The 144,179-nt window shown below is 38.3% G+C and overlaps 4 protein-coding genes across 6 annotated transcripts in view; 3 read left to right on the top strand and 1 right to left on the bottom strand.

Annotated features, from left to right (window-relative positions):
• The window catches only part of LOC139700503 (eukaryotic translation initiation factor 2-alpha kinase 1-like), a 26,217-nt gene extending 13,343 nt beyond the window's left edge, over window positions 1–12,874 (top strand). Inside the window, exons 7-11 of the mRNA XM_071599058.1 lie at window positions 2,821–3,082; window positions 5,641–5,892; window positions 7,680–8,066; window positions 9,010–9,150; window positions 12,251–12,874. Coding sequence (XP_071455159.1) covers window positions 2,821–3,082; window positions 5,641–5,892; window positions 7,680–8,066; window positions 9,010–9,150; window positions 12,251–12,730 — 1,522 coding nt within the window. The 3' untranslated portion in view covers window positions 12,731–12,874. The remainder of the gene's footprint in view (window positions 1–2,820; window positions 3,083–5,640; window positions 5,893–7,679; window positions 8,067–9,009; window positions 9,151–12,250) is intronic.
• Window positions 12,875–27,877: 15,003 nt separating this feature from the next.
• On the top strand, window positions 27,878–28,735 carry ND-B14 (NADH dehydrogenase (ubiquinone) B14 subunit). The gene is made up of 3 exons (XM_071599057.1): window positions 27,878–28,037; window positions 28,116–28,231; window positions 28,419–28,735. The coding sequence occupies exons 1-3, from the start codon at window positions 27,911–27,913 to the stop codon at window positions 28,545–28,547; spliced, it is 372 nt and encodes a 123-aa protein (XP_071455158.1). The 5' UTR covers window positions 27,878–27,910; the 3' UTR covers window positions 28,548–28,735.
• A 3,688-nt stretch (window positions 28,736–32,423) lies between these two features.
• On the top strand, window positions 32,424–131,264 carry LOC139700508 (uncharacterized). 3 transcript variants are annotated; one of them, XM_071599067.1, is made up of 13 exons: window positions 32,424–32,527; window positions 32,798–32,862; window positions 80,351–80,446; window positions 85,832–86,008; window positions 101,724–101,853; window positions 107,500–107,632; window positions 110,812–111,037; window positions 116,357–116,494; window positions 120,952–121,084; window positions 122,450–122,568; window positions 124,858–125,028; window positions 125,161–125,292; window positions 126,779–131,264. In XM_071599067.1, exons 4-13 carry the CDS (start codon window positions 85,847–85,849, stop codon window positions 127,010–127,012), a joined length of 1,578 nt encoding a protein of 525 aa, XP_071455168.1. In that variant the 5' UTR covers window positions 32,424–32,527; window positions 32,798–32,862; window positions 80,351–80,446; window positions 85,832–85,846; the 3' UTR covers window positions 127,013–131,264. The 3 variants fall into 3 exon arrangements, with proteins under 3 accessions (XP_071455168.1, XP_071455167.1, XP_071455169.1); XM_071599066.1 differs by having other exon boundaries at window positions 116,357–116,515; XM_071599068.1 differs by lacking the exon at window positions 116,357–116,494.
• Window positions 131,265–141,202: 9,938 nt separating this feature from the next.
• LOC139700507 (ras-related protein Rab-37-like) overlaps window positions 141,203–144,179 on the bottom strand; it is a 27,032-nt gene continuing 24,055 nt past the window's right edge. The window contains exon 8 of the mRNA XM_071599064.1: window positions 141,203–144,046. Within this exon, the coding sequence (XP_071455165.1) occupies window positions 143,878–144,046 (169 nt within the window). The 3' untranslated portion in view covers window positions 141,203–143,877. The remainder of the gene's footprint in view (window positions 144,047–144,179) is intronic.

Here is a 144,179-nt window from a genome sequence, read left to right as displayed (position 1 = left end):
TTCTCTAGATCCTGCTGAGACTCCTTCCTTGCCAATCCATTTAATGCTTCTGCATTCCTTTTCCTAACCCACTGCCCCTGCCTTACCTTTTTGAAATGGATGCTACACTTCATAATAGCCACATTGTGTTCAGAGTCTGCATCTGCTTCCGGGAAGCTGTGCGCATTGATCACGCTGTTCCTAAAACTGTACCTAACAATAAAATAATCTACATGATACCTTTCTGAGTCACCTGGCATTTTCCATGTATAACTACACCTTTTGTGGTGTCTAAGCCAAGTGTTGGTGATGACTAACCCTTGTCGCCTGCAGGATTCAATTGCTTTCCCCCCGCGGTCATTCCTCATACACTTAACCGTAGTCCCCCATCTCCTCCTTTGCTTACAGTTGCATTCCAATCCCCAATCACTATCAAATATTTCCTTAAAGGAGTACATGGGATTAAGCCATCTAACTGATTGTATACCCTATCGACTTCTCCTGCATACGATTGCTTGGTGGCATGTGCACCTCAGCAATGACCAAGTTTGTCAGTTCTGCTTTCACTTGTACTAATAATATTCTATCCTTGCTTGCTCTTTATATTCTATGCTTCCTCTTGCCTTTTTATTCAATATAATGGCAACCTCTGCTTGTCTCTCGTCCTCTCTGCTGTAAATTGCTCTATAACCATCATTCCAGTAATTCCTGTTATCCATTCATCTCACCTTGCATAGACCTTAAATATCTATGTTTCCTCTTTCCAACTCTCACTTTATATTCTTTAATTTTTCTGTCCTAAGCATTGTCCTAACATCCCAAGTTCCTATTTTAACTAATTCTGTCTTCTTTCCTGAATCTATTGGTTTTCCTTTGCAAGGGTTTTTAGAGATGATGAATGCTTTCGCGGTCGTCTTTTCATGAAATATGGGAGTGCATATCCTCCACGGAACCCTGCCTCTCCTGCTGCCCTATCCTGGCCGATTGGGCCATGTCCCATAATTGCCAGAACTGATATTCTCTATACTGTCCATCATAAAAGACTTTGGAATAATAATTTAGGTGGTATCCCGTTGCTTTCCTCAATGTTGTTTTTAACGTGGCACCATCACTTACTCAATGGCCACCTCACTCAAGTCAGATGCCTTCGCAGCCGCCTCACTTAGGAAAAGATGCTGTCTGGACTATCGTTTGTCTGGCTCCTAACCTTTGACCTATCTGGAATGGGTGACCCTACCTGGAGCAATTATCATTGCTCCCTCCAGTACAGCTTTAGGGGTCATTGGAACGCGCAAGCCCTTCCACCACGGCCATGTGAGGGAATGAGAGTATACTGGAGTTTAAAGAGTTTATTCAACAGTGCTGTAGGGACTAGTAAATTAATTCACCATGTCAGTGTCCTGTAATGAGAAGGCCAACTTGACTCAAAAAATTATCCAATTTTATTGTGCAATCAAATTTGGGGCATACGCACTTATTTGCATGTTACTCCTCTCTTCTAAGTATATGTTAGTAATTTCAATGTCTTCTCTAAATTTTCAATTATTTATTAAGTAGCATTAGTCACTGCTCTATAAGGCATATATTGAAGCAAATTTTTCACTTTTTCTGCGATGTCATTTGTTATATCATATGAAAATAGAACCTTACCTCAGGATATAAAATTATTCCACTGAGCCAGTTGTATTATGGATTGATTATGAAGTAAACCCAAAACCCCAATCATTCATTTCTTTTGAGCATGCATAGCTAAATCGAATTTTATATTGTACCAGGGTAGGCTGAAAACTAATACGTACATGCTTGTAGATCCCAACCAAAATGACCTTGAGAGCCAGTCCTGGTGGCATGTGGAATTAACATTTCCCCTCAGCACTCATGTGCAGGTTTGAGGTGATAACATTCATCCAGTGTATTTTGAGAAGCGGAAGTTTGGAGACCAACGCAAGTTAAACTGGGTGATTTTATAGAATTTTCAACTGCTAAAAAAGTGACTCCTACTGAGATTTATCAATGTTTAAAGGCTGTTTATGGTGACAGTGCTGTTGATAGGTTACTGTGAATCGATGGGTAGTAAAATTTTGTGTTTTTGAGCCTGGAAAAGCCATAATTGTTTATGAAACACGCAGCGGACGTCCAATCACTGCCACAGACAGTGCTAACTCATCAAAGATTGGATTCAAAATGACCAGCGAATCACTCTAAAGCATATCGCAAACCATATTGGTCGAGTTCGTTGTGCTAAAGGCTGGCTGGTGCTAATAATCTTGCAACATGACAACGCCTGTCCACACACCTTGTGCGCAACTGGAGAGGCTCTGCAAAATCTGAAATTTGAACTGATACCACACCCTCCTTATTCCCCAGATCTTGTGATTTTTATTTTTTTCCTCAATTCAAGAGACACGTCAAGGGTAATCATTACATCTCGGACAAGGAGGTGAAGGCAGCTGTCAAGTCCTGGATTCGAGAAAAGTCAGAATGAGTTTTTCAGTGACGGAATGGAAAAACTAGTTACACATTAAGAGATATGTGTTAGCCCTAACAGTGATTATGTTGAAAAATGAATATATGATTTTGAAACTTAAGAATTGTACTTAAATGTACTTTTTGCTCGATTTTGCTGTTCGATTTTATTTGTGGTCTGCAAGCATGTGTGCATTACTTTGTAGCCTACCCTCATATCTTTAGTTACAAATATTGTGACTACAATATGCAACACACATGTGTATTGATCACTTCAAAACAAGCATGGAAGACGGTGAATTACAATGCATTGCATGTGAAAGTGTGTTGGTTATCTGAGTCAGAAAGGCAACACTTTTTTCCATGAACACCCAGGAGGGATATCCCAGAGGAAGCAGATGACGATTCCGGTGAAGTAATCTTCGCGAATGGAAATGAGGATGCTTCCAAAGGAGTATTTGGCGCAAACTTTAGCTCTAATATGCTCGAAGCAGTTAATCAGCTTCTCTTGGAAAGTGATTGTGACCACTTCAACGGGCCCTCTCATACTGCTGGACAAGTGAAAATGCTGAATCCTCCAGAGTCCTATGGAAGCCTCTGTGATCACAGCTCAGGATCAAGCAATAAGGGCTGTAGGGTGGGTATTTGGTGATGACCAGAGATGGTTGATCTCCAGTAATTTCATGTGTTTGCTTGCATGGAACCTTGGCCCATTAAAAACTCTGAACAATTCAGTAAGAGCTATTGAGTGTAGGTACTGCAGGGTGCAACAATGTTAGTGAAATAGTTTATAATTGAATCACTCACTTCTCCATTAGAATGTCATAGAGTGTGTGTGCAAGCATGCTCAATAGAGAGAATAGTGACCACCTGAAGCAGGAACAGGCGAGGAGGCTGTACTTTCATACCAAAAAATACCCTTTGCTGTTTATTTCCACAGCATTCTAGTTTTGGTGATATACCATGGCCACCACGTTCACCGGATCTCTCCGATCCCACCTCTGTCTCTGTCAATATTTGAAACATAAAGTGGGCGTTAGTTGGCCTGCAGGCATAATTGCACTCTGTGCATTGGGAAAGAAATTGCTCAGTTTTTGAAGAGATCCTTTAAAAAGATGTGCATGAGTGTGTTGATACCGACTTTCTTCCTGAAAAATTAAATGGTATGCATAAAGATTTAAAACTTTCTGTGGAAATGGTATAACCTATGGAAGCATAATAATATATTTCAATATCTCCACCGTTTAAATTAAATTGTAAGGATTATCTTAACAGCCATTCTGCTTAATGAACTATTCTCTATTACTGTTGCACCCTGTAAAGCAGTGAATCAAATGTGTGTTTTGAAGTTAACAAATGAAAAAAATTATTTAAAATCAAGGTTTCTGCAAAATTTAGTGCAGCAAATATTTTGAAAAGGTATTTTTATGGGCCTCAAATTAAGTATATCTGAAAATCTCATTACTTCATGGTTAAGAAGGATAAGCACTATTAGTTTTTAACGCAAATAGGAACGACAATTGTAAATAAAATACCTGGACAGGTGACTGACAATTGCATATAACGTAATAAGATCTAATAAAACCACTTGTTTTTGGATCAGTATTTATATTTCCCGTTTAAAAAAAAGCATTTCATAAGATTTATCTGGGTCAACTTTTCTGCCATTACCTTTGATATAAAACTATTATACTGTGTTTCATTTTCAGTTTTCCTGTTATGTTTTTTATGCAGGATTTTAGAAAATTTTTACTTTTCTACCATTAGTCATGTACTTCAAAGTGATTAAGAAGATTTTGTAGCTTAGTTGTTAAGCATTCCAAGTAATTTCAAAAAGACATCTTCAGTGGTAGTCATGATGTGGAATTGCAATGCAATTTCAAAAGAGCATACATATTATTGTTAAACACTTTTCAATTTTTCTTTCTCTAAGTTTAATCCCATACTCTGGGGAATTATGCTTTACTAAAAAGAATTTTTGGTGTGGACTAATGCTACAATAATGTTATAATGTAACAATACCCTGCTCGAATCATTACTGTAACCACAGTCATGATTTGAGCATGACATGCAAGCTCCTGAGCTATCTTTCCAGCATCTACTGCTTTAGTCTTGTCCTTGTTCTTGAATAAATGCAAATTGTTGATGTGACCGACTGTTGATGAGCATAAATAGATAAGTCACACTGACCTTGTTCCCAATTTTCCTTTCCTGTCTTCTTGTCTTTTTCTTTGGGGGCAATTTTAAAACTTTTCTTGAAATATTATTAAACTTGGCACAGAAAATCACTGTTAATATGTCTGAACACAAGTTTGGAAAAATTTGTGATCACTAGCGACACCAAGATGCTAGTGGAACACAAACCAAAACAGCAGGCACGCAATCATTCCAGGAATCAAACCTCTCCTTTTCACTCAATATGTGAAAAGTCATTACACATTATGAGTCATTCCGGGCACCTGTAAGTTTGCTCACTATGCGAATTACTTGGCGTACAAGGTGCTCCTTAAGTAATGATGTATAACGCTCAAAGTACAGTTAACAGTGCTTGATTTGCATGCAAAGTTAGTGCGTAGTAGTAGTATTTAGGGGAGGCGACCGACAGCTGAGGTCATTTGCGGGATGGACAGGAAAGGATGAAGGGTGGAGAGAAACCTGGCGTCGGCATTAGCCTACTCTTAACGAAAGGCGCCAAGGGGTCCGCAGCTTAACGTCCCATCCGACGGACGGTGTACTCACTCAAAGTGCCCTCCACAAAGCACCTCAAGTAGGGATCTCAAGTAGAGATACCTCTGAAAAATATTCAACATCGCCGGGATTTGAACCCGGGCCCTCTGGGTACGTTAGCCCCCGCACCATTTCGATCCCCAAAGTTAGTACGTTAAATTTCAAATAGTTTGCTCTGAGTGGCCTTTCAATATAATGAGTGATTCGACAGCTTTGCGTGTATGCATAGGTGTGGTGTAAAATTCCAGGATTTATGATAACATTATGCAATGGATTGGGTTTGAGCAGTTGAAAAGTGTATAAGCTTATTTGTTTACTTTCCTCTGTTAAGTCTGTTAAATTGCTCCTGGGCAATGTCATATACATTTTCCGTGTACAAAGTGGTGATGTATATTTGAGATAGTCCTGTGACTCAGCTGTATTTAGTGGATGCCATTTAATGACAGCCTCCAATTAATTGTGTGACAGGGCAAGAAGGTTCCCGGGATGAAGCAAGGCATAGAGTGTGCTGTTCTGTACATTCAAATGCAGCTCTGCAAGGAGAGTCTGAGGAAATGGCTCGACCAGAGGAACGAGGCCCTGCAAGTGGGTGGTCACTCGGAAGAAGGAGCGCGCCGCTTGGACCCCACAAGTGTGTTAACGGCACTGCACATCTTCCAGGGGATACTGAACGGTGTGGAGTACATGCACAAGATGAATGTCGTCCATCATGATCTCAAGGTGAGCCAAGGAATCATTCCCTGCCAGGAGTTTGTTGTGGGAATGGGCATGAAGGATGTTTTGGAATTAGATTGTGAGGAAGCATCTCGCATCTGCCTATCAACCAGACCAGGTTGGGAAGAGACACTATCGGAAAGAATATCTCCTTCGTCCCATGGATTAAGTCAGCAAAATCTCTTTTTACGCTGGCATAAATGTATACCTCACTTTGTGGCACAGTTCACGTCCATGCAAACATTTTCTTGAGCGAATGGACTTTTAAGAGTTGAACATTTGACATTTATTCCTGTGACAGGATGTGATAGGTATACATCTTGAACATTAAGTTGTACTAATTTTGATGCATGTGCTTCACAACCTCAGGACATTGATAATTTTTAATAACATTTGAAGAGTTGGTTTAATGACAGTGCATTCCCTATTATCCTACCGAAAGAAAAACTTTTTATGTTTGCCTCCTAGCAGGTTGGTATGACATAAGTCATGGAGTTGAGAAGTTTGCGATGGCATCTCATTTATTCTGTTGTTGTCATTCTAGTTGTTAATTTCCATCCAGTTTTGTTTTGGATTGGAATTTTTATTAATTATCTTCTCTGATCAAATAAGAAATACCTTATTCATATCCTTAAAAAATCACCCAAAGATGTTCTTTAATGACATTGAGTGGTTTAAGAAAACTGTATATAAACGTTTTTGTGCCAATTTTCATCGTATGAAGTATAATGAAAATTAAGGGCTATTATTTTTATCTTAAAATATTAGCTGGTCAGGGCAAAGTGATGTTCATGAAGTGCCATCAATTGATTGTTTCCAAACCCACCAAAGATATTGTTTTGATTTTAAGATTTCAAGTGTCTCTCGTTGAATGACATTAACAATGTCCTTGAAAATCGTTGCTCCTGCCGGTCATGAAGTCAGTGCATGCATAAAAGGAACTTGGATGCGACCTAGGTTTCATTGCGATGGTGCATCATCAGGCTTGCCCTTAACAGTTTTATTTTGATATTATTCATGATAGATTAGTTGTTCAATGAGAGGACCAAGAACTTCAATCTGATCGACGATTGACAGTTGCTGATAAATTTCCTCTTTTTGGCTGCACCACTATTTACATGATTGTTACAGAAGAGCTTGGATATCATAAATTGCATTCTGATGGGTACTGAAAATTCTTAGCAATCAGCATAAAGAGCAAAGAACATTGAGTGGGTGACTGTTTTTGAATGGCTATCAACAGGATGGGTCTAGGGACTATTTCTTCTGCTTGCAATTTACACAATGGCTTGGTGGACAACACTTTGAAGACCACAAGGAACTCCAGACCGCAGTTGTCAACTGGCTCAATTCCCAGGCAGTGAAATTCTATGGCGAGGTATTAAAGAAACTGCCACAGTATTATCAGAAGTGCTTAGAAGTGAGCAGTGATTATGTAGAAAAGTGAAATAGGTTTTGTGGGAAACAAAAACCATCAAGTAAAAAGCTGTTTTAATTAATATATTTTTTCCCCCCGTCGGCCCTTACTTTTCGAATATGCCTCTTATATGTTTTACATATTAGAAATGAAGAAAGCTAGGGCTGTCTATTATCACCAACGCTTTTCAATTTATTTGCCAAAGAAATGGTAAGTGAGAAATTTACTATGCTGTAACAATTTTAAAAAAATCAATGAGAAAAAAATTTATGTTTTAAAAAAGTACTGCGGCATGAAAAAAATCAATTAGAGCTTAAATTAAAAATGCATTTTTTATGTTTTGATTCTAAATGTTCTTTCCCTCTCCTGTGTGCAGCCCAGCAATATCTTTGTGGAGGGATTTGATTATGTGCCTCAGCATGGCCCAGAACGGGCGGAGGCCTCTGGAGGCCATCCGCCAGCCAACACGGTTTGGGGATTGCCAGGCAAAGGGTATGGCCGGAGCCAAGTGAGAGTTGGGGACTTTGGCCTAGCATGCCGCCTGGGTCAGCCGCCGGCCACGGGGCTCGATGACCTCGGTGGGTCAGGTGATGCTGGGGCGACTTCAATGGCTGTGGTACCCACTGACTCATTCCAAGGTCATGGGGGCTGCCTCGTTGAGATGGGAATAGCAGTGAGGGATGGAGACAAGGAGGCGAGGGAAGTGATTGGCACGAGGCTGTATGCGGCTCCAGAGCAACTTGAAGGACGCTGCTGCGTGATGGTAAGAATCAGTCAGGAGTGGGTCCCCTGGCTTTGATGGTCGGTGGCACATGGCCACTGCTTGGACATGTCCTTTGCAAGGCCCCTGGAGTCTCATCCACTTGACCTGCAACCTCAGATTCAACCCTGACCTCAAATCATCAATGCTTGCACACACTAACGTTAGGTGCAGATAGCTCGCCTACTTATTCCACTTGATTCATATTGCTAATATAATGAACTGTTCAATGAATATTTTCCAAATTGTTCTTATATCCAAATCAAGCAACAAACTCCTTTTTTTAATCATCCTGTAGGAGGTAAAAATAAGAATGCTCAAGCATCAATTAAAGCAACAATCGGTGTGATGCTATTGCATTGGATTGTATTAATTCGGAGTAATGTATTATTCTTGAATGTCATTGTGCAGTTATGAGTAATGCGAGTAAATTATTTATTTAAAATATTCCAGGTGGTCAAATGCCAATTACCACTTGGTTGGAGTTGGGAGGGGAGAGAATGCCTCTTGTTTGGATCTGTGGATAACGTGCTATTAGCTGTATATTCGTGGTCTTATAATTGTGGTTGAGAAAATTTATCAAATGAGAATTTAAAAACACAATGAATGTTTTAGTCATTAATTTAAAAAAAACCTGTATTTATTATTTTATAATAATAATTTAATAGTGTCATTAGTTAATTGAGCATGACAAGGACATAAATGCAATTGCCATTTGCCAATTGGGCATGAGAAGGCCTAAATGCATTAAAGCATAATTTGCCCATTTGTAACATCCTGAAAGGATAATGATCACCATCAGTTCATTCACGGGTATTGGAAAATGTGAAAAATCTAACCTAAGTCTAGTTGGCTTAAGGAACCAGCCTTTGTCCTGCAAGTACCACCATGCAGAGATAGATAGATTATTATAGATTATTTTGTGTTCTCCTTCTTTCCCATCTAGAGTGATACATACAGCCTGGCAATTATCCTCTTTGAGCTCCTGAATCCTTTCTTCACGGCCATGGAGAGGGGCAAAACCACATCAGCCCTAAGATCCACTGGAAATGTTCCTGATGAATTTCAGCTAATTCACCCTATTCTGGTAAAATGGGACTCCATTAGTGTTGGTAGTAAATATGTGTGTGTGTGCATGTATATGTACACACTCTATGGCATGCTCATTATCACCAAACCAATTCATCCATTCAGCGGCCTTTTATGCCATTTTGTCGACACACCATTTCCCTGACTACTAAATCCAAACCCAAGATCCATTCCTTTGCCACCTGCACTTAAAAATATATATATATATATATATATATATATATATATATATATAAACAAGCTTTGACAGCAACAAACAATATAAGAACACATAAAAAGATCACTCGCACGTTATTTCTTGATCATTTCGATTGAATTCAACTCAGTCTTCATCGGAGGATATAAAGTAATTATTTATAGAAATAGAAGTCATTACTCAAAGTCATTACTCAAGTCATTACTCTATATATATATATATATATATATATATATATATATATATATATATATATATATATATATATATATATATATATATATATATATATATATATATATATATATATATATATATATAAAATTTATATATATATATATATATTATATATATATATATATATATTATATATATATATATATATATATATATATATATATGTATATATATAGAGAGAGAGTCAACTAATTATTTTGATTCTTATTTGCTTGTACTGCCCAGTTTCATTTCCTTACTGCTCCATTCCGCAATAGAAGAAAAAATAAACATGATCCACTATCCTAAACAATGTGTTTATCACTTTCGTTGAATAAACCTTTTACACAATTTACTTTTTGGCAAGGAATGCATAATCATATTTTAAATTGATTTATGCACAAAAAGTTGTTTCCCTAAACAAGTGTTCAACTTTACGAGAAACATTGCAGGACAAACTTTGCTCATTGTTCAAGGTTTCACTGTAGAAGTTGAGCTCTGATTTTCACTTTTTCCTGATTCGGGTTCAGACTTCAAGATCCCATCCAAACAAAGCGTGCCCACTCTAAGACAGGGAAGTTGACTGGATCAAAATGTATTGTGGAAATAGTTGGTAAATGAAATTCCAATGAAACTTGAGATTTACGGCCTCGTAAAATAAATTAAAGGAAAACTCGTATTGCTGTAATAAGTTAGAACCTATAAATTCATCATTGGGACAAAAGGTGCTAACTTATTACAGCAGAGTTTTCCTTTGATTTGTTATTTAATTGCATGTAAATTTTTGATTTTTCATTTTTAATAGTACATATTAACCCTTTGCGCTCAGGTGCTTTTTTCTTGATTGCCTTAGTCTACTCGGGATTCAATTTTTTAAATACCCCAAATTTACTAAGCGTGGCACTAGAATGAAAAACTGGAGTTTCTTTTCATACAAACTTATTTATTTGGATTTTTTGACATAATCATTGATAACTTTATTGATAAACCATAATTTAAACTCTTTAATTTTTCATGGTATGATATTTTTGGAAGCATTCACCAACATGAAGACCTGGTTTACAATCACACGTCTCACAGGTATATATCGTCTCTCTTCTTCCTCCTGTGATTTTTCGGTCAGAGCAAACTGCACAATCTTTATGTTTTTTGTTAGGGTGAGGCGTGATTATATGGAGTTTTCCATCTAAACGTTGCTCTATGCTTGTGGATGGTAATCTAACCATGGACCTTTGTGTACCATCTCGGAATTCTCCAAAGAGATTGTGTACTAGTTTCCTAACAAATTTCACGTACGAGATCGGTTTTTCATTTTTTCTTTGTTGGCATTCTTTATACAATATAAATGAATTTACTACACTGACCTCAAGCCCCCAAAAAAACAATTTACGCCACCATTTTAGAGTTTTCCTCATAAAACAGCTGCTTTCTAATTCTTTGGAATACTTATCCATCGTGAGGAGGGGAAAATCGTTCAGAATAAGCAACTACTAGCTGGCAAAACATTCGTCCCAAGGGAAAGCATCTGTTGTAAGAGAACCCTCTGTCATTAGGGAAAACACCTGCGTTATGCTTCTAGAAACGTAAGTAAACCTCGGAGGTTAAGATAAGAAAGGTTTTTTTTACCCCAGGAGGATGATGCAACCTCAAAAAAGCATGACTCCAGGAAAAGGCCTAAGGTTCATGTTTTACTATGAATATAATAGATCATATCTTGGACCCTCCTACTCAAGATTCCTGACTATGCAATAGATAGGAAAAGAGCAGGCAGAATGTTTGATAAGACAGCGGACACTAGGAAGAAAAGGAAATGAAAGAGTCAAAACTAGAAAGCAATGAACTAAGGATCAGCTGACTGAGGTAACTTTACATTCTGGCGATCTTTTTTAGGCACCGATAATCTCTAAAAGACATTGCTTTACATTTAGCTGACTTCCAAGTAATGAAAAGCAAACAATACAAATGAAAAAGAACTTACAACACAGTAAATAGATAGGAAAAAACATCTGCGTAGGTGGTGGCATCCTTTGGGAGATGGCATTTATGTGGACGACAACATCATGGGTCGATACTATTCATTAATAAAACAAGCCATGCTATTAATTAAGGTTTAACTTTCCTTTTCCTTTCATGCAGATGATTACAAGAAAAGTTATTGGAAAAATAGACAAAAATCCCAATTCCCTCGCGGTGAAACTCCGTGTCGAATGTGGCTCGACATACAAGCTGCTGCCGTTGCTAACTGTGTTGGGTCACACTCGACATCCAAGTGCAAAAGGTTAAAGATTGAAAAAATTGAATGTTTCTTCTTTTGCCCAGCTTGGTATAGAATATTTAAATCTTGGAAGATGTTCCTTTTTTTAAAAAAGATGTTGAGAATTTCCTGGATAAAACTAATATTGCTGAAGCTGTCAATTTGTTGAAGTTTTACATCACTTTAATGCGTCTAATCTTCAAGTTCATTTGTGTACTATGTTTTATCCTAAATGTTATTTATCACAGTTTGCCAGGGCATCTAAATTTAATTTCGTTCATTGGTCCATTCCTCTGATGCTACCCAGAGCCTTCATTACCTTGCACTGAAAAGTTGTAGTGAGTTTCATACATTTCTATCTTTTAAGTGTCATGCTGAAAATAGTATAAGTTTTTTCTGCTGCCATAGCATCCTCATTTTTCTCTATTCCAGGCAGTTCTGATAAAAGATATGCTCTCCCAAAACCCTTCAAAGAGACCTCAAATTGGGGAAATTGTTGAGGTACTGAATTCCATTCTGCCTAAATATGAGAGTGCCATTGTGAAAGATAGGAGTGCTCGGATTTGCTCGGATGATGAAGGCAGTGTGAAAGACTATGTGGTGAGGCACAGGAGTAGAGCCAGCAGTTTTACCCAAACAGTTGAGCACCACCAAGAATCCTATGCAACTTCCACTCATCACTGGGAGGATGTTCTGTACAAAGAAACTCGAGAGGAAAGCAGTTACTGTGGTAATTTCACTTGCCATGCCAAGAGGGAGCAGCAGGATGAAACCATTAGCAAGTTGTTGATGGAGAATTTGAAGAAGGATGAGATAATTGAAGAATTGAAGGGGAGGCTCATGCAACTAGAGAATAATTCTCACAGTATTGTGGGTGACATCGTGGAAAAATCTATGAATCGGTGTGACTGAAAATTAAAACTAAGTGAGGTTGTTAAATATTTTGTAAGCATGATATTGAAAATTGTATTTTATTATTAAGTTATTTTGAAAGAAATATCTTGTCTCGAACGTCTAATTTCCTTGTTATTACTGTAAATAAAGTTGTTTTTTTTATACTGCTGTGTTTTTTAATCCTGTGAAATTTTTCCTTGTGAATTGCGATTTCAGTGAAAAAATAATCAGTTATTCCTGAAATGCATGCTTACAACCAATAAAATCCATTGGTGGTAAGCATGATGGTAAAATCATTTGATGTATTTGTATATAATTTAGTAATTACTCATTGTTTTGCGAGGTATTGGGGTTTTGGACATTTTGAATGGTAAAGTTCTCTATTGTGTGAGGAAGAAACAAAGTAACTCTGTGTGTTTCACTGGATAGAATTTTTAATGTTCAACTAGTTTCATAACACTAGCATCGCCTGGATTTCAAATGTGCAGTGTAGATTAGTGGAGATTCTAAAGTGTAAGGAAACTATTTGACTGTAAACATTCTATATTCTGCAAAAAATCTTAGGTTATTTTGATTCACTTTTTTGCATTTATTTATTTGCCTGAGGATCTGGGTACATTCATGTTCCAAGATATACGGCACGTCAAAGATCTTAACATAAAATACAATACATTGTGCATTGCATTGGAATTCAATTAAGTATCAGCCTTAGCCATCTCTGAAAATAATGTTCTCATTATAAGGCTTAAACAGGAGAATTCCAAGAAGCATATGAAAATGTTTCTTTTTTAAATTTTTAAAATAACATTTAAAGCACTGCAATCAATGCTTACAACCCTTTCATTAATCCACTTCTCATGGAAAGGGGCCAGAATGCTGTGCTAATTGCCACAAGTGCTACGTTCGCCCACATACTGTGTTGGTCAGTATATTAGATGGTTGTGTAAAGTGACTTACTTTACGGTACACATTCTAAAAAAATTTCAACTTATTTTCTTGCATTCCATTAAAGATTTATTGTACTAATTTTATAGTTATTTATGTCTGTAAAAATATAACAAGGGAATATTTTGACCGGGTGGCACCCTTCCATTGCTAATCTCAAAACCCAGAAATTCATCTCCGGAGGTAAAGGAAGAATCACTTGAAGCCTTGTCAGAAATTGAGTCTCAATATAATAAATAGTCCTTAGTGTCATTACATACATTAATAATGTCATATTTCTTTAATTTTACTACTCTGATTCCATGAAGTATCATATTCACAAATCTGCAAAATTTTTGGCCTCTTTTCATTTCCTGAAGGTGTAACTTCAAAATGTTTGGACTGCATCCAACTCTGAAACTGATCGTGTACTGGCAAGATGGTGTTCAGCACAAAAAGCAAATTGAGTGGAACCTCGCACAATGAGCATAATTTTTTCTGGAATCTTTCTTGTTAAGCATGGCAAATTTTGGATCCTTGCAGTAGGCAGTAATGCATTCCATGCTGATAAAATAAATTATGCACAAGCTTTATTCAAATGAAATTATATGTACATGATAAATCACAGATTCAGGTGTGATGCTGAACTTTCCATAATGACAAGAAATGAAAAATTTTCCACTTATTAAAGATTTATTTTCGACTAATTTCAACTTATTACATCATTTAAAAGTGATACTCTCAGTACATCTTTCCCATAGTAACCTCTTCTGCTCCAAAATAGGTGCATGCATCAAAATCAAACATCTTACAACATTCCCAAACAAAATTTTTTGCCAATTAGAAGCTGCACCACACTTAATTGTGGTTGTTGTGTAATCTTTGCCTTAAAATACCTGAAATGCAGGATGTCATTCTCGAACCAACTCGATTGTTCTACTTTACCCTTCATTCCTCTGTAAAAACGCTTCTCCTATCCCTCTGGGAATACCCATGTGACACAGACCTCATTCACCCCAGATTGAAATGGGCATTACTTCCCTTGACTGCGACCCTTCAATAATCTCCTCCTCAAATCTTACCTATATAATTGGCATTGGATTCTTCTTTTAACGCATGTTCTCATGATTCTCTAGTAAGCTCTTGGGATTGCAAGCCTGTACAAAATGACCAATTTCCTTTTTGAACCCCAAAAGAAACTGATTCAGAAATTTTTGCTTCATCATTAGTTTTACAGCCTTCGAGTTTGATTCCTTCATAGATTCTCACCATTTGCATGTGATTTTTCTTAACCTTGTGGATTAGGTCATCACAGATTCAAGATTAACTGAACACAGTTTGAAAACATTCGTTCTAGGAAGATACACAAGCTGTGACCCTCCAACGCTGGCACCTGAATAACTTATGAAACTCTAGGATGTGTAGATTGGCCAAAGAATACTTTGCCACTGTCCCAAGCAGACGTACATGGGCTGCACATAGAGATTGAGTTTCATTCCTATTGCTCAAGTGATTATTTATTCTTCAACATTCTAAAAACTTCTTGACAGGTACGTCATCATCACCATTGATACTTGGGATGAAATAAACATATCTCCCCAAAGAGTTGGTTGTGAATTCATTTGTCCTTGGAGGAGGGGTTGAGGTTGCAGGCTCAATTGAGTGCCCAGAAGGGTTGATATCAAATAGATTAGCGGAACTCGTTAAGAGAGGTGATTCCAAATGGCAGGAAAGAAGGTTTAACTAGCACAAAACACAAAACCTTTGTTTTATTTATTTTGATTCTTATCCTTTATCTATAGCAATTGTATTTCCAATTCACTCAGCTACTATCATTCCATGCCTCTTTAGTCATTTCGTCCACGTATACGTTGAAGAGAACCAGTGGTAATGGGCAACCCTGCCTTACACCTCTTCCTAACACTGCCCATCCAGACTCTCCCTTCCCCACTCGCACCTGTGCAGTCTGAGATACTTACAGGTTGCGGATTAGCCTCCTGTCATTCCAATCTACTATATTTACTGCAATGAACTCATTAGTTTTTCCCAATTCACTCTATCAAATGCCTTTTTAAAATCAACAAAACAGGCAAATACCTCCATATTATATTCTATATTCCTCTCGATTAGTGATCTCATTGCTGCCATTGCATCACGTGTATCTCTCCCCTTCCTAAACCCAAACTGATCATCCACTAAGTAACCATTTGCCCTGCTCTGCATCCTTATGTTGATGATCCTGAGAACAACTTTAGCTGCGTGGAAAATTAAACTTATTGTTCTGTAGCCATCACATGATGCTGTCTTTACTTTTTTTGGAATACGAACTAACACCGATCTCACAAAGTGTTCTGCCCCGATTTCTTCCTCTTACATGTTACGAATCAGCCCATAAAGGCTCTTCCTCCCACATTTTCCTAAACCTTTTAGGAGTTCCACTGGAATATTGTCTACCCCCACGGCCTTATTTAATTTCATCTCCCTTAATGCCCTTTCTATCTCATCGTCGAGTATGCCTGGACCTAAGCTATCTTCCTCTACGTCATGTTCCTTCTCTATGTCTAGTCTTGTTGGCCTAAGTTCCTTACCATGCAGTTCTTCTATATATTCCTTCCAAATAATAGCCATCCATATGGCTATTGTTTGGTGGTGGCCATTGAAATTCAGCAATCATGTCCGTTGCAAACCTTTATCTCCTATTAACCACTAGCTAGCTACATATAGAGCTTCCCGTGATTTTACCTCTTAGTCTTCTCCGGAGTAGCTCGACGATATGCCCTCATGGGTCCCAAGAACTCAGGGATAGCTATGAGTCCATCTGCTTCGATCGGCTGGCTCAACCAGGCTCTCAAAGCGAACTGGCGGGACCAAATGCCCGTCGACAAGTAAGGGGGGGGGAGGGAAGGCTGGGGAGGCTAGGGGGGTTTATTGAGTGGGAGACTTCGCACAAGAGAGAGTGAAATTGAATTGGGATGATGGAAAAGGAGGCGGAGGGAATTGTTAGCCCATTTCAATTTTGAAAGGGTGCATTTCGCATATCTTCGCAGGGCTTTGCACTGGAGCAAACTGGAGTCCTGCAGTTAACCGCTCCCTTCCTTGCCGAAAGCTTGAGTACAAAGTGTACGTACAGCTGTCTCCAAGACCACCAGCCAACAATGCAATTGCGTGCCCCTCCAGAAGTGCGCGCACGTCATTCAACGTGCCATCGTGTGACCATTCAATGAACCCAGACTTGGGTCTCATTGTTAGTCCATGACTATACAAATATATGCCATCAAACACATGTAAGTAAATGAACCCAATGATGATGCTAATGCCTTTATACCCGGGAAATAATTTTCAAGTTTTAATTAAATCGGCGATAAATTGCTGTAAGGACAATTTTATCAGGAACTCGGTAAAATAAATGTGTTGGCAACTACAATTCCTCAGTAGGTAGTGTGAACCTGAATAATTTTCTAGTTTTCTATGAGTTTATTAAGTAAGGGTATGGCAACTTGTACATAGACGGGATAGTGGGTTGGATGGATGGAGAGGGGGAGGGAGGGTTGAGGCGGAGGTGAAGCAACCCTGGGTAGCATTTGATACCTCTTTCGCGGTGACTATCATCTCTTTGGTTGGTGTCAATCCCCCTACCCTCATGCGGGTAGGGGGATTAAGAATCTTCCGCAGTATCCCTGCCTGTCGTAAGAGGCGACTGATAAGGTGGGGAGACATACCCGAAAATTAACACCTAGTAATAAAGGGATACTTCCCAACAGTCTAATGGGTTTACTTTCTGCGTACGGCCATACCATCCGGCCTTGGAAACCCAACCCGATTTTGGCAACCCGGTACGGACCAGGGAGTAATATTCCTCTGCGGCCCTAGATTTCGTGAAAACGGGGCCTATCCACTCCCAGTCCATTATCATTCATAACGTTAATTTATTTTGAAGGAAGATAGGAAGTGGAACCTCTTTTTTCCGAAATTCTTTCACTTGGTCCTCCAAAGTCATCGCTTCAAAAACCGAGCACAACGTTTCTGAACATTCCAGTGCATGATACGAAGAACGGAATGAAAAAATCGTGTTTTGCCCGTTACAATGCATTCAAAACCATAATTGACATTGTTTTTTAAGAATACAAGTGAGAGCATACTGGCCTGAGTGTGAGAGCATAGATACCATTATGCTCTTTGCCACCGACTAGAATATATATGGAGATAATTAATACCCTTCATTATGGCTTGTTAGTCGAAATTCGGATCGACCATAGTTCAGCGTGACACTTCTTGTCGTATCAAAAGCGGGAGAGTTGAGGTCAGAATTTTGCTAGTCATTTTCGGTGATACTTTGTACTTGAAACTAAGCAAGGAGTATGTCTCGGCGCCGTAACACAGTGCATCCGCCATCAATATTCAGGTTGCCTCGATAGACTTAGAGAGAACCGCATATTTATGGTTGTCATTTCCATCGGAATTCTCCCGGAATTTGGCCATAGAAGACATTCCCTTCCGGTGTGAGGTTCAATTAGGCATTGTAGGCTAATTTCCATGTTTAGTTATGCCGGTATATTTAATCCAAATATCTAAGTATATCGAAATATGTATAAAATCTTTACTTCCTCGATGGCACTGTACTGTCTTCTTAACTAGAGATGATTGACGATATGTGGTAATTAACTTAATTTTTCTTTTTTACTCAAAAAATGTTATTTCATTTAATCTGTTTTATTGTTTTAAGGTCACCACCTCTCGAATATCCATCCAGGTTTATCACCTATTAATTTATCGAAGAGGTCTAAATTCATTCTGCGGTGGAGGAAATATTTTTTTATCATTAAAATTCGTGATTTTTACCAAAGAGGCGCCCAGTCATCTCGAAGACTGTCGGCCTGGGAGCAAGAATTGCGTAAACCTGAATGCTAGTATTGACGAAAAAATGGCACTGCGGTCAGACAATGTATTCAGATGGCTTATCGTTCGTGGAAAAAATTACCCTTTCCTGGTTGCCCTTCCGCAGATGGGCCTGACTATGCGTGGAGTTGCGAAAACTCGCCACGCCAATTGGGGCCGCACGGATTCGTCCGAATGCAACATGCGGCGGAGTGATCGAGAGGCCGCCCGGAGTCCGATCGTTTGATGGAGGAGAGGTGCCGTTCCGGAAACCGGAGGATTGGAAGGTTGTCTCGCGCAGCAGCGGGGGAAAGTTAACGCTGCGGCGAGGGACGGGAGATGCGAAGGCAACCCTCATCCCCGTCTCCAACAGGTATCGGGTGCTATCGCAGGATAGCCCAGCGGTATCTGCAGCTCCTACCTCTGCACCTGTAAGGGCATCACGCAGAAGGAACCGTCACAGTGGGAAGGGGGGATTCTAGTGATAGGCAGCAGTATCATCAGACGTGTGAAAGTCCCATTGCAGGAGAGGCCAGACCATGAGGGTGTGAGCCGGCGCCCGACGACATGGTGCATTTCCTAGTGGTGGCGTTCCCCAGGTGACGACAGTGGTTGGAGCGGCGGCACTAAGTGCTCCAGGGGGCGGGTCGTGGCTCATATTGGTGTCAATGATGTCATCGACTGTGCATCTGAAGAAATTCTGAATTCCTTCAGGGAATTAAACTCGGAAGTGAAGCGGGTGGGGGATGTCGAGGGGCTTAATGTGACGCTCTCCATCTGCAGCCTTATCCCCTTGAGGATTGATCGTGGACCTCTGGTTTGGAGCCGAGTGGAAGGCATCGACCAGAGGTTGCGTGCTTTCTGCAGCCATATTGGGGCGTCCTTCGTTGACCTTCAAGTGGCAATCCAATCATGTACGAACCCCCTGATCGTTCTGGTGGTAGCAAGTGGGATATTCAAGCTCTGCAGGAATTTTTTAGGTTAAAGTGCTGGCCACCGTGTGGGTCAAATAGTGGGTCTCTAAAATCTTCTTTGCTAAATTATGTAGCTTTTAATGAAGTGAGGTTCAGTGCTAGCAATAGTATGTTTCACACGAATCAGATAGCATGTGGCCGGAAAATTTTATAGGGAATTTAATATTAATAAGAAGGCAATTCTCGTTAAAAATTCAAAAAGCCAAAACGTCAAGGAAACATCATCTGTATTGGTAGTTTATAGTCGAAGTTTAAAGAAACAAAGTCACAGAATATCATCACTTGGGAGGTGGTTCATAGTATTACTTAGAAAAATACTCGACATTATGCTGTCAATCAAAGGCAAAGCACTTAATTATGACGATTAGAAAATCCAAAGAAATGAGAATAGTTTTTGATGATTAGTATCAAACAGCATTAGAGGATAATATTACTTGGATATATGATCATCTTAACATTTACGAAGGGCATCTTTTCATTTAATAGAAACCAGATTACTTTACACATATCCTTGAAAAGAGAGGTACTTTTATTTTCCATCAATAATAATATAGATTCATAATAAGAAATAAATAATAACCAAGTACTCCAAGGATGATATATTGAAAAATATTAACTGGATCGAGTCATTGTTATTTGTCCATATGGTGTGGACATATTATTATTCAAGTTTAGTTTTGCTTTTATTATTTCATCTTGGAATTGGGTTGGTTTGATAATGGTAAGCAATATGGGAAGTAGGCAACAGAAAATAGACAACAAAAAATATATGCTGAGTTTTAACTGACCAGGACATAATTACTCACTCAGCAATCCTTGCAACCCCTTGGCTGACTGACAAACTAAAGCTTGGTCATCAGCGAACCTAACTGATTTTATGAATCCCCTGCCCACTTTCATTCCTACACCTGTGAGGAAGGCAACGGGAAACCACATCAATTATCATTCCCAAGATGAATATGATGGTTTATAAAAAAACATATATATAATATCTTCGAAATGGAATGCTCTTCGGCGACACACAAATATATAAAAACACAGATGTAGATTTTTAGAATATAGAGACACAAAGAAAGGACACTCACAATTTGTTATTTTACGTTTCGACAGCACGGCTGTTGTCATCAGAATCGTCTTCAGAATTTGATTCTGAAGACGACAGCCGTGCTGTCGAAACGTAAAATAACAAATTGTGAGTGTCCTTTCTTTGTGTCTCTATATTCTAAAAATCTACATCTGTGTTTTTATATATTTGTGTGTCGCCGAAGAGCATTATATATATATATATATATATATATATATATATATATATATATATATATATATATATATATATATATATATATATAATGCTCTTCGGCGCATATATATATATGTATATATATATATATATGGGGCGCTTGGCGATATATAAGACCCACGGATCTCAGGGTAAATTACATATCCTCGATAGCTCAAGTGGTTAAGAGCATCCGCCCGGCAAGTGGAAAGATCCGGTGTTCGAGTCCCGGTTGAGGAGATATTTTTACTCTTGTGATCCGTTCGATTCCGCCTTCCCCACCTCTATTGTGTACGTCCTTTATACGTGTTCCTATCCCTTTTCCTTATATATGTTTCTGTATATATGAGTATTTATTCGCCGTTTGGCGGGATTTCGTGTTTGAATGTGTATTTGGCCAATGTGGCTCATCTCTTTCTTCTGGCTATGCGTGCCACGAAACGCACTGTTCCTTTCCTGTATGATGTTGTATGAATTCTAAACCACTGTCCTTTCCTCTTGTGTATTGTCTATTTCTCCTTTGGTGGGTGAAACAGCCCCCTGACGCCATCTGTTGGCTAAAGAATCGGGGCGCTTGGCGATATATAAGACCCACGGATCTCAGGGTAAATTACATATCCTCGATAGCTCAAGTGGTTAAGAGCATCCGCCCGGCAAGTGGAAAGATCCGGTGTTCGAGTCCCGGTTGAGGAGATATTTTTACTCTTGTGATCCGTTCGATTCCGCCTTCCCCACCTCTATTGTGTACGTCCTTTATACGTGTTCCTATCCCTTTTCCTTATATATGTTTCTGTATATATGAGTATTTATTCGCCGTTTGGCGGGATTTCGTGTTTGAATGTGTATATATATATATATATATATATATATATATATATATATATATATATATATATATATATATATATATATATATATATATATAATGCTCTTTGGCGCATATATATATAAATAAATAGATAAAGAACGTACTACGGCCGAGTGCATGGAAAGAAAGTAAAACCCAAAGCCGTACACTTAAGGGCACTTATAGGTGGAATATAGAAGGGGGTGGGAAAGTTATTGTTTGGCGGGAAGCCAGAGGCCAGTGACCCGTCACTCAAACAAATGAAATTTAAAATAACCTTCCCCCGTCCGTTACCATGCCCCCCCTCCCCTACTTAACTGTTACTTACATATTTTGGCTCCGACTAATCATTCTTCTCTGAAGAGGCCTGCTTAGCAGGCGAAACACCTGGTGTCAGGTTTTTCGGCACTTTCCCCTCCAGCACTGTACTTTTGTGTCGTCCGAGTTTGAGTGACGGGTCACTGGCGCCGGGTTTCCAACCCCGTAAACCCTGTGTGTGTGAGTGTTTGTGACTTGCGAAGGTCAATTTGTTTGCAAATACCTGAGCGAGGGAGTAAGTGTTATATAATTTTAATTTATTTTTCATTTGTATGAGTGACGGGTCACTGGCGTCGGGCTTCCCGCCCCGTAAACCCTGCGTGTGTGTGTGGTTGCGACTTGTGAAGGTCAATTTGTGGTGCAAATACCTGATCAAGGGAGTAATTGTCTGAACTATTTATTTTATTTTTTCATTTGTCTGAGTGACGGGTCACTGGCGTCGGGCTTCCCGCCCCGTAAACCCTGCGTGTGTGTGTGGTTGCGACTTGTGAAGGTCAATTTGGTGTGCAAATACCTGATCAAGGGAGTAATTGTTTGAACTATTTATTTTATTTTACATTTGTTTGAGTGACGGGTCACTGGCGTCGGGCTTCCCGCCCCGTAAACCCTGCGTGTGTGTGTGGTTGCGACTTGTGAAGGTCAATTTGGTGTGCAAATACCTGATCAAGGGAGTAATTGGTAGAACTATTTATTTTAAATTTCATTTGTTTGAGTGACGGGTCACTGGCCTCTGGCTTCCCGCCAAACAATAACTTTCCCACCCCCTTCTATATTCCACCTATAAGTGCCCTTAAGTGTACGGCTTTGGGTTTTACTTTCTTTCTTTGCATATATATGTGTGTGTGTATGTATATATATATATATATATATATATATATGGGTGTGGTAGTCCAGGGGGTAGAGCTGCTGACTGGAGGGCCCTGGGTTCGATTCCCGGGCAAGGCACTGGGCACCTGCAGCTCCACCCAAGGTATGCGATTCTTCGGGTACCAGGTCTTCCTGGGAAACGATAACCAGCACAGGGAAAGGAACTGGCCCCCCTACCCTGATGTGTGAATATTCACAAGCTGTATAGGGCTTAGTACTGGGTGAACTCTACCATCACCTACCAAACCGACCTTCAGGTTGATTACTGTGTTTATGGTTTTTTATGTATATATATAAAAATATATATATGTATATATGAAAAAAAATGTGGGTGTGTATGTATGTAATAAAATACTAAATTAATCTTTTCAGGAGCATATTACAAGTGTTTATATGCCACTAAACTAATATGATGTTATTTGCCACAAAACAAAACCAAATTTTCATTCTGCATTGTAAATGCTTCCTTATTGCATCTTTTGTAGTAAACATGTAATCACTTTATTCATCCTGAGCTTTACAGTTTGTGGCAAACACCAACCAGGCCAGGAATTATTCCTCATATTCAAAGGTCAGTTGATTCATGGAGAACAGGGCCAGCAAAATCCTTTTGTAAATTCAAATAATATTGTAGATAGAATATTAATAACAAATAGATAACTTTTCTTGAAAAGTTTTTCATCCAATTATCCATAGCGCCATTACTCTCAGAGAGAAAATGTATTCAGCAATTCATAAACTATTTCCAAATTGCATCAATTTTTGCAAACATGCAACTGCTTTTTTCAAAATAGTACTAGGACAGAGGTATTTCATTTTTTAATTTTGGAAGCCATAATATAGATATTTTGACTGAATTCTATTAACTTTGAGTATTCAATTAACCTATCGTGAGACTCTTCTCAATATCATATGCGATATATCATGATTGATATACTCACAATGGTGTCGCACATCCAGACGTTCACTATGAATTAAAAAAATGAATAAATTATTATTATATCAATATACCTAAATGCTTGCACAACATTGTTGCAGGAAATGCGCTGCTACAAATAAGCATGTTCAAAGAATATGAGGTATAGTTGTAATGAGGACATGAGCCTATCACCACCATAGTCACTCTTCTCCATCTAGAAGGGCACCAGGGGCACTGGCAAGGAGAGCACTGAAGAGGTTGCCACAAAGTGGTCACTTCGCCTTCATCCTCTACGGGTTGTGTTACTTCAAAGGCTAACAGGAGGATCAGTGAAATGAAGGTGCTTAGTCGTGGATTTTTCTGCTGTGCAATGGTGCCAATTTTGAGGAAGAGAATGGCTTGTCCGTCCTGGAATTGATGAGAGTGAAGGGACTGGAATCAGGGACATGGAGGTCAACCTCAACAATGATCAAAACAGTTGTGAAAACCACCGATCGAAATAAGATTTGATCATTTTTCGAGTTTCAACTATGTGTGATAAAAGAATATTAATAAGTGTTACATTTTGTAGCGGATAATTATGGAAGCATTAATTTATTAAATAATAAAGTGTAAGTATATATTTAGATTTCTTTAATTAACAATTTATTAATAAAACATAAACAAGTAAGTCTACTACTTATATTGCTCAGTAGTTAAAGGCTGAACAAATGTATTCATACCATACCATATTGTTGTCATGTAGAACTGTAGAACTGATTAAACAAAAATTGAATCAGAAGGTTTTTGTTGAGCAGCTTAGGATGTTTATGGTTTTGGTGGTATTTCTGCTCATTGGGTTCATTCTTTTTTGCACTTAATATTTCTTGTTTTACTGACATTTTGCTATGATAAACTTAGTTGGGTATCCAAAATATTAGAGCAGCCAAGCTGGGTATTACTCTCAGTACTAAAATAAATAAAAAGACATGGAGAGTAAACGCAGGACCCATCATACCAAGATTTTTTCACATCTAATATTTCGTGCAAAATTGAAAACACTATTTTGATATGTCTGTGGCCTCAACAGGCTCACGGATTTCGATTTGTCAATCACTCAAAAACTTATCGTGGATAGAATCAATCATTTCTGAGGATACCACTTCCACTGGTCGTCCCAAACGATGCTCATCATATGTAGATATATGGCCACGTTTTAACTCATTTACCCTCTTGTAAACTGCTATAAACACAAGAGGATGCCATGAGTTTTATCCAACTTGGATTTAATATTTTTTGGTGTTAAGTCTCTTAAATACCAGTGTTTAATCATCGCACAATGATTTTTTTTTCATTTTTCTAAATAAACAAAATTTTTTGCTTTAATGGAATATGAAAATGAGATTGTCCGATGGAAATAACTAAAAATTTTGCAGCAACCTAGTGAGATATGAGTCTTGCTAAAAGCATGTCGTTTCCCATTCATAGATTTGGCACCATCACTTGAGCTTTCTAAGGACTTATTGAACGACCTACCTAGTATGTATTTGATGTCACATTATGTTTTGTTAGTATAGGCAAGGGAATTGTCGCTGTACCCTTTTGTAGCTTGTGTTCTTGGAGATTACGGATTATATTAGAGGTGATAATGAATTTTTTCACTTAGTAGTATGGGATTAACACCCTGTAGTTATTTGGTGAATGTTATTAAACCGCGCCTGCTGTTTTTCACTTGCTTGTAACTAATTTCAACTAATCACCAAAATAAGGCATTAAAAGGGTTTTGGAAGAATTGGGGGTGAGTTTACATATGAATTGATGCAATCTAAGAATTGCCTTCTTCGGTTTCCCTATACCAGTGCTCCCCTCATCTTAATAACCACAGTTTTTAATCATAAGCAACAAATGCATCAAACGCGACATGAGATATCTCTATGCATGTTAAATGTCAACTAATTCAGAGAAATAGGAATTAGATTATAATTGGTTTAAGCGCAAATTTAGGAATAGCATAATCAATGCACCATTTCTCAGGAGCAGTTTTTAGTTGGTTAGGAAACTAACTAACTAACAGCAGCAATAATGGCATTCCCTGTTCCGTAAAAATGGTCCATGAAAGCACTGGTACAACAGGACCCTTATGAATGTCACTACCATTTAAGTAACTGAAATTATAGATCCTAGCAAGCACAACTCATCAATCATTTGTTCCCTACCTTGGTAGCAAAGAGTGGGATGTTTGTTTTCACCCAATTCCACTGTTCACGTGACACGACGTGGAAAGGAGTAAGTGCACCTGAAACACCATCTACCCACTCTATTAAAGTATGGACTTTTTCACTCAGTGCTAGTTATGTAAAACAACCTGCCAAAGAGTATTCAAAAATAAGACCAGTGACTACATTATGACTTGAACTTAAATTATCTGTTCGTCCAAAATTGTTGCCTTTTGAACCTTGACCGTCTTCATGAGGCTTGTCCGAAACTGATTCGATGAGATTATCCCTCTTTTCATTTTGGATTTCAATAGTTATCTCTGTTGTTCTAAATGTCTCAAAACCATCAATAAAACCATGTCCCAGAGTTAATTAAGTTTCCTTACTTCTATGGTATTGCTCCCGCTTCTTAGTAAACATTTCTTCCCGTAGTATATCCTGTCCCCATACTGCTGATGAAATCCATCGAGCTTTTTTATCCAGTTTGAAAACCAAAATTGCATAGTCCAGAACTGTTAATTTCTATGACTAGATTTGAATCCTATCTATGATCGAATTCAAATCTAGAATTACTCCTTGAAATATCAGTAGAATCATCGAGAGGTACAAGAGGTATTGGTGATATAATTATTCATTTTGGTCTGCAACGCGGATCAGGAACCTTTGTTGATTTGGTAACTCGGTGACAAGTCAGTCAAGTTAAACCTTTAACATGTATTGAGGCCAGCTCCAAGAGCATTTTTCTTAAATATTGTCATAAAACCCATGCATGGCTGCTGTGAATACCTTATTGGTAAATATAGTCTCATTTTCCTTTAGTTCAGATCCTCCTGGGAATTTGCGGATGAAACTTAACTCTTCAACTAACACTCCAATAATTTACCACAAACAATCGACCAAATTTTAATAAAAAAACGTTCTAGTTTAGGAGATATTATTTACTAATTTCTGATTTTTGGTGTGAAAGGATTACTCTGGTGACGGATAATAGGCCCTGAATCCTAAACTACACATTGGGCATGCGTGGGGCTGCAAATAAGAGGAAGAAGTGCTCTGGATTTACACAAATTTTTGAGAAAAAAAATATTTTAGTTTAGGAGATATTGGCTCAAAAGGTTTTTCTTTCGCTATAAAAGTCGACTTACCGCTTGGGCTATCTTAAGTTTATTTATCTTTCTAGGGTGGTATATCATATACTAAGTAAGTAATAGGTATCGGTGTTACAATTGGTTGTGATTAAAGGGAGTATAACTGAGTATATTATGCCCAATGTAATTCGATAAAAGCAATAGTTTAGAAGATTTACTTAGTTACTTTGTTCAAAAGTGTGTTCGTGGGTATGGCTGAAAAATCCATTGCAACACCGGCTGTTAAATAGTTGTGGGCTAGCTATCCATGAGCCAAGTTCAGTTAAGTAGATAGCCATGTTTCATTGCAAAGGCTTTGAGACTTGGAAATGAAGGTCAAAAGATGCATAAATATTGAAAATGTCATGGGAAGAGATGATATGTTATTAGGGGATGGTGCATTTAGAATATGGAAGGTGGCAACTATTGAAGGGAAGACACCATTGGTGGGTTAGATATGAGGTGAGGAATTGGTTAGAGGAATCGCAGAGATGCAAATTTTTGGTGTCTAAATTACGGCTCTTAAGTGCATAAGACGAAGAAAGAGTAATAAAGGTAGTAAATGAATCATGAAAGGAAACGTTGGCCGTGAGCCCAGGTATTGAAACCATATGCCAGGAACCCCAATCAAGTTAGGTAAATATAGCAGCTTTCGAGAGCGACAGTTCAGATTCATTTATTATCAAAAGTGATATGTATTTCTTTCACTTCAATACATACGTTGAGGTCAGTATCACTAATTTAAAAATAATGATTGTGATAGTCCATTATTTGAAATGCGTCTATTTCCCACACGTAGCTACACATGCGCCATAACTACGGAATTTCCATCAACAAATGAAGAACAAATTTCAAAGAGTTTTAATATTGGCAATGGCTGCTCAAAGTTTTAAGTCTGCAATACGGCAGGTAAAACCAATTCTATCCACTGATCATGAGGAGGCTCGAAAGAGAGTGTTAAATTTATATAAGGCTTGGTATCGACACATACCCTACCTAGGTAAGACGAAATAGCGTTGGCTTCATTAATAATTGAATTTAATAAATATGTTAATACGTACCGTTTATCTCATTAAAGTTTTGGATTTTGATATCCCGAAGTCGATTCCACAATGTCGAGAAAAGCTGAGAGAAGAGTTCATGAAGCATCAACATGTAACGGACATAAGAGTTATAGACATGTTAGTGATCAAGGTAATGCCAACTTTTCATTTTGGTTGAAGCTAGGACATTCAATTGATGCGCGCCTATTGCTCATAAATGTTATTAGTAGGCTGCACTGATTACGTAGAACTGCACAGATCCTGATATTCTTCGAGTGTGACATCAACAGGCAATGGAAATATCAATTGATAAATGTTTTCTTGCATTATTTTTTTAGGGCCAAATGGAGTTGAAAGAAGTTGCTAACAAGTGGAAGCAGAAGGGCCATATAATGACCTACTTCAAGGATACTATTGAGCCTAAGCCAACAGACTTTCTTTCAAAATTCTTTGCTGGTCATGAGTGATTACAGCAAAATAAATAGGTGATTATCTTAATATGTTAGTAGTGCCAATATCGTTTACTACCTGTGGTATCTGGCCGTTGTCATTGTATATAAGGATATGCTTATCATATTTATGAACATAAAATGAGCATTGTAGTTGTTATGGAAATAAATGTAATGTATGAATAAAAGTTCATCATTAAAACCCCCTCATGAATCTATTAATTTAGGTTTTAATTTACATTCTAATAATAGATAATTTTCCGAAGTTCCTCATCGTTAATAACGTTAATGAAAGTATAATGTTCGAAAGAATTGATAGGTTAAAGTTGAATAAAATATTAACCTTTTGCTATACTGCTACGCCTGAAAACAACAGTATTAAGTTAAGAATTTTTCTTGCAACACCCCTAAAGTTTCCATGTTTTTTTTACTATTTATTTAATGCGCAATTTTAAGGTGTTAAAAATGTTCATTCCATGGCACATTGTATTAAAGTTACCAATCCTAATATCTCGATACTTAAATTTATCCTGTTTACTCTTGGGAAAATGTTTCACTCTTCTTAGTTAACCGCAGCAGAATTCAGTTCGAACTAAATTTGTAATCAATCAAACTATCTTAGGTGTCGCTCTACTGGTGGTTACCAGAATAATGCACTTTTCAGCGTTTTTACTTTAACGGATTAACTATTCTGCGTAGTTACATTGAAAGAGTTACCATGTACATACAGATTCATTGAGTTAATTCTAATGATGTTCAAGTAAAAAATCATCACAAAGCAAACATTTAAAATTTTTTGAGGTGGGAAGGAATGATTGAACAACAAAAAAAGGTATGTTGCACTAACCAATGTTGGCTGCACATTACCATTATCAAGCTTTCTGAACCATTAACACCCCTTATGTGAGCTTAAATCTCTAATATGCTGTATTTCTACTTAGAATTTGGGGAATCAAATCCTCAAGAGGGAGTGAGGTGCCAAGGCTTTTATTTACTGTTGTCTACCAGGTCTGGGGTCCTGCATCACAATTGACCATGTTTCCACTGTTGGTAATTTCTGAGAAGTCGTGGGCATATTATTTTAGGGGAAATTTCGCCCAAGGTTGAGGCTCTTTGAACCTCCCACCGCTGGGAGACGGTTGTAATTACAGGGAAATACATATTTGCTAATTTATGAACTAAGTTTTGGTTTTTGGTAGAGAGTTGCATATATATTTTAGGCCCGAAAAATTCCTCTTCACCTATCCATATCTATGGTTTGGTACAAATAATTATATGGTAAGTATTAAGAAAAAACTCTGTTATTGAAATTTCTTCAACTTGTGTGTTTAAGAGATGGCAATTTAGGAGTTTGCTATTTCCGATTAGATTTAATGCATAATTATCCGGGGACTGTGGGTATATTGTTCAACTACTACTGACCTGTGGCCCAGGTTCAATTCCTTAGGCATCCTCGGCATGTGTAATTTTTTGGGTAGTGCATCTGAGCTTTGCCATTCACCAGGCACCAGATCTTCCCAGGAAATCATAGGCTGCACAGGCAAAGGAAATGGCCCCCCACACCCAGTTGATGTGTGAATTTCACATGCCATTGGGCTTGGTACTGGATGAGCTCCACCCTGACCTTTGATACCAACCATTGGGTTGATAATGGTGGTTTGGTGTGACTATATTCTGCCTGGTATTAGATCATACGTGAACTGACAATGAAAGGAAAATGGCATCCTTAATCCATTCAGTTTTTTAGAAAATATTTTAGAAAAAGTTTTATGGTATAAATTTATAATTGAAAACATTTTTTCTGTTTTTGAAAATGAAAAATCCATTTTCAAGAACTCCTGAATTCTATTTAATTTGTTCAGAATGTACATAGCATTCCTATTGTAATTTTAGATTCTTCATTGTTCCAATGACACTTTTATCACTAGCATAGCTAAATGTGGAAAATGCAATTTGTTCTGTTGCTGAATTTAGTCAAGCATATTTGGGCCTTTCTTAATAATTTACTATGATAATCAATTTTGTCTTCAGCTTTTATTGAATACCTAATTAGTCCCCAATCGAAAAAAATGACATTACATCTCACTTTTTTGCAGAATTCTCCCACCTTGCAGTTCTCTCTTTTCCTTCTCCCTTTCAACAACCATCCTCAACAGAATAATAAACTTTCAGTATCGCCGATGTAGTCTTACACTGATGCAGGGACTGCCTCCGGGTCCCAAAATAATTATGCACATACATCTTAGGTTGTTGGGTCGCAGAAGTCCAGGGGGCAGAGCATTTGACTACTGTCCTGGTTCAATTCCCGGGCAAGTCTCTGGGCACCTACAGGTCCACCCAAGCTATTGGATTTTTTGGGTACCAGATCTTCCTGGGAAACCATAACCGGCACAGGGAAAGGAACTGGCCCCCCTACCCTGATGTTTGAATTACACCCGTCGTTGGGCTTAGTACTGGGTGGACTCTGCCATCACCTACCAAACTGACTCTCAGGTTGATTACTGTGTTAATGGTTTTTTTATCTTTGGTTTGCTCACATCAACAATTAAAAAAGAAAATGCGTGATTGCATATAGGGAAATTAACATGTCAGGAATATTCATGGTTTTTTCCCAAGGTATATATATTATGTATCTTAATGCTTCATATGATATCGCTTATGATAAATAATGCTTAATAAAAGGATTTTTTTATGAATGTATACACCACGGTGGGTATAATTTTGCATGTGGTTTAGTTCCTTTTATGAGTGGTGACATAACACCCCCACCACACGTCCTTGCCGCAGCTTGGAGTATATTAGGCAGGTGGATATTTTTCCATTTAGAGCGAAGCGAACTTAAGCATTATTTCTTTGGATAATATTAATGACGACATTTATCCAGAGGAGGTACTTTTTGAATACTGTCTACCTTAATTTAAAATTTATTTTTGCTAATCTCTATTTAAATATTAATTCTTATCAGTGCTTTAAGCAGTGGGAAACAAGCGTCAGTCCAGATGCTAACCAATTCCACGTATTGTCATTTCAACAGCTTGCCTACTCTACTTAAATACCTGTGTGTGTTCAGATTTTGACCTTAATTTCAGCCATGTATGTTGGGAAACAGGTTCCCAGAATGGTGATGGTAAAAATTTTCCATTTTAATCTTTATTGGGCTTTCTGTCGTAATACATTTATAACAGTTACTTTTCTTGCATACAACATCTATCTTGCATTGTAATTAGTGAATGGTATCCTGATACTCATTAGCCCACGATAATTAGTAGGAATACTTGCTATTCCAGGAGTTAGTTGATTAAAAGTCTCTGCGCAATATTTGTCTTCATCCTACCATGAAAACTATTACTGACCTCGTCAGGTTAGCTCCTCTGGTTGCTTTCTGAAAATTTCATGATGTGCATGTGTCTATGATTGAAAGCTATTAGAGAATTTAACACAGAAACTAAATTGACGACGGTAAGAGAGTTTTTCAGGGTCAGTTAAATACATTTTTCCGGTTTGCGATATATCTGAAAAAATCCAAATCGCCAGTTCACTTTAACCAAAAGATGGTTAGCCCTTGGAAATTATATGCTTTGTAGAAACAGTCGTTCCTCTACTCTGAAATTTTAATGAAGATACTGGACTGCAAGGTCATTAAAATAAAAAAGTAACATAACTTACTTTGGCCTTGAAATTCGTAACGGAGACGGTAAAGACGAAATTTTAATCCGCCGCTTTAGAAGAGCTCTATCATTAAGCACCATCTAGTAGTCATTATATTAAATAGGGAGTACAAGAAGCGCCAAGAGCGGGCTGGTGTAAAAAGTTGCAACGTTTTCATCTGTTGCTTCTGGTGACGTCATTAATAATTCCGTTTCTACAGTCATATGTCTTGAAACAGGAGTTTCTTCTAGGAGCAGACGACATCGAACGACGATGGGGGGAGTTAGTAACGAGTAATACCAGCTTATTTTACGAATCAATTCCGAAACTTCATATATTTACGCATGCAGGTAAATTTTATTTGATAGCATTCCTTGATCATTAAAAAAAAGTCACTTGTACAGGGCTAGTCTATCTTTACGGGAGGCGGCGATGTCACTTTAAAAATATCCTTTACTTACAAACGCGTATCCATGTATGGTTATGCTTCAACTTATGCTAGTGGGTGTAAATATAAAAAAATAAACCAAATTAACTTGTAGTTACAGTGTTTGTGCAGTGAATTATAGTCTACAACGTCACACAACTTGTTATATTGAGTTGTTATTACAAAATTTCAGTGAGAATAAGTTATCCCAGCCCGTGTTTTACGACTGGGACTTTCTTCAGCGGGAGCCAATACAATGTAAGTAATTTTTAATATATGTTGGTATGTCTTTTATTTCATATCCTCAGTATCATGGTCAAAATAGTTTTAATTTTATGTAAGTAGGGCATTTTTCCCCCAATGCATAAGTAGTTAAAGTTACATAGCACCTGTAGGCCCTTGAATGATTTTCAATGGTTTCAATATTTAATATCAATGGTGAATTGAAGATTTTCAGCCTCGTTCTTCCAATCTCCTGGCAAGTTTCAGATTTAACGATAATTTGGTTCTCAACTAAAATGTTGGATGATAACTGCTCTCAAGCAGCTTCTTTTACTATTTCTTTCTACGCATTGAAATTGATTACAACCGATTTCTAAATGTGGGATATTTGGTGATAATGATTTATAAATTATATTTGGAAGATGTCCCAGATCACTATTGTTATTTGTGGGCTTGTGTGCTGAAGCCATGGAGTTGATAGTTTTATTCAATTTCCTGTGTCCCAATTTTTTCCCCTAATTTCAATAGAAATACATGTACTGATTAATTTTGGAGGTCGGAGAGTATATGTACTTCAATTTCAGCGAAATAGCTTTCAGTGTCAGTTCTTCAATTAGTGCTTGGTTTGTTATTGTAGGGTGTAAGATGTCCGGTTCTTCCAGCTGGTTGAAATCTGTGCCGTTACTAATTTACCTACTCTGCCTAATAGAATATTTGCTGGACAAAATCAGCTCACACAAAACGTTTTCAATATTTGGTTCATAACACTTTCTCAAGAAGCTTGTTGATGTTGGGAGGAGTTCGTTGCTCTAGGAGCAACGGGATCAGCGTTAGGTTTTGTGATGTGGATGGGGCGTGGTGAACTCGGAACTCGGTGTATACATGGAGCCACATGCTTCGAAAGAACGTTTGTTTAGCTGGTGGACGCGGTGATTTAGTTGCAAAGCAAAACATTTAGTTGAACACAAAGACGAATCACATCGTGTCATCAATAAGTATGTTTTTCGGTACGACGCGAATTGTTTTTGGAATAAATATTTGAGATCGGCACTAGTTAAGAGTTAATATTAATGTGGCACTGATGGCACGCAAACGGAGCGAAGTGTAAACAAGCAAAGTAGATAGTAAACTCTAAGGATGTTTACTTTATGATATTTTAAGCCCTCCTAATAGTCTAAGAAATAATATAACTATCAAATACTAGGATTGATGATTGCATTTAAGATATGATCGCCAACCCTTATCATATAACCAGGTGCCATTGTTATTCTTCGCCAAAATATTCTATAGACGTTAGTAAAAAAATAAATGTCGGCTAAGACGTGTCATTAGCAAGGGAGAAGATTTTTTGGAGTGTAATTACTGGCTAAATTATAATTATTGGGTATATTAGAAATTGGCACATGTCAGTCCAGGGGGCAGAGCGCTGGGCCATTGACCTGAGAGACCCGTGTTCGATTACGAGTGATGTCTCTAGGCGCCCTGAGCTTGGCCCAAGATCCGATATGGCTATGATTACCAGATCTTCATGGGAAACCACAGTCATCACAGGAAAAGGCACCCTGATGTGTCAATTTCGCCGTTGGCCTTGTAATAGGTGAGCTGTATCCTAGCTTACCAAAACAACCTTCTGGTTGATTTCTGTGGTTTTACTATATATAACGAAAATCGATAACAATAAGACTGCGGTGCTATTTCTTAGTCCTGCCACGCCATACCTGTACCATCTGAAATGCATTCTTTTTTGTTTATTAGATCAGAATCACTAAAATGTAGTATTTGTTCGGATTAAAAGGAACTCCCCTGGTTACATAATTCTCAGGGGGTCCTAAAATTAAATAAGGTATGTTCGATTTCTCGCCCAAATGTCATTTCGAATCGAGGGAAGAATAACTCCTGTTCCTTGCCGCCAGTCGTAGTCATTAAGAATAAAATACCTCCTCACATGTCCTGTTGTTGAACGAAAGTGTTGACATTTTTGTGATCCTTAGTTATGAACCAGATTTAACAATTCGGAGGGAAAGTGGTGCTTCGTTGAGATTCCCCCTCTGTATTTCCTGAGGTCGCCGCTTTTTTAGCAAAGACTCGACTGGGCCATCCAGGTCGGGTGGAGTCCAGACTCGGCGAAGCACTCGAGGCTGGCACCCCAGACAGTGGGGCGCCTTGGCGCATGGCGCGCTATATTCGTTTTTCCTTTATTCGTGGTGTGCGATCACCACCAACTTTTCGATAGCCATCAGGTGGGATAAATTACGCACAAATTTATTGCAGTGCCTCAAGAGGTTTTTGCAGTCGGTGACGCCGAAATCGAAGATAGGAGAAAAAAGAGTATAGAATATGCATGTTTCTAGCTTTTGCCTCTTTCCACTTCTGCATCGTTGCCTACTGCATCGAGAACACCGAAATGGAATGTGCAGACTCGATGAAATACTAATTAGACGTTACCCTCATTCACGACTTCTCCTGGGTGAAAAATATACGGGGACACGCTAACAAATACATTAAGATTTATTGGAAGAGTACTGGGTAAAGGTGATGATAATGTTAAAGAAAAATGTCATCTTTCGCTCGTTAGGTCTCATTTAGAATATGCTGCCTGTATATGGGATCCTCCCGAAGTTGGATTGATAGCCGAATTTGATCGCGTGCAGCGTAGAGTGCTAGCTTACTAAAACGTTCCAAAGAAACTGCGGGAGAGCAGTAACTTTTAACGGAGTCATCCGCTAATGTGCATTTCAATGCAACAATTTCAGAGTGTAAATATCATTCGCCTCTCAGTCAAGGCGAATGATATTTACACTCTGAAATCTTTGTACTAAAACGTTGTTACGACAAACTTAGTAGCGTATCCAAAACATTAGAGGAGCTAGACTGGGAATCACTCACAGAGCGAAGGTTAAATTATGTATAGATTAAATATCTTGAATAAATTGGAGGGAGGTCTCTTTAGCAGTAACATTGAAAATTTATTATTACCCCCATCGTACTACAGCAGGAGAGATCATGTCAATAATATTAGAGAGACTAAGAGTAGAACAGATGGATTTAAGATGTCATTTTTTCCACGAACGATAAGGGAACAAATTAACATTATCCAACCGTGCTGGGGAAGAAAAGTATCTTTTGTCAAAATTAGTCTGGTCTATAATCACCTCCTGTCAAAAACACTTGCGGTGGCTTGCCGTTTACTGTGTAGATAGATGTAGAACAAATGAGCGGCATCATTCTGACGCCAACTGTATGCACATTGTAAGAAAATTGGCCATTCTATTGGGTATTCGTGGCATGGAAGAGAAGAAAGGAAATTGAAAACTGGTTTTCTGGAAGAATTTCTGTAAAATGTGGTGTAAAATAAAAAATTAATTAAAATTAGTGGGGAGAGAGGAATTAAGCAAGCCCTGTCCATTAATTCGGACGAAAAAATAAGTTTCAGTAGCTAATGAGAAATGATTCGAAGGAAATCTCTGTGAGAGAAGAGAAATCAGCGAGGCGGGCGAGAGTTGTGAGATTGACCTGCTTGAATGCATCTTGAAGGAATATCTGTAATTAGCACTCGGGATGAAAGTCAAAGAAACGTAAAATCTCATAAATTTTAATTCCAGTGATCTGCCTGTAAAATAATGAAACTAAGGTGCGTATGAATAATTCCGGTCTATTAAAAAAAAAAAAGGTTTCACGAAGACACTTCCCAGCGTAAAAAAATTGATTGAACGGAAAAGGTTTCATTATAAACCGCTTCTTATACTATGTACGTCTGCGCAATGCCTCAATCCACCCAGAAGAAAGTCAACGAATTTCTTGGTGATATCAGGACTCTCCCTTTTCTTCTTAATGTCACTTCGCTTATTCAGCTCCTAGATCAAGGCGCTCTGGTGATTTTTGAAGCGAACCTACAGTTCACAGATATGAAAAATATTCTCTTTAAAATCTTGATAATAGAAAATGTTTCTCTGTGTCAAAAAAGCATAAAAAATTTGCTAAAAAAAACATAGCGCCCCGTTTCGGGGGAGGTGTGAAGACCGTGGAAATGACTCTTGCGCAATTGATGGGCGCGGTTCGGCCGCAATGAGTTAACCATTGCCTTACTCCGTCGCGAAGATGACCTCGGCCATCTCCTGTCGACTTCCAGCTCTTTCATCAAGGCGCATATTCTTCCCCCCCACCCACCCACGAACTGCAGTGAGTTAGCTTTTGCATTGAAAACCGTCTCTGCTATTAAGGCTTTCAGTGGTCGATTACCGTTATTTACTGAGTTTTTGTTTCGCATCGTAACATATGTGTTGTGTCCGTCAAAATTGGAAAACTTATTATTAATATTATGAATCGATGTCCGAGAAAATTAGAGAAATCCTATAATTCGGAAACTAATCGGTCAATTATTATGACTATATTTTTTCTGTTTTCTTTTGAATATTTGCATTAATTTTAATGTACTGTAAATAAATAAATAATTTCATACTACATTTCAACAAATGCATTTCATTAGTGTTTCCTACTGCTCTTGTTCCCTTTTAGAGTTATCTTAATTACAAAATAGGTCATACGTAAAACCAGCCTGGTGCCTTGTTTTGGAATTATAGTCATCCAGCCACTTTCAAATCATAAGTATTCAAAGATAGGAAAAATGATACCATTTTCGCGAATAAAAAATATCTAATTGCAAGTAGATTTAATGTTCATGGACATACAGGATCGCACCCAAAAGTGGTAGGACTGATTTTCTCTGGCGCGGTGGAGGGGGGTCTGCCTGGCAGGGTAAGGCGGAGGGGGCTCTTAGCAACAGACCAACACCAACCTCAGTCGCCTGCGGGCTGTCGTTGAGTGAGGACACAATTTTGAGTGAAGCAAGTTTTATGTCCGCGTCGAAAAACAAAATGAATCTGAATTTAGAGCAGCGTTATTCCGTGAAGTTTTATGCGAAACTCGGGAAGACGGCAACTGAGACCCTCGATATGATCAAGCAGGCTTATGGGGACACTGCCTTAAGCCGTTCCACAGTATTTGAGTGGCACAAGTTGTTTAAAGAGGGTAGGGAGCTCGTTGAAGACGACCATCGCTCCGGACGGCCGTCGACGGCAAGAACCGACACGAATGTGGACAGAGTGAGGACACTGCTGAACACAGACCGACGCTTAACCAGTGAAGAAATTGCAGACCAGTTGGGTCTGTCTGCATTCAACGTCCAACGCATTAGTTCACAGGATTTGGCCATGCGCAAGGTGTGCGCCAAGATGGTGTCGAAAATTCTGAGTGTCGACCAACAGGCAACGCGTGTGCGCATTTCCGAAGAAGTGTTAGGCAATTTGCACCAAGATGAAAATTGTTTGGACAATGTGATAACTGGTTATGAAACATGGGTTTTTCAATATGACCCCGAAACGAAAAGACAATCCGCGGAATGGCACACTTCCGCGTCCCCACGTCCAAAAATGGCTCCCATGAGCAAATCAAAACGATGTTGGTTGTGTTTTTCGACCGTCATGGAGTGGTTCACAAGGAGTTTGTCCCACCAGGGGAGACTGTGAATGCGAACTTTTACGTGCAGGTGCTCACCCGCCTCCGAGAACGCGTGAAAAGAGTCCGACCGGCCATCGCAAACTGCTGGGTGCTTCATCATGACAACGCGCCATGCCATGGCGCGCTCGTCGTCAGACAGCTCCTGGCCAAATACGGCGTTGCCACGTTGCCGCACCCGCCCTATTCTCCCTATCTGGCACCACCGGACTTCTTCATCTTCCCCCCGATGAAAAGACAGCTCAAGGGACGACGTTTTGACTCGATAAAGGCCGTTCAAGTGGCTTCGACGAGGGTCATCAACGGCATCCCCAAAGAAAATTTCCAGCGGGCGTACGGGGAATGGGAGCAACGTTATACTAAGTGTGTAGCAGCTCAAGGAGCATACTTTGAAGTTTATTAAGTCAATGTAAGTATATCGTCAATAAAATTCTTTTAAAAAAATCAGTCCTACCACTTTTGGGTGCGACCCTGTATGTTGATATCTAAAAAAATGGAAGAATTGACTCAAACATTTAACACTGGCCTATAGATATATGTGCTATTTTTAATGGAATTGCTTTTTCAAAAATAAGCTTACTCATACTGTCTTTTTCGCTTTCCCGACAGCTGGTGAGCTGTTGGGATTATCAAAATATTCCAGGCTAGACTTCAGATCTCATCGGGTCTGAGTCATCGTAGTTCACAGCTCGATTTTATATGGGAAACCATGAAGGATGAATGTAAAAAAGTACTTTTAAAGTTCCACTTAGTGAAGATTTATTATCACGCCCCAGATTTCGACACGTTACATGCATGGTACTCTGCAAGCCACCGCTAGGGTGTGTGGCAGGGTACCTTCTAATGAATTCTTTGCAATATAATGATAATTTCAAATCAAAATGTGAATACTGTGCGTAGTACTAACAGAACAGAGGAAAATAAAATGCATTCCATCTGGATTTAATATTCTTGAATTATTAGTCATTATTAATCATTGGTCCTTCTTTCGAAATAACAGCAATCAGTACAACTTAAAGCTGCAAAAATTAAGGTTTTTAGCCCAAGTTATTTCTATAATAAACGTAGTGGCGTATACGTAAGCTGCTTTTTTGCTAGGGTAAGGAATTGCTATGATGATACAATTTTTCTCCCTTTCTCATTCCACTTTTCTCGGGGAAAATGATTACTGTAGATTTTCATCCCATTGATCGACTATATCGGAAGGATTCTGCAGGATAATTTAAAACCTCCCCTTTTGGCGCTGCCTTTTCCTTTGGCTCGTGTATGGTATTGACGGAATACTTACATTAAAAATAATGTTCGTCTCTGTTTAGCTATTGTTACACTGTACTAAATGATGTTTAGGATCGTCCATATTAAATGATTTTATAATTTTCTACAGACTTTTAATTGGACATGGAAAGTTACAACCTCATTACTATACGAGGGCGGTTCAATAAATACCCGTTTTTGACGAAAAATGGCGTTCCTGAGGGAAGTTTATGTTATCATCATTGTGTGCTGCCATCTATCTATCTAACGACGTTGAAACAAATTTCAGACTGATATAAAGGTTAGTTTGGATTTGGCAGCCATTCGAGTGAGACGTGTTTCACAATTTTCGCTAGGATGGAAAAAGAGCAATATCGTTCGGTAATTTGCTTTCTGTTTTTGGATGGGAAGAAATGAGAGGAGATGAATGCAAAGTTGGATGCTGTTTATGGAGACACCTCGCCATCTATGACCACAGTTAGATATTGGTTCAACGAATTTAAACGTGGGCGAACATCTGTTTTTGATGAGGAGCGACCAGGACGCCCGGCAGACGTGGTTACCGAGGAAATCATTCAAAAAGTCTACGCTATGATACTCGCTTATCGACGAACGAAAGTGCGAGAAGTAGCAGAGGCCGTGAGTGTGTCGACCGGAACGGCAATTAATATTTTACACGATAAGTTGGCGATGGAAAAATTGTCGGCCCGATGAGTGCCGCGATTGCTCACAGTGGGCAACAAGCTGATCCGGCTGTCAACTTCATGAACTGCATGAACTACGTAATGAATTTCTGCCGCACCCTCCATATTCACCCGATCTGGCTCCCTGCGACTTTGTATTATTCCCTAACATGAAGAAATGGCTCGCGGAAAAAAATTTAGCTCAAACGAGGAAGTTATCGTCGAGACAGAGGCGTATTTTGGAGAGTTCGACTAATCCTATTTTTTGGAGGGGTTAAAAAAATGGCCGGAACTTTGGCAAAAATGTATCTTTCTAAAAGGGGACTATGTTGAAAAAAAATGCTTTTGAAAAAAATGGTTTCATTTCTAGCACGGGTACTTATTGAACCGCCCACGTAGACAGCAAACTATTCCACGAAGTGAAGCCTGAAGGTGTACAGCAGATATTTTAGGTTTTTATATTGTTGTAACTTTTTATAGAAGTTACTCAGCCGACAAATAAAAAAATGTATTAATTAATAATGCTACTTGTAATCATAAGATTTGGAGCTTTACTAATAATATTTTTTTAGTTTGCTTGTATAAAATTTATTTTCGGTTACACAACCCTGAGTGTATATTTTATTTATACGTTTTTTCGGTGAATTTTTGGTTTTGAATCAAACCTCTCCCAGAAAATCTTCACTGGAAATTCCACCCTTGACCTACAAAAATATGATAATCCTCTGCAGTAATCAACCCGAAGGTCGGTTTAGTAGGTGATGGTAGAGTTCACCCAGTACTAACCCATATACGGCGTGTGAAATTCACACATCAGGGTAGGGGGGCGAGTTCCTTTTCATGAGCCGGTTATGGTTTCCCAGGATGATCTGGTACCCGAAAAATCACTTTAGCTTGGGTGGAGCTGTAAGCGCCCAGAGTGCCTTGCCCGGGACTTGAACCCGTGAACCTCCGGTCAGCAGTCCAACGCTCTACCCCCTGGACTACCAGGACCCACGATTTATATAAATAAATGTATGTATGATATATATATATAAATAATATATCAAATGTATAATATTTATTTTATAATATTTGTGTGTATATATATGTACACACAAATAAAAGATTATATATATATATATAATCTTTATATAGACCCACATAAATAATCAAAGTTGTGTTTTGCTTTCTCTTCACTGTTTAAAATTAGCGCATGTGGAATACGCTGATAAAACTTGAACCAACAAGCTCACAGTGACTAAAATTGCAATAATGTTCATATTTGGCTTCTTATTCATTATTTGCGGATGGTTCTGCAGTTTCCCTTACGTGCTTTTTTTCTTACTAGTATCCGCCTTCCACAGAAGTCGAAAGAATATGTCAAGAACAAAAAGACGTAATGTATGCCATTACGGTATCTTTTCAGTTCACCCGTTTCAATTATCACTTAAGCTATCAATTCTGTGTTACCCTCGATCTTAAACGCAAACTTACGGAAAGTTGAAGACTGCGTACAAATGAAATTCCCCCATCGTCCTGAGGCAGAATTCTCAGTTAAAGATCCTCAGTAACAAGTGACACTTTTTTGTTTGAAAAAGTTGTCATCTGATTAACAGATGTACGACTGTATAAAGTCCTCTATGTTGATCCAAATCAATATTACAGTATTTATCTTCCTCTTGGTTTGAATAGCACAAATTTATAGAATAAATGATAGCCATGAAGCTCAATCTATCGCTCGTGTTCATTATTTCTCTTGCAAAAATCAGTGATTTTTCGTCGAGGTAATTTATTACACGAATAACGAAGAACAAAATCTGTCAAGTGATTTATATGGATATAGAATGGGAGCCAATGACCTACGAATGTGGAAAATATTTAAATGTATGTATATCTCTGTGAAATTAAATGAATTATTTATGAAGCTGTTTTGAGTAACAAATGACGGGATCATTTACCTGATTATTTATTCTGGACCTCTTTTTACATTAATTGTATCACCATCATTATTTTTCTTTCAATCAACCCTTATCCATCCATCCATATCCCTGTGGTGTCTCTGTAAAATGAGTTGTAGAATTGGAACTGCGCGAAGTGGGGCACCGTGTGAAATTTGTTGGAGATTATTTGTAACCTCCATATTTCGTTTACCGTCCTTCTTATTTTTCGCCGGGTCCTTTACATGAGCAATAATGACACTCTCCCATCAGTTTTATTGCCATCGTAACTTTATTGCCATCGTAACGAAGTCTTTGACCCTTTTTCGTATGTTATTTCGTAACAGTTATTCGGCTTTATAAGTATTTCAAACCAGATCATGCCGGAACAATCTCGGGGCCGAGATTCGAAAGTTTCAGTGTCTATATATTCATAAACTGTTGTGTATATAATTATTTTATCGACACTCAATACAAGTTGTTGCCGCATCTTAAACCATTTATATCATGCCCAGAAAATCAAAATAGAATCAGTATAACTCTCTGGTCTCGCTATCTACCCTCAGGGATGCGATGGGCAAGAGAAGAGCACCGCATCAAACAAACATCCACCGGACCTCTCAAAGAACCAGCAGTCCTTGTTCGAATGAATGAATAAATACAAAGTATACTTTTGAAATATTTTCCATGCATAAAATAGTTCCCCTGCCGGATTTTTGGGGTGGGTACTGCTCAAAAATGCTTTGTCTTGGCAAAAAAACCTACACATTGCATGCGTTGTACGACATCAAATGTTCGCGGAGAGAGAGAGAAAGAACGGTTATAGGACCTTTAGATTCAGAAACAAGTAATGAACAAGGTGATTATCTTGTACAACTCTGTAAAAAAAATCAACTGATGATAGCATAGACGTAGTTTGCTAGGAGTTTAACGAATTCGATATTTTAGTACCCTGCAAGCTAGGGTGTGTGGCATGGGGTGAATACACACCAGACTAATTTTGACCCGAATATGACCCCTACCGCGGTCGGATAATCTTATTTTGATCCCTTATCGTTCGTGTTAAAAAAATGACATCGTAAATCTATCCGTTCTACGCTTAATCTCTCTAATTTTATTGACATGATCCCTGCTACCAGAGTACGATGGGGGTAATAATTCGTTCTGACACTGTAAGAAATGGACGCCATAGTACGTATGCCACCGGGACGGCATTAAATGAGTGCTGCGAAATATCGCAGGCGTCAATTTAATTTGTTGTATTATCATTATTTCAGTTAGTAATACTATAATCCGAAGATAGGTTGGATTCAGTCCTCCACTATTCCCGGCAATGCTAGTTCTTATACAATAATGATTCGGCTTTATTCGGGCGAGATTGAGACTGTGGCAAACCCATCTAGCCCATCGTCAAATACGTGCATTCAATGAAAACATAATTACATATGATTACTGAATAATATGAAAAATAACTAGATAATGACAATCGATTTACAATGAGCATGCATGAGTGCAAAGAGTGTTGAAAAATATGTACAATTGTGGGAAAGACGTAAGAAATAGGGCTTTTTATTCATGACGAAAAAACGCAAAGCAGGAAAACACCCACGCGTCGGTGGGATTGTGAAGAAACCTGCGAAAACCTACGGATAGATAATGTTAATGTTATAATTTACTAAATTGAAAAATATAACAATTTATGCAAACAAAGCATAAAAATAAGAGGGGAAACAAAAGGGGAACTGATATACGCATATGAAGGTGGAGAAAAATCAATAAAATAAAATTACTGATTAATGATGTGATGTAAGAATTATTTAAGAATACAAAAATGAAAGAAAAAATCTTACTACAGTACTATTAAATGATAATTTAAAACATTTAACTATATACCCATCACCAGAAGTGAGATTTTAAAGTTAAGATAATGTGTTCTGTTTAATAATTGCGCGAATATGATATGACCATGAGCTCCTGAAGTGCTTTACTGTAATGTAAATTTCTTTTAAATGATGCAATTGAATGCGATTATAGATATAGCTCTTCCATCTTATGCCCTTTTTTTTGGACGACCCATTCTTGGACCTTTTCTTTGTTTTCTCTCTCTTCGACCCTAACCCTAACAAATCCGTTTGCTCTTACGGCGCGCCACCCAGTCCGTCGGCTTATTTTCCCCCTTGTCCCCTCGCTTGCGATTCCTCGTTGCTCCTTTCATCATTCCTTTCTGCAGCGTCCTATTACAGCGTTACATTTCGAAGGTTCAAATTCTTCATTGGAAGTTGGCGCCTTGTCTTACCCATTCCCAGGACTTTATTTTTTTATTGATTTTAATTCTTATGTCTATAAGTAGGTTCTTGACCTATGGCATTCAAAGGTTACCTGCCGGTCTTCTTTATTTTCAACAACCACTGCGATATCATGTACAAATACATGCCCACCTACATCCTATTCCATTTTCACGCCCACTGAAAAATACTGCAGCCATTCCAAGAAAATGCGGGAGATGGCCGCGACAGTAAATTTTTAACTGAGTCATCCGTTAAATTTGCATTGCAACGCAGCAATTTCATGGTGCTAAAAATTGTTGCATTTTACGTAATGCACATTTAGCGGATGACTTCGTTAAAAATTTACTGTTCCGGCATCTCCCGCAGTTTCTTGGAATTTGTCAAAGGTTTAAATAGCCTAAGTGATTAAAGATGGCTTTAACCACGTGGACTGTGGCGCGTCGCGTATTACTACGAATGCCTGTGGCATTGTATGCGCGGTGTTGCGTCACAACAACTTGTTCCTTTAAAACCCTCCAAATCTCGGAAGTTAAGAGGACTCCTCGGTAGCTGAAATGGCTATGGCACTCGCCCGTTAATCGATCTGGTTCGAGTCCCAGTCAAGGCGAATGATTTTTAAATGTTAAATGAATGTTGCTGGGAAAGTAAGAGAATTTATGTTGAACTGGGAAATATGTGGAAAATTCAGAGAGCATACTGGAAAGTTTTATAGTTCAGAAAAAATTGCCCAAATACGCAAATTGCCCAGTTAAGATTTTGATTCAGTGTCAGGGATATAAATTCATTTTTCGGCCAGAAGATCATCTAATGAAAACCTCATTCCAAAGACTGCATCATGAAAGGACAATAATATAAATATATAATTATAAAACTATATTATTAGCCCTCGCGGTGTTGGCAAACAAAACATTCAGTGTGCCATCTGCCAGGTTTTAGGGAAACTACGTCAATTGTGGTCGATTGGCAAGTTCTAACTCACAGCTAACCAAGCCCATGCCGCGACGGGAAATTAGCGATGCCATCTTTGCTCTAAAAATCGGTAATTATATATAATGACAAGGCTCATAATTCATTGGAGCCAATAGAATCAATTCGAGTCGACCATAATCTATGATGAGTATATATTGACAAGTGTTTCGCTTATTAATTAGATTTGAAAGCATGCTGTGTGTTGGTCAATGTTTAATTAAGTTGTTTGTTAACATTTGTCATCATTGATGGCGCCCATGGGAAGAAGAGAAAGCACCGCATTCCCTTGCTAGCAGAGTCTAAGAGTGGCAGTTAACAGAAAACGCGGAGATACGATGGGCTTGGAATCGCCTGGAAATGCAACTCCAGATGCATGTCAGTTACTTACAGGTGGTAGTTTTAGGAGACGGAAGAGCTACATTAATGGGGACTACCTATAATTCATTGGGTCGTAATGTTGGCAAGTGGGAACATCCAGCATATTCTTTTCCCTGTTAACATTAAAGTGAACTAACATATAAACTCTGGATATATGGAAATTGAGATTCGAAACTCCAAGATTAGTTTGTGGCAAGTCACCAACTATCAGCGAAAGCTGTAATTATTAACATTCTGTGTTATTTCTTTTTCGGGTAGTCAATGTTGCCGTGTATAATGATCTCCATTGCTGTGAACTTGACTTGAGTGATGTAATAGGGTTCCTTATACCAGTCTATTCGTCAGTCAATTTCCCTTGACTTCTTCTGGCTTTCCTATAACTTCTTTTGACTTTCCCAACTTCCCTCAACTTTTCGTAATGATCTCGCCTACAAACGCACAAGAATTGTTAAACTTAAAGGATTTGTATTCATTGCATAGTTCTTCGTTTTTCCAGTGGCTCCCAACCCAGCATTTCTAATTACAGTTTGAAGTTTTCATTCCGTGTTTACCCCAACCAGGCACCAGAAGACTATTTCATATTCCCAAAAGTGAAATCCTCCCTCAGAGGACCCTAAGTGCCGTCTTCAAAGAAGCTCGCTCGCGACCCTTAAGGACCTTCCGTAATCCGCCTATAAGGGAGCCATCGGGTCGTGGAAAAGCCGCTCTGTCAAAAGTGAGGCGACGCTCAAGGGATGAAATTTGAAGAATTTTGAGGGATTGTAGCAATATCTGAAATGCATCTATTTTTCCAAAATGTTTACCAATACTTTTCATAAAAATCATGCATTCTTCATACTTGTTTGGATTCATACCCATAATAGACCCAAACTTCTCTGATAATATACTAATCACTTTAACCGTTGAATTTGAATGCCTGATAAATTTTAAGTGTTCATCTATAAACTTAAGGTAAATCAAAAGTTATTGAAAGGAGTCGTTGCCTCTTTCGTATTCAACGGTGTAGTAGCCAGTCGTGACTAATGGTTTACATTCAAAATATTTTGGGAATTCTCATCAGGAGCTACTGACTACAAATGATTTCATTTGCGTCCTAATTAGTGCCAGTAATAAGGGAAGAGGGAAGCTCTTCAAATATTTTAGGAAGTCATAAAAGCCTACTACTCCTGTAAAGCCTCCAATTTAATACATGCCATATTCATTAAAAGTATCTCCAATAAATTAATCATTCATTCAGAATGTGTAAATAGTGTAATATATGGTGAAAATAATAGGGACGTGCAGTATTATTCATTCCCAGTTGAGAAAGTTCCGAGCTATGTATATCTCTCATTCGCGACCTGCTTGTCTCGTCGGCTAAGACCGTCTCGATCGCCCGCCAACCCGACATTCATTCTTCCGTATCCTTTATCGTGTCGACACCTTGATCTACATATCGTAGTACCATCTGCAGCAATTTGATGCTGCGGTTCGACATTTTCGAGGTCAACCGTGGACTCCAAGCTGCCCGGCTGCAATATTTGTTTTTTATTTAAACGTATTGGAAGCCACGTGGAATCAATTTCGTCGCTCGCTTCACAGACCGGCTTAATTTGTGCTAGCATTGTTGATTTGTCACAGTTTTTAGGAGCCTAAATATTTCAAAATAGTATATTTATAAATTAGAGAATTCCGGTGATTTCTTTGTTGATCGATCCCTCACTTCTGATCATCTAAGAATTAGTTATTCTCTATCTCTGTGCTTTGCTATTGTCTTGGTTTAGCAGATACTTAACGTACATGTAGTCAGCCTCATCTTCTGATTGTTCTTATCCTGTTTGCATATTGTTCAAAGTTAGTTTTTTGGGCTACCTTGGTGATCCTTGGAATGTCTTAGCCAATTTTCATGTCTAACCTCTCGTGTGTCTGCAACTGCATCGTTTTTGTGTTCAGACTTTTTAACCTCTTTTGATTTTCTATTTTACCGTCACTTTTGAAAATTTTAGAAACTTATTCCGCTTTATCGAAGAAAAATGATCAATCACTTTTTTATTTTTTTCACCCCGACTTCTTTCATGCCAAACCACACTTCTTGTCAATTTCTAACCTTGAATTGCTCCTACAACTTAATTTTCCTAAAGCATCTTCACGATGAAATATATTTATATATTGGTTCTATCTAAGAGAGGAGGCTTTCGCAAGGAGGAGGGAGTTGATGACAGGGACGCTGAGTAAGGATGTTAAGAAAAGACTCGTAAAAACTTTGATATGGAGCGTAGCTATGTACGGCGCGGAAACGTGGTCATTGAAGCAGGAGGGTAGACGTAAACTGGAGGCTTTTGAAATGTGGGTGTGGAGAAGAATGGAGAAGGTGAAATGGACAGAGAAGGAAACAAATGAGGAAGTACTTGGTGTGGTGGGTGAGGACAGGGGTTTGCTGGTAGAAATCTATAGGAGGCAGGAAAAGTGGATGAAGGGCGTATTGACCGGCCGTGGGATGTTGAAGACTGTAGTTGAGGGGAGAATGTTGGGTAAACGAGGAAAGGGAAGGAACAGGATAGGGATGTTGGACGGGATGAAGGGAGGAAGGAAGGAAGTACTCAAAAATGAAGAGGGACTTGATGTAGAGTAGGTTGCTGGATTTTGTGTTTTGTTAGTAGTCACAAAATATTTATTTGGTAGTTGTGTCCATCGAAACACCTACCGTAACCGGATTATTACTTCAAAAAATTTGTTATAAACATTAATATTTAAGCGTATGTAAAAACAAAAAGTCAGGTGCCCTAACACCCTCCGCCACACGCTCTTTCGGCGTCTTGGGGGCTCTTGTCTGTATGCATATGAAGTACTACATACTGAGCGAGTGCTGTCTTCCCTAATTTTTTTCTCTTTTGAACAGATTTTCGTATATTGAGCGGTAATTCGTCATAAACGTCTAATTGCCACATGTTGCTAACTACCCTCGTGAAAGAGAAAATTTTGTTTATTATTACTCTGCAAGCCACCGCTAGGGTGTGTGAAAATTTAATCTAGTTATGACGATGAAATGGCGTGAAAGAATCCATTAAATGGTGTCGAGATGTCTTTAAGCGGTTGGTCCCTCAGTGTATGTGTAGTGAGTGGAGGTATTCAAATGTGCAAGACCTTTCGCCGAATTTTTATTATAGCTAGATGCTTGAATTAATAGAAGTTATCCATAAAGATTAGTATATTCAAGAAAATGTAAAATGATAAAGGGGTTGAGTAATTGAAAAACCTGTCTACCGGTGTTCCATATTAAATAAATGGTATTTATAATATTGTCTCGAGTTTTATTGTTTACACCTAATTACGAAATTAATAGTTTTACGTTTAAATGAGGTGAAATAGGAGATCTCTCGGTGGCCCGAGAAATATTTTTAAATTTTGCACAGAGCCAAAATTTTCAAGAACATGTAGAAGTGTAATTTCGTATTTCATGTGATTGGTTTTCATTAAAAATATTTTATATATCCTGAATAAAAATTAGTTGTTTTCTTCTGGCTCAAAGCGTGTTTAATAATGTGTTAAATTCACTAACATCAAAAATTAATTCTGATAAAGTCTTTTTTTTATGTTGTAACCCTCTCTTACAAGACGATTTTTTAATTCGACCCCAAAATAACTGTTTGTGAAACTCAAATATAAGGAAGTGTGGTTCATTTGTTTGATATATCCGTCACCAAAGTACTTCTTAGCCGTTAATTTTGGTCAATTCATATCTTCTGGTGTGATTTCAGCCATTTTTATTTGTGCTTAGACACCATTGAAAGGCTCAGTGAAATCAACCGAAAAGGGCGGGAAGATCAAAAGACTAGATTATACTCTCTCGTTGTCCAATTTAGAGTTTCCGTTTTCTTGTAGCTGCTCCCTCAAAGGACCTTTCATGCCTCCGCAACCGCGGTGTTTTATCCACCATAGTTATCATCTAGTCTTCCTTTACTCAATTAATACGGCTAAGTTATCCTCTGTGAACAACACCATTATCAACTTCTACGAGGGTAGACTTACAATTAATGCACTCATGCTTGTAGTCCACAAACAAAATGACCTTCAGACGCATTCCTGGTGGCATGTGGAAGTAACATTTATGCGTTGACATAAATTATGTCAACGCAGTCTTCCCACGTGGTCTTCCTCTGGACCGCAGGGCATCTGGCCTTTCGTTATTAGCACGACCAATGTTGGTAACCCCAATGTACATTTACGGAATTATTTACGTTTTTGCTTCCCTAAGTACAAAACCACACCCTTCTATAGATACTGTTTCCTTGCATTTTGCCTCGTCCCTTCCTTTCTGCCATCCCTAACTTTTCTCTCCATTTCGTTCATTTGGGGTTTCGTATTTTCTGTATCGTGCACTTCCAAAGCCTTCCAACTACGGTAATAGGAGAAACATGAGTTTTCTTGTAAATAAATAGCAGAATATACGAGGGTAGGCTGAAAATTAATGCACACATGCTTGTAGACCATGTAAAATGACCTTCAGAACAAATCCGGTTACATGTGAAAGTAACATTCCCCCTCATATACGCATGCGCAGGTTTGAGGTCGGTTCATTCATCCATTGCATTTCGAGGAGCGGAAGTATGGAGACATGTTCTAGTGCTATGCCAACGCGAGTTAAACAGCGTGCTGTTATCGAATATTTAACTGCTGAAAAAGTGACTCCTACTGAGATTCATCGTCGTTTAAAGGCTGTTATGGTGACGATGTTATTGATAGGTCTAATGTAAATCGATGGATAGTAAAATTTTATGGTTGCGAGCCTGGAAATGTCATAATTGTTGATGAAACACGCAGAAGGCGTGTTTTGGGAAGCTCACCGAGTCAATGTAACCGATTTTATTGAACGGGGGCAACGCTAAATTCTTCTCAGTTTATATAGACTCTAAAACACTTCCGATGTCGAATTTGGTCTGTTAAAGGCAGCCTGGCGCCGATAATCTTGCAACATGACAACGCTCGTCCAAACACCTCGCGCGCAACTGGAGAGGCTCTGCGAAACATGAAATTTGAACCGATTCCACACCCCCCTTATTCCCCCGATCTTGCGCCTTGCGATTTTTATTTTTTTCCTCAACTCAAGAGGCACTTCTAGGGTAATCATTAAACCTCGGAATATGAGGTAAAGGCGTCTGTCAAGTCCTGGATTCGAGAAAAGTCTGAAGAGTTTTTCAATGACGGAATGAAAAAAAACGTGTTACACGTTGGGAGAAAAGTGTTTGTCTTAGCGGTGATTGTTTTGAAAAATAATTAAAAATACTTTTGAAACTTAAGAATTGTACTTGAATGTACTTTTCGCCCGAACTTGCTATTTGATTTTGTTCGCGCTCTACAAGCATGAATGAATTATTTTTCAGCATAACCTCGTATTTTGGACACAATACATATTCAAAGATGTTCCCCACATGGACCACCTACTCACTTTAAACGACGTATCCTCAGGGATTCCACATTCTTATTGGTCGAGGGATCGGATTCTGACTAGAGGGCTCGAGTTCTAATCCCGATGACTTTGTAAACACTAGCTCTGCGATTTGACGGTTAATTCTCGAGAAGCCGTAAGTGGCAGAGGGAAAGGCACTGGATGCATAACCTTGATGCCTGACTTTCACACTTCTCAGGGCGTCTTGTTAGAATTTAGTGGGCTACACCTTTATTTATCAATGCAACCAATCTTGGGATTCATTGCAGTGGTTTTCTTCGGGATAATTTAGTAAATCGTTTTGGCGATATTTTCGTACCGGGCGATACGGAACAAACTTAGCAGTTCAAATATTCTAAGCGTTGTCATCATTAATTGTTTAGTAAACCACGTCTTAATCCTGCGTTCTCCTCACTTTAATGTCGGTAATTACTGCGATAAAAATGAGAGCAGTATTTAATTCTATTTTATTGAGCTGTACTACTGATTTTGGAACATTGAGTAGCGGAATTCCGATTGGCGGTTTTCTATTGCGGATTTGAGCCCTTTCTTTTGTTTTCAGATGTAAACAATTGTACTGATCGACATAATATAATTTCAAAGTGAACTATTACGGTATATAGTATTTAGTTGTTAGCGAGTAAGGTGGGGATCGGAATGGTGCGGTGGCTGTCGTATAGACTTCCCACCGAGAGGACCCTAGTTCAAATCCTGGAGATAACAAATATTTTTCAATGGCCGATTTGGGCGAGCCCCGTAGTTGCCAGGACTCAAAATCTCTGTAGTGACCATCATATATTTTTCTTGGGAATGATAATTGAGGTGGTTTCCCGTTGCCTTCCTTATTATTGTTTTTAACGTGACACCATCACTTACTGGCCGCCCCACTGGGATCAGACGCCATTGCAGCCGCCTCACTGAGGAACAGACGCTGCGTGGACCACCTTTAGTCTGGCTCGTAACCGTTTACCTATATGGATGGGTGACCCTACCAGGAGCAATTATTATTACTCCCACCAGCACAGCTCTAGGGGTCATCGGAACGCACAAACCCTTCCTCCACGTCAATGTTGTAAGTCCGGGGAGGGATATATATATATATACACAAACTCACATATATATGTCTGGGTGTGTTTATACATACAGACTTACACGTATATACACACACATACACACATATACACACACACACAAACACACCCACGCATACAAACATATTTTCCCCAAGACGCCCAATCTTTGATGTAAATATTTTGTGTTGTGGAATAGACGCTTGCGTCCAACATTTCCCCGTAATTGGAATATTTTCACCTGCTCCGGGAACCGCGTAGATGCTCATTCGGCAGCGCCTATGGGGTCAGGCGATGGTGATGACGTTTTGGAGTGTTGGTGGAAACGAAGAGGACCTCGCGTGACGCCGAACGAACCCCGCCGTCGCGATGGTTTCGTTACGTTCCCGCGAGCAAAGGATCTGGGGGGGGAGGGGTTTTTGAGGTGGCGCTGAGGGAGCGGGCCGTGGCTTTCTCAATGGGGGAGCGTCCGTTATGTTCCTCCGCGCAGTTTATTCCCTCGGGCGTAAGAGGCCCCAAAAATATCGCGCTTGCCCCATGAGCGTTCACACCGGTGACTCCGAGGTATTCCCTCCTCCGCTTGCTTTGCGGTCCAGGTCGCCGCCATCCGAGAGAGAGACGCGCTCATCGCACACGCCTCCGTGAGCCGCGGCCGCCATGTCCCCTCCGTCTATTTTTCATTATCGGGCCTTCTCAATTTCTCTAGTCCCCGTTCGACTCAATAGTCTTCGGGGAGGCAGAATCTCCGTTCATTTTTCTCTTTGTTTGGCGGGGATTAATCGGGAACTCGTCTCATTCTTATGCTATTTTATTGTAGTTCATCGAAAACAATATTATTGCATCAATTAGTTTAAGTTCCATGTTGTATATTTAATGTTTTTCGAAATCATATTCTCCCTTGAGATAGTTCAGATATCTTATTATTGCGGGCTAATGACCGAACAGTTTTTCTCACATACCTACGTTGAGAATGGAATTATATTTCTTATTCTTTTTATATATGTATGTATGTATATAAATAAAATAATATCCATATTTGCGTGTGTATATATATATATATATATATATATATATATATATATATATATATATACACACGCATATATATGTATATAGACTGATATATATATATATATATATATCAGTCAAGGGTACACGCGAGAGGAGGTAATGAATGGGCACGTTGGAAAACGTGAATGGGAAGGAAAATACAAAGATATAAAGAAAGAAACAGCTGCTTACTTAATGGTCTACGACAATATCTACCTTTTCATCCCCCTTCCAAAACCTTCCGGTGACTGGCTAGACTACCTACGCTTTTACGCCGAAATGTGGAATATCGATGTTGTGTGGGTTTTCCACAAGTAGAAAAGACAATCCCAGTCAAGCAGATTCGGTTAACAAAGTATGGTAGCGTATCGTTTCAATGGGGAAATACTTCATTTGGATCCACTTTGGCGCGGTATCTATGCCTGAGTGTAATGTTCAATTGCGCGCAATCGATCGCGAGCGTTGCTTCGACGCCATCGCATGGTTTCAACAAAGACGCTAAGATGGCGGAAGTGAGGGCTCTCTCTCTTTGACTTTTGCTATTTGGAAATATCTCCGCTGCCGTCCGTTAGGATACTGAAGCGAAAAACTTCACAACTGCGCCTCCTCTGCCTCTTCCTACCATCCCCACCCCTCGCCCACCGTTTCCCCCCCTTTGCCCCTCCCCCTTTGCCTCCTCCCCCCCGCCTTTCCGATCCCTCACTCTCATCCCTATTTCCGGAGAATGAGGCATACACCGGGACGTGAGAAGATTCCGTGAAGTGGGGAGGGGAACGCCGGCCGCATATGCGTCGTCGTCGGCGGCAGTGGCGAAGGAGGCGGCGTCATTATGAGCGAGAGGAAAGCGTGGGTGGGGAGATCGTATCCGTGGATACTTGCATATGCGCATAATGGGAGACGGGGAAAGCTACGTCGGTACGAAGAGAAAGGGAATGAATGTGTGTGTGTGTGTGTGTGTGTGTGTGTGTGTGTGTGTTGTGGAGTGGGCAACATTTTAAAGCGGAGAAATGTTGGTTTTCGAATGGCTTCACGTCCATCAATCAGCTGTTTGGGACAAAACTCCGTTGAGTCGCACTTTGTATAAAAAAACGTTTCGAAGTCGCGATGTCGTCATTTCAATTAAACTCTCCGGAAAAGGGGCCCGAGCCTAAAAAAACTATCCTCCTAGTAGAGCATGAGAAAGGAAAAAACCCTTTCGCCTACCTCAGGGTGGACGCCGGGTCCGCACTAAATAGAAGGCTTTTTAAAGTCAATATGAAAGAAGACGCTTCTTCCGGCGATTACTCTAAGAAGTACCACGGCAGAAATTTTACAAGCGAGTGTTCTGTTCGTAATTTGCGTCAAGCGCGCATAAACGCACGCTATTGTTTATTTTTTTTAAAAAGCGTATGCACGGGGATCGCAGCCAGGCTCACCATCCAGCGAAACACTCGTGTGAGGGAACAATGAAGTCCCTGTTGTAACATAACCCTCGGTTACGCCTAGCCAGGGTACGGGCTTCCCGTTGATACGCTTAGGGATCGAACTTCCAAAGCGAAATCCTGGATTCCCCCTGCGTCATGAATTGTCTCGTCTTCGTCAACGTCTCTTCCGTCATCACTTGAGGAGTGTTTTTGTTGCGGAAATACGTGCGGGTTTCTCTTTTTAGACTCCCGATACCAAAACGAGGGCCTCACACTTCTTGCCGACTTAAATCCTACCGGATATGCAAATGTGTTGATTCTGAATTTGAGTTTAAAACGACATCAAACCGTGAAATCTTTTCCAAGTGTGTTAGCGTATGAAGCCTAATATGGTAATACGAATCGAACAGGTTTTAGCTCTTTAAGTGACGACGAATGGAAGAAATTGATTATATCCTCAATATCTCTTTGTATCACGGTAAAGGCACTTCTTCCCGACTAGGGATTACAAAGTCGACATTAGAAAGTTAATATACATAAAGCTGTTTTTGGCTTAACTCCTTATCATTGGTTTCTATCAATATTTCGGTATTTCCTATGACCTATAAGTTTGATATTGGTTTTCTGAAGTTGATGTTATCCTACCTTTTAAAAATAGAAACTCGGAAAGGATTTTATGTCCTATTTTTATTCTTCAAATTACCCAAGTACAAATCTACGCATAAGTAAATGGCTTAGACTGAAATTCATCTTAATTATTTAATATATACAGCATTAAACGTGCGTAAATATGGAAAATACGCTGAAGTAGAATGGTTTCAGGCGTTACTTTGTGGTAGCGTTTCATTTCAGGAAATAAATACTTGGTTATTCCACATATATTCGTGAATATATGTGGAATAACCAAGTATTTATTTTCTGAAAAACGCTGAAACTAACCATTTATGTGCATTCCCGGCTTTTCACGAATAGCCTTTGCCAGCACACATCTTTATCGTTGGTGCCTTGATCTTTCTCTTTTTAATGGGTTATTCGAGATATAAATTTATTGGTGCTACAAGATCATTGGAGCGGAATCAAATGCATTTAGAAAAAATACTTCTACAAAGACACTTTATTTGAGTAAGGTGAAAGGTTCTCGACTTGACAACGAAAGCCTGCGATTTTCTGTTAAAAATTGATTTTATTTTTCTTTATAATCTCCCTTGACTTCAACAAACTTGGTGCAACATTTCTCCGACATCAGTGTTCTTTCCCGGGAGTGTGAGTCTGGAAGGCTGTGAAATTATCCATCTACGGGCCTCTCAACATCTTCATTGGACGCGAAGCGCTATCCAGTAACAAATTTCTTCAAGTTGGGAGCTTATGGAAGTTTGAAGATGCCAAATCAGGAGACTAGGGGGGCTGACCGAGCTAATCGTACCCCAAAACTCGTAGTTTTCCCATCGCCAACGCACCTTTGTGAACACGTGCATTGTCGTGGTGAAAGATAATTTTTTTTCTTCTTCAAGCCAGGCCACTTCTCGAGAATTTTGGCATCCAGCTGGTCAAGGAAGTTGGAGTAATATTCGCCTGCAATTGTTCTACCTTTTTCAAGGTAATCAATTAACAGGATTCCGATCGCATCCCAAAGAACACTGACCATGACCTATCCGGCAGATACGATGGACTTCGCTTTCTTTGACGCTGAACCACCGGCTTCCACCCACTGCTTTGACTGCTGTTTCGTTTCTGGCGTGTATTGGTGGGCTCATGTCTCATCCATGGTGACAAATCTCCGCACAAAATCGGTCGGTTCCCTCTTGAATCGGTCCAAAAATTGCTATGGAAATCGTTTGCGCATTTGCATTTGATCGGCATTTAGCAAATGCGGCACCCACCATGCTCAGAGCTTCCGCATTCCTATTTCTTTGTCTTGTCAAGGCTTCGTCGTAGAAACGTTCTCCAAAGACAATGATAGTTTGGTGGCGACGCAGAGGGCTTTTGGTAGGTGGTTTGGTTCGACTCGTCATTACAGGGTTCCTGATGCTACAGCCATTAAGAAATGGATTACTAGTGTACGAGCGACAGGATGTACACTTCCTAAAAAACCAGCTGGGCGACCTAAAAGTGTGCGGACACCTGAAAACATCGTGGCAGTGACATGGCCCATCGAACAGTCTCCTTCGCACTCAGCGGGGAAACATGCTGCTGCTCTTAGAATGTCACCCAGACGGTGAGGCGAATTTTACACTCTGGCCTTCACTTACACCCCTACCAGATGATGGTTATTCAAGAATTTAGTTCAGAGACTGCGTGAAACGTACAGATGCTTGCAATGCAATTTTAACATCTCTGCAGCCTCACTCTATTCTGTGGTCTAGCGATGAAGCGCATTTTCACCACTCCGGCTAAGTAAATGAGCAAAATTTTCGATGGTGGGTGACTGACAACCCTCACGAACTTCACCTAAGACCTCTTCATAGCCCCAAAGTGACAGTTTGGTGCGCTGTGTCCTCCATAGGCATTATTGGGCCTTACTCTTTTGAATCTCAAGGTTCATCTACATCTACTTAATATCCCGCAAGCCGCCGCAAGGGCGTGTGGCGGGGGGTGTTAGGACACCACCCGTAATTTAGAAATGAAAAAAAACCGCATTCAAGAACCACAAATTCATACATCCACAAAAAAAACATGGCATACATTCATGCAAGAACACTTACACCCCACACACATGCAAACACTCAAACTACCAACTAACATACACATGCACCAGAAAGTATACCTAACAGCTTTGCAGTGTTTAACTTTGCTCCGACTTGTAAATTCAATGTTTTTGATATTTCTAATGTGACTTCTGTTTCTTACTATTATGATTTCTGATTGTTCGGGGAAAGAATGAGTATTCGTATCTATCTGTACTGGACTCTATCTCTCTTATTTTATCTTTGTGGTCTGATCTACCTAGGTAGTGTGGAGCCATTAGAATTCCTTCAGTGTCATAGTTAAACTCGTTTGCTCTGAACCTTTCTAAAAGTTAAGCCTCGCTTGTTCTCTCCGCACTTCGTGGTTCCCAGCCTAAATCCCCTAAGAAACCTGTCACACTTGTGTTCTTATGATAACAATTTTTAACGAATCTAGCGGATTTTCTCTGGACTTTATCTAATTCTTTTTGCCAAATTTTCTCCCAAGGATCCCAAATACTTGCGCATATTCCAAATGAGGTCTAACTAGAGCAAAATAACACCTCTCTTTAACTTTTTCATTGCATTTCCCCACCACCCGTTTTATGAAGCCAAGTTTCTTTAAAGCTGATCCGCATATTGTCCTGATATGTGCTCCCCATGAAAGGCGTGGTGTTAGAACAACCCCCAAATATTTAACTTGATTTGCCGTAGTCAATACTGAACCCTCTATTTTGTAGTTTATATCCTGTTCCTCGCTTCCTTTATTCCAAAATTTCAAAACTGCGCATTTATCTATATTAAGTGTTAATCCCCATTTATTGCACCATTCCGAGATATTGTCTAAGTCTCTAGAGAGTAGCTCGCGATCTAGTTGGCTCTTTATTTCCCTGTACACCACCGTGTCGTCAGCAAAGAACCTCAGATTGCTACCAACGTGTGTGCTTAAGTCATTTATGTATATTAAGAACAGAAGAGACCCTATTAAACTTCCCTGGGGGACGCCCGAAGTTACATCTCTATCCGTTGAGCATAACCCATCTATGACTACTATTTGTTTGCGGTTTGACAAGAAGTCTCTAATCCAATTAATTATTTTCTCGTTGATCTCATAGTATTTAAGTTTATGTAACAATTTATTGTGTGGGACTTTGTCGAAGACTTTTTTGAAATCCAGGAATACTGCATCGACTGGTGTGTTGTTTTCTCCCGATTTAAGTATATCGTGAATGAAGAGACCAAGTTGTGTTTCGCAAGATCTGCTTTTCCTAAATCCATGCTGGTTGTGGATTAGTATTTTCCTACTATCAAGAACCTACCTACCTACAGTCTCTTCAACGTTTGTGCATCTTATCCTTTTTCCTTTCCCTTCCCTAACTGTCAATTCTCCGTTCTTGAGGTATTCCCTTCATCCTCTGTAACGTTTTTCCTACATCCTCAACGGTTATTTGTCTGTAGGTTGTCTTTCACTTCTCCCTCCCCCATCTACGTTCGCTTAACGGTTGTGCTAAGCTTCCGCTTCACTTTTCCCCCCTTTTTGCAACGGTCATTTCCTTGACCGTGTAATTCCCCCTCCCCCTCAGTACATAACCTATTGTTTCAAACTCCTCTAACATCAGCCTTGTCTATTGGCTCTTGTTTCTCTCACCACCCCCCTCCCCCACACATGTAACACTATATATTCTTCGGATTGCCCTTACCCTTTCTCACTTCGACTTGTGTTGTCGTGACGATTACCCTTCAGTACGCTGAAGAGGGCTACTTTGTGGACGGTATTTCGTCATAACATCTAGTTCCTTTAAAAGCCCCAAAATTTCAGAGTTTAAGAGGACGCCTCGGTAGCTTAAGTGGCTAAAGCACTCGACCGGATATTGAGGGATCTGGGTTCGAGTCCCAGTCAAGGCGAATGATTTTTACGCTCTGAAATTGTTGCATTGAAATGCACATTAGCGGATGACTCCGTTAAAAGTTACTGTTGCGGCATCTCCCGCAGTTTCTTTGGAATTTGTCAAAGGGAAAACACCATACGTGTTTAAAGTTGGCTTTAACCTCGTGGACAGTGGCGCCTCGCGCACGACTACGAATACATGTGACATTGTATGTACGGTATTTCGTCATAACATCTAGTTCCTTTAAAAGCCCCAAAATTTCAGAGTTTAAGAGGACGCCTCGGTAGCTTAAGTGGCTAAAGCACTCGACCGGATATTGAGGGATCTGGGTTCGAGTCCCAGTCAAGGCGAATGATTTTTACGCTCTGAAATTGTTGCATTCCCTGTCCTCATCATAGTCCTAACATTCCACGTCACTATTCTAACTAATGTGGTCTTCTTCTTTTGCGTCTTCTGTCCTGCTGCTACCGGTTTTCCTTTGCAAGTGTTTCGTGGGATAACGACCGAGGAACGCGAACCCCCCCCCCCCCCCCGCTGCCGGGCACGACACGCGGCCGATTGGGCCGAGCCTCGTAGTTGCCAGGACTCAAAATCTTTATATTGTCCACCATTAAATCTTGGGAATGATAATTGAGGTGGTTTCCCGTTGCCTTCCTCAATAGTGTTTTTAACGTGACACCATCACTTACTGGCCGCCCCACTGGGGTCAGACACCATTGCAGCCGCCTCACTGAGGAACAGACGCTGCGTGGACTACCTTTAGTCTGGCTGCTAACCTTCGACCTATCTGGCATGGGTGACCCTACCAGGAGCAATTACGAGGGTCATCCGGAAAGTAGTACCCGTTCGTGAAATAAAGACACAAAAGTAAATATTAACAAACATAAAAAATTTTATTTGAAAGAGGATACTTTAAACTACTTCTCAACATAATCTCCAAGCAAATTAAGGCATTTGTCATAACGTGTGACAAGTTTCTGTATTCCTGCTGCATAGTCCTTCGCCGCCAGCTCATTGAGATACGCGAGGGACCCATCTTGCACAAATTTTTGCATAATGCAGATGGTGTTTAACAATTTCATGAACAATTGTTCGAGAAACATTGGGAAAATGCTCACAGATGTCATCAATTGTGACGCGCCGATCGTTCCTCACGAATTCGTCAACTGAGCTCACCAGTTGGTCTGTAATGACAGACGGTCTCCCCGAACGCTCATCGTCGTGTGTGTTCCCCCTCCCCATGTTGAAGTTGCGACACCACCGCCGAACAGACGACTCGTCCATTACATTGTCTCCATACACCTCCTTTAATTGGCGATGAATATCACATGGGCGAACGTTTCTTGCATTGAGGAATTTAATCACTGCCCTCACTTCACAACTGGCGGCGTTCTCAATTTTTTTAAACATTGTAAACAATCACAGAAACAACACAGGCAATGCTAGCGTCACGCAACTTGGCTCAGAGAAGGCAGACAAGCCACTGAAGCTATCTGACCTCGTCCAGCGGCTACTCGCGTCGTCAGCACTTCATGCGGCACGAACGGGTACTACTTTCCGGATGACCCTCGTATTATTACTCCCGCCAGCACAGCTATAGGGGTCATCGGTACGCACAAGCCCTTCCTCCACGTCAATGTTGTAAGTCCGGGGAGGGATATATATATATATGTCTGTGTGTGTACATATATAACTAATAATTAGCACTGGGCCCATAAGGCCCATAGTTAGTTTATTTTAACAGATACACTAAAATAATTATATAAAGATTGCCGTGAAACACGGGGAGAGAAGAAGGTTTCACGACAATCCTTATCCAATATACTGCGATAAAAATGGCTCACTTTTGAATTCGGATATCGTGGAAAAATGTATGTTAAACGTTACATGTGAAGCTGATTCGGTTTCTCTAAAGAATTAAGTTGAATGATGTTGCCTTTCGTTCAGTAGTCGTGTTATTTAAGTTTGCTCTGCACAAATCGCCCGTATACGTGTACCCTTAGGTAATTAGGATTGTAGTGGAATGTGGAAAAGGGGTGGGAGGGAAGAAGCCTCCTGCTGGCTTTGGCGCCTTCTCTCAACGATAGCGCCAGGGTGTCCTCCATTTAATTTCCCTCCTGTGGGAAGGATTGCTACCGTCCTCGAATGAATCCAACCTTTGCACCTAGTTACAGATCAGAATATCTCTGAATAAAACCACTAACGAAGGATATGAACCGGACCGTCTTCGGCGTTTAAAACCAATAAATTTGCCACGGTTTCCATTCAGTTCAATTTTACAGCTTGTCATTGTTTTATTCTCGGAGAATTATCCGATGAAAATGGTGCATCTGCCGTTGTGGTGAGAGCAATTGATGACCAATGGCTAGCTATTTACTATTGACTGTCCTTCGTTTTGGATGAAACAAAAATAAAACCCGTCGACTGGCTACCGCTTAAAGGCAATCGCAACCAATCTATTGACATAAATTACTATAAAAGTAACTTTATTTATTTTCTATGATCCACTATCTGTCGATTCATCTTTAAAATAAACGGTAAATAAATTCCGTTTTTCAATTTATGGCAGTCCTTACGTCATTACCTAATACTTCTCCTATGTTTCAAACCCTTGTTATCACAGAAAATTATGTAATTCAAGAACTGCATTGGAAAAACGAGCTCGTATTTCTGTACTATAAAATAGAAAATCACTATGTCACATGTTGTGTTTCCCTGTGATTTTTAGGTTGGGACGCGGCAGTAATTTTAATCGTGTATTTTAATCAAGTATTAAGGAACACGGGCAGACCACCGAGTCATCGCGGGGGGAGGCGGCGGTATGGGGGGTGGTCCAGGCGCCACTCATACGGCTGAGTACAAGCATATAATTAGAACTACCGGATTACTAGTTCATACGAGTATAGATTTTGTGTGCTGTAACTTGCGATATCGCAAGTATCACGAGTCATATTCAAAAAATATAATCATCATCAATCGCCACTATCCATCTTGTACCCTCGGTAAATTTTATGGTATTGATATCAACAATTTGCAATTACACGTATTTATTTATGGATATTTAAAATTTCTCAAGGTCATCTTTGGGTAAGGTGTTATTGTGGATTACTCGTGATTCATAGTGACACGAACACGTCACTTCATCAAACGCAATGCATACATTTGCAGAACCTGTAGATATATAAAATTGTGACTCTTTCCGACCTGTTAAATCTGTTCTAATCTGTGCTAATTAAGTTTTGTTAGTACTAGTGTTTACACTGGTGACTATCAGCTTCCGTTTTTAACTGTTTGTGTCTAAAATATGGAGATACATTTTGAGAGAGGCACGTACCTACTTTTGACAATCACCAAGTGGTGACAGAATCAATCAGATGTAGCATTATCCTGATCCCCACTCGGGGCGCTATGTGGAGGGCATTTCAAGTCGAGTTGTGCCACGTCCTTCCCCTGGGACTGCGGACCCCTTGGCGCGTTTTTAGAGTGCAGACTAATGCCGACGCCGGGTTTCTCTCTAACACTTCTTTCCTCTATTCCTCGAATACCCTACCCCTGCCAAGTTACACCCACCTATTCCCAGTGGCGTAAATTACGTCAGCTGTCGTCCGCCTCCTCTAATAGCACCCACCACTCTTGCGTCCTGGAGCTCTCCAAATATTGGGAAATGGGAAGGCTTCGGGTGCGGTGTTCACGGCTAAATATGGTGCCCTTTTTAATCCACCCTGGTTAGGGCTTGGTCGTCACATATGAGCTCCTAGTCGCGACGTAAAGAATTCAAAAGTTATTGAAATAATAACATAGGTTGATTGATTTGGATATATATATATATAATATGTGGGCAGATCATGGTAGTCCAGGGGTAGAGCGATGGACTACTGACCGGAGGGGCCCGGGTTTGATTCCCGATTCGATTATAAATACATATGTATGTGTACATATAAAATATAGTGTTTTGGAAGCAAATACAGAATTAGGTTCGGTGTCGTCAGTGTGACGGATTTGTAAACAAGCATGTTTTAATGCAACAATTTCAGAGCGTAAAAATCATTCGCCTTGACTGGGACTCGAACCCAGATCCCTCAATATCCGGTCGAGTGCTTTAGCCTCTTAAGCTACCGAGGCGTCCTCTTGAACTCTGAAATTTTGGGGCTTTTAAAGGAACTAGCTTAATACGTGGCTTGGGTCTAAATAAGGAGATAGAAAGGGATTTTCAATGCTAGCGACGCGCATTTCAAGACTTTAAGTATATATATATATATATATATATATATATATATATAAACACAGTAATCAACCCGAAGGTCGGTTTGGTAGGTGATGGTAGAGATCACCCAGTACTAAGCCCTATACGGCGTGTGAAAATTCACACATCAGGGTAGGGGGGGGCCAGTTCCTTTCCCCTTACCGGTTATGGTTTCCCAGGAAGATCTGGTACCCGAAAAATCCCATAGCTTGGGTGGAGCTGCTGGTGCCCAGAGTGCCTTGCCCAGGAATCGAACCCGGGACCCTCCGGTCAGCAGTCCGACGTATATATATATATATATATATATATATATATATATATATATATATATATATATATATATATATATATACTCGTATATTGTCTTCTGGGCGGGACCTGGAAGAGAAACACGCAATTTTTTTAAGCCAATTAAGCCCTCGCCTTCGTAGAGTGGGTGTGCAACCTCTCCTCATCGTTCTCGCCGCGAAGTCTGCGGCGTTGCTGGATTCCGATCATGCATCGATATCCGCTCGCGTGGCACGTAACATCGGAATCGGCGGCGGTGTTGTGTGCGATTTACCCCCCCTTTCCTTACCGGGAGGGCGTCATGGGGGAGGGGAAGACTAGAGGGGCGAGGAGGGAGGGGCAGGCGGTCAAGAGGAACGAAGAGCCCGCCGCACAGGAGGTCAGGGGAGGGAAGGAATGGAAAAGGGAGGGAAGGTGGGAGGGGGCCACTTTATACGGGGGACTCGTGTGGGCCGACGCGGCGGGCGGGCCGCTCGCTAGTGGAGCGGTGGCAAGCAAAGGACGACATCTATCGGCGTGATCCACTGCTGGCCGCTCACTCAAATATTTTGTCGCATTCCATTCATGAAAAGAGGAAATTTGATGAGGGAGTTGGCGTCAATGTTTTCGATGACTCTTCCCCGCTGTCTGCACCTCTCCCAGGATGCCGGAGGAGCTATGGCGCAACGCCGCTTTTGTAGCCTACTCAGACTTTGTCTCTAATATTATGTATGTTCAATCACCATTTGGGAAAAACACCCGTTCAAGCATATGCGGTCTTGACTGCGTTTCCTGCAAGACTGTCAAACAATGCGGCAGAACAGTCGCCGCTTGTATTTGCCAATACGCCATTCCTAGAGAAGCGATCGAATGTTGGATATGGTACGATAGCAGGAGACTGATGGCATGTTTTTATTTCTCTGTTTCAAAAGTTTCAGTAGCCATTCGTGCTCTCCACATCATCGACTGACATTGTTTTTGGACGATACCATTCGTAATCTAGACTTCCTTAATTACTTCGTGATGGAATGGCTACTTGAATGTGTATTTTTCATGTCCCTGTTATATAGCCCCGCTACCATCATTTTCTAGTCCTTTTGGGTGCATGAGTATCTTTTTCCATTTTATGTAAACCAGCAAATGTATTCTATGTTTGTTCGAAATAATATCTTAATTGTTCGCATTAAAATGAATCTGCTATATTGACTATTTCAATTGGTGCTGATTGTTTGCTCTTATGTTTAAGCATTTGAAAAGTGGCGAAATTTGTTACTTGGAGAATTTCATATCACAGAGAATACGCCGTTAAGCTCTATTTAGCTTTTTTGTCATTATTAACGTGTTTGATTTTACTTCATCATATGATATGCAATATTTTGTAAAAAATTATCATTTAATCGTACTGTAGTAATATTTTGCTTTTATTTTTCTCTTTAATATTTCTTACATCTGTATTATAATGCTGTAATTTTATTTTAATGGATTATTCTCCACATTTATATGTGTATATCAGTTCTCCTTTTGCTTCCCCTCTTAGTTTTCATGCATTGCTTTATTTCTATTTATTTTTTCGTAATTTTGTTCATTAAAACATTAGCATTATCTGTCCGTAGGTTTTCGCAGGTTTTTCAAGCTCCACTTCCGTGTGGGTGTTTTCCTGCAATGGGGTATTTCGTCATGGATAAAAAGCCTTATTATTCCTTACATCTTTCCTACAATTTTTCATATCTGTCTATACTCTTTGTGCTCATGCATACTCATTTTAAATCGGTTGTCATTATCTACGAAGTTCTTATTTTATATTATTTAGCTCTCAAATTTAATTACGTTTTCATTGAATGTATTCGGCGATGGGTTATATGGAAGAAGGGATTGCCACAATCTCGATCTCACCCGAATGAAGCCGAATTATTATTTTTATTATTTATGTACACTTCCAATGAACAAGATCTTACCGGAAACCACATTGCAATGCATCATATATACCAGGACATAACAGAGTTAATTAAATTGCGTGAATTTAAATCCACCTTCAGAAAATGCCAGGGTAGAGCTTATTTCCGAAACGAGTGATTAATTTTGGGATTAGCACATATTTAGCGGAAGAAAGAAAGATTCTTATTTCCCTCCCTTTCCCAACTTTAGAAGCATTGCAGATTTCCGTAGTTCGTATTGATTACCTTGAATTAATCTTGATGCGGCATGATCCTTGCACTTATTTCAATCAACTCCATTAAATCCATTTATAGATACTTCGTCGTGAGGAGATTTGTAATCCTTTTAGGAATCCTAGAGCTTGAATGCAATTTCATTCTAAAGACTATTAATGTTCCCATCGATTCTAGTGGGAGGGGCGGATTTTAGAGAGGAGATATTTGAGGTAGAGCTGTAAAGAAATGCGCTAACGTGGTGGATGTGACCCTAAAAGATAGGCCAGTGCGGTGCCGAAAACGCTCGTTCACCTTCTGATGCGTCTTTGAAAAGATTGACACTTCAATCGTCAATATGGAATCTCTGCCGCCTTTCTGCACTTGACGCAAAGTGCTCATTGCTATGAATGTCTCTAAGGAGTGAATATCTGGAACCGGGTGTGACTTTGAAGAAGTATGAAATTCGGAACTTCACTAGTTCGTAGATACTATGCTGGAAATTTTTTAATATTTTAAGTTTTTCGTTGTAGTAGAGAATAGTAAAATAATTTTAGAAAAAAAACTACACAAATTTGCAGCTTTGAGTCTCAAGGTAAGAGCCACCGATGGCGGTGTAACCCATTCTGTTAACTGGAGCATTGCCATTTCTATAGGGTACCAGGTGTGATCAAAAAAAGACCGGACTGATTTTATTCTGCGCAAACCGTAGAACGTATCGAAACGAGACACTGCGCCATCTAACGGCACATCTGACGACTAAAACGAAAGGTGTTTCGTTTCTTTACGTCGAGTCGTTACGCAGCAGCAGCGGTACGTGTCTTAATCTGTTCGTCGCCACGTGCAACGGCAGCAATGAAGGAGCTAGAGGAACAGCGTGTGCGCGTGAAATTTTGTTTAAAGCTTGGCAAAAGTGCTACGGAGACATTTGGAATGATTCTGAAAGCCTTCGTTAAAGAAGCTTTGAGTGGAAGCCCGTGTTTTGTTTGAGTGGTAGAGTCAATTTAAATCGGGCAGAACGTCGACAGATGAAGACTCGCGAACGATAAGGGATCAGAATAACATTATCCGACCGAGGTGGTAGCCATATTCGTGTAAAAATTAGTGGGGTGTGCATTCACCCTCTGCTACACACCCTAGCGGTGGCTTGCAGGTTACTAAAATGTCAAATAACTAAAATATCACAACCATTGGGTTTTAGAGGATTGTGTTAATAGTTAGTGAAAAGATATATAGAACGAAGTCCCAAATGGGATCAGGCATGCCCGGGGATTGAAATCGGGCCCTCCAATCAATAGTCCAACTCTCTACCTCTCGACTTCCTTACTGTATCCAGCCCTTTTATATTTGAATCTAACCCCTAACAATATTTAGGCATACTTTCATAATCAAAGGTTTCAGAACAAAAGAATTCACTTGGATAATTCAACACAGTTTTGTATCTCTTAATATTGAAGTAGAAAAACAAATAAGTTTTCCAAGTTTTCAAATTAATACTTGAAGAAAAAAACTGAAATACTTGACGGATTTTTTTCATGTTCTCGCGTCCCCTGATCTAAAACCACGCCATTGCTCCTAATTAGCAAACCATATTTCCTTCCAAGAAACCCGTCTTAAGGGTTTACAACGCTACGCTCCACCAAACAACCAAGTGACGAAGGAATTTCCACCGAGGTGCTTGGGATGAAGTCAACTTTAACTATTTCCTGTCAGGAACGGTAAATATCTATTCAAACCCGAGTGAAAAGTTGCCTCGCAAGTTTTCAGGATTGATTTTGCCCTTGCGTCGTCTCTAATTACCTGCACCGAATTTCTACCAAATACCTGCTCCGTGCTTGACGGAATCACTTCCTAGGAGAACAGTATGAGAGAGAATAAGAAGCAGCATGTTCCGAAACTGTTCAACTAATGGCGAGTTGAATTGAAAGTCAAGAAAATTATATTTTATGATATTTTATATGTTTAATTACTCTGCAAGCCACCATTAGGGCGTGTGGCAGGGGTTGAATATACACCAGACTAATTTTGACCCGAACATGACCCCCACCTCGGTCGGACAATGTAATTCTGATCACTTATCGTTCTGGAAAAATAAAATCTTAATTATATCCGTTCTACACTTGATCTCTCTAATTTTATTGACATGACCTCTCCTACCGTAGTACGATGGGTGTAATAAAAATCATTTTCAACGTCTCTGCTAAAGGAACGCCCTTCGAATTAATGCAAGAGATTCAATATTTAATTTAACCTTCACTCCGTGAGTGATTCCCAGCCTACCTCCTCTAATGTTTTGGATACGCTTCTAAGTTTATCATAAAAGTGTTTTAAAAATCTATCTCCTCTACCCTACTCGCGATCCGATTCGGGAATCAATCCAACTTCGTTAGGATCCCATATACTGGCAGAATATTCTAAATGAAGTCTAACCCGCGACATATAGTATAAAATCTTTGACCTTTTCATCAGATTTACCCAGTACTCTTCGAATGAATCCTAATTTTTTGCTACCTTTTCCACATATTCCCCATATATGTTTCATCCAGGAGAGGTCGTGGGTGAGGGTAACGCCTAAATATTTAATCGACTCTGCAACATTCTATTTCGGTGTTCCCGATGCAAAAGCTAGTCTGGAGGGAATTGCTCTTTTTCCAAAAATTCATTACTACGTACTTATTTAAGTTTAATTCTAATTGCCAAAGCTTTGCATAGCATTAATTTTTTTGTGGAAATCGACGATAGTTGAGAGCGGTCTAATATCATTATTGTGAATGTTTACACTGTTAATGTGCCAAAAAAATCGATGAAAATGCGTCATTCGCGGATGACGCGTTGAGGGGGTGTGACTGCTGCTCCTCGTGCTCGTCTCCCTAGCAACGTGTACTTAATTGGCCAGGATTGATCAGCCGCCGCCTGAGTTGCGGGTCCTTTTTGGATGCGTCCTCCCTCTATATTACAATGATGACTCAAGCAAGATCTCAATTTATGCTGGGAAATTACTCGTGAGAGCGTCAAAAAGATTACGGAACAAGTGTAACGTTTCCTCAAATTGAAAATATGGCGTGTACCGTCCCGTTAGGGCATCTGGATCCAAGGCGAAAATGAATCGCTTAAGGGTGATTTTTAATGGGATCTAAATATAATTTTAAAATAAAATTATTGAATAAACGGCTATACACTGCCTAATTGTTGAAAGTCATAAGTCTATTTTAAGTATACGTTTCTTGCGTCGTCACCTCATTTGGTCGACCAATGCGATGCTCGTCTTGACCGCTCTTTCGACCTCGTTTTAACTCTGCTACCCAATATTTTACAGCTGTAAACGAAGGAGCAGACTCACCCAGAGTAGATCAGTTCAACTTTAATATTGGTGGGGCTGAGGCCTTTCAAATAAAAGTATTGTATCACATAACGATGACCAATTTTCTCCGTTTTCACTGAAAAAGTTCTCAATTGATGGCTGCTAAACAAATACTAAACAACGTGGCGTCTTCAAACTTGAAACATATGCTTTATAGATTGCATACTTTCTAATGCAGTGATATTTTAAACAACTACCGCCATCTCTAGGTCAGTCCGGGTACTTCTGGGCCTTCCCATGTATTTAACCGAAACGTGTCCTCACTTGAGTTGTCAATAAAATTGAAGGAATAAAATGTTGAAATCACCTAAAAATTGATCTTAATTACCTGGAGGTGTCTCCCTAAAAGATAATTCTCATTACAAAAATATGAGGCATTCACGAGTTTCGATAGCCCAGTTTTCACTTCGTCAGTGGAGAGGAAATGTGTCACCGGTATTCGCTCCTGGGGAATCGGGCTGATGTACTGGCTTCCCACCCAGAGGGCCCGGGTTCGAATCCTGGAGACGAGAGTCATGTTTCAGGGGTATCCCGATCCCAACTTGAGGTGCTTTGTGGACGGCGCTTGGAGTGAATTCGCCGTCCGTCGAATGGGACGTTAACCTGCGGACCCTTTGGCGCTTTTCGTTGAGTAGGCTAATGCCGACGCCGGGTTTCTCTCCACCCTTCCTCCATTCCCATTCATCCCTAATGGCGCAAATGACCTCAGCTGTCGGTCGACAATGAGTGCTACTCGTATGAGCTCCTATGTTGAATATCCTCCGGTGAGACGAAAGAAAAAAACGCTTATAATTTTGTAATTCTACTTGTACTTTGCTTTGCTTGACGTTGCTTTCAACTTGCTGTGCCATCGTAAGTTGAACAAAGGTAATATTTAAATTAGTATTGCTTCCTTCGTTCAAACGTCACCTGAAGATGATATGACATGTCGTCATTTGGGTCGAAAAATGAAAAGGAATTACAAATTTATGAGCGTTTCTTTCTTCTTTTTTAACCACACTGGTGACATTACTGAGTGCCTCTACTGATTTCCTCCGTTGAGTCAGTATCTCTTATCGTTTATCGTTATTAAATGCTTTCTTTTGGATCTTTGTTAGTCGCCAGTGATGACATCCCAAAAGAAAATATGTCTACATTTCCTGGGAAAGCTACCGCAGCTGTTGCCTCTTCCACCTTGAGAAATAAATGTTGAAAACATAAAAGGGTGAGCTGAAAACTAATGCACACATGCTTGCAGACCACAAGCAAAAAGACCTTCAGAAGCAGCCCTGGTGGCATATGGAAGTAACATCCCCCCTCAACACGCATGCGCAGGTTTGATGTCGTTACACTAATCCAGTGTATTTCGAGAAGCGGAGGTTTGTATTGAGACGTGTTCTAGTGCTATGTCAACGCGAGTTGATGAAACACTCAGCGGACGTCCGATCACTGCCACAGACGATAAACATCTCGGACTCGTCGAAGATTTCATTCAAAATGACCGGCGAATCACTCAAAAGCGTATCGCAAACCACATTGGAATATCCAAGGAACGTGTCGGCTTCATTATTGAACAATTGGGGTACCGTAAAATCTGTGCACGATGGGTACCACGCCGTCTCACAGACGAGAAAAAACAAAACCCTACGTATACCCCCAACCCGATTGCGCCTTTCGATTTTTATTTTTTCCTCTAGTTAAGAGACACCTCAAGGGTAATCATTGCACCTCGGGCGATGAGGTGAAGGCAAAAATTCGATAGCAGCACGTTGTTTAACTCGCGCTGAACATAGAACTAGAACACTGGAGAGCACTAAAACATACACACCTCCGCTTCTCAGAATACACTGGATGAATGTTTTGGCCTCAAACCTGCGCATGCGTATTGAGGGGGAATGTTACTTCAACATGCCATGAGGAATGCTTCTGAAGGTCCTTTTGTTTGTGGTCTATAAGCATTTATGCATTAGTTCTTAGCCTACCTCCGTAAATGAACAATTTGTTCCTGGCCCATAAACCTGGCAATTGGTATGGAATTGTTTCCGAGTCTGTGGTGATTGATTGTGCCACGTTAATCCAGGCTAAGAAATAAATGGATGTTTAATTTGTACCTTTCCAAAACTGCTGTTCAAAGGTTGACAACCAAATGATTTTAATTATTATATATACACTTTTTTAATGCGTGCTAGCTTTTTAATACGACATTTTTGTATTAGTCGTTCATTGCTATATTTAAAAATGGTATTTTTTTCAAATGAGTAGTCTAGCTCACGAAGCATACGTTTCTAAATATACGTAAACATTAATAAATAAATGAGATTTGCGTGTTTGCAGTTGTGGGCCATGTAGGGGTAAGTTCTTTAAATCCTTTTCTTTGGGGGAAGGAAAATGGATGTAGTTCTGCATTTCATACAGTAATGAATTAATCGTGGACTTGCTTTTCTCTGTGGGAAAACGTTTAAGGAATTCAACTCTTAAGGTTGCTCGCAAGTTAAAAATAATAGTCAATGGGTGGAAACAACAAGACATCATCACGATGCGAGGACAAATAGAAAGAGGAATGGGTGGAAGAATTTCATTACCTACTACTAATAAGGATCAATAGCTACGAAAGAAGATAGGAAGAAGTATAGGCAAAAACATTGCTTTTGTCTGAAGACTTTTCATGTGTGCTACTTTTCTTGTTTTAAAATAGTGTAATCTCATGGAATTCAAATGAAGGGTCAACTTCCAGAACCACTTGCTCAGTACTTTGGAAAAACTTCATGATTTCATGCAGTTTTTAAATTTCCAACCAATGACTTCAGACTTGGGCAGTCATAGCGTCAGAAAATATTCCTTTGTTAGCAATAAAAGTGTGACTCTTTAGAAAACGAATATCATTATACAAGGTATGATCAAAAAGAGACAGGACTGATTTTATAACTTTTTAATTTCGACGGATGCAGCTTAATCGAACTTGTCGCACTCAAAGTACATGCCTTGGCTGATGACACACCTTTGCCAACGTTTCTTCCAGCTCTCGAACCCTGCCTGGTAAGCCGCCTTAGGGATCCTCTTCAGGTCCGCCGTACAATTAGTTTTAATATTCACAATAGAGTCGAATCAGCGCCCTTTCAAGGTTGATTCTAACTATGGAAACAAAAGAAAGTCTTATGGAGCCGAATCTGGTGAGTAGGTGGGATTACGGAAGTGCCGGTTCTCGCGAAAAACTCAGTCACTCTCAGCGCCGTGTGAGCCGGCGCGTTATCGTGGTGGAAACGCCATGCATTGTTTCTCCACATGTTCGGCCTCTTTCGGCTCACTGCGACCCTCAGCCTCTTAATAACCTTTAAGTAGAAATCTTTGTTGACGGTTTGCCATTGAGGGACGTACTCCTAATGAATCAGCCCTTGCCAATCGAAGAAACACACCAGCATGACCTTCACATTGGACCGAGACATGCCAGCTTTCTTTGGTCGCGGAGAATGAGGACCTTTCCACTAAGAAGACTGGGCCTTTGTCTCAACATCATAACCGTAAACCCAGGTTTCGTCACCAGTTACGATGGTTTTAAGAAACTCTGGGTCGGCTTTGGCTCGATCGAAGAGTTCCTGACAAATGTCCACACTTTTTTGTCTCTACTCATCAGTCAGCACCCGCGGGACGTATGGGCGTCAAGCCCAAAATGTCTGTCAAAAGTGTCTGACAGGATCCTAAACTAATGTTCACTTCCTCGGCTATATCCCTAACAGTTATACGGCGATTTTCCCACACCAAATCGTTCACCAATTTGACATGATTGGGGTCTGTCGAAGTGGAAGGCCGCCCTGCTCGCGAATCTTCATCTGTCGAGGTTCTGCCCGATTAAAAACGACTGTACCACTTAGAATACTGGTTTTGACTCATAGCTTAATTAAGGAAGGCTTGCTGAATCGTTCCAAATATCTCCGTAGCACTTTTGCCAAGCTTTAAACAAAATTTCACGCACACACGCTGTTCCTCTAGCTCCTTCATTGCTGCCGTTGCACGTGGCGACGAACAGATTAAGACACGTACCGCTGCTGCTGCGTAACGACTCGACGTAAAGAAACGCAACACCTTTCGTTTTAGTCGTCAGATGTGCCGTTAGATGGCGCAGTGTCTCGTTTCGATACGTTCTACGGTTTGCGCAGAATAAAATCAGTCCGGTCTTTTTTGGATCACGCCTTGTATGGACAGATCTCACCAAAGAAGTAGGGAAATGAAGAGATATGTTCCCAACTCCCCGAAGAAGAACTTCTTTGACATAGTCTACTCCAGATACTCAAGGTCACTCGGATTATAGATTTTACAGGAAGAGTATTAACTGGCATTTTTTCCATGATCTAATCAGTTACAAATACTTACAAGTTCTTCATCCAATGGTCATTTGTCAATTTTCTAAATTTATCATTCTTTACCATGTCACTATAAGAAAAGGTCTTCCAATTGCAAAAGAAATCTCTTTTTCAACTAATGTTCGCGTATTTTAATTTAAAAAAATTATCTTCTGATTAATAATAGTGACAATGACTCAATGAATTTTCATAAGCCTAAACCTAATGTCTCAACCAATGCTTTTTCCTCCATGCATCATGCATATATTTTCATGCATCCTTTCCTTTTTTGCATCGAAAAGTCTTTTAAGTTTGCTCTGAACCGTGTCCTGAAATCATCAATGTAAAGAAGGAATACCACGAGACCGATGGCGCTCTTGGGGAATAGCCGTTGTCACTTGGACTACCCATGTATACACCCATATATACATACATATGCATATATATATATATATATATATATATATATATATATATATATATATATATATATATATAATTATATATATATAGTAAGAACTCAGACCAACAAAGTTAGACATTGAAAAAGAAAATGACGTAGAGGATGACGGCTTAGGTCCAGGCATACTAGATAATGAGATAGAAAGGGCATTAAGGGAGATGAAACTAAATAAGGCCGTGGGGGTAGATAACATTCCCGTGGAACTTTTAAAATGCTTAGGAAAATGTGGGAGGAAGAGGCTATATGGGCTAATCCGTAGTATTTATGAGGAGGGAATCTGGCCGGAACACTTTGTGAGATCAGTTTTAGTTCCTATTCCAAAAAAGGTAAAGGCCACGTCATGTGAGGACTATAGGACAAGTAGTTTGATATCCCACGCAGCTAAAGTTGTTCTCAGGATCATCAACAAAAGGATAGAGAGTAGGGCAAATTATTACTTAGGGGATGATCAGTTTGGGTTTAGGAAGGGGAGAGGTACGCGTGATGCCATTGCAGTAATGAGATCGAGAGGAATATAGAACACAACCAGGAGGTATTTGCCTGTTTCGTAGATTTCGAAAAAGCGTTTGATAGAGTGAATTGGGAAAAACTAATGAGTATATTGCAGAAAATAGGAATAGATTGGAGGGAAAGGAGGCTAATCCGCAACCTGTACATGTCTCAGACTGCTCAGGTGCGAGTTAGGAACGAGGAGTCCGGTTGGGCAGTGTTAGGAAGGGGTGTAAGGCAGGGTTTCCCATTATCACCGTTGTTGTTCAACATGTATGCTGAGGAAATGATTTAAGAGGCATGGGAAGTACTGGAGGTAGGAATGAAAGTGGGCGGGGAATTCATAAAATCAGTTAGGTTTGCTGATGACCAAGCTTTAGTTTGTCAGTCAGCCAAGGGGCTGCAAGCATTGCTGAGTGAATTGGAAATTCAGTGCGACAGGTATGGGATGAGAATCAATATTAATAAAACAAAGGTTATGCGATTTTCTAGAGAGAAAAAGGCCAAGCTTAACATTAAAGTAGGAGGGCAAAAACTTGAGCAGGTAGAACAGTTTACGTATCTCGGTAGTGTTTTGGACCAACACGGTCAAAGTAGTAGGGACGTAAGGAGAAGAATTGCGCTAGGCAAAGAGGCTTTCACAAGGAGGAGGGAGTTGATGACAGGGACTTTGAGTAAGGATGTTAAGAAAAGACTCGTAAAAACTTTGATATGGAGCGTAGCTATGTATGGTTCGGAAACGTGGTCATTGAAGCAGGAGGATAGACGTAGACTGGAGGCTTTTGAAATGTGGGTGTGGAGAAGAATGGAGAAGGTGAAATGGACAGAGAAGAAAACAAATGAGGAAGTACTTGGTATGGTGGGCGAAGAGAGGGGTTTGTTGGGAGCAATCCAAGGGAGGCAGGAAAAGTGGATGAAGGGGGTGTTGACCGGCAGTGGGATGTTGAAGACTGTGATAGAGGGTAGAATGTTGGGCAAAAGAGGCAAGGGAAGGAACAGGATAGGGATGTTGGACGGGATGAAGGGAGGAAGAAAGTACTCAGAGATGAAGAGGGACCTGATATAGAGAAGGATGATGAATTTTGTGTTTTGTTAGGAGTAATAAAATATTTGTTTGGTAGTTGTGTCCATCCAAAAACCTACCTTAACCGGTAGATTACCTTAAAAAAAATATATATATATATATTTTCTATATATATATATATACATATGTATGTATACATATATATAAATATATACACACATATATATACAAGTCAACTAATTATTTTGATTCTTATTTGCTTGTACTGCCCAGTTTCATTTCCTTACTGCTCCATTCCATAATAGAAGAAAAAATAAACATGCTCTATATATATATATATATTTATATATATATATATTTATATTTATATATATATATATTTATATATATATATATATATATATATATATATATATATATATATATATATATATATATATATATATATATATATATATATATATGTTAGTGGGTCGCGGTAATCCAGGTGGAGAGCGTTGGACTACTGACCGGAGGGTCCCGGGTTCGTTTCCCGGGCAAGGCACTCTGGGCACCTGCAGCTCCACCCAAGCTCAATGATTTTTCGGGTACCAGATCTTCCTGGGAAACCATAACCGGCACAGGGAAAGGAACTGGCCCCCCTACCCTGATGTGTGAATTTCACACGCCGTCGGGCTTAGTACTGGGTGAACTCTAACATCACCTACCAACCGACCTTCGGGTTGATTACTGTGTTTATGGTTTTATATATAATATATATATTAAGGATACACCTACACATACACTTATGCTCAAAGTAAATGACAGTGATTAAAGAGAATAATAAAATAAGGAAGGGGTAAGCAAGGAATGAGGTTTGTGGGAAAAGCTAGGGAGAATGTGGCATTGCTCACCTAGTAAAAACCCACGAAGGAAAACACCCACGAATAGAAGGGGGGTGTGAAAAATCTGCGAAAACTCTATTAAATAGAGGAAAGATACATATTCATGGTAACAATGATTTTTACGTAGTAAACATATTACTAAGTTACTGTATTGAAGCCATCTTTGACAATTCTTTGTGCGATATTGCTTAAGGATTTTACAATGGGGCATTTGGTATTTTTACTACGGTATTGATATCTAACTTTTTGACTAAATTGTTATGAAATAATTATTGGACGGTTTTTTAGTCTTTAAAAGATCCCGGCAACTGGAGGACTATTTTCCCACGTGACAATAGAGAGGTGGAAACATCCTATTTGGCTCTCACAGTAATGGCTCTCAGCGGATACATTTAGACTTTTAATTGATAAAGTCTGGGCTTTCGAAGAAGACCAAACGAACTATTGAGATGAAATGACCGTGTAATGGTCAATAAACCAACTATCATATGGTTTGTCTCTCCCGGCGCCCTTGCCTCCCTCTATCCCTCTCCCTCTCTCTCTCCCCCTCTCACTACCCTCGCTTTTACTATTATTATCCACGATGCTACTGTTATTGCGTATCTGTGCAAGGTTCTAAATATAATGAATGGTTGTTCGGTGAACCGCAGTGTGACTTTGACGGTTAAGAAATTTTATCGGGGCCACCTAGTGGGATATTTCACAATATAATGATAAACTAAAAATCACTTGGGCTTAATTTCAGTGCTTTGATATGTGAACGAATCATCTTCGCAAATATTCGCATACCTCACGACCGGAGGACACCCTCCAGTAGATCGGAAAATGACCTTCCCACAACGCGCTTCCCAATTAAAGACCTCAACCCTCCATCTCTATATACATATGTGCATGGCAGACTAACAGACCCCCGCCTACAACCATGGTTGGTTACACGAAATAAGTGCGGAAATGTGCCGCGTGATTTTAATTTATGGTAAGGTTTTGTAATTTTAATTTTTCTAATTTAAATGTTAAAGAAAGCATGTTTGGATTTTCTCCTTCGGTAAATTCGCCTCCTGCTGATATGCTTTGCCAACTCGCTTAATTATGATCAATGGAGTTATAAATACTTGTGCGTTATCCTCAGTCGCGACCGCTCCTGCTTGAAGGATATACGGGAAATATTTGGAAACTAGTAAAAAATTAGAGTTCATTAGGAGGTATTTGAGGATATTTAATGAGGGCATTTAAAGAGCGATGATAGTTTTAGCTGATTAGGCATCGTTTAGAATATGTTGCTGGTACGTGTACGGGATCTTCATGAAGTTAGATTGATTTAAGACACTGCCTGAGGCGTTACTTGGTGGGCGTCTTTCATACGAACTGAGGAAATATTTACTTTGCAGACTCCACTAGAATTTTTATTTTACACAAACATGGTTTAATTGCAAATAAAAAATCCTAGTGGAATCTACAAAGTTAGTCTTCTTTCATTTACGCCTATTTGGATTGATTGCCGAATTATTTCGCGTGCAGTGTAGATGAGCTATATTTTTTAATCGTTGTTATGGTTAACTGAGTAGCGTAATCCAAAATATTAGAGGATCTAGGTTGGTAGTCACTCACGGAGCGAAGGTTGCATTACGGATTAAATCTCTTAAGTAATTGGAAGGTCGTATTTTAATCAATGGTGTGGAATACAAGATTTGTATAAAAAGTTTTGGGAACAACTTTTTCCTGACGTGACGACGTCGCAGCGCGCAGGATCGGTGTTGGTGGGTCTGACCTTCAACACGCGCCAATCGCCTGCGAGCGTTCGTTCAGGCTAGATCGTGTTTTTTGTGGATCCCTGTCGAGTGACTTGGCGCAAGCGTAAAAAGCAGCTACGATTGAACAACGATACGCCATCAAATTTTGTGTTGGACTGGGGGAATTAGGAAAGAAGACATTGGGCATGATTCGCCAAGTGTTCAAGGATGAAAGCATGTCACAAACTGCAGATTTTAAGGGACACAAGCTATTCAAAGATGTCCGAGAGAGTGTTGAGGACAAGCCTACCGCGCTGGACAGTCGTCGACGTCAAGAAGCGGAGACAAAGTGTGCCTGAAGTTCTGAATTCAGACCGTCAGCTAAGTGTGCGCATGATCGTACATCGTATTGGTATTGATAAGATGACAGTGCACACATCATTATCACTGAAATTTTGGCGATGCGAAAGATCTGCAATAAGCTCGTCCCGAAGGCCTGCTATAAGGTAACCGACTACCTGACGAAAAAAGGCCTTGGCACATGCAGACTGTTATTCCTACTCCCAAAAGTGGAATCCTCCCTCAAAGGACACCACCATGGGACCCTAAGTGCCGCCATCAAAGAAGCTTGCACGCATACCCTAAAGGACCTTCCGGAATCCGCCTACCAGGGAGCTTTCGAGTCGTGGAACATCCGCTGGCAAAAGTGTGTTGACTCTCTCAAAGGATGTGCTTGGAATAAATTTGAGGAATTGTAGCAATATCTGGATAAAATCTTTTTCCCGATACTATTTATACACACCTTGTATGTATTTTTATCCCAATCGGACTACGGCAGGAGAGATCATGTCAATACACATGAATTGTTTCCCACAATTGCGGACGTTTTTTTCATATTGCTTCTCGCAAATGGCGCATAACTTCAAGGTATTGCTCCTTTTTAACCGTGCGACCTTGTGGGAAGAACTCCTGATTCAGTACGCCACGACAATCGAAGATATTAGTAAGAAAAACCTTGCATTTGATCGAACTTGACGTGTTTTTTTCTGTCTCAGTCTCCTGGATTATTCCATTGGGACGATTAGGCTTTGGTTTCGACGTCATAACCATATACCCATCATTCGTCACCAGTTATGATCCTTTTGAGCAAACCAGGATCGTCATTGACGTCATTCAACAGCTCCTGAGCGATGCTCATACGACGATTCTTCTGGTCAAAATTAAGTAGTTTCGGAACGAACTTCGGAGACACACGTCTCATGCTCAAAACATCCGAAATAATTGTATGGTACGAGCCAACCGATATGCCAACATCCTCAGCAACTTCTCTTATAGTGATTTGACGTTTTTTCAAAACAATTTTCTTCACTATTTCAACGTTGTCATCTGTTGTTGACCTGCTGGGGCGTCCAGAGCCAGGTTCATCATTAGCATCTTCTCGACCATCTTGGAAGAGTTTCTACAACTTATGAACATTTTTTTACTCAAAATAGACCCACTGTATGCCACTGTCAACGCACAAAGTGTTTTAAAGCGCTTAACTCCATTATTACATTAAATTTCATGCAAATTCTTTGATCCATTTTTTTATAGCAGAAAATCGCCGAGCACACTAAAACACGTCTAGCATTTGTATATGTCAATAACAAACTATGTTTACTATATTGCTGAAACTGCTGAAAAATTTTTGTATCATGTGTACCAACACAACAAAACAAAAAATCGAAATATTCGAAGGGATGCTGCCCGCGAAATTTGAAAAGTCACCTTACTTTCCGAACACACCTCGTAAACGCATTTATTAATATCTAACTTGCGGGAGTTTCTCTCGCCATCAACTGCGATCCTTATGTCTCTCTTTATATCGGAAAATAATCGAATGGTGCAGTGGGATAGATAAAAATTCACGCGAATTAAACCTTTTCCTTTCATTTGTTGTCCAGCGGATGAAATATTCGCCGCAACACCGCACACAACTGCAATTTTGCATTTGATCGACCCGTTTATATCAGGTCATGTCTCGTAAACAATTTTGATTAATGCTTAAATTGATCCAGATTGATTTTAACATATTCTAACCATTGTGTCTTTGCAGATGTTCCGGTTGTACGGGTAAAAAGGGGGCGAGGGCCTCCGGAAAAAAGAATTAGTCTTCGATTTTGAGTCCTCCTGTGATTGGAAGTGGTATATTGTAAGTGTTTAGTAATTAAATGAAATTGTGTATGTGCAGTCCCATGGAGAGATCACTGATTGCTTTGCGATTTATTTCATTTTATGGTGGAGAACATTCGCATCACAACAATAGCTAAGGAAATGAACTTAAGTGTATGGGCGTAGTTCGTTCTCATAAATCATACAAAGTAAATAGTTCATTTAACATAAATAATTCACTTAAGAGGCTTACTTAGGAGACTTATTTCATTTTTCCTGCCTAACTGTTCATTTGGATGAACGTTTCAAGCAGGTTTTTTCGATTTTTTCACTTTCACATACTTGATTGCAGGATCAAACCAAATTAGTCGGAAACGAGCTAAAGTTGATTACCCGTTGGTGAAGTCCGCGACAGCCATTTTAGAGAAGTTAATATGCTAACGTGCTAATTGTCTTAAACAAATCTAGCTTGAAAACTTATTGCAAGATAAGTTCAACATGTAATTAAGTTTCAAGGAAGTATTAGAAAAATGTTCAAGTACTCAATTCGAAATTATACTGATTAGTTAAATTGGCTTCAACCAGATGACCAAACAGTCTCGGCATCTCCGCTTGACCTTCACATAATTATTAAGGTTAATAATTTCAACCGTTCTACTCACATGAATTTCATAGCTCTACCACGTAGTAAGTACCATTACAAAGGTTCGATGCTTTCATCGGTCAAGTAGCGGAAATCGACTTTCATCTCTCGTACATTTCATTGAAAAATTCATTTTGAAAGCTCCTGTCAAGGCTCAGTAATTTAAGATTTCCGTAGCGCTAACAGGAAAATATAACATTCACTTGATACAGGATTCAATCGTGCAAGCATTATAAAAATGTTTAGAAAAAGTGTAGGCTATGGTATATTATTCTGTGGCATATCTGCAAAAAGAATTTTCATATTTCTATCACATCCTAAATGGCACTGTTCATATTAATCGCTCGTAAGAACTTTGCCAAAATATGAGATATTTAGGAGGTAGATTAATTACTCAAATGAAGAAAAGTCAATCATTGGTTCGTCTAGAATCTATCTATCCAGTCGGCAATTGAATGCTTTTAGAGTCCCTTTCTTGTGTTTCCGTTTAGAAATCAGTTTTTTATGCATAAATAAATGGATTCTGGCTTCATTTTTTTCAAGTTGAGCACATCCAAAATAACTGGAGGAACGACGAATCCTTTCCCAGAATATCACTGAAACAAGTGGGACCGTACCCTTTGAGGGCTGCGAGACACCGTCAACGGAAAACACCTTTGACAAATTCCAAGAAAATGCGGGGGATGCCGCAAAAATAACTTTAAACTGCTACATCCGCCAATATGCATTCCAATGCAACAGTTTCAGTGTCTAGAAATCATTCACCTTGACTGGGATTCGAACGCGGATCACTCGACATCCGGCCGAGTGCTTTAGCCACTTAAGCTATCGCTCTTAAATTCTGCATTTTTTTTCATCGGACATCGAGGGTCCCGGGATCGAATCCCGGTCAAGATGAATGATATTTTACCCTCTGAAATTGTTCTATTGAAAAACACCTTATCATACAGCAACCTGATTTAGATAATTTTGTTTTTGTTATACACAAGTCTGTGCATTTTAAAAATTTCCTTGATTTTATTGACAGCAATAACTTATTCCCATTACCCGAAGATCTAACTCCCTTTATAATAAATTGCATTGCACTTATCTGTGATTTTCTATAAGAGGGAATCTTGGTGTGCCTGATTCCAATGAATCGCCTCGCCTCTAGATTTCAGAGCCTGCCCAAAGTTCACAAACTAGGAATCCCAATCCGACTGGTTGTCTCTAGCATAACCTTCCCTGTCCATCCGTTGTACTTGCCAATTATTAAATATCCTTTTCATTGAATATTTCCATGTAAACGGGCGTATGGGATAACAATTACATTGAGCTGGCAATAATTCTCAACGACGATAAATATATTCCTACAGTGGCTGTCCATGTTTCCTTTGTTATTCACGTATGCTGCCACAGCGGGAACCCTTACAATTAGTTCGAGAGATTGTGATTAATTTCAAATCGACCCCAAATAACGCAAAGAAAATATCTTTCCTGATTAAGATGGTGGTTAACAAAATAATTCGTTTTCAAAGAGCAATTCTACAATCAATCAGATGGTCTCAGCTTTAAGTTCCCTCCAATCGCCACCCTAAACCGAATTACCAGTTGTCTGCTCATTGGAAATAAGCTTATTTAATTCAGGCAGCCAACTTAATTGATTCGTGATTTATTGGTTTACATATGTTTTCACGAATTGTTTTGTCTGTTAACAGAACCAAGCGCCAAATCATTCCTGAAAGTGAACTGAGCCTGGCACACGCCCTAGTGGTAGCTGACGGGGTATTGTGTAAATGTACAGAACCCTCTGCACCCCAATGTTTCTTTTTTCTATTTATACATGATACTTTCCAGCCACCTCTAGCGCGTGTGCCAGGGGTTAATTCCACACAAGGGATGCAACACCAAAAGAATATATTTTATTATGATACATATACACATATATGCTCGCCTTACTCTATACGCTTTTGTCAGTCAGCCAAGGGGTTGCAAGCATTGCTTAGTGAATTGGAAATTCAGTGCGACAGGTATGGGATGAGAATCAATATTAATAAAACAAAGGTTATGCGATTTTCTAGAGAGAAAAAGGTTAAGCTAAACATTAAAATAGGAGGGCAAAACTAGAGCAGATAGAACAGTTTACGTATCTCGGTAGTGCTTTGGACCAACACGGTCAAAGTAGTAGGGACGTAAGGAGAAGAATTGCGCTAGACAATGGGGCTTTCACAAGGAGGAGGGAGTTGATGACAGGGACTTTGAGTAAGGATGTTAAGAAAAGACTCGTAAAAACTATGATATAGAGCGTAGCTATGTACGGTGCGGAAACGTGGTCATTGAAGTAGGAGGATAGATGTAGACTGGAGGCTTTTGAAATGTGGGTGTGGAGAAGAATGGAGAAGGTGAAATGGACAGAGAAGAAAACAAATGAGGAAGTACTTGGTATGGTGGGCGAGGACAGGGGTTTGTTGAGAGAAATCCTATGGAGGTAGGAAAAGTGGATGAAGGCGGTATTGACCGGCAGTGGGATGTTGAAGACTGTGATAGAGGGGAGAATGTTAGGCAAGCGAGGAAAGGGAAGGAACAGGATAGGGATGTTGGACGGGATGAAGGGAGGAAGAAAGTACTCAGAGATGAAGAGGGACCTGATGTAGAGTAGGATGCTGGATGTTGTGTTTTGCTAGGAGTCATAAAATATTTATTAAGGAGCTGTTTCCATCCAAAAACCTACCTTAACCGGTAGATTAAGGTAGGAAGAACTAATCATCATATATATATACATATATATATATATATATATATATATATATATATATATATATATATATATTTCTTCGAAACGGACGCTCTTCGGCGACGCACAAATATAAAAAAACACAGAGGTAGATTTTCAAACCATAGATACACAAAGAAAGGACACTCACAATATGTTGTTTTGACGTTTCGACGGCTCGGCCGTCGTCTTCTGAATGGCGTTCTCGGGGAAGAACGGAGAGGACATGTGCGGGGGATAGGTGAGGGAAGGAGAGGTAATGAACAAGGGGGTGGGAGGGGATTTGTAGGCAGTCATATGAGATGGCGCTTATCTGGGTGGCCCAGTCATTTAAACCGCCCGGGCTGAACCAAGCCCACTGAATGCATGCCCACTGATGGTTGAGTTTACCCAGTACTAAGCCCGACGGCGTGAGAAATTCACACATCAGGGTAGAGGAGCGTGTTCCTTTCCCAGTGCCGGTTGCGGTTTCCCAGGAAGATCTGGTACCCGAAAAATGACACAACTTGGGTGAAGCATATACACACACACACACACGTAGAAATAGATAAAACAAAAAACGGATAGGACTACATATTAAAGACGAACAAAGGAGAGTTGGGGAAGGCGGAATCGAGCGGATCACAGGTGCAAAAATATTTCCTGAACTGGGACTTGAACACGGGATCTTTCGACTCGCCGGGCCGATGCTCTAACCACTTGAGCTCGCCATTTTTGCAACAATTTATGCACTTGTGATCTGCTCGATTCCGCTTTTCCCCACCTCTCCTGTGTTCGTCTTTTATACCTGCCCCTTTTTCTTACACCTATGTATTTCCTTATAAATGAACATTTGTTCACCCTATGGCGGCGGGTGTTCGTGTTGAATGTATGTATATACTCGTACACTCATTCAAACACAAACACGTGTGTGTTCGTGTATATGTACATATATATATATATATATATATATATATATATATATATATATATATATATATATAAACACATTCAAACACGAAATCCCGCCAATCGGCGAATAAATACTCATATATACAGAAACAGATATATTTTTACTCTTGTGATCCGTTCGATTCCGCCTTCCCCACCTTTATTGTGTTCGTCCTTTATATGTGTTCCTATCCCTTTTCCTTATATCTGTTTCTGTATATATATATATATATATATATATATATACATACACACACACACACATGCACACGCGATGCACCACAGTCCACGAGGTTAAAGCTAACTTTTAAACGTGTTTAAAAGTTGGCTTCTCGATATAAAAAGCCTCGACGGATTAACTGGCTAAAGTACTCGGCCGGACGTCGAGGGATACGTGTTCGAAACCAGGTAAAAGCGAATAATTTTTACGCTTTAAACTGTTTCATTGTAATTGACACTTAGCAAATGACTCAGTTAAATAGTTACTGTTCCAGCATCTCCTGCAGTGTCTTGGAATTTGTCAAAGATAAAACAACCCTAGTGTTCAAAATTTGGCTTTAACCCCGTGGACTGAGGCTCATCGCGCATGACTATGGCTGGCTGTGACATTGTTTTTACGTCATATCGTCACAACATCTTGTTCCTTTACAGCCCCCTAAATCTAGAAAGTTAAGATGATACCCGTGTAGCTTAACTGGCTAAAGCCCGCGGCCGGACATCAAGGAATCCGGGTTCGAATCCCGGTCAAGGCGATTTATTTTTACACTCTGTGGCATTTTATGTTCATTTATATACACATATGCATATACTATATGTTACACTACACAATTACACATGTACACATATGCATATAATTTGACACTTGTGTGTAATGTGCCCCAACCCGTATTTCCTTCGTACATGCTGATGACGAATCACGCGTTGTAATACCAAGCAGGACAAAATTGTGGAAATTTACTCTGTCTCTTGTGTGCTTTTGTGGTTTTTATATGTTTTCAACGCTTAGAGGTTATCTCACGATTTGAGATATGGTTGCATGGTGTCTCATAATGTTGCAATGCAGTCTAACAGTGCCATCCCTCGCCTCTCTCTATTGCCAGGCGCCTATAGCAGCTATGAGTGGCAATGATAGCCCCGCGGCGCCTCCCTCCGACGCCCCGGATTCGTTACCCGGAGGTGACTTGAAGAGGAGTTCGAAGCTGGTGGACTTCTCCCGGGAGAGGAGTTTCGTAGTCAAACCGAGAGGATCCGGAACCGTGCATCACCCGGCTCCCAAAGTAAGTGATCACTCCGGAGAGTCCCTCTCGATTCAAGAAACACTCGGCTGAGGATCTCTTGGAAGGAGTGGTCGGTGTGGTGTCCGGTGGATTGAGCTTCTCCTTGTCGATAATTACTCGATGCTCTGCATCATCTTAATGCAAAAGTCTATTCTAAAATACTTTGTTCGATCATAATTTGTGTATTCATGTAGTAATGATCTTTGTAAAAACTCGTCTAACTTGAACTCCCTTACTAATTTAACGCCCGACTATTATGGCTAAATAGATTATACCGACCAAAATAAAACTCGGCTATGAATCAAATAAACCTTTCACAGGACTTGTTAAAACGTACCGGTGATTGCTTTTGACATTATACCCACCTGAACCCATATAGATTGTGACCAAGAGAGGTGTTTCATATCATAGCTTTGCTGCTGAAGGTTAAATTAATAAAATTTAAATGTATCGTGTTCCCAATTTTTTCTGAGGAAATATGTTGACTTATATCTGGGAAGTGCGTTCAATGATCTATCGGAGAGATCTATCAATGCTCTATTGTAACCCGTAAGTAAACGTCGAGATATTCGTCCAATCAAATGCTATTATTGCATACAATTTCGATGTTTGATAGATATTTTAGTACCCTCCAAGCCACCGCCAGGGTGTCTGGCAGGGGGTGAATACACATCAGACTAATTTTGACCCGAATATGACCATACCGGGGTCGAACAATGTTATTCTAATCCCTTGTCGTTTGTGGGAAAAATGAAATCTTAAGTCAATATGTTCTACAATTAACCTCTCTCTAATTTTATTGACGAATTCTCGCCTACTGTAGGACAATAGGGGTAATAATAAATTTTCAAAATCACTGCTAAATAGATATCCTTCCAATTTATGCAAAAGCTTCAATCTGTAGTATAACGAATAACTGATCGAAGCAATTGTCCACTCTATCAAGTGGAAAAGTCCTTTGATCAGTTATTCATTATGTTCGACTTCCGCCACATCAAGGCATCCTGAAGCTGCTCAATTTGTAATATAGCCTTCGCTCCGTGAGTGATTCCCAGCGTAGATGCTCTAATATCTTGGATTCGCTACTAAGTTTGCCATAACAAGGTTTTACAAATCTAGCTCGACAACCCGATCCAATTCGGCAATTAATCCTACTTCGTGAGGACCCAATTTATACTAGTTACTAAAGTCAGTTGCTTATTTTTGAAGAAATGCTTTCTGAAACCTGGGTGCATAGACTTCTTTCTTTTGGCACAGCATGACGCTCTGTGGGAATGAGCCACTCCATGCGCGGAGGGCTCAGCCGATTGCGAGACGAGTGATTGTCGGAGAGGGGCCCAGGGAATTAGAGTTTATTTCGACGCCCGAGAGGATTATGTGAACGATATCGATAGGTTAGATAGACTACAGCAACAGGAAATAGACACTAGCGTGACTCGAATATTAGTTTTTTCGGTACGCCCAATTTTATGCGCAAAGAAAACAATTTCAAGCACCATAATTTCCATCGAAAAACATCTGTTATAACTTTGTCGCACATCTCATGTTTCATCAGAATGCAGAAGCACCTCTTCTCATAGACAATGCAGATTAATATTTTATAAGCTTAGAAACTGATTTGAATCACTCGCGGAGCGAAGGTTAAATTATAGATTAAATCTCTTGCATACATTGGGAGGGCGTCTCTTTAGCAGTGATGTTGAAAATGTATAGTCACCCCCATCTCACTACGGTAGGGGAGGTCATATCAATAAAATTAGAGAAATTAGGAGTAGGACAGATAGATTTAATATTTCATTTTTTCTAAGAATGATAAGGGATAAGGATAACATTATCCGACCGCGGTAGGGTCATATTCGGGTCAATATTAGTCTGGTGTGTATTCACTCCCTGCCACACACCCTAGTGGTGACTTGCAGGGTATATAAATAAATATATTGGATCACATTCGGTTCAAAATTAATTCGGTGTGTTTTCACCCCCTGCCGCACACCCTGGCGCTGCCTTGCTGAGTACTGAAATATCTAAAACAGTGGTCCATCTCAAACTGTTCGTAAAAAATTGAGACATGTAATTTCTCCATTATTTTAGTATGTGGGATGACCTTTTGCTGAAAACCTAAAGGGTGTCTTGAAGGATACTCTGTAAATGTGATGGTGACATTAAATCTGAAGGCTTGTTCTAATTCCAAACATACTATATTCCTGCCCCGCTCGCCCGGAGGACAGAGAGCGTGTGACGACTCAATCGAGAGTTCCGAGGGTGTGATTTCCCCTCCGCCGGCCGATGCGGTTAATTTTCTTCGGATTTGGACTGGGCGGGTCCTCAGGTCGTTCGCCCACGCAGGACCTCTCCCTCAACCTCACCCCCCCCCCTCCTTCCCCATCCTCCCCTCGCCCCCCCCCCATCGTCCTGGACTATTCACAGAAATCAAAACTAGCTCCCTATTTCTCTAAGCTGGACCCCATCCCGATTTCGTAGAAATCTTTCGTCGGGACCTCGCCAAGTGCCATCAGTCATTGCCCCACGCATTGGCGATATGTTTATCATACCGATCTTTTATTTTTTTGCGGGAGTATCTTAGAAATTCGCGTAGGAAGAAGTCAGTTTGCTCAAAGACTTAGCACACCGTTACATCCCGGTAAATTATTGGCGGTCTTTCACCCCCGTTGGACACTGCGGGGTAATGTGGATCAGTTTGCTGCGGAGCGAACCGTCTTTCGGCTGTGTGTGAGTACCCACTCCCTCTCCTCTCTCTCGGATGTGTTGAGTCTTTGAATTTTCATTTGCCCATGCCGTGTACAACTCTGCCTTGGGCGGAAAATGGTCGTTTTCCAAGTGTTCGGTTGTGGCTCCCTTTGAGATGATTAATTAGAAATTGATTTATTATTATTGATTAATTCTCATGTTTTTTGGCCAACGGTCTTGCGCATATCCCTTTCAAAAAAGAAACTCACCCATTCCAAATGACTCCCGACAGGTTTGCTGGGATTCTTCATTTGTGAGTCGACGATTTGAATCCTTTGCGAGGAGTGAAAAGCTTTCTTCTCTCTTCCAATCGTCATCTATCTGCTCCAATTAAAATTACAAAGAAATGAATGTTCTTAATAGCGAATTCGAATCCGAATGTCACTATTATATTAAATTGAACTATTAAGTTAGAGTATGCCACTTAAACGCTGAAATCCGCCTCACATAGAACGTGGAATCATTATACGATGACTATTAGATAGATATTTTAGCACCCTCTAAGCCACCTCAAGGGTGTGTGGCTGGGGGTGAATACACACCAGACTAAATTTTGACCCTACCGCGGCGGGACAATATTATTCTGATCCCTTATCGTTCGTGGTAAAAATGAAATCTTTAATCAGTATGTTTCACAATTAACATCCCTCTAATTTTATTGACATGATCTCTCCTACCGCTTTACGATGGGGGTAATAAATCATCTTTAACATCACTACTAAAGAGACCTCCTTCCAATTTATGCAAGACATTTAATCTATATATATATCATTTAGCCTTCGCTCCGTGAGTGATTCCCAGTCTAGCTCCTCTAATATTTTGGTAACGCTGCCAAGGTTATGATAATAAAGTTTCACAAATCTAGCTCCTCCACGCTGCACGCGATCCAATTCGGCAGTCAATCCTTCTGATCCGACTTCGTGAGGATCCTATATACTAGCAGCGTATTCCAAGTGAGGCCAAACCGGCGAAATAAAACATGTCGCTTTAACATTTTCATCACATTTACCCAGTATTCTTCTAATAAACCTTAATATTTTGTTAGCTTGTCGACATATTCCTCGTATCATATGTGTTATACCCAGGAGAGGTCGTGAGTGAGGGTAACGCCTAGGAATTTAATCGAGTCTACACATTCCATTTCGGTGTTCCCGATGCAGTAATCGTTCGGGAGGGAATCGCTCTTTTTCCAAAACTTCATCACTGCGCAATTTTTTTAAGTTTAATTCCAATTGCCAAGTGTCGTACAAGCGTTGCGTAGCGTTCAAGTAATCTGCTAAAGCTGATTTGCCCCCAGTAATACGGATATTTCTGTAAACCACTGCATAGCCGATAAAAAACTTATCTGATTAGTGACTACGGGGTTAATGTCGTGAACGTCAAGAAGGAATGAAAGAGGGTAACACTTCCCTGGGGGACACTTGAATTTATGCAAGATTTTTAATCAGTGATTAAACCTTCGCTCCGTGAGTGATTCCCAACCTAGCTGCTCTAATAATTTTAGTACTCTACTGAGTATATTAATAAGTATATGATTATATTTATATAAATAAGGGTCAATTGGGGTAGCATTAAGTACTCTTTTTTGTAATATTTTGTTCGTTCCTATTTTTTCCTGGCTCTTGGCTTCGATGTCGTTATGTATGCCTTTAGTGCGAAGATAGAGCGAGTACTTCAGTCTATCTTCGGCGGTTCGTTTCTCTCATATTTTGTCTCGGTCGACGATTATCCCCATATAATTTGGTTCGGTAATAATTCTCTCTGTGTCGCAAGGGAACCCAGGTGGCCAGTGTCTTTCTGAAAGTCGTTAGGTCTTGCATGCTTTCCTCGGAAATCAAGAGGCTCCCAGGCTAAATCCTCCGGCACACGTACCCGTGACGCGTACTCGCTTCTCGTAGCAGCCCTTAACAAACTCTGGACATTTTATCTGAAGCTTGTCTAGTCTAGCTTATCTAACCGTCTATCCCATACATCCTAGAAACATTTGCCGCGTATTCTAAATGTTGCCTAACTAAAGCGCTTCCGTTTTTCCTTTTTCGTTGCCTTTTCCCACCACCCGTCCAATGAAAACTAGCTTTTTTTAAGGCTAACCCCTTAAAGTGTACTAATATGTGTACCCCTTGAAACATTAGATGCTAATGATTTTTTAAATAGACGAGAGTATTGGGTCGATGAGGATTGCTTGGGTCCAGGCTTATTTGAAAACGAAACAGCGAAAGCATTTGGGGGAAATGAAAAGAAAATTGCGTTCCCCTCACTCACGGTCTCTCCTGGGTGAAACATCCACGGGGAATATGTGGACAGGCTAAAAAAAAAAATTGGAATTTATAAGGAGAGTGCTATGTGATGAGAAGGTCAAAGAGAAATGTTGTATTTCGCTGGTTAGGCCTTTCTTGAAATGCGCTGCAAGTATATATGGAATCCTCACGAAGTTGGATTGATTTCCGAATTAGTTGTTTTTGTAAAACGTTGTAATGATGAACTTAGTAAAGAATCCAAAATATTAGAGGAGCTAGGCCGGGAACGACTCACGGAGTGAAGGCTAAATAATGCATAGATTTAATCTCTTGCCCAATTTGGAAAGAGGTTTGTTTAGCAGTGATGTTGAAAATATATTTTTACCCCCGTCGTACCACGGTAGGAGAGATCATGTCAATAAAATTAGAGAGATAAAGTGTAGAACAGATATTGAAACTATTGCACCATTATTGAAATCCGTAATTCATAGTTTTCAGATTCTTGGGTTTGATTTTGTTTTAATGGCGTATCCAATGAGGGAGGAACGAGTGCTTGAAAGCCACCGGCGTGTGGCACGGGGTGTTAATGCATAAATCTTAAGCGCATGCGTAAATATCAAAATACAAGCCAACTCTTACTCGAACACACGATCGCTCGTACAAGAACATGCATGCCTATGTCCATGGAATGCTCACAGCTGAAGAATATGACATCATCTTGAAATAGCATATCTGCGTTAATATTTATTCGATTAGGCCGTAATTCGTATGGAAATTTCAAAGCCACTTACTGTCATGAATAATGGATACACATCTGATGGATGAACTTCGACAGTTTCTTCGAAAGAATTTAATAATGGAGACCCAGAAATCTCTCTCCTTCTTTCGTGGGAACATCTGGGCAGGATACACTTTCTCGACTTTGGTGTGCGGTGGAAATCTCTGGAATTTATTGTGTTGGAATATTTTCTCATAATTACAGCTTCTGTTTCTCTTTTAATGGTGTCCCTTTGTTAATGTCATTGTAATTGTTTGTTTATGTGAAAAACATCCAAATTTACGTTATGTTATTTTATTATTTAGTTATATTCGATGTTTTCAGGCTCAACTTCGTGGAAATCGATAATCACTGAATTAAAAAAACAATGTATCTTTCCACCAATTTTTTAATTAGTTACGACTAGTTTCAACTCATCTGTACCTGAAGATGACGCCGATATGTTGGGACTAGTCGTACCTAATTAAAAATTTATTGGAAAGATGCATTGTTTTTTTTACTTCAATCCGAACTAACATATGAAATGTTTAATATAGGTAATACGCATTTCTCGCATGCCCAGAGTTGCACTTTTCCTGTAATACGTATTCCATGCCACTCGCGGTGACTTGCAGGAGAAGATGGTTTACATCTGCATGCAAGTTATAAAAGTACTCTGTGATATGCCCCTGAGGCGTGAAGCTGGAAGTATTTGGGCATCATTATTCATCTGTAATTCTGGTACATGAGATATATTTTTGAGAGAGGTTTCGGAAAGAAACCTTTTTGAATTTTTCTATTCCTTTTAATGCTTTAATCTTACGATCTGAGTTTTAATTCAAGGCAGTCAAGGGTAGTCTGGTGTGTAATCACCCCCTGCCACACCCCCTAGCGGTGGCTTGCAGGGTATTAAAATAACTGTAACTAACAGAGTACGAATCATCTTCAGGAACTATTTATGTATTGATTGAATCATACTATGGATTGACACCCTGGTCGTAATATTCGAGTATGATGTGGAATTCACAAAGTTGCATTGCTTTCTTTGATCATTAGCCGCTATAGATTGATCTATTAAACCACACCGGCCTTTGTATGCATACATGTTTGGTTATAATAAGTTATGCATAAATAAATATAATATTATATGTTTATGTATAATTAGTTCGATGGAACTAAAAATTATGGAAAACTTGCATAGAAAAACCAGCGAAAGATAACATTTCTCCGAGACCTTTTTATCACGTTTACTCAGTACTCTTCTAATTTATTTACTCTTCTAATATTTTTTATTACCTTGTCGATATATTCCCCGTATGTGTTTCAATCGAGAGAGGTCGTGAGTGAGGGTAGCGCCTAAGGCTTTAATCGAGGCTACACATTCCATTTCGGTGTTCCCAATGCAGTAGCTGTTCGGGAGGGAATCGCTCTTTTCCAAAACTGCATCCCTGAGCACTTTTTTAATTTAAATTCCAATTGCCAAGTGACGCACAAGCGTTCAAGTAATCTGCTAAAGCTGAGGTTTCATCAGGAATACGGATATTTCTGTAAACCACTATCACCGGCAAAAAACTTATCTGATTAGAAACTACGGAGTCAATGTCGTTAACGTAAAGTAGGCATAAAAGAGGTCCGATAACGCTTCCCTGGAGAACATCTGAAGTAACATTTACTACGTTTATGCTGACTCCATCTATGATTACTCTTTTTACCCGACCATCCAAAAAGTCTTCAATCCAACCCCGGGTATTTTTATCAATTCCATATGTTTCCAGCTTTGCGAGTAGTTTACCATGAAGTAATTTGTCGAACGCTATCTTAAAATATGGAAAAATTGCGTCAACTGGAACATTGCTCTCTCCGAAAGTAAGAATATCATTTATCCTTTCGAATACGAGTGGGCATTTGATCGGGCCCGAAGGATTTATTTGGCCCTATATTTTTCACCAAACTTTATATTCCATTTTATGACATTTCAATTTCGGGCATCGTTTGGCAGGAACAATTTGGTAACCTTTGGGAGGCATTCGGTGAGACATTGGTAAAAACGCTTTGAAAGAAGGAATTGAGTAAGTTAGCCTTTTCAAAACTGCTGGTCATGCCTTTGTCATTTTTGAGTTAATTAACAGTTGACTAATTTCCCTGGGCCTCTGTGACGTACGACCAAAATGTTTTATCATTCTCTTTCAAATTTTCCGCTAACCTTTTCCTTCTTTATTCGCTTAACGCTTTCCGAAATTCATTCTTGGCATTTGCCTTAGATATCTTGGAATCATAATTGATTTGAATTCTTTTGTCGCTAGATATATGATCCCTAATATTGTTCATCTTGGCGTGACATAGCCTTTTGACGTCGCATTGCTTTTCTAAAATCCGCGTTGCACCATATAGGTCCCGCGTTCTTTTATAAATTTACTGGGAGTGGACTTGTTGACTGCTGAGCGTGTGGTCTCAAGGAGTTATTTCACGTTTCCTCAGTATTTCGGTGATTACTCTTTCTTAAAACATGCAAATTGACTCTGCTGCACGCACGTTAAGCTATTGTAGTCCCCTTCTTTAAACAATTAAGTTTCACTTCTGGGCTTCTTATTTTGGACCCCATGTATCGAAAACATAACGTTTACTGCCCTGTGTTCACTGATTATATTTATAGTTTATATAATTTATACTTTTTCGAGAATATTATCGCCCCTAGTTGACGAAGTGATAAGTTGTTGCAAGGAGTTCCAAAGAATTCAATAGCGATTCGTAGATATCTTTGTCTTTATTCCTCGATTCAAAACTATGTGTGTACCAGTCAATAGATGGGACATTGAAATCTCCACCGATTATAACGTAGCGACCGGTGTATTTGAATGATAAACCTTTGATACTGATCTAATTCTACATGGTATTGAACTAACTTTGTCGTCCGGCGTAAGATGCGCATACATGCTAGGGTGGTTCAATAAGTACCCGTGTTTGACAACAAAGGGCGTTCCTAAGGGAAATGTATGTTATGTAAACAAATTTCAGATTGATTTAAAGGTTAGTTTGGATTTGGCAGCCATTCGAGTAAGACGTGTTTCTTGATTTTCGCTAAGATGGAAAAAGAGCTGTATCGTTCGATAATTTGCTTTCTGTTTTTGGATGGGAAGAAATGAGAGGAGATGAATGCAAAGTTGGATGCTGTTTATGGAGACACTTCGCCATCTATGACCACAGTTAGATATTGGTTCAACGAATTTAAACGTGGGCGAACGTCTGTTTTTTATGAGGAGCGACCAGGACGCCCGGCAGACGTGGTTACCGAGGAAATCATTCAAGAAGTCCACGCCGTGATTCTCGCTGATCGACGAACGGAAGTGCATGAAGTAGCAGAGGCCGTGGGTGTGTCGACCGGAACGGCAATTAATATTTTACACGATAAGTTGGCAATGAAAAAATTGTCGGCCCGATGAGTGCCGCGATTGCTCACAGTGGGCAACAAGCTGATCCGGCTGTCAACTTCATGAACTGCATGAACTACGTTATGAATTGCTGCCGCACCCCCCGTATTCACCCGATCTGGCTCCCTGCGACTTTTTATTATTCCCTAACATGAAGAAATGGCTCGCGGAAAAAATTTAGCTCAAACGAGGAAGTTATCGTCGAGACAGAGGCGTATTTTGGAGAGTTCGACAAATCCTATTTTTTGGAGGGGTTAAAAAAATGGCCGGAACGTTGGGAGAAGTGTATCTTTCTAAAAGGTGACTATGTTGAAGAATAAAAAAATGTTTTTGAAAAAATGTTTTCTTCATTTCTAACACGGGTACTTATTGAACCGCCCTCGTAAATTCTTTTGGTTTGAGGACTTTTAATTGAGCACCAAACGCTTTCCAAACCATTACCTGGAATTATCTCAGCCCTGGTGACGCAAGAATTTTTTACTGCAATAAAGAAACCGCCCCGATTGTAATTGTTCTGTCATTTCTGTAAATAGAAAAGGATTTTGGGAAAATTCCCTCGTCGGCAATGTCAGTACATAACTAGCTTTCTGTCCCAATAATTATATCTACACCTAGGATAAGGTGATAAAATTTTGCGACTTTGTTTTTTCAACTTCGGCAATAAACTACCAATACAGATAATGTTTTCTTGACTAAACGGTTTTCATCATCATCTTATTAATATTGAATCCCCTGTAAAATTTTCCGTCCGATGCTATCTGATTCGTGTTAAATGAGCTATTGCTATCACACACCCTCACTTCATTTAAAGCTACATAATTTAGCAAAGAAGACTTTAGAGACCCACGATTTGACCTACTTGCTGACCTACACTTTAATCTGAAAAAATTCCTGAAGTGCTCGAATATCCTACCCGCTACATATCTGGCGGCCTCTGACGTATAGTGAACACCAGAACGGTTCCGATGATTCCTACATGATTGGATCGCCGGCTGAAGGTCGACGAAGAACGCCCCGATATCCCTGCAGAAAGCACGCAACAACTGATTGATGCCTTCTACTCGGATCCATACCAGAGGTCCACGACCAACCCTCAAGGGGACAAGGCTGGAGAGCGTCACATCAACCCCCTCGAGACCACCCACCCGTGTCACTTCTGACTTCAATTCCCTGAAGGAATTCAAAATCTCTTTTTCTATCCACGGTCCGCGGCATCGTTGATGCCAACATGAGCCACAATCCGCGCCCTGGAACACTTCGCGCCCGCAACCGCCACTCCAACCGCCTTCGTCACCTGAAGAACGCCGCCGCGATGGTGCGGTTGCTAACGTAAGGGCTTCCCACCAAGAGGTTCCAGGTTCGAATCTCAGCGGCGGCAGATATTTTTCAGTGGTATCCCGATCCCTACTTGAGGTGCTTTGATGGGAGCACTTTGAGTGGGTACGACGTCCGTTGGATGGGACGTTAAACTGTTTGACCCCTTGGTGCCTTTCGTTAAGAGTAGGCTAATACCAACGCTGGGTTTATCTCCATCCTATCCTGCCCATCCCTAATGGCACAAATGACCTCAGCTGTCGGTCGCCTTCCGTAAAAACTACTACTCAGGCGTGTAGTGGACACCAGAACGGTCCAGGGGGTTCCTAAACGATTGGATCGCCGGCTGAAGGTCGACGAAGAACGCGCCTATAACCCTGCAGAAATTACGCAACCTCTGATTGATGCCTGAACATAATCATCGGTTTAAAATAATCATGAGTGTCTTAGGGGAGGAGAAGAAGTCGCTTGGAACATTATCCTCCCATTCCCATTAAATGACCAATACTTGGTCATTTCTATTTGCACATACCGTCATCACTGTGTAAAGAGCTCTTCCCTGTATCCTGTTCCTGGGGTGTCGGGTATAGCGAATCTATGGAGGGTTCTGAGGAAACTTTGAACGACCCCGAATAATGGTACCACGGGACAATCAGTCTACTCCAACCCCCCTCTGCCGAGCAAGCCCGATCCTTCTCCCCCATTCCACCGTGGCATTCACCGAATTATGGCATGGGGTGCAGAAGGATTAATCGGAGACCCATGGGAGAGGAGGAGTGAGGAAGGTCGCTCGAGGGCTCATTGTCCTACATTCATTACTTTCTCGGAATACCACTCTCTCTCTCTCCCTGTTTGGTGGAGGTCTCCATCTGGTGGAAGATTTTCGTTGGCATAGGCCGTGGCTGGGAAAATCTTTTTGAGCTGATGTTTGGTTTCTGAGCCGAGGGCCCCCTCCGGACTCACGTCCTCGCCCCGCCCCCCCAATCCTACTGCTTTTCCCTGATGCTGCTACAGACGACTTGGCGCGGTTCAAGCGGTAGGTCAGTCGCGTTCGGAGGGTTAACGTTGGAGGAGGCATGTCCATCAGAGGAGATATTCTACTGATTGCCCCGAACCACTTAGATTAGAGCCCGCTTTCGAGAGAGCTGTGGAGAATTTTCGTGAGGAGGCGATATGAAGACCGTCAGGTGGGATGTACGTGTGTGTTTCATTCACCTTTTATGGCGTTTGGATTGAGTTCGTGAATTCATGCGTATGGGGTCATTCCCCACGTGCTAAACAAATTTTTTCGCTACAAAAGAGAGTTATTCGATCTCTTGCTAATATAACACCTCGTGATTCTTGCAAACCTATTTTTATTATGGAAAGGAAACAAACTATGCAAATTTCACTTGAATAGAGATTTATTCACGACCCGGGTTTCAAACACTTAATGTCATCTTCAGGTCACCTGAAGATGACATTAAGTGTTTGAAACCCGGGTCGTGAATAAATCTCTATTCAAGTGAAATTTGCATAGTTTGTTTCCTTTCCATCATGGATAAATTTCACAGGGTTAACCCTAATACCGTTCGGTCTATTTTTATTAGGTATGGAATCATGATTGTATTTAGTTTATATATCTTTAAGGCTATGATTCATGTGAAAGTTACTCTAGAAACTTACCAATCAAGATCTCACATCCACAACTACGCCAAAAGAGGTAAAGCGAATCTATATACTACTTATTGCAGATAGTCATCAACTAACAACACATTTTATAATGTGAACATGCGACTGTATAACTATCTGCCCACTCATTTGAAATCGGATTGTATTTAAGTGTTTCAAGAACAGGGTATATAACTGGTTACTTGCTCACCCACTTTACTCTTTGGATGAATTCTTTTGTGACAATCTTCAACACATTTAAGAACTTATGTTTATATGTCAAATAATATTTACATTGACGACATTTAATATGGTTGTACCATTTTTCGAAATGAATAAAGTTGTATTATTGTGCAAACAGTTCCATTTTTCGCATATTCTCCCTACGTGGGGGTCGGAGCCCTAATACTCTTTGACTTTCACCCTATTGGCTCGCAGATTATGGCGTAGACTTATAGACCTTTGCCAGGGTCGTAAATGTGATTCTCTAAAAGTCGAGTTTTCACACCGGTAGTGTCATGCCTGAGAGGTCTTTGGACTTGTGCCCGGTGCTAATCGCCTCAATTAAAGGTCCCCATTTAGCTGAACGTTTTATGAGTTCTTTTCTACCGATTTTTTTTCGTAATCTCACGCTTACAGTTGAGTTAAGGTAGTGTATTGCAAACTTTTATGAATGCTACACTTGGCATTAAAAAATAGTTTTCTCTTACTTTCAATTCCTCTGTCGGCCGCATGAGGGCGCGCTGCAAGTGTTTAGACAGACGCAATTAATAGAGTAATGTAAAATGGAATCGGAAAGTCCTCATAATGCATCCTATTTTGTATTCATGTGAACTGGAAGTGTACTTTGAATATAAATGAGACGTGCATCGTGGGTGGAATATATTATAGGCCTACGGAATCCAATGGAAAATAAAAGTCGGAAGTTGAAAAATCGTTTAGACGCCAAAGGCAATTACGGCAAGATAAAAATATTAGGAAAGATATCTCTTGCGACAAATGGAATGAGATCTCTTAACGATTATAAGATATCTAAGGCGAATGCCAATAGTGAATTTCGGGCAGCGTTAAGCGACTTTAAAAGGAAAAGTTTAGGAGAAAATTTGAAAGACAATGCAATAGCATTTAGGTCGCACGTCAGAGAGGTTCAAGGAAATAGGTCAATTCACCCAAAAACGATAAAGGCGAATGAGCAACCAGCAATTGGGAAAAGGGCAACTTATTGAATTCCTTTATTCAAAGCGTCTCCACTGATGTCTCGCAGAATGTCTCGGATAGCTTAGCAAATTGTTCCCGCCAAATGATGCCCAAAATTGAAACTTCAAATAATGGAATAGAGCGTTTGCTGAGTGATATTATCATTCTAAAGAAGGAATAAAATACGCCCGATAACACTTCCCTGGGGAAAAATTGAAGTGACCTAAAAGGCATTAGATCTAATACTGTCTATGATTACTCTTTGTGCCCAACCATTTAAAACGTCTTTAGTCTAGCCAGAATATTTTAAACTAGGATTCTAGCTTTGTGAGTAGCTAACTACGCTCTCCCTAGCTTTTCCCACAAACCTCATTCTTTGCTTAGACTTTCCTTATTTTATTGTTCTCTATCTTCTCTGTCATTTCATTTAAGTATGTGTGTATGTGTAGGCGTATTCTTAATTTATATATGTATGTATGGGTGTATATGTACGTGATTATGTATTTATGTATGTGTATGCATGCATGTAAGTATGTTTATGTGTGTATGTATGTGTGTGTGTGTATATGTATGTATATGTGTAGGTAAGTGTACGCATAAATGTATGCATGTGTGTGTATGTGTATGTATGTGCGTGTATGTGTGTGTATATATATATGTATGTGTATGTATGTATGTATATGTATGTATGTATGTATGTATATATATATATATATATATATATATATATATATATATATATATATATATATATATATTCAATGTGCATCTGTGCTAAATGAATTTATGTCTGTCTATATGTATTTATGTGTACATATGAATGTAACTATAAGTTTAATGCCTAATATAATATGTATACGGCAATGGGTTAAATGGAAGAAGGGACCATTTGGTCTCAATTATGCCCAAATAAAGACCTCTATCTATCTATCTAACTATGAGGTACTTCTAGGAGTACGAGATGGGATAATGGAGATAAGTTTAAATAGGAATGTGAAACTAGGAAGGAGGACAGATCATCATTTTAACTATTCCCAAGAAAAATAAGTCCTTTTTTCCAGTTTGGAAATGCAATTGAAATAATGCAATATATTTAATTGGTGGGCATACCTGATTACGTTAGGTGGTAGAATCAAATTCCATCATTTTCTTATCATGACTTGCTACATCCACAGCATCGTTTGTTGGAATGTGTAGAACTCCATTAGTGGACCATTATGATTGTTCCAGTAGATATGATTCCTAAGCAATTATAAATTCTATGTTTCCTAAATAACCTAATGAAAGAACGTAGTGGCGCCTGCAGACTAGACCAGTATGGGATTGGACTTGATCCTGTAGGACATTGGATAAAATTTTCCTAAAGCCTCCTAAGACAATGCATTTTTTCACTCAGCCAGATTTTCCTCTGTAACTTTTCATATTCAGCTTTTTTCCTGCAAGTGAATTTGTACACTTTCTATTAGTCAAACTTTGTAAAGAGTATTCCTAAACAATCTTGGAAAGAAATAATGATGGTAGGTACATCATTCAGTAAACAATTTCAGTTGTAATAAAAAGTAAAAAAGTTCTTTCTTTTTTTTTTAATGTTTCCATTCCTTCTGGAGTATTTCCTAAATCTTTTCATATCTGAGCTTGTGAACTCCTGGGTGTAAAGTCTTTGACTTGACACTTTGATAGAAGACACCATCTGTGGTGTTACTTGGTGGAATTCTTTTATAGTAAATGAATGAAGACTAATTTTGCAATTGGCATTGATAGAATGCAAGATTTTCTTTATTTTATATTACAAGACTATAGACCACAGTCATAAATCCTGGGAGTGAACTTTGGTCTTGATGGCTGCCTACTTAAGTTTTACATTCTGGTGAATAGAAAAGGCATTGGTAGAATGTGTAGCTGATGCATAGGGAAATTAATGAAGAATGTTGGCCTGAGTTCAACAAGTTTTAAAATGCCAATTTTCAATTTAATGTTAATTTTTGTTAATATAAGCTAGGGCACTGATATCGATCCTGTAAGAAGTCTTTAATAGTTTGGCAGTGGCACTCAATATTGGGTGAAGGAGTGGCATATGATTGGTAAGGTTGTCTAGAAACAAGAAATGACTGACTGCAAGAGAAGACCGTAGAATTTTATTAGGGAGGACAACTGCCTAGATTAGGAGCGCTGCTTACATTTGCATAACTTTCTGGACACAGGCCTATGTGATAAATAGGCGGTCATTAAATTGGTGATAATCAGCTAATCCCTTTTTATCATATCTAATCCCTTTTTATTATCATTAAAGTTGGAATAGGATAGTTGGTTGTGGATAGATGACACATTATGGTGACGTGTGTTTGAGAAATGTTTGATTTGAATGTGTATCGTCTCAATTGCAGCCACGTCACGACATAATGGCAACACATCAGCAGCAGCAACTATCTGCTCAACCGCCAGCAAGTTCCAAGAGAAGAGAGGGAAGTTCAGCAAAAAAGCCCAAACCTACCCTCGAAATTTATCGTCCTCCAAGTGAGTAGAATGAGTTTACTGAATGAACGGCATGCATGTGGCACACATACATGCAGTGGGTCCTAACTTTTCAATTTTGGTAAGATTGCATTTATTTATTAACTCCCTGTATCATATATCTTCATCATCATCATATCATTATTTATTCACCAGTAGGCCATGTGGTATGGGTTTTGTCAAAGCAGAATATTCATATATGTACGTTAATCAATAGAAACATGAGGATACAATTCAAGCTGAATACAGATGCACTCATTGACTATAAGACAGGTATCCATCCACACTATAAAACATTCTTTCAAATAAAAAATATCTTAATATACCCTTAAAGGTAAGTTAACACATTAGATTTCAGAAAAGGAGGACGTTTATTGTACAAAATAAGTCCCATGTTCTTGGTCCCTTGGTGGGTGCATCTTGTGCGCACAAAACTGACGTGTAGATTGTTTATATTGCGGATACTGTGATTTTGAATGTCAACATTTGTAGGGAAAGTTTTTAGGTTCATTCTTTTGTATACTAAAGTAATAAAATATAAATACGCACACAATAATTCAATACAATAATAATATAATACACTGTATGAGTATTTATGCGGGAAAGTCAATGTCTTACCAGAAGAAATTACAGTGAGGTTAATGCTAAATGTATGTTATTTTTATACTTAAATACATCATTAAAAGTTTTTTGTATGGAGATAAACTAAAAACAATTCTGATTTTTTCTGTTACTTTCAAATGAAGCAAGTGAGCAAAGATAAATTAAGGAGACTAATGCACTTGATCGGCCATTGCGTGGTGAATTAAGTCTAATAACTATGATGCAATAAAGAAACTCGCCTCTATGCCATTCAATGTGAAATCTCCCAGCATAGAATTTTTTCTGGACCTTAATATCTCAGTGAATAACTGGTCATAGCACTTTTCCACTTGATATCGAGTGGAAAAGTGCTATGATCAGCTCTTCATTATGTTTGAATTCCACCACATCATGCCTGAAGCTACTCAATTCGTTAATATCTCAGATTTGAATGGTTTTTGATATTTAAATTAGGCCGTTGAAACTTACTAAAAATTCAGAATTAAAAATTGTTTGGACTGATAGTTCATTAAAATGAATATTTTAAAATAAAAAAATTCAAAGTTTTGTGTGTGATTGTTAATTACAAAGTGAACTTATCTCTGTAACTGTTGGTGCTTGAGACTTATCATGTATGCATTAGCAATTGAACCTCAAAAACTTCTGTGTTGTGTTTGCAAGACTTGAAAAAATTATTTAATAACCTTGGTTTAATTCCCCCCGCAAAAGTACCTGATATAAGTTGAGATACTGATACATTTGCTTTAAGTTTTAATGTATCTGGAAGGAGAGATCCTAGAGTTCACCCACGTTATTTTGCTGAGGTACTGAGGAAAAGTTTACGAGGCCTTTTTGAAAATTAAGGACCGTTTTCTTATATTCAAATATTGTTGGGCCAGAACAAGATAGTATGCATGCTGTGCCATCTTTCAATTATTTCAAAAGCCACTGGAGTTATTGTTTTGATTCAGTTGTTGTTTACCTGTCGGTGAATGCAGATAACAATGCCTGCAAAAATCATTGCTCCCACTAGTTGCTGTGGTTCAATTGTTGTGAGTGAAAGGGTCATCAGTAATCCAAATTCATTAGGAGTGGTGCCCAGTGCACATAACTACTGCAATGATTGAAAGAAAGGTTGGATATTGGTGTCACGACTTCTTAAATGCCACACAACTGTGCATAATGAAGACTGATGAAATCGTTGTTCAGCAAGTGGACCAAGGACTTCAATCTGATTGACAATGGAAGATTAGTACCCAGGCTGATGAATTTTCCTCTTGTTGGACACACCACCATTTACTCATGTTACAGAAAAGCTCTGATATCTCAAATGGCGTGCAGGTGGATGCTGCAAATGCTTACCGACCAACACAAAGAGCAAATAATATTGAGTGAATGAGCCTATTTGTACCACTATCGACTAGACTGAGATTACTTGACCTTGCACATAGCGACTATTTCCTCTCCTTACACTTGAAACAGTGGCTTAGTAGTGGACAACGGTTTGGAGACGACAAGAAACTTAAGACCACCATTGTCAAACGGCCCAATTCCCAGGTGGCAAACTTCTTTGTTGAGGGTTTAAAGATGCTTGTGCAGCATCACAAAGAGTTCTTATTTTTCATGTAGGGCAAGAGCATTTTGCATATTATCTTGACCTAGGCAAAGATGGCTCTCTTGAAAAGGTTTTGCACTACAAGTTGTGGTTTGTGCCATCTCTTAGAATTATTTTCCTACAGTTAAAAGTCCCGTGATGACCATTCCTGGAATATTTTTAGATCAATGTTTGCTCTGGTAGCATTTTTGTGTTTTGTTAATTGTTGTGTCCTTAAGGCCCTTAAATACGAATTTTTTGCCTATCATTATTAGAGTTTATGATCTGATGACAATATTATCACTACAGACCTTTCTCAGCATTGGAGAGGATCCTTGTATATGATCAAATATCTGTCAGAAACATAGTTCTTTCCCTGCAACATTTCTCTTTGTGAAATCATAGCCTTCTGAGAGAGTCACATAGTTTTCCAGGTAGTGTCCTCAGTGTGGTTGTCAATATTTTGACTTATATAACAGCCAACATTTTTTTGCAAATTTAGAGGGGAAAGTTTAATGTAGATATCTTCATCAGGATAAGAATTAAATGCTCTGATTTATGGACAAGGGGTATCTGCTGAGAGGAAATGTAAGGAATCTAAATCTCCAGGTCATAACTTTTCTGAGGTATTCTTTGCTGGTTCAAGAAATGATGAGCCTACATAACAAATGTCGAATGAAATAATATTTTTTTACATGCTCAAGTAAATCAGCGCAAAATTTGGTTTTAAAAATCCCTCTTAAAATATCTATCGACACATCAGGTTGAGTAGGACCGAAATATACTGCATACTTTTTGTACTACATTGTTGTTTATAATGGATGAGTGGATTTACAGGAGAATAATATAAGCATTCCAATCCGAGCTTGACATGTATATTTTTTTCAGAATCAACCATTTGTATTTCTTCAGGAAAGATGCTGTGAAAAGTAACAATATTATTTCATAAAGGGCAACTAAGTATTTCTTAAGACAGTTTAGACCACTTTTAGACATCCCTCCTTGTCCATACTGTACTGTTTTTGGGGCTTTAACCCCAACCCCTGCCCTTTCAGTTTCACATAAAATTATTAAATGCATGAATATGAATTTAACCGAGTGTTTCTAACATTTCAGAAGCTCAGGATTGTGGCGGGTACTCAAAATTATCACATTTCAATGGCTATTGTCATATGAATCCAACTTTTAGCAAAAAATATGGAAATTGGCAATGGTTACTGATGACAGAGGTTTAAGTGACTTTTTGCATAGTGAGTGATGAGGAGAGGGGGATTCCTGGAATAATTGCTTGCCTTTTGCTACACTTTGTGTTTAGCATTCGTTCTGCTAGCATCTTAATGTCGTTTATGGTCAAACTTTTTTCCAAACTTGTCTTCAGACATTATTTGTGATTCTTTTTTGGCAAAGTTTAATAATATTTTCTGCATAGCTTTAAAAAAGTCCCTAAATATAGAGCCGCAAGAAGACAGCCATAATAGAATAAAAATAATCCTATAAATTAGAAGTAAAATCTTTAAGAAATGAAAATTAGGTATGTTGACCAATTGTATGTGGCATGCACATACAATTGGTCAATATCAATTATTTGCGCCAACCATATGAACAAGGACAAAATTGAGGAAACAGATACTTCAAAGGAAGTGATAAGGGTATGTACACAAAGGGTAAACATTCTCAATAATGTTTGAAGGTTGCTTCTTAAATGGATAAATGAAAAGCAATTTCCAAGCGATGCTTTTAACGAAAACATCATTTGTGAGAAGGGGAGAGTGGTTTTCACTGACCTCTTTAAAAAGATGCCAGGGTAATCAATGGCCGAAAACGAAGTATTTATGGGAAGCCATGGGTGGTTTGAGAAGTTTGACAGAAGAACCAGCACTTAAAGTGTTGTGAGACATATAGTGAAGCAGTGAGCTCCAACTCCAAGGCAGCAGAGTGACCTACCTTGGTGACTTCAAGAAGCTCGTAGATTATGAGGGTTACCTGGAACAACATGGATTTAATTGTAATTTAGCAGGTCAGTTTTGGAACAAGATGCTGAAGCAAACATATATTAACAGTATAGGAGAATGCATTGCATCATGCATTGAGAAACATCACCCTAATAAGGCAGCGGCATTACATGTTAAAAATGTATTTTATGATAATGCCCTGTTGCATTTTCACATCATTTTGAAGTGTCAGCAAAAACGAATTTCTCTAGACAGATATCTAGTAAAATATAATTAGGAATGTATCATAAATATTAAACTAATTATTTTGATCCCTTTTTGTTGTCTACAAATTGAATTTGTATTCCAGGTTGGTTCATTCCAAGATAGAATAAAATATGAATATTATTCATGATCCTAAACAATGTGTATATAATTCTCTTTGAATAAAACTTTTAAATAATTGATTTATTTCTGCATGGAATGCATTATGGCATTTTACATTAATTGAATTGGAAAGATTGTTTTGTTTCACCAGTTTTCGCTTTATAAGAAAGATTGCTGAACACATTATGCGAGTTGTACAAGTTCCCACTGTATTTTATTATTAGATCCCCAGAATTAATTGTGTTGAGTGGACATGACTATGTTGTCTGGTGAGTTTTTGTAATCTCTACTGTTAAAACTGGTTCTTAAATGTAACAGTATGCGACTATCAATATTTAATGAAAAAGTGATTCGAAACAAAGTGATGTACACTGATGAGAGCAATTGTGTGTTTGGGATGTTTGTTTCAAAGAACAAGACAGTTTGAAAATATATTTGGTTTTTCTTCATGCCTTGTTAGACAGAGATTTGTCCCTACATCCTGTGTTTAATTTTTAACTTATGTTTTCAAGCTGCTACTACTCTTTAATCTCATGGTGGTAGTTATAGCTATGATTTTCCCTATTTATTCCTTTATGATTATGGAGCTTATTAAAAATTTTTTTTGTTCTATGTCACATTTGCAAATATACATGTAATGGTATTTATAATTCTCAACCTCAATTCTTACTCGTATACAATAAGCACTTCTTAAAATCATCATAAGACTCTTGCTAAGCTTTCAAAGTTCATTTATTAAGAATGATTGGTGTTGGGTATATGATAAAAAAGTCATTCCATTCAATTTCGACCTTCTGATCACTCAATTCTGTTTTTCTAATCTACAAATGTGGTCCTTCATCTGAGGTTTGGCAGGCTTGCATGTTAATCCAAATGATATAGAAGCTTGTCAATGTCTTGGATGTTGTTACTATACACTTCCATTTTTTTATTTTATTAATGATATGAAATGAATCCACCCATGTGAGATATTAGACCTCAGTCACCAGAACCTTGTTACTCTTAGAAATGAATGTGATTCAGCATAAAGGGCTATATTTGTACCAATTTCCGTTGGTGTCCAGGAGTTTCCTTGCTTAATGATAAATTGGTTTTTATGGTGCAGTATGTTTTTGCATTCTTGGTAATTTATGCATTTACTTATTACTTTCACAGCAAGGGCAATGGCGGAACTGACACAGAATGGCTCCAGTAATAATCAATTGAATGTTCATGCCAAAGAATTCTCAACCGGCAAAGGTCCTCAGCAGGGCAGGGGAAACCAGGGCCCAGGGATTTTGATGTCAAAGTGAGTGCAGTTCATTTTGTGTTTGTGGCTTGTTCAATTGGATGAAGAGTGGGAAGTATGAGTAACTCAAAGGTGGCCAGATTTTCAATCAGCAGAACAGGGACAGAAAATCTCTGCCCCCAAAGTATTACTATCACACCATGTCACCCACTTTTCAATTCATTTTCTATCTTATCCAATGGGCAGGTGCATGAAATCTTCAACGTAAAAATGAGAAACTGCAAAACAACTGAATTGATACATTTCAACAGGAATGGCCAATGAGCATGGAAGAGTTGATAGGGATTTAAAACTTAAGTTGTTCATCATTAAATTTGAGATTACATGGTCCTTATTTAATTGCCATTGTTCAAATGTATTCTTTAATGTTTTAGCTGATTTCTCTCTCTTTATAGAGTAAACAGGGTGATTGGAATAGCCAGATAAATCTTCTAAGTGATACTATAATAATAAATGTACAGGAAAGATTTTAATTGAGTTTGATGGTTTTGAGGCTCTACTTTGTGAAAATTCATGATAAATGAATAAATTAACTTGGTATTTTTTTCTCACAGGAAAAATTTTTTTGTGATAAAAAATACCAAGGTGTATTACTTCCAATGTATGTTCATGATACTGGAAGTATGAGTTACAATTAGTTAAAAATTTTATGATTGTCAAAATTGTTTTATGCATTATAATATATCATTTGTGATGTGCATGCATTTTCTGAATTATTTAATCAATCAATCAGTTTTATGCTTAGAATTCACTAACAAACATTTTAATGGAAATATGACTCTTCATGAAAAATAATTATATAAACCAATATAGTAACTAATTGGTGTTTTTCACATTAAGGAGGGGTATCTAAAAATAACTCTTTCTATGAATATTTCACGATTCACTTTTGCCCACAGAATGGTAATTGACAACAGGATAATGCCGAGAGGAAAGAAATGAAGTCAATTTTCAGGATCTAAACTAAGCAATGACATGACCAAAGAGGTTTCTTGTGTGATGGCCCTTTTAGTCTCCATTGCATTTGTGATCTTAAGCACCAGCTCCATCAATACCATATTGTTGTGATTTTGCCTCCTAATGCTTACAGTATCACCTTTGCTTAGACTTCTGCCCTATAGCTTAAGGATTAATTTTTGATGGGATAAATATGGCAAAAATAGCTGTATTTACTTCTACTCCTGCAGTGAAGAAAAAAAGGATTGTTGCTCCTGTTCCTAAGGTCCTTCCTATACCTTATACTTATCTGTATCCACCTAACTATCACTTTTCAGGAGTATCTCTAGCCATATACTCTTTTCATCCCTTACTGTCCACTTCTGTGGTATAGATGTGCCATAAATCACATTTGAGCCGTTGAATAATAAAATAAGAATGGTATAGGAAGTAGCCAACATGTACCCTTTGTCAAGTGGTAAACTGATCAAGAAGAATTTCAACTTTAAGGAAAACTCCTGTAGTCATGATGAGTTTGCACCACTCGCCCCGCAATGAATAATAAATTATGTTATGACGGTTTGTGGGAAAAGAAATTCCATGGCAGTGACCAACCACAACCTCTCAATCAGAAAACCCGTCTGTAGAGGTTTGCGGAAATGTTACCAACTATAGACACGCACACACACTTAAACCTAAATAGGATCATGGACAGAGTTAAAGGGACTCCATTAAGGATACCTGGGTTTATATGCGCACACACACTATCCGTGACTGTTTACTGGAATAAATTTTGTGCCAGGGGCAAACATAGAGGAGACACACTCGCACATTCTAAGAGGGAGAATATTACTCAAATTGAGCAAGGTCAAGAGATTTATTTTTCATTGCGGGACAAGTGGTGCTAACTTAATTATGGTTAAAGGAGTTATCCTTTAATTTGTGTATAATACGAGGCCGCAGAGCTCAAAGTTTCCTAGATTTTGATCATGAAGAGTTTTACCCATATACATTGGTTGAAATATTTTTGTATACTTTTGTAGAATTCTGCTTTCAGTATGATTCCAGTTAACCAGAATTGGATGAAACAAGGGACCTGTTTAAACAACCTCTGATATTTTTTTGAAGTTTCCTTCTTGCCTGTGTTACTCTCACTCATGTCTTGATATTAATATGGAAGCAGGCAAAGTAGGATATCTGCAAGAACATACCATCAAATATCATGCCATTCCAAAATTTTCAGTTCCTAATTTCTTTTTACCTTAAATTGACATTTTCCTTTACTTTATTTTGTTGGTGGTGGGGCTGACTACCCACCCAAAGCCCTGGGTTCTAATCACAGTGGAGTCAGAATTTTGTGGAGGTGTCTAGATCCCTACTTGGGTGCCATGTGGAAACCACTTGGATGCCTGCTTTTATGATGTCTTCTAAATCCAATCATGATGAATCAATGTGAAAGTTAAGTTAACTTTGAAATATTGAAAAATTTGATATGATAAATAAATGAGATTACTTGATGGTGGAAGTGAACATTGTAACCATAGTAGCACCATATGTCAGTTAGCAAGCAGCGTAACAGTCACTTTTGAACTTAACCTAGTGGTCATAATGCTGAATTATGGCCATAATCGGAGATTAAAGTTAACCTTCAGTTTAATGAGACAAAATGAAACCTAGCCGATTTGCAGTGCCCTGGCTTTCAGATGGGAGGCTGTGGACTCCTTGTTGGTCTTTTATTAAAGCGTAGGCAAATGTCGATGATAGGTTTTTACTCCATCCTACTCTCATGCCATAAAAACCCTGCCTCTAACGTATTACCCTCCTTCATTCCTAGTAGTAGTAGTTTTGAGGGGAGGCGACCGACAGCTAAGGTCATTTGCGCCATAGGGGATGGACAGGAAAGGATGAAGGGTGGAGAGAAACCCGGCGTCGGCATTAGCCTACTCTTTACGAAAGGCGCCAAGGGGTCCGCAGTTTAACGTCCCATCCGACGGACGGCGTACTCACTCAAAGTGCCCTCCACAAAGCACCTCAAGTAGGGATCGAGATACCTCTGAAAAATATTCAACACCGCCGGGATTTGAACCCGCGCCCTCATGGTGGGAAGCCAGTACGTTAGCCCCCGCACCATCTCGATCCCCTCCTTCATTCCTTCTGGCACAAATGACCTCTCTCAGTAACCTCCCCTAATAACTACCACCAACACTACTTCAGTGAGTTTACTGTTAAAATTTCTCCTGCAGATCCAGTGGTAGCCTTGCTGTGAATTCTGGTGGCATTGTGAGGCCATCATCATCTTCCTCATCTTCATCTTCCTCATCAACTGGGTCTTCCAACAAGCCATCCAAGAAGAAGGGGTCCTCGTCCCTCTCTCTGTCACGGAGTAGTGGAGACCTTAGGGCCCTTCAGCAGTCTCCCCAAAGAAGTGTACATTTTTTCTCTGGGTTGAATGAGGATCATCGACCAAAGGTCAGCTAATTTCGTGTTTCACCTTAATCATTTCTTTATAGTGGTAGAGTTATGAAAACAGCGGATGTATTTCATGAAAGAACTTTGTTGATTACTTTAGTGATGATGTCATGTAATTTCTCAAGAACTGCTGCATCTATTAATATGCATTCTACTTATCACTTATCATATTTGGATATTGGTTGTCTCTGTGCGCTGTTTGCTCCTTCTTGGTTATTTATGTTGACAACTTCAGATTAGTTTCAATTTATTAGATGCAAAGTTGAGTCCTGGGGACATGGTAAGAAATAATGCAATGATTTTGTATTTTAATGCAACACTTTTCAGTCTCTCCTTCGAGTAGTGTTTTTGCACTGAAATGTATAAATTCAACTCAGGGAAGTGCACTTCTCATTCGAAGGACTTCAGTTAGCATTGAGGCATTGAACTGGTAATAGTACCAGTTGGAAAGATCCCTGAAATTGTAGGACATATATCCAATTGAGTTGTCTTTAAAGAGATATTTGTGTGTTTAATATAATACGTCAAAGCTGGTAACCGAAATAATGATGGCATGACAGCTAAAATGGACTACTTAGGTCTTTTTGCTCTCAGTAAAACATCAATCAATTGCGCATTTTTCATGATTATTTTTTCAGTTGACTTGAATGCAGATGACATTCCTACAATTTTATTTCCAATTTTTAATGCATGTTCCTATAAATATATATATATATATATATATATATATATATATATATATATATATATATATATATATATATATATATATATATGTGACAAAAATATAAAAATACACTTGTGATATTCTATGGCAGAAGTTATTTTGCTTTTGAGCTAGCGTTGTGCTTTTGTTAGACTTTTCACTCTTTTTATTTTACTGAATTGTATTTCCATAATCAAGTGGTAATGTATACATGCTAGAAACTTGTTTTGTCCAATTAAAAAGGCATAATTACATTATATAGGATGCTATTTGTGAATACTCTTAAATACATAGGTTTATACAGTCCAATAAAGATGAATGGGGACCTAAAAAATGCAATGGGAACATGTAAAATTAGAATTTAAAGTTTAATTTTTTAGGAAAGGTTCCATTTGTCTCGCATATGCTACAAAAATAAAATTCAGTTGGTACGCATTTACCATGATAGTTTTTGTGATGAAAATTGTGTTTGATGCTAGAAATTGAAAAAAGAGCCAAGGATAAATTTAAGATAATGTAATTCTCTTCGATATAATTTTGATTAGCGCAATATTATCATCCATGCATTTTTCTTTCAAACATCTTTAGCAAGCTTCAGCATTTTAACTGTTACGAAAGAGAACGCATGGATTTCAAGATTTATTGCTCACAAAGGCATTTAGATTTCTCGAATTTGTATTTAAATGCCCTTTTTATGAAATGTAATTGGGCTGTAATGAAAAATGAATAGAAAAGGCTTGATTCAAATTTGTGTACTTATATTTGGGCCCAAGACTGATGTCTGTCATTTAGCTCATATTTTATTGAGGAAAAGTAATGACCAGTGGCTTGCAATGATGTTTTCCAATGAGTAAGCTCTTACACTTTGGCATGGTATGCTTCTTGCACGATGCTGTTGATAAATGGTTTGGGAAACCGTAGTAAATGACTGGAAAAATCATGTTGAAAACAATATTAAAATTAAATGAAATTAACAACCCATATAATCTTTTGTTGGGAATTGCTGACTGCTCAACAGATTGTGAAAATGATATAGTTTCCAAAGAAACTGCGGGAGATGCCGCAACAGTAACTTTTAACGGAGTCATCCGCTAATGTGCATTTCAATGCAACAATTTCAGAGCGTAAAAATCATTCGCCTTGACTGGGACTCGAACCCAGATTAAGCCCCAAAGGGACAAAGCCCCAAAATTTCAGAGTTTAAGAGGACGCCTCGGTAGCTTAAGTGGCTAAAGCACTCGACCGGATATTGAGGGATCTGGGTTCGAGTCCCAGTCAAGGCGAATGATTTTTACGCTCTGAAATTGTTGCAATGATATAGTTTATTCAGCTCAAGGATCCATTTACTTCCAGTTTTAATGACACAGTTCAAAATTGTGGTACGTTTCCCTCGTTTATTGATTCCCAGTCCCACCACACTCTGAAAAGGGAGTTCTTGTGTGGCTAAAAAGACCTGCTGATTCAATTGATATCTTCTTGATCTCTCATTTGAGACCTCAATTTGAGGTACTTGGTCATCATTTCCTGATTCTATTCTACCCTTGTGTGAAACTGGCCATCCGGATCTGCTGTGATACATAAATTGCCAAAAATAAGTTGAGAAAATAAACAGATAGGTTCTTTGACCATTTATACTTCATTCTAGAACTGTGCGGATTATTGATTCAAAAAAAATTAATTTTTGAGTCTTCTTTCCCCACATGTTAATCAGCAGAAAAGACATCCGTTGGTGGAAGGCCAACAATAATATCCCGTGGAGTAGATCTTCTGTCCTATGATGGTTTTTCCATCAAATTGAAACAAAGGTTTCACAGAGGAAAACAGTTCATCTTTTCTTACCATGGGACACATACCGCAGCTCTCCTCTGTTATACAATTTCCATTCAGAATCATTGTATGATCCCACCACCCTTTATGCAAACAAAAGAACTGCTTCACACCACAAGATAAATTTTAATATCTGGAAAGAGCAACGTGAGATTGGACTGATTGGTTGGCTAACTGAAGGAGAGCCATGTGCTGGAATCAAATGGGAGTCTTTGGATATTTTCATGAATAGAATGTTGATATCCTTATAACAAAATAAGCAGGAGTGCTGTGATCATGTCTTTTACCAGTCAAATCACGTATGTAATCTGTACAATAAATACGCGAACTGGTGCAATCTGGCGGCCATGATGCGAACTATAGCCCCACCCACTGGCGGCTCCAGTTGCCTGAGACCCAATGAGACATCTGTGCTTGGCGAATCATCGAGCTATGTGTATTGTGCCAGTTATGTTAGTTTCTGTTGTCCTTGTTTCTACTGTTTCTTGAAAATGGAAATTAAATCACCGAGCAACGAATCAACGTCAAGTTTTTGGTGAAGTGTGGTAAAAGTTATCAAGAAATTACGGAAATGTTGACAGCTGTTGACGGTAATAATGCTCTGAAGAAAACATCCGTTTTCATGTGGATTAAGCATTTTAAAGATGGCCAACAAGACGCCATGGATGATGCAAAGCCAGGATGACCTTCAACCACCTGTGTTGACGACACCATAAATCGTATGCAGTCCCTTGTCCTTATCATAAATGCTGGGTTCTACCCTACAGTTCTCTAGTGTTTGAGAGATTGCATACGTTGTGTGCGACCAAATTTGACTCATGGCAATGAATGGATCCTTCACCATGACAATGCACCTGCACATTCAGAATTGATTGTCCGCCAGTTTCTGGCAACAAATTCAATCACCATCCTTGATCATCCTCCTCATTCACCAGATCTGCGCCTTTCTCCTATTCCCAAAATGCAAAAATGTGATGAGAGGACATCACTCGGAAGTTGTGGACACAATAAAGCAAGAAACAACGTGAAAACTAAAAAGCCTAACTGCCGAGGACTTCCAAGGGTGCTTTAAACAGTGGAAAAGAAGATGGAATAAGTGCACTGCAACGAATGGAGAGTACTTTGAAGGGGACAAAATCGATATAGACTGACTAAATTTTGCAAAATAAAGTTTTTATGGCCTCAGTTCGCGTATATATTGGACAGACCTCATATTGACAATATGTGTTATTATAGAGAAAGGTATGAAAAGTGGTGTAGTGTTTTCTAATACTGCTGATACATAATCTGAGACTAGGCTTTATTGGGACTTTCCAACTAAAGTGATTAAGATGAGATGATAAAAGTTTGCAAACCTTTCTTATATTTTTCCAGAATATTTCATGTTAGTTTATGTATCTCTCTTAAGGTTATAATTATTAATGTGACTCTCGAAAATATCATATCATATCATATCAATAAATACTTCTTTTATCATGGATATAATGGTGAAATTCATAGATGACATGCTTGTAACTTAAATTTGTAGATCAAGTAGCTATACAAGCACAATTTCCTCTGCTGTGGAATTCAATCGCATGTCATTATTATTGTGTGAGTTTGCCTCTTTTTTTCATCAGGAATGCCATACAGTGTTATATAAGCACCTAAAAATCTGAATCAAACTGTAAATTGATAGAATGTTGTAATAATTTTTCTGTAACATATAAATTTAACACTTTCTATTGAAGGCCATATTTACCAGGTATTCTTCGTCTACCTCCCCATTTACAAATTCTTACTTTTGGTTATGTAGTTTATATGTCTTAATTAAAAACTTATGAATTCTAAATGTCAGAATCTACTCATTGACATTTTCCATGGCATGGCACATGATAGTGGATGGTACTTGTGCTGCAAACCTCATCCACCACAGTCTGTAATTTAGACATCAGCATTGAGAGGGAGGAAGGGTGGGTGGGTGAAAGGGATCTCAAGTTGCAGAGAACATGTTAAGGTTTCCGATGAAAAAAGGTTTTTTGAAATGTAGTATGAACGAGCACTGCATATCCTCATTGCATGCCACTGTTAATGACCCTACAATGAAATTTCTGTCTTTTTCTAGTGCTATTTGGATAAATTTAGAGCTAAATAACTCTTTATTGTGGTATGACACGAATATAACATTTAATTCATATGATAAATCTTCAATTTTTGTGATCATTGATTGGATAAATGGGAAGCTGCTTACTTTGAAATTTGGAGTTGATGATAAAATAATTAATTTTACTGTGAATATCTTAGTTTTAAGGCCATTTACTGCATATTGGTGGACAAAGGAAGAATATTTTGAATCTCACTGAAATTTTGCTGATTATCCAAAGTTGAGAGCTCAATTCAGAGTGACATGTTTGAATAATTAAACAGAAAACATGTATGTATGATATTCCAATTATTTCGAAAAATATTGGTTTACATCTTTTTAAATAATAGAATGGCTAATCACTGAGTCAGTCAATGACTGTGTACAACTTGTGCTTGTGAAGTGAAAGGATATAATTAATGAGAGCATCAGTCTCTTTTGTTGTAAGTTGAATTTTTGTTTGGGCGCATGAATATCCTGTTTTAAATTAAAATCTTTGTTATTTTTTTGGTGATTAGCTGTAAGGTATTTTAGAATTTAAAAGAAATTATTTGAATCTCTTTTGTTGTAAGATGTTTTAAATTAAATTCTTTGTTTTGGTGAGCAGCTGTGAGGTAATTTAGAATTTAAAAGAAATTATTTGAATTTGACATGAAATCCTTAGATGGGAAAGAAGCAGCTGGCACATCATTCGGTGGCTGTGGGCACTGTGAAGAGCAAAGAGAAGGGGAAGCAAGGGCGTATGCATTTGATGGCATCATCCCAAAATGCTATACAGCCTAGTCCAACTCTTCCTAGAGTGGCTAGTACCTCTTCTACTCAGGTCATTCTACATCATTTCAAGAGTGATAACGAGGCTAATGCATGAGAAGTTTAACCATTATTAAGATTCTAGTGGCTAACTACCATAGGATTTTTAACTGCATTTTTGCTAAAATGTGGGCATCGCATATTAACATGATCGTAAAAGTCAATCACTTCATACTTACTGGGAAAACCTAAAGTGTGTTGCGTACACTTTTGGCCTGTGATTTTTTTTGTTTTAACAAAACACTCATTTTAATTGCAAATACTATAATCCATTTACGCTGATTTTTTGCAGTCATTGTTTCATAACATGTTCTCACAAGACACTTAAGTTCTGCTAAATATATGAGGGAAATCTCCATTTATGACTAACTTTTTGATAAAACAAATTGAAATTTTTCAAAATAATCGAGCAACTAATGTCAACCATTTATATTGGGGGAGTAGCTGACATTTTTCCCCCATAACATAGGATCTTGCATGATTTTTTTTTGTATGATTTTTGATTTCATTGTATGTCTGTTATGAAATTTGAAGTAGTCATCTTGCCAGTTTCCTACTCTCATGATGGTACAGGAGGAAGGGAAGAGGAATGCTTGAAGTGACATTTTTCCGAATGTCAACCTCCACCCAGGCTCTTTGCGTGACGTAGGTTGATAATGCAATTCACCTGGAAAACCAATGGGAGAATTTGATTTCAATATTCCAGAAGGCACAATAAATACTGCACATAGATTAAGACAGATGTCACTGCTTGCAGCGTTTGGATTTTTTGGGGTGCCATTATGATCATGGGAGTAAGAGGTTGTAGTATTTTGTTAAAAGAGAAGAAGCAACAATATTTGTTGGTATGATTGTAAGTTGCTCATATTAACTTAAAGGATACTGAAAAGGGTGTGTGAAATCAAAATTGTCAGTGATTTTGAACCGTTGCTAAAAGTGAATTAGTGTTAGTACTGAGGTATGTCTACATCTGCAAATCTGAAATAACTCGACAAACCATGTTGTTTTTTAATGCATATGATGAGTAAGGAATGACAGTTCTCAATTTCTCAGACAACTGCTGAAGAGGCTCTTTACCAATTGTGGGCAAGTGTTTGATACTAATCATTTAAATTATGTCTCAAGAGAAATGTTTCGCATGATAGGCATGTTGCTGGCAATCATTTCAATATGAGGGCTGTTTAGAAAGTAACCTCCATTGTGCTATAAAAAATACTCTGGAATAGACATAGAAGTTTTATCATTTCCATCTCAAAACTACATATCTCTACTATTTTATACATGTATACTAAACAGATTTAAAAATGTATCGGATCTCTGAACTAGTTTTCAAATTCTACTGCCTAAGATCATAGCCAGCCAGTGATAGCATCTTGAAGTTCCTTGTTGAGACGAGCACAAAACATGTAGTAGCCTAACTTTTCAGCTGTGTTTTCTAGTAACAGAGTCGTGAAAATCTATGGATAACTTTCTAAAGATTTCAGATATCATTAAACACCAGTTTTCACAACTTTTTGTCAATTTTCAGATGCAGTTCATTGATCACCACAGATGGGTAGCCCTCACTGTCATCATCATGTATATTTATGTACACTCCTAAACGAACGACATTACTGATGCACAACTCTTGTCTCTGATCACATTTGGTCCATAATGAGCACAAAATTCCTGATGAATGTCAGTAGCTTTGAAGTATTTTTATCAGTCAAAACCTTACTTCACATTTGATGGGAATTGCAATTTTACTATCCACTTTGACTTGTTATTGTAAACAAACAACAAGCAGCGCTACCTCACAACCACTGCAGCTCAAGGCGTACTGGCCTACTGTGTGGGTCAGTACTGTGGCCCTCCACTAATTCTCAAGCTACATGAAAACAGAGTTTACTTTCTGTACAGCTCCCATATTTGCCAAAGTTAGTAATAAAGTGGCCACTGAACCATTAATGTTGAAAGCCATTCATTCCATGTAATTTGAAAACCTGTGATCTGACCATTTTGTTGCCCCCTCAATTGTTTCTTCTAATTTAGAGGTGAATCAAAAATAAGTTTTATTTCATCCTGTGAAGGTGTAGTAGAACAGCCTACTGAATGTTATAAAATGAACTTTTTCAAATGTATTAATATCGTTTGTTTCCAGTTTTCATCATATCTTTACATGTCAACGTAGGTAATTAAGAAGTTTCTGATGTAAATAGTATTATTACTCATTTTCCACAATGTCTAATCTTCATTTTCATTTCATGTCTATTACCATTGTAGCATGAATCAGAGGCAGTTTTGTGCTGTCCAAACCACTTTGGTGATGGTAATCAAACAAATTAGCAACACCATGGTGAATATTTTTTGTTATATTCTTTCCATATTTCCTAAAGAGGTCAATAATTCATAATTTTTTTATTATATCTGGATATCCCTGAAAGTTTTACCCTGGGATGTAAATTTGTTGAAAAAGCCCTTAATTTATGATCATAAGTATATTTTTTCCTCATTGTGTTGTTTGCGTTCTAACTTAGTTGAGCACAGGTTTCTATTACCATCTGTAATTGTTCTTTAAAGATGTCTAATTTTCCTTGCTGTATCACATCTGGTTTCAATCTAAGTTCTCTTTTGGGTGTGAGCCTCAGGTCAGTTCCTATGTGTGGTCAGTTCTCAATGTATCGCAGGCTTGTGAAGGCATTGGGCACGGTCTTGTATTTCTCGTAATTTTTTTCTCTTTCTTCATTCATTGCTGTTTTTATGAAAAATGGCAGTACCCATGTCAGGGTTTCAATGCTATTAAGGCATCACATTAACCCTGGAAAAATTATATCAGCACTTATTTCTGTAAAAATCTTTCATAAAGACATGATGGTATTATTTTGACAGTAAGACCTTAAACCACTAGCACACTTTGCTCCATAATATTTCTGGTAATGCAGAACAGTCATCAGAGGAATTGATGTTTCCGTTATAAATTAATGTAACATACTATAATGCATTCAGCATTCTTAAGTAGTTCTCTATATGCAGTAACTTAAGAGTGAAGAACTTATTTGCCTTGACTGGGATTTGACCCTGAATGACTGAGTACTGGAACCAATTGAGCTACTTAGGCATGAAAATCAGGTTTGACATAAATTATGCCCAGTGGCACTGCTTATGGCTGAGCTGCAGCATGCATGAAATATCTAAGCCCCTTAAAAATCACCTGAGTTAATTCAGCACACTTCAAATCTTAAGGAAGCGGATATTTTAAATATCTCATTTGCTTGTTTATTTGAGTAGCCAGGCAACTGAATGAGAATGTGCACTGAAGTTGCATATGGCTTCAAAGTTCCTCATAAATATTACTTTAATCTCAAGTGTGTGCTAGTGGACATAGACGCAACAGTCACATCATTGGGATTATTGCAATTCATTCAGATTCTGAAATGTCTGCCGATGTAAAGTCTGAAAATTATGTTGTGAACTGCATGCATATTGATAGGCTGTTTGATGGCTTGAAGTGTCTTTTGTGGTACATGTGTACCAGGAAAGGTGAATTCTCTAACATGTATGTGTACTAAAAAGGTGTACTTTTAACCTCCCTAGTGTTATTCTGTGGCAATTGTCACTCCATCATTTTATCCTCCTCCCCTTAAAAATAAGTTTTCCTGCTTTTTCCATGTTACTGAAGATGGAAACTTTGGTGCCCTCACTAGTGATAAAATGAATCCTCTTGTCATCGAAGGATACTGGCCAACTGTGCAGATTGTAAATATTTCTAATTTGATTAATTCCCAGGAAAGGAGACTCATCAAATTACAACACTGTAATTATTACTAACCTGCATTGACTGACAAATCCTTAATTTTTTCACATAATATTCCTTTTGCCTAGATGGTGTGCGCCTATGTGTTATGTGTGTGTGAGTGTTATGCATTATGAGTTGATTGGAACAAGTTTTTCCAGTTACTTATTTGATGTGAGTATTTTGAGAAGAGGAAGGAATTTGAGGGAATACTCAAAGCATAGCAAACATTTGATTGCTACCTTTCAGGAAAACAAGACATAAAGCTGACAGTAAAAGTAAGCAATATATGAAAATGAAATAATGCTTGTGTTATAATTATAAGTTTTTGAGAAACTTTTCTTTAATATCTAAGGGAAGTAGTAGCAAAATAGTCTGCCTGGAACCCTGTCGCAATTGGAAGTTGAATTTTGCAGAAAAATTTGAGAGGCAACACAACCAGATGCATGAGTGGTTAGAAGGATGAAGAGCCTGTCTGCATCTTGTTGCAAAATTAATATATAAAATACTAATTCCATTTTTTTCACAAAAGACTGTGAAATTCAGTGTAAAATAAAGTGAAAGATTTTATGGGGTTAAGTGTTACAAAATACAATAAATTTCAATCTATTATTCTCTGGAATTTGTATAACATCTGTACATTTCATCTTACTGTGGCGATTTTGTTCACAATTCAGAACCATCCTGTGGTTGGCCTTAAAAGAAGCAAAAGCATGAGTGCGGCTGCTGATTTCATGCCGTGCAGTGAGGCTCCCAACCTTGGTCCTTTCTCCCCTAATGTACAGGCAATAATACGTCATGCTGTTCAAGGTAAGACAAATATATTAATATGGCAACATGCGGTTCTCTATGTTTGATTTGTTCTCGTGAGTGCTTTGTAGCTCGGCTCTTCAGGCATATTCTCTGGAATGACTATCTTGGATATGATTTTTGCTTTGTGACTTGGCCGCCCTCAATCTACAACTTTTACAGCAAATAAGATTTTAAATATTTCCTTAATTATTTACAGGAGTTCTTAATTTGAGGGTTGATTTGTTGTAGCTTTCTACTCTCTCTTCAATTCTTCTTAATTTTTTCATGCTGAACCTCTGAACCTTTCTTTACTTTCAGACTTGCGAATTCCATCGCAGTGTGGGAAACTTTTATCTTAGATAAACATGGATTTTATGCTTATCAATGTAACCTTTTCAAGTCTTGTTCACCATGTAGTATCTATTTATGGAAAAAAAGTAACAAAATGCATGAAAATGCATTTAAAAAAGTGCTTATCTCATGGCATGTAAAAATTTTATATGCCTCAATGATAGGGAATATAAAAATATTGAATCGCTCACCTAACAATGACCTGTTTCATTTGATGATTTGAGGCTCTGCTTAATGTAAATTCATGATCACTGAATTAATAAACTTGGTATTTTTTCACTCAAAAAAACTTTGTAGTACTTATAAATTTATATAGTTTATAAAGTATTATACATTTTTTTGGGTGGAAAAATACCAAGTTTATTTATTAAATGATAATGACTTGCTTCATTTTTCAATATCATGATCCATTCATGCCACCTTCCCTTCTTTTAATGTCTTCACCAAGCTTATACTTTCAAAGATGTCTGACACATGCAGGTTGCACTGCTTAAATCTGGCCAAATTTCAATTTCCTGCCGTATTGTAGTTCCACTGCAGGTCGTAATTGGCGCTCTTAGGCATCTAGTAAACAGTCATAACCTCAAAATGGCCGACATGTTACATACAAGTGTGGAGTACAATTGAAGAGCTACTATTATTGAAAGTGTTCGCGCTGGGTGTTATATTTTGAAATAATTCAATTCTTCTGGTGCCCCAGATCAACTGTTTACGATATTTTGGCAAAGTATAATGCTTTGAAGAAGTCTGGGGAAAGTTTCACCAACCTGGTGGGAAATCTCATTCTATGAAACTTGTCCATTTTTAAGCACTGAACCCTGTAATCATGAAACTAAATTTAGGAAAGTAAACTTAACAACCATTTTCAATAAATTGTATCATTTTGTTTAATTCAAGATGTTGCAGTATGATTCTTAGTAAAGTGGACAGTTAATTCATTCAAAGTTCAGTGTGGATTATTTATTGAAGTCCATCAAATTTTTCATTTAAACGTCCATTCCAGTAATAAAAAAAAGCTTGTATTTTTTACAGATCCCAATGATCTTCCCGCTCGTTCATTGATGGAGCTAGTGAGGAATATTTTTGAAAGGATTGCAGAGGACAGAAAGTATTCCTTACCTGCTGCGCAGTTGTGCATAAAAATAATAGAGGTAAAAGATTACTGCATAATTTACTGTAACATGTATCCCTTGTTAACTGCTGTGGTTAAGCTCATGAAAAACATAGTAATTGAGTGAACTTTAAGTAAATGCAGACTCAGGGGCTAGGTTTTATGTTCCACATTACAAAAGTACAATTTTGCATAAATCTATTTCTCTCAAATCTGCTTTTATATTAAGGCGAAAAGAGCTTGGTCTTATTTTTGAGAGTTTAAATAATATTAATAGTATTTTTTATTTGCCCAAGGACCATAGTAATGGGTAAAAATACATTATATAAGGCACACCAAGTGGATGTAGCATACATAAATAGAAAAATATACATTATAAAAAAATACCTCATGTTCTTGTAGAAATTACATCATACAAAGAATAGCATTGATAATTTGTCATTTCAGTGTTCTTTAATGAAATAATATACTTTATTCATTAATTTTTGTTTTCAATTTTGATTTAAGATTCTTAATGCCTTAGGTGAATTGAATATTTGATGGTAACTCATTGTACAGTCTCAGACCCATTTCATGGGCTCCTAGTTTTATTGTTAGTTAACTATCGATTATTCATTTTTTAGATTATCCATTTTGAGGATTATCCAAGCTCTTCCCTTCCTAGTACCTCATAATTTTAGTAAAATTTCAATCGTAAAGTAATTAATTGCTTTCAAATTTTGATATACTTTTATAAAAAATAAAGTTTTAAATACAAGAAATTTCTTAAAAGTTTTTAATTTCACAAAATAAAAAGTTGCCAAAAGTATTCAATGTAAAAATTATTGTACAATCTGTACTTTCCTGTTATCCTTTCCCTTGCCATTCATTAGCCCTTGCAGGACAAGTCATAAAATATCTACAATTAATTATTTTAATCGGTGTTAGATGATGGATATAAATCTGTACTAGTGATCCTTTGTCAATATCCATACTTTGATTCTCATTTGTTTGTTCTTGGTCATCTGATTGGTTTAGCTTTCTGAGAAAAATATGTTCTGGGTTCACTTTGTGTTAAGTCTATGTTCTTGCAAAGCTTGCACCATTATAAAAATGGCTGGGAAAAATAAATTTTCCGTTGCTAAAAAAATCAAATTAATCACGAGGAATAATATAAAGGAGTTTCCATTTACTCTAAGCTGCCCAATAAATACATGAACTGAGTCTATAAAAACTATATTTTGCTAAATTTAGGCTACATCAATTTCGTCCCCTTCAAAGTACTCTCCATTCATTGCTATACACTTTTTCCATCTTCTTTTCCACTGTTTAAAGCACCCTTGGAAGTCCTCGGCAGTTAGGATTTTTAGTTTTCTCGTCGTTTCCTGCTTTATTGTGTCCCCATCTTCCCAGTGATGTCCCCTCATCACATTTTTGCAATTCGGGAATAGGAAAAAGTCGAAGGTGGCGAGACCTGAGGAAGAAGGAGGATGATCAAGGATGGTGACTGAATGTTTTGCCAGAAACTGACGAACAATCAATGCTGAATGTGCAGGGGCATTGTCATGGTGAAGGATCCATCCATCATGTTCGGTTAAAATAGTGTGCCCAGTTGATTTTCCTAAATTCAGTTCATCAGCTATCATTCGGACAGTTTTCGACGATCGGTAAGGACAAGGGACCGCACAGGATCAATGTTGTCGTCAACACAGGTAGTTCAAGGTCATCACAGCCTTTCATCATCTGTGGCGTCTTGACAGCCATCTTGAAAATGCTTAATCCACTTGAAAACAGATGTTTTCTTCAGAGCATTATCACCGTGAGCAGCTGTCGACATTTCAGTAATTTCTTGGTAACTTTCAATGCACTTCACCAAAAAACTTGATGTGGATTCGTTACTCCGTGATTTTGTCAATTTCCATTTCCAACAAGCAGTAGAAACAAGGATAACAGGAACTAACATAACTGACGCCATACGCACAGCTCAACATTTGGCCAAGCACAGATGGCTCATTCGGTTTTGGGCAACTAGTACCACTAGTGGGCGGGACTATAGTCCACATCATGGCTGCCAGATTGCACCAGTTTGCATATTTATCACACATACTACATATGTATCTGTTGATATCACAACCATATTTTCCTCATACATTAAGGTTATCTATTAATTAAATGAAGAATACAATGTATCTTTCCACTGTCCTGAAGGACAGTGGAAAGATACATTGTATTCTTCATTTAATTTAATGAATTTCCACAAAGTTGAGCCGGGAACAATTGAAGGTTATCTATGTATTACGATATAGCTGACAGATACTCGAGTGTGCACTGCGTAATGATTTTTTGGCAGAAGGAGCATCAGCAGGAGACCTTTCTGGAGAGCTTGCTGAACACGTGCTTGCAGTGGTATCGGCAGAGAGAGCAGGAGATGCAGTTGGCCATGAAGGGATCCAGTACATCCCCTGGCAGTGCTACCAAATGGCTCTCTTTCCTCAGTTTCTTGAATGAAATGTACCAGCAGGTAGGTCAAGGCCTTCTGTTGAATGGTATCGTGGAGATGTTGAAAAACCTGAGCTGAAATCTCTGGTAAATTTGTTCCCCATTGTAAATTTCCTTCCCATTCCATTCTTGATGGACATTGTATCCTCCACAGCTCAAACGACGAGAATTGCAGCTTCAAACAAAGACGGAAGGTGTGGCACCTGATATGTTTCTTCTGGGCCTCATGCATGGCTGTCTCATTTCTTCCCTTGACACCCCAGCAGCTCTCAATTCCCTTACAGAGGTAAAAATCTCAATTTGTTTGGTATTCTCTTTTCTATCCTCAATATTGGCATAATTATGAAAAATAAATTAGAGGATTTTATCTCTAGCATCAATAATTTATGGTAAATGATGTTCACATAGTTAGCCACATAAAAAAGCTATTTTAGGGCAAAAAGTAGAAAATTTCATCCATTTAAAAAATGTTTAAAAACGGTTTCATCTCCTAGAAATAGATCTCTCCAACAATGTACTGCACGTCTAAACCATCATGTGATTGGATATTATTCAACAGCTTTATTTTGATATTTTAATATTTTCGGGAAAAATGGCTGTGAGTGAACGGAATTTATTTCTTTGTAATAAGTCTCTTTATTATTGGATGGCTTCCTTTGGGATCCTTGGAGGCACACAACAACCTGCACGAGTCTGAGCAAAAAAAATAAACTTTAATAGTTATCCTAAAGGAATAACTTTTGCATCACATCATGTTTGCAGGCATTTTGTTAAGGCCTTTCATTTTGTTAAGGGAAATTGGTTGGTGAACAAACCAGCATTGATCACTTTTTCCCTTGCCCATGTAGTATGTGTAATAGCATGCATTGTATAATGACCAAAGTAATATTTATCACATTTGAGAAATCATATTTCAATAAAATAATGCCAATGGCATTAATCACCAATTACGTAATCGATTGATGGCATAGAGCATCCCTTGGTATACAAACCCGTGATGGCTTGAAGTGCTAGAAGTCTCATGAAATTCAACTTACAAGGAGGAAGACATGTATCAACCAATAAAATATTGCACTATTTCAAAAATCATAACTTAAAAAATAAATCTAAAATTTAATTTTATAATGATAAATTTTTTTAAAGCATGTAGAAAAATATGTACGAGTGCATACTTTGAGCAGAGAATCAATCTTATCTGGTGGAGAAAAAATCTTCTTTCACTAAGAAATATTTATGTACTTGTATGTATAGTGTAAAATGTGTTTAACTTTTACACTGATATATGAGGATTAGATAGAAAAATTATTGGCAAAAAGACAAAGATTTAGCAACTTCAGATATCATTTGCATAGTATTAAACTTGGTCACTTAAAGACAAATAAAATCATGGTTATTCAATGAAGAATACAATGTATCGGGAACAATTGAATATTTCATGGATAAGATTTTAACTTTGCAGCAAAAACGATTTTGAGCAGCAAGAACACTTGCAGATTTGTATCTTTAACTATTGGCTTTCAAACAACATTTGTTCCTAGAGAAACTCTTAATTTTCAAAGTTTGGTGAACTTTATCCAGTAGGTGTGCCAACTTACAGATAAATGTATGATTAAAACTAAGAATACTAATGTAACTGGCTATTAGACTGTGAAATTAGATTTTTAAATAATTTCTCAAAATGAAATTTTGTAACCAACTTCAGCGTTGAGATAATTTTATCACCTTGTGCTTATTAATGAAATAATTTTTGTTTGCTATCTCATTTCTTTCAGATTGACTCTATTTTCATAATAATAATGTGCATTGGCAGTGACTTGGAGCGTGAGCAACCACAGCGAATGCTTTCTCTCATGGCCTCCGTTCGTGATGCCCTGCTGTCACTGGATGTAGTGCGCATACCTAAAAACAGGAGAACTCTCTTGGAGTTAATTGAAGTTCGTGCCGCAAGTTGGAAGCTCCCGGCTCCAGCTGTGATGTACTACTACCCAGCAAGCACCGAGCATTAACACCCCTTCTTGTGGCCTTCATAATCTATGCAATTTTCAATTATTTTATAAAAGGAGCTTTTCTTTTAGCAAATATTTGACACTAGTCTTTTTACTCAAAGATGGTTTATAAGAGGTCAGGGAATATATTTTGAGGTAGGAATGAATTATATTTGATTGTTATCTGTTGTTAAAAAGTTTCCATGAATGATTACTGAATGTCATAGCAAACGCATCAAGATGCTTGGCATAATAACCATGGTTACTGTTTGTTTATGTTTTTAAATTCTGAAAGATAATAATTATCCCATTTGCTTTACGTTATGTACGCTTTACATTTTTAGAGTATGCAATCAGCTGTATTATACAGGAATTCAGACTCAATGCAGACACTTCAATGCGATTATTAATTGTGGCACTTAATAATGGACTTAAAATACAAAATTAGCCGGTAAAATTATTAGTTGGTATTGATAGCTATCATTTGATAATTAACTTAATGTATAACTCCAACCAGGGTTAGTAATGGATGACATGTTTGAATTTGGTTGTTCTGGCATTAGAAGAAAACCTTATGGAAATTACTGGATGACTCTGTTGGCCATATAGTTTACAATTTTTATTATTTATAAATAAAAAATCATTTATATTTTCCTTTCACAAAATATGCTTTCAGAGTTTTGCACCACTACTCTCTCTTTTGGTAGATAACCAAGGAGTTAAAGTTTGAACTTGACCATCTGGAAATCTGATAATTTTCTTATAAATAAGGTTCTCTGTTTCGGGGAGATTTCATGAGAAGGTATTCAAGTACAGGCCTATAGGAGAACAGTGATTCAAGCAAGCCATTTTTAGGTTTTGAGTCTTTCTTTCAGCAATGCTTTTACCAGGCACACCATGAAACATTTGAACTCCCATGATGCCATTCTAATAATCCTGATCAGTCTGGCTCGAGTGGAGGCATGAACCTGGTATTTGTTGCTCTGGTGGTATTCAGTATGGGCTACTGATGTACGGTAGTCCATTATAATAATTCACCATGAGCATGTCCTAGAATGCGAAATGAGACCAGTTCTCATTAATGAAATAATTAATGCAGTTGGCTCTTGAATTGCACCAGACACAAGCAAATTGTTTCAAGTGTTATTGCACCAAGAAAATGAATAACCTCATTTTAATGTGTGGCCATAATAAGCATACAATTCCAAGATGTTTTGTGGTTTGAAGGAGAAATGAGTAGGACTAGGGTTAACATTTATCGAGTGAAGACCTTCTCATTTAGGCATCTTTGACTTTACTCATATACACATATTGATGAGTCAAGGTAATAGATAATTCAAGAGTGACCTTGGTTTTGGTCAACCCTCACTTAAGTGATGTTATGTTTTATGTCAGCATTTCTGCTATCTAGAAATTCAAAGGGCTCTTATTTCACTTTAAGTATTAATTAACTTATTAAACTTTTTTGCTGAAGCAGGTGCCCCAGATTAAGAAGTTTAGAGCTGATGCTCTATGAGCAATTTAAAACATGATGGACTCTTATAGTGCCAAACTGAACACTGGAAAATCCTTTGGTAGTGGTAAAAATTCTTTGGAAATTTTTATTTCAGTTACATTACCAGTGATTTTTTTTCTCTTTCATACCTATGGTACCATAAGTCTCAAGTGTGTTTTAGTGAATGTTAACTATAAAAAACATGAGCATAGTTACTTTCATTTGCTGAGCACAGAAAATTGTAATTAAACTCGTCTGACAACAAAGCAAAACATATATTTCTAGTGAGTAATTTTGCTGTGGTTTTCATGATAGTATATCATTTCATTCATCAACTGCATTACTGCAAGATTGTTTCAATGCAGTACACTCAGCATAAATCTTTGAGGTAACATTTTGGAGATAGCATAAAATTGTACTTTATCCCAGAAACCAGCCTTGGTCATTTAAAACTTATGAATACTAAGGTTATCTTTTACTGTCACCATAGATTTTAATCACATGTAACTAATGTCCCTCAGTTTTCACATTCTATTGTTTTTTGTGGTGACTATTGTAATGCATTTTCATCTGACTAGATAATTTCTTGCATTAGTGACGTAAATAAATTTTTTTCTTGTGCCACTCAATGCAACTCAAATACAGACTATCATTTTCATATTAACAGGTTTGGAAGTACAATGAGAAGAATAGTGTTGGACTTGAGAAAATTTAATTAATAAATTGAGCTTGTGAAATTCTGTGAAATTGTGTCCCGCTTAGTAAAGGATTATTTGAATTATAGCAATTCTTTGTGTTTATAGGCATTTGATTAGTTAATAGGAATCCAGATTCAATTTTAATAATTATCTGATTATTTTATCGCTAATTAAAGAGTGATTTTACCTTATTATATTTTGTTTTACCCAGTAAAGCAATGTTCAGATTTCAGTTTAACTTGTGTGCCTATAATCTTGAAATGGCTGCATTGAACTTGTGTTCCTTACTATTACAGAATTTGTGTTCTCAGTGTAATGGAAAAATTAAAAACCATGCAAATGCTCTTTTGTTTGCATGATTATGTGAGGTATTTGGACCTGTCCCATTTAATGTGTTGTACATATACATATTTCATCTTTGGGGATATTATTTTGAAAAAATGTGGTGTACTTTAGCATGAGATAATGTATTTTTTATTTCTACCTCTTTTTTGTAGTACAAGCTTAACTTAAATATTTATTTATTTAAACCCTTTTAAAAAGAAAATTAGCACCAAAGTAACCCATTCTTTAGTCAGGAATATATTTATTGACTAAAAAAAATAATTTTTCCTTCCATTAAGTTTTTATTTTGATTAATATGACAAATGTAATCATTTTTAAGTTGAATGGTCAACAGTTTTATTTTGACCAGTTTCTCTCTATTAGATGTATGTGTCATGTCTGTGGATAACTTGGTGGAGGTGGTCCAATGTAGAGACTGAGGGACCGGGATGTTACATCCATTTTATCCTTCCATTTTATCTGTTTTATGGAGAGTGTTTTTATATGAATGTAATTATTTAAGTAAGAATCTCATCTGAAAAGATGGTTCACTTTTAAATATTTCCCATCTCTGGTTACAACTTTCTTATGTGCTAGTCTTCCGTGGAACTTATCTATTACTCACTCACCACTAAAACGATTGGGTGCATAGGGGTTACTTTCAAATTGCTTCATGGTACAGATCATTGTTTATGTTTCAAGGTATCTCCAAAGCTTACTCATTCTTGAAAAGTGGTTGCATACTACCCCCTAAAATTGCAGATGTGAGTTCATTCTTTTGGTTTAGATAATGCTTGCTTTCAGCTAAGTGTAAATCAGCTTGGATGATTGTTATTTGAAATGGTAAGTATTTTTTTATAGAACTTGTGATAATTTCCTTGTACCTCTGTGTACCAATTCTCTTGAATGTTGCTGCTGTGACATTTTTAACATTGCTCAAGAAAAGTATGGTTGTAATTGTCAAAGGCTTGTATTTTGTTTTTGCAGCATAAAAATCACTTCATAATTAGAGATGTATTCTATTTTTGGGAATATATGTATCATCTGTTGCCTTTAAACTGATATAAGTTATTGATTTAAATATTTTAGTCAGATTTTTAGCGATGCTATTATTTTATGAATATAGGTTTTAAAAACCTGTACTTGGGTTGAATGTTAAGGCATGTGTTAGTATATTGATAGAATTTGCTATTGGTGTATTTTATTAACAAAACAATCATTATTAGTCTGCTGGTGTACATGACTTATTTTTTTCATGATTGCAAATAATAATAATTACAACTACAATCCTATGTGCCTTTTGTGCTGATAACCTTAGGTAGTATGTATTTGAATACCCACTTAACATGCCTTTGTGAGTAAATTATGTAATGAATGTAATAAGCATTATATTAGTGATGCTGTTCATCAATGGCAAGCAAAATGAGACTTATATGGTGTGCCTTAATCCCAGTTTTAGTGCAGGTAGTATTTTTCAGGTTTGCTCATTGATCCTTTTTCATATTTATATTTTAAATAGAAAAAGTAAGTTGCCACACCATGTGCCAAATGTATTACACGACTTGTTGCCATGGGTCATATCCTTTGTATACTCATTGTACGATGCAAAAATATTGCGAAGTCAAAAGAGAAAATCTCTAAGACTAGAAATGTATTTGGGGTGTATTCTATGATTAGTTTGTGTACTATGGTTTTCTATGCTTTTAAATTGTTTTATATTTCAGAAAGTGTATCTTAATAAAAATATATCTGTTATATGTTGATGCTTTATTGATGTTATTGATCTTTTCTCTTAAAATTTTAAATAATTATCATTAGTTTTTGATTTACAATAGGAATATGTTCCCAGATATGGATACTTGGAGCAAGTGACCATACTTCCAGCAAGTATCCAGTTTTGGTAAATACTACCAAAACTGGATCTGGTAGTACTTACCAAAACTGGATCTTAGTCAATTGAACAATATCTGTTCAATTAAGAATGAATTAAATTAACATTTTGAACAAATATTTAATTAGATGTTATATGGTTAGCTTAATGTGTAATGAATATGTGGTACAGTGCATCAGTAGTAGCTGTTGGAATTGAAGTATTTTTAGTTCACCTATGTCTGCTTCTTATGATGTAAAATACTTCCCACGAATTTTTTTCTTCACATTGGGAGACAGGGAAAAAAGGGAGGATGAGGAACACAATTCAAAATTGATTTGCATGAGATATTAGGTAATAACATTTGCTATGTATGCCTGTGCCTTGTCAAAGTACTCCATCAAACTTGTTGCTTTGAAATGTTCCCATAAGCTATTGATATTACTTTTGGGAATTTTTAGCACACTGTGATAATATGCTTCATTTATAGTTATGTTAGCTGATGTGACATACTGGTGCACCATTCCCTGACAATTGCATTAATGATTTGACCATAAATTTCCCCGCAGAAACCACCATATTTGGTATTGGTGATGTCAGAGAATCCCATATAGCTTTGCTGAGAACATACCTATTTGCTCCTGGGATCTAAATGATTTAGCCAATTTTCTTCTGCCATGATAACCATTGAAAGAAACTCCTAGTCCTCATATAACATTAACTGAGGACAAACTTGGGTCCAAGCGTCTTGTGGTTTGGTCATGTACAGTTTATCTGTTGCCAACTTCTGGGTGGGGACCAATGAAATTTTCAATATTTCTGACTGTGCTCTGAATATTATTCGACCATCCTCTCTTACATTGGCTGTACCATTGTTTATTTACTTCTGCAATAGCAGCAATTATAGCTCAGGGTCAAGCCTTCCTTGGAATTGATCATCTCCCCTCTTTAAAAAACATTTTAAACCAACTTCTATCTGTCATTGGGAAAAAGAGACTTTCCAAAAGACTCCTGTTGCATTGTATAGGCCTCACCAAGTTATTTGTTCAGGCTGAAGCAAAATTCAAAGCAGAGTATTGCTTATTTGCATGTTACTTGTAACCTTTTTGGAGGTAAACTGAACTTGTTTCAACTTGAAACTGCCACTGACACAATACTGGAGCCAAATAAATGTTTGGACATGGAACCGTGTACATGTACAGCTCACTTTTAGTTAGCAATATAAAATTAAATTCAACCGAATAAATATGCAAATTAAAATTTTATGCCATTTTTATTGAGCATCCTTCCCTAATTATAATTAATTATTAATTTCCCTGATTATTTCAACCTTTTTATGATCCAGGCTGTTTATAATTTAAATTTAATATTACTGCATTAAAAATGTTTATTTGTTTTTAGATGGGCTAGGTTGGTAATTATTGACATAACACTATCTACTCTGAAAATTGCCATATTTTTTGTAACACTCAAATGTACTAGTATCAGGCCATACTGGATATTCTTCTTCCTTTTCTATTTGATATCTAAGTTGGGAAAAACTTGAGTTTCTATCAGGATATAATGATGGATTTATTTAATCATTTTCTTTGCAATCTTATTCACCTTCATTAATATAATTTTTGTATTCACTTCATAGGTACTTCAAAATTCATGCAGTGTTAAAAGCATATTAACCTTTGCATATTTAAACTAAGGCTGACTTTTCCAGATCTATAAAATCCAATATTCTTATAAAAATGTGGAAGATTTCTTTCAGATATCATATCTTTAAATATTTAAAAAATCCAGCATTTCTTTCTCGTGAACATTGGAGCAGTTGAGTTGCCTTATATATCTAAAACATGGGATGGGGATTCAGGATGGATGGGAGAGCAACTTAGGGAAGGAAAAATGAGAAAAAATCGCAATTAGGGTTGTCGTCTTAATGGAATAATGAAATATATAACTATGATAATCTTGAAACTTGACATTCTGATTGAAGGAAATGAGAAAATTATTCATATCGCTTGAATAAATATTAATAATTCATGACTTCTTATATCTAAGTTATTCATTTGAATAATATAAATATTTGACCATAGCATAATAATTTCTAACAAATTATTGTTTTGAAGTCCCTGGTTTTACTGGTGAACCAGTCACTTTTTTGGATGCTGGACTGTTTCCACAGTTTTATCTTTATCCGTTATAATTTGTGGAACCTGCTGTAGCTCAAATGTCTCATTTACTTGTACCGTAGCCTTCAGTGAATTTGTTGAAAGTTGACTTCTTTCTTGTGTACTTCACATCCATTAGAGTTAGCTGCCTCCCATGTTATATTTTTGTAATGGTCAGGAATAGAAAAATTATCCTTGACAATCTGAATCATTTCAGATTGTTCTTCCAAAGACAGTTTAACTGAAACTCTACCCATCTCCAAACTATCATTTTTAAAATTCTTATATACCTGTACATTAGATAGGGAAAGGATCTGGCCCTCACATCCTGATATCTGAATTCCACTCGCTGTTGTGCATAGTAATGGGGGAATCCTACCATCACCTATCAAACATCTTTGGGTTGATAACTGTTTTATGATAGACATCTGATATCAGTAATTTGGCTTGATCAGACAAATCAGCTCTCTTTAGTTATCAGGTAACACATAACACAGAGGACACTCACATTTGTAGATTGTTTGAGCTTTCGACCTTCTTCAGCTAAGATTCTAAGAGTCTTAATTCAGAGACTATTAGAGTCTTACTTGAAGGAGGCCGATAGCTCAAACAATCTACATTCAGAGTGTCCCAATATATATTTATATCTAACCTTTTAGATGAAATCTAGGTAGATATCTTTCCAGGAAAGTTAAGTTTTAGGAGCAACCAGTAAGAGGTATGGCTCAGAAAAAGTTGAACTCAATTTCATCAGTTACTTGACTGCTGCTAGGTGAAATTAAATGCATTTCTCATTAGATATGTTTCTCTGAAACTTTGAGCATTAAACTATGCTGTTGTTACAGCAGTTCCACTGTCTCATTTTTAGTTCATTCATATCATTTCTGGATCTTGAATTTACTGCGGACTTAATGGCATTTAAATTTGCAGTTTTTAAGTGATTTTACAGTACAGTACAGTGTACTTCTACCTTAATTGGTGAATGCAATTACATTAAGCTTAATTTTCATCTTTTCAGCATTCCTCTGAAAAATATTCTCTCAATTTATAAAAAATAAAAATCTTGAAGATTTTAATTTAATCAAACTGCTGTATGACACAAGAAAAGACCATCTCCTGAAACAATAACAAACAATTCTATTCTCATTTCAAAAGATGCATGAATGAAAGCATGATTTCAAGACATTATGATTTATCGCACTTTACATCATATAAACTTCTGGTTTCAGTCATGGGATTAAAAATTCCTCTGGTACACAGTTTTTCTCAATACAAAGTAGACTGGGTCAAGAATATTGGTTATCCCAAAGAGCTCCATGTGGGAATTTTTAATAAAATGCAACTATTTGACTTGACTCTTGGGAAAAAAATCAAGGAGGTCCTACTGATTGGGAAGGAAGAACGGTTGAATTCCATCATTTGAAAACTTCTGTGGGAATGAATCAAGTTTCTCATAGAATGTCTTTGAATTTAAATTTCAAAATAATATAGTCATAATGGAGACAGTCCATAGTGAAGGACTCTGTGAGCATTAAGAGATTGTGTAATGGCAGGACAGGGTAAAGTTCAGTTCTCAATAGCCTGCTAAAACATTGTCTTGAGTTTCTTAGTTTTTTGTATGAATAAATTCCATAAACATTTGAGTTAGATATCAATTGAAAGGTAACAAATAATGGCAAACAAAATAATTGTTCCATCAGCATGTATATTCATCATGAGGCGCCACTATCCCCAGACGCCTTCCCTTCTGGGTCAGTGATGGGAGTGTATTTTACGTTCACATTTGTGAATGCTTCACCATAGTGATTAAGTTTATCCTGAGCAGTCAATCCCCAAAGAGTCATTGATAGGTTTAGATGGTCTGTCAAGACAAGCCTGCTTCTTGGGGAAGACCAAATGTGTAATTCACTATGTTAGAAGAGTCAACAAGATTTCTGTTGCTCTACTGAGCACTGATCTTTTAAGCTCAATATCAAGACTATAGTCTAGGCCCACAAGTCCAGTAAGTACTCCATTTCACAGTGATCTTGAATGAGCGTGCATTGACCAATTAGTGAGTGGAGCTGGTTCATTACTTTGCATGAGTGCACCATTTGTATTCTAATTTAGTCATTCTGTAATATATGTCCTATGGTATACAATACATGCACCCATCTAAAATCTAACTTTTGCTTCCTGTCTAATTTTAATGAGACTTTCTTTGTATGTTGCAATGATGCAGTGCCCCAAACAGTCATCATCAAACTATGTATGGTAATCTTAAACATAACAGTTTCAGAATATATAGTATTCTATTGTTTCAGGCTTCACTTCGTGGAAGTATTTAATATCCATTATTAAAATAGAAAGAAAGACTCGTACTTTTCCACAGATTTTATTATACGGCACGACACGTTTCACCGACTTGCGGCATCATCAGGTACAAATTCGCAAAACAGACAGAGCAAGCATATATACCCTCAGGACAGAGTGGGGGCGGGGAGGGTTGGAAGGATTTGAGGGGGGTGGGGGCTCGCAGGTGCGTTGATGGATTGTTTTGACCATTTCCAGGCTAATTTCTCGGAGAGCAGTGGGGAGGGGTATGGGAATAATTGCTCATTACAAAGTGTCGTGTTGGGGTTCACCAAGTGCCTTCTAATCTCTAATTGCTCGAGAGCGTCCATTTTTAATCCTTTTGGGAGTGTGTGTAATATCTCTGGGACAAAGTCACTGCTGTGGTTGAATTCTAGTAAATGCTTGGCGAAGAGAGAGTTGTTATTCTGATTTTTGTGACACCTAGCGTGTTCCTTGACTCGTAACTTGATATTCCTGCCGGTCTGACCGACATAAACGCTGTTGCAATCCTCACATTTCAGTTTATAAATGCCTGATTTGAGAAGGCTATCCTGGGTGTCTTTTTCATTGGCTAGAAGTTTGGAGAGGGTTATGGGTGGGTAGAAGGCTGCTTTGAGTGAGGTGGGTAGGCAGTTGGAAATCCTATATGAAAGATCTCCCAGAAACAGGATCGAGCACCACTTAAAATCTTTAGATACTGCGGGCTGTGATACGAAAATGCTTTTTATGGCCATTGCTTTTTGTTTTTTCCGTAGTAATGTGTCAACTAGTTTGGGGTTGAAACCATTGTTGGTAGCTATATTAGTGATATTCACGAGTTCAATTTTGAAGTTTTTGGGGGAAAGGGGGATGTGTAGGAGGCGGTGGATCATGGAGTGGAGGGCTGCGTGTTTGTGAGAAAAGTGGTGTGCGGAATCATTAGAAATTATATGGTCTGTATATGAGGGTTTCCTATAAATTGCAAATTCGTGTCTATTATCCCTAATTGTGATTGTCAAGTCGAGGAAGTTGATGGTGCCGTTGGCGTCTTTTTCCATGGAGAAGGAGATATTCCGATGAAGAGTGTTTAGGAAATTAAGGAAGGAGTCTAACTGTCGGTTGGTTCCGGTCCATAGGCATAGTATATCGTCAACGTAACGAAACCAATAGCCCACGTTTTTGTTATGCTGATTGTCAGCATTAAAAAGATGTTCTTCTACAGAATTGAGGAAGACTTCGGCTAGGAAGGGGGACAGTGGGGAACCCATAGCTAACCCATCCGTTTGGCTGTAAAGGGTGTGGTTGAAACTAAAATAATTCTGGTTAACTGTCATTTTGATGAGGGGGACCAATTCGTCTGAGATATTTTGGGCAATGGTGGAATCCTTGAGTAGTTCTTCCACCCCAAGCAAAGTTTCCGATATTGGTACGCAAGTAAATAAATTGCTAATGTCAAAGGAGACTAGCCTCGCTTTTTCCGGGACATCAATATCTTTCAATTTTCGGGCTAGCTCTATAGAGTTTTTAACTCCATATTTAGGTTTAAAACCTGTGAGATCTCGGAGCAATACGTCTAATTTTCGTGCCAGAAGGTGTGAAGGGGCGGACACAGCTGAGATGACAGGCCGAATAGGTATGGCTTTTTTGTGTAATTTGGGGAGTCCGTACAACCTGGGGGCGGAGGGGTTCATTTGGATTAAACTAAATTTTTCCCTAGCATTTAAAAACTTACACTTGGACACTGCACGTTTCACTTCACTTTGGAAACTCGCGGTTGGGTCTTTGGATAACGGAGCAATAGGATTGTTGTTGATGAACTCAAGGCACTTTTCCACATACACTCGTTTATCCAACACTACGACACTAGATCCCTTGTCAGCTTTCTGGATGATGAGGTCTTCCTTGCCAATAGTCTTCCTCAGGCGTTGGAGGGTGGACGTATGTTGCTGAAGGCTGGAAAAGCGGGTCGTTGTTGGCACTGCTTCCTTCAATGAGGACATGATGATTTCAGCAACTTGGTGTTTGGTAGCCAGAGATTGGTTCCGAAGGGCAACCTCGCAATCTGCGGCTAGATTTTTAATGTCGGCTTCGGAAACTTTCTTAGAGGGAGCAAACTTCAACCCTTTCTTTAAGATATTACTCTCCTCCTCAGTGAACGTATGGTGACTAAGGTTGACAACTCTTGCGGCCGGAACAAATTTCGATACTGTGCGGGGACTGTTTTCTTTAGTAGTGCACTGGTAATTTTGAGGTGGACTATTAATAAGGTTACTCAGTTTTTTCCCCTGGGTTACATATTTGCGAGAAGAGATTTATTCACTAGTTCTTTTACACCATCCACAAATTAGAAGAGACTAAAAGGCACTTGGTGAACCCCAACACGACACTTTGTAATGAGCAATTATTCCCATACCCCTCCCCACTGCTCTCCAAGAAATTAGCCTGGAAATGGTGAAAACAATCCATCAACGCACCTGCGAGCCCCCACCCCTCTCAAATCCTTCCAACCCTCCCCGCCCCCACTCTGTCCTGAGGGTATATATGCTTGCTCTGTCTGTTTTGCAAATGTGTACCTGATGATGCCGCAAGTCGGTGAAACGCGTTGTACCGTATGATAAAATCTGTGGAAAAGTACGAGTCTTTCTTTCTTTTTTAGTAATGGATAACAGTTTCAGGTTTTACTTTGTGGAATTCCTTCACTATGAGGGTATAAAAGAAACTTTACACTTCCACAATAAAGATTTAATATTTCACAACCATGGTTTTGATACTGCACACCTGATGATGATACACAGCTTTGAAGCCATGGTCGTGAAATATTAGATCTTTATTGTGGAGGTGCAAAGTTTCTTTTTACCCTCATGTGGGTATCTTTCTGCTTTTACAGTTTCAAGTTACTTTTTTTTGGTTCGAAACTTACAGAAAGAAATCCTTGCAGTTTGAATGTCATTGAGAATTAGAAACATGAGAAGAACAACAGAGAAGAATTTCAATTAAAGTAAAATTATTTTAATTCCAAGAAGGTATGTATCAGCAAATTCTAGAGGAGATTGGTGTCCACTTTGTCCTACTTTCCATGAATTACAGCATAATAAGGGGTACTTTTTCCTGTAGTACTCTTGAAATCAGAAAAATTATGCAATACAGGCAATACAACCTGTATCAATTTGTTTAGATCCTTCAAAATGTCAATGAAATTGAGGAGAATTGGGTAAGAACAAACTTATTTATTCCATGTGTCAATGAATCTTAAATGTTTCAAGGTATGTACATAATAACAACACGGTGTTTGATTCTTAAAAATAAAATTTCATTCACAGAATACATTCAATGCTTCTTCATTAAATTTTAAATGGTGACTGTCCAGTGTTTTAAAGGCCATGGCAATCATGGGATGATTGTCGTTTACAAATATCACTCTAAGTGATGCTATTTTAATGTGGTAATTGAATTTTATGTAAATAGTGAAAGTATTATGTGACATTCCTAAATTGACAAGACCAAGCTTATAAAAAAAAATCACCTTTAAAATGATCTTCTGCCACTCATTGTCTATTGTGTGCAAATGAGTTTTAGATCCCCCAAATGGATTTTGGAGTTTTAACTAATGTTTTATTACTGTGTGATACTTTACAGAAAATGAAATGGCAAATAGCTGCTTTGTTTGTGGAAATATTTTGTCATGGCCTTGCACATCAAAAAATTTGTTTTGAACCAGCTCTGCTAAGTTCATTGCTGCACGAGTTCCATGGCAACTCTGAAACCCCTTTTGGTGATCTCATTTATCTAATCATTTGTAAACATGAGGTATATTGTATAGAATGTTGAGATATTTGGAAAAAACAAAATATTTTGAGCTGATATGATAAGGATTAAGCTCTCTTGCCCACAATATGACGTGGCATTTTCATAGAAAAATGATTTATTTTTTATAAATATTTCAACATTCAGTAGTTTTTTTGTCAACCCTTGAATCAAAATCTTGATTTAGCTCATGCCTTCTGTAAATGCTGTTTCAGTTTGATTATGTAAAATTGATTAGAACATAATTGTTTAAATCATAAATTAATTGAAAAAAATAAATTACGTATCTGTTATTTTAGGGGCAGCATAAACCCCAAAATGATAAATAGGGAAAACTTTTATGGTAGGCACATAGTGGTCATGTGATGAAAATTTTTTGAAGTCAAATGGAGGGAAATGTATGGTTTATTTGTCAAAATACTTGATGGTGAATTAAACTGCATTTAAATTCCCAAAGACCAATTCAAATTTGAGCTCTGTGTAAAGGAAGAAGCCGTTGAATCATAAATCTATAATTTGATGAAGATAATTGGTGTTAAAAAAATTGATGAATAATGAATCCCATAAAACGTCTCTCCTGCTAAACCAAGCCCCAGTAATCAACCTGAAGGTTGGTTTTGTTAGGTGATGGTATTTGTTAGGATCCAAACTAAGCCTACCACAGTAGATGAAATTCATTCATCAGGGTCAGTTCCTTTCCCTGTGCCACATGTTGTTTAAGAAGATGTAATTACTGAAATATCACTCAGCTTGGGTGAAGCTGGGTGATTTTTGGTGACAGTTGTGATCTGAGGCATCACTCAGAATAAATCCCTAACATTGGAATTGAATCCAGGCCCTGTGGTTCATATTCTATGGTGAAGATTTATGAATTAACTCTTGATTTCAATTACTGCAATGATATTATTGTGCAAGTAACAGTACACAAAGGGATATTTTTCATGATTCAACATTGTAAAAGCATGCAAGTTAAACATGTGTTTTGGTCATGGATAGACTTATGACATAGAAAGAAAATAACTTTTGAAATTGCCTCCATTGTTTTCTGGTTCCTATTTAATGGGGTAGTCAACAAATGACATCTTATGACTAATATTAATGTGCCATTGGTTGCCCGAAGACAATTAGCGAGCTATACTCCATTTTTAAATGAGAGCTATTAGACAATGAAATGATTTTAAGCTTTCATATGAGGAAAGGTTATTGATATTAAAGGAGTAAATATTTGCGCATGAGAAAAAATATCAAATTGGTAATTGTCAAAAGATTGTTTAATTTGACTGTCTTGATGAAATATATTTAGACTGAAGGTAAGCCAGTTATACTACAAAGGAAGTTGATTTTCATAGCCAGATATTGAGAATCAAATTTTGAGAGACAGTTTTTCTTTAATTGCGCTACAAAATCTATGATTGAATTTTGTACTCTTGAATAAATAAGTACCCATGAGTGCCATTTTAATGAATTATCTATGTGATTTATGTAATTGTTAAAAAATTATTGTACTATTGCTATCATGCACATAAAATACCCTGTTTAATTAATGAATCATGATGTGATCAACTTCAATTAGAATAATTAAGATAAATGTATGGTAAAATTGATGCTGAAAATATGTAAGTATTAAGAAGTTAATATTTAAATTGTGGAATGATGGTTTTCGTCCTTGCCTTGCTTTTCATAGGCCCTGAAATCTTAGCCATCTTTAATATTATTTTTTTGATAGTTGTAAAAGGAAGAAAATAATTGATTTTAGGGAAATGATATTTCCATCTGATTAAGCAGTGCATATTTAACCAGATAAAAGTTATGACTTGATGAAGGTTAATTTATTTTGTGAAACTTTAAAATCATGGCGTGGGACCTTTAAGGAGACAAGAATCACTATGTTCACTATAAAATACATATTAAAATAAAAATGTAAATGATTTTACATGGATTGAAATGAGAGAAATTCATAGAATAAAACCATTGAATTATTTTTGTCAATAAAATTTCTATGATTGCATAAAAATGTTAAGTTAAAAGTGATGTTATGTTGTGATGACCTACCTCACCAGCATTCTTTGTGTTCATGGCTTGATATGCATTTTAGCTTTGAATTTTTTGGAAGCTATAATGCCATTAGGATATGTAATGAATTTTAAATCCCTGTTCACTTTCTTTGAGATGAATGATGCAAAAATAAATGTAAAAAATACAATTATTTATTAAAGGATACCATTATTATTTCATTGACTTCAAGGCCTGAAATTGCATTTAATAAACAGTGTAAAATGTAGGTCATTGATATTATTAATTTGTAATGGTCTAAGTCCGGATGATTATGGTGATGATGGCTATATTTTGTGCTTAATTTAAAGTATGAATATTATGATATCCAAGTGAAGGGACTTAATATGAGGCTTCTCAATGGAAAAGGCAGAACATATTGAGCTAGTTAATATCACTACTTTTAAGACATTTTTATTTATGCATTAATAATAATACTTTATTCATTTTGAAAAATGGTACAACCATATTATGTGCCTCATCAAATATATATGTGTGTATTCCCTGTTGGCTATTCAATTCCATTTTAGTATATATAAATGTATTGAATTATGTAAGTGTATCAGGTGAGTATCTTCATCATTTTTGTATGAATCATAAATAATTTCACATTTCAAGAGGTCATACAATTCAGGAGAATGCCCTCTTAGTTCCTATTATGCATTCAAATAGTACAAATGTTTCAGGTAGCTCTTTAATAATTGACAACCCAGCATGTAACTCTAAATTTTGAGAACATGTATTTATAGTTTTTAAGAAAAAGTCCTAAAGATATTGCTTTCAAACTCTTAGCAAGTTTTTTGTCCTTGTTGATATAGGAATACTGACTTGTGTATTTGTAGTGCGTTGGAAGACAATTGAACAAGTCGCTGGTTGTTATTATAATGATGGTGTTGAACCTTTGGGAGAATATGTTAAAAATGATTATTGGTCTGTCATAGAATTTTTGTAGACATCAGGAATTGGTATACTACAAGCACACTTGTCAATGCTATCAAGACTATTGGCACACACATGACCTAAGCAAATTTTCATTCCACCTGAGGTTGGTCCAGAGAAGCTAACATAGTGTGCACTCCTCAAGGTATGATGGGGATTCTTGTTAAACTTCTCTGGAGAAAATTGAGGAAAAATATATTAAAATTCAAGTGAGTAAACTGATGCACAAGCCAAGTATACCAGGATCTTTGAAGTATTTAAGTTTCTTCCACTCACATACCATGAATGCCTCTAAATTATGATGCTGATACACAGTTTTCCAGGGAAAAGAAACATGTGGAGTTGAAAGTGAGACGTGTATAGTGTCAGATTTGCCTAAGCCATGCTAATGAGATGCACTATGTAATTCATCGTTTATGCAGCCATTTTAGAAATAAAAATGGAATTTCTTCTCATATTCATTCCAATCAATGTGATATCCAGTGGTTTCTGTGGCTGTTTCATGCAGTATTGGGACAGTTGATATTATTTTTTCAAAAAAATGGTTGGATCATTTCACATTTAAGAAAAAGATGCCACTCATAAACGATTGAAATTGTCCATCAAATATGTATTTGGTTTGAATGAAATACCTACTTGCATTTTATTTAATTTTACCTCTTTGAAATGTGGTAGAATGGTTTGGCATGGAGGATGTTATATCATGATTGATTCACGGACTATATCATGAGTCAGGTTTGATCACAAAAAAGTTACTTTTTGTGACCAGGCATTTTAAAGTCAAATGTGTTTATAATTTTGATGTATGAAGAATATGATGATTTTATAAGCTGAGAAGGCCTAAGGAATGAAGGATTGTTTGGGGATAAATGAGACCATAGAATGCAATGTTTCCTCAAAACTTGCACTGTTATGCAAATGTCACAACGATTGTACAGCTGAAAATTTGTAAACAAACCTTAACAAATGTTTTAGGATATCATTTAGTGGTCATGCTGGATGCACAGACTGGAGACATTCATGGTTTCTTTTATAGTTTAGTGAGTGTCCCATCATAGCGCTTCATGGCTTGCATCAAAGCTTCTCAACTTGCATACCAGACTCAATGACTGAGAGAGAAGTTTCACTCTGGCATGATTGAACATTTTTCAAAGCAAGCGCCAATTCATTAAGCACTGGTCGCCTTGGAGGAGGCCATCTTGGGCTGAGACTTTAGGGCTGTCAGTTAAGATTCACGCATTGCAGGCAGCACAGGATCCTCTCGCAGCTTGCTCCCTTACATAATCTTGCAGGCTGAATGGTGGATTAGATTCCCCAGAAATGCCATTGGGGTGGCTGACTGAAGGCCCAACTGGTCCTTCTTCATGGCTTTTCATACTATCGTCAAGGTCACACAATCTCCTGAAATACAATAGGCATGGTAACTGATTGGTGTGAATAAATAATATCTAAGGCAATTTTTTATCATGTTTATTTTGGTTCAGCATAATGCATAAAATTATAATGCTTTTCAAATGAAAGTATGTAAGATTTT

Source organism: Hetaerina americana, unplaced genomic scaffold, assembly GCF_022747635.1.
Source record: "Hetaerina americana unplaced genomic scaffold, ioHetAmer1.1.p SCAF_103, whole genome shotgun sequence".
NCBI lineage: Eukaryota > Metazoa > Arthropoda > Insecta > Odonata > Calopterygidae > Hetaerina > Hetaerina americana.
The sequence above is the reverse complement of the archived record's forward strand: the minus strand, read 5'-3'. Positions and strand labels throughout refer to the sequence as shown.

What these genes read in the sequence shown, in the direction of transcription:
- ND-B14 (XM_071599057.1), top strand. Translation starts at nt 27,911, where the DNA reads ATGGCTGCTCAAAGTTTTAAGTCTGCAATACGGCAGGTAAAACCAATT. An exon ending in TCGACACATACCCTACCTAG is followed by an intron (nt 28,038 to 28,115) that starts GTAAGACGAAAT and finishes ATCTCATTAAAG; the next exon opens with TTTTGGATTTTGATATCCCG. An exon ending in TAGACATGTTAGTGATCAAG is followed by an intron (nt 28,232 to 28,418) that starts GTAATGCCAACT and finishes TTATTTTTTTAG; the next exon opens with GGCCAAATGGAGTTGAAAGA.
- LOC139700508 (XM_071599066.1), top strand. Translation starts at nt 85,847, where the DNA reads ATGAGTGGCAATGATAGCCCCGCGGCGCCTCCCTCCGACGCCCCGGAT. An exon ending in CGAAATTTATCGTCCTCCAA is followed by an intron (nt 101,854 to 107,499) that starts GTGAGTAGAATG and finishes TTACTTTCACAG; the next exon opens with CAAGGGCAATGGCGGAACTG. An exon ending in TGAATGAAATGTACCAGCAG is followed by an intron (nt 125,029 to 125,160) that starts GTAGGTCAAGGC and finishes TATCCTCCACAG; the next exon opens with CTCAAACGACGAGAATTGCA.